The sequence below is a fragment of the Gavia stellata genome, chromosome 9, assembly GCF_030936135.1.
Source record: "Gavia stellata isolate bGavSte3 chromosome 9, bGavSte3.hap2, whole genome shotgun sequence".
NCBI lineage: Eukaryota > Metazoa > Chordata > Aves > Gaviiformes > Gaviidae > Gavia > Gavia stellata.
This window is the reverse complement of record NC_082602.1, coordinates 36,005,693-36,149,871: the sequence shown is the minus strand read 5'-3', so window position 1 is coordinate 36,149,871 and position 144,179 is coordinate 36,005,693. Positions and strand designations below refer to the sequence as shown.

Below are 144,179 nucleotides of genomic sequence, written 5' to 3'. Positions count from 1 at the left end.
TAGCTCCAGGATTTAGGTTTAGAACCATCTCTCTAAGCAAAATGATGCCCAAGCAAAAATATTAGGGTTGGTGATAAAATGTGAATCCAGGAAGTCTGTGGGTTAGATTTTACTGAGCTTTGGCTGGAGTTGCTGGATTGAGGAGCTCTGTCTCCTCTGGCTTAGACGTTACATAGCAGAGCTCGTAATTTTTCATCTGTTCTGGAATGCCATTTTGCAATAAATACCGAGTCTAACTACTAGGTGCAAAGGAATTTTTTTAAACCAAACTTTTACATTGTCCTCCTGTGTTCAGAGTAGGTAACAGTTTGGAAGAAAGGTGCCCCCCTGCCCAGGAGAGAGGTACTGATAGGAGCTGTGCTGCACACAGACCTGGTACTGGCACTTCAAATCTTTCCATCTGAAAATAGGAGCCGGTAAGGTTTAAATCACAAACACACAATAAAACGTACTTGAAATGAGTCCATGTAAACGAAGGGATTGAAAAACAGCTATGTATCGCTGTCCTATTTCCCTTTCCAGGAAGGAACATCTCTTGGGTAATCTAAAAACAAAACAATGTAGCAGAAAACTTTACTTAACCTCAAGCTAATTTCCTATCCGGACTAAATTTAGCTGTTTAGATTTTGCTTGGTGTATGTGCCTCCCAACGCACGGACTTTCAGAGGGATGTTTGCCATTTGCCTTAAAGCAACTGTCGTAGCAATCTGGTTTAAACAGGCTGATTTAATTTCGCATCTTAATATTAATTTTTAACATGAAATATCAGTTTCTGTTTGGAGACGGCAGTGCTGGAGTGGCAGCGGGAGGCTGGTAGAGCTGATGGCTGAATTTTGCTCCCTGGAAAAGCCCAACCACCCACATAGCGAACAGCTGCTGGGAACTGCCTTCCAGTGACTTCTGCCTCTCAGAGAGCGGGCGAGGGAGAGAGCAAGAGGATAAAAACATTATCATAAAAGCTTCTCCTTGCTTATTTTGAAACAGACAGTCATTAATTCAAGGAAGATCAAGCCAGGGACCAGCCCCAAACACTTAGATTATTTTTCCATGAGTCAAGAGTTATACTCAAAACAAAAATTAGCCTACAAATACCAAGGCCACGCTGGTGCACTGAGCATTTCCCAGCACAGGTCACTGCTGCCAGCCTCCTGCTACAGAAAAAAAATGATCTGACAAATGGTTTGGAAAGTTTGTAAAACTGTATTCATTCCGCCTGTCTCTTTCTTAAACCTTTAATTTTAAGGCCAGAAATTATTTGTACTGCTGTCAGCTCAAGGTGGATAAATTCTGGAAGGAGCATAAAAGGGTAACAAGTACATTTAGAAACTCTCTAAAATCGAGAGCAACTAGTTCTTCTGGATGTAAGGATTTGGGGAAGCTGAAGACCACGACAAAGTGCTGCTTCTCATACCTAACTGAGAATCGCATCGTCTTCGTGGTGTGAGTCTTTCCAGGGTAAGGAGATACCAGGCTACCGAACGATCACCGAAACTATGACTAAGTAGTATCTGCTGCTCACCTCAGTCCAGTGATATTGGAGGAAGAAGAGGAAGGGAAGAAAAGAAACTATTTCTAAGCAAATGAATTTTTAAAAAATCACAGAAATTTGTACACATGAAAAATAACACCCTTATTAAGGTCTTCTAATGTTAGAACAAGGTGGGGTCTTTGATCCCGTGCAAGTAAAATGACTGAAAGGGAATGACAAATGCATCAACAGACTGGCTAGAAAAGGTAATGGCTATGTTCCTGCACCACGTTGCACCCCGAGACCAAATAATTACAAACCAAAATTTGAATGCTTGTAATGAAATAAAAAGCTTTGTGTGCTTATAAATCCAGCGGCACAGGCTGCAGCCGTCTTTTTCTGTTCCTCTGGAAGGCGCAGCGCCTGGCACAGGCACCGTGATACTGGGCATCCTGCTCTTGCCAGATCAGTGGTTTTTTCCTTGGGTTTTTTCTTGTTTGTGGGCAGAAGAAATTAAAATTTAAAATTAAATTGCATAAACCACCCTTGTTAAGTTGGACCTTTATTTTCTTCACGAACTGAAAGGTACATTTAAGATTTTTTTATTCACACTACTGAATTGTAGCAGCCTGGGATGTAAATGAGAAGAGAGCTGTACTACATGCAATGCCAGCAATTTAGCCTTCTGTAATCATTAACACTCTTTCCTAAGTCCATAGTTGATTCACTTTGATTTTTTTGTTGGTGTGAGAATGTAGGACCCCGTCTGATTTACAAACCCGTATAGCCTCGGTCAGACGAACGGGACTGTGCGAGGTGCAAGCCAGGGCTGAAGATGATTTAAGATTGTTTCCACTCTTCCAGCGGTCGCTTCTCTTTCTGTCTCTGGCATTAACAAATAAACATGACTACAGGCAGAGCAAGAAGAAGCAGCTGCTTACTAGTAGGAAACTAAGTGGTAAATAATTAAAACAATTAGCTCTAGGAAGAAAAAAAGTAAAAAATTGTTTTACTGTAATAGTTATATTTTTCATCTGGTGACACCCAAATCTGGCGGAGATCTGTGAAAGCTGATTCAGGGCTGGTTTTCAGAGTTAAGTGCAGGTGGTGTCAACGACTTCAAAAAAAAGCTATGAATAATACATAACTAAACTTTTGTTGACTAATTATTAATAGGAAACACACGATTTCAAGATAAAGAAGTCTCTCAGCTGGCAGAACGTGGTAGAGATCACAGTAACGGTGAAGTTATCAACCCACCGGGCTGGCACTCAGCAAAAAAAGGAATGTATTTTCCCTGCTATTTCCCCAAATAGTTGTGAGTGGAGCAAATCAACATCTGCAGGAGGCAAGAGAAAAAAGTCTCTGTTTCTGATGCAACTTCCCATATGTTTTCAATCAGAATTTTCCATGTGCTGCCTTTTGCTGCTGCATTTTAAAGTGATGTAAATGCTCTGATTGCAAAGAAAAAATATAAATATAGATATATGGGTCGGCTGAACACTGCTACTGCTGCAGCTTCTGAAGGAAATGAAAGAGAAAGATTAATTATTTGCTTCTCCAAGTAGCTGTGCATTCATGGGTCCTGGAAACATGGGTACTATTTTGCAAAGGGATCATTACAAATTAGAAATGAGCTGTAACTCCATCGTATCTCCTCCCCCACGTTGTGAAAGGTCACAGTTGGCTGAGCCCCATTGTAGCTCAACTCAGAAAGTGGTAAAGGAACTTAGAAGTTGTTTTTCCCACCAAAAAAAAAAAAAAAAAAAGGAAAGAAAAAAGAACAATTGTACACCACTTCCATTTTCTGAAGAGGAAATGGTGATTTGCCTCAGCCGTGCTATTGCCTGGGAATTCAGCAGCCTTTGGTAATGAAGGAGTTAAACAGCAAGTTCTTAACTCTGGAAGAAAACATGTTTGAATTGCTTCTTTCCAGGGTAAATAAGCATTAATGCTTCATAGCACCTTTTCTCTTTGAGGTGCACTGTGTCTCTGGCTTGGCTGGTTTTTATTGAATCCCACCTCAGGTCTAACACAAGTAATGTGCCACACCTGAAAGATGCAGCCACACTGGAAAATCTCAGCCTAAGAAAAACAAGATAGAAATGCGCCGAAAGGCTCTGAAATTCAGTCTCCTGAGCAGACGTGAATTCCAAGGCAAAAATGAATTACATTATGTGGGCTAGATCATCCAGTGAGTCGTGGCGGAAACTCAGATGAGTATCCAGCAAATGGGTTTTTCACTATGACCTTTTAAAATATTGCAACAGCAACAGTGTCGCTGGAAAAGCCCCAGATCCTCTTTCTCTTTTGTTCTGAACCAGCCCCTCCAAACCATACTGCTAAATTTCACTCCAGGTCTCATGTCCAAACACAAATCTGTTCTGTCTCCTCAGCACGAAATCCTATATAATAGCTGTGCTTTTGACGAGTTTTTCCCATATTTATCATTTTCAACCCGGAATGTGCACGCTCGTCCCTCTGACAGTGGGTGAGGGCACACATGCTAAAGACAACCCGATCCCTCTGGATAGCGTCACCTCTCCTCGTGTGGTTATCACAACTACACGTAAGGGAAGTTATACACAAAGGCACATTAAAACGTGAAAAAGAGTTAAGAATACCCCAAAAGGGCACCTGTTCAGCCTTAGATCAGCCTCACTTAAATCAGCCCAATTAACAGCAGTTCCATGATACTACTTTTTCTTTTTCCTATGTGACACACGCCTGTTTCCCTGCAGGGATGGACCTGTTCTGGGCACGAATCAGGCTTGTTCAGGAAAAGAGGCTGGGTTGCCTGCAACACCTTGTGCCTTAATCAGCTCCCCACAGAGTCACCAGTTATTCATGGTTTATTTTCTGGACACCTCTGATTCAGAGCTCCAGAGCTGTCAATAACTCGTTGCAACCGGGGTCAGCTAAAGTTGCACGTCAGATAAAAGAAATGCTTCATACCTCTAAATCCTCTGAAAGAACCCCAAGTCCGAGGCAGCAGCTGAGCGGAGAAGGTGGACACTTCTGGTGTTCATTTACCTCTGTCCTTATTCCCCAAGGAGGGAATTTAGAGGAGCTGAATTGTCACACCTCAAATTGGTATGAAAGTACGTTATTAATAAACATCTGCGATGTTCACTGGGCAAGACTGAGATGAGAACCGTGGTAGACCTGGTGGTGACATTAATTATCACAATTTCAAAAAAGGGTTTAAACAGCATATTGCAAGATGCAGTAGGCAACAAGGAGAAAACAGAACATGCAGACACCTCATTTTTTGAATGTTTCTCCACTCTGAAACAGGGATGCGATGACAAAAATGATTCTTTAATTATTTATTATAAGGCTTTATTATAATGCCTATGCAAAAGGGCCCTGGATTAAGATTGCATAGGAAGTTTTAATCATGTCATTTCATTGTTTTTGTGGACCTGACTTTGCCAGTCCGGTAGCATTCTTCCCTGTAATGTGCATCCTGTGCTTACAGAACATTTGCTTGTAGCCAACTGTTGGCTTTGCAAAGAAAACTCTGTGAAAAGCCTGTATTTTTCACTGCATTAACAATGAACAAAACCCCAGCTCGCATTAGCAATATATATACCGTTCTACACATTGTTCATGTTCTGAAAAGGAAGAGGAACGGGGCCGGGCTCCTTCAGAAATGAGACAGAAATGCCATTGAGATCTCGTTTCCTGTGCAGGAGCTGGCGAGAGCTTCAGTCGCTGCAGTTCTGCATTGGGTTTTGAGTAGTGTCATGGTTTGTAAGATCTGCTACATCTTCCCAAAATCACTCATTCAAGATGAAAAAGACTGAAACTGGGCCTGCTTTTAATTAGCGAAAGAGCCCTAACAGCTCGAGGAGATTGAGCTGAGGACAATCCCTTTGAATGGGGAGCAGACATCCCTTCACCTCTACTTCTGATGAAGAGTGGGAGGGAAGCCTCAGGACATGTCGGCAGCTAGAACAGCCTTAACATGTCTGATAATTAAGAGATCATCCCTGATGTGTCCACTGATATCAACAGGACCATGGTTGCCTCACCACAAGCAGCACAGCATATGCCCAGTTCGCCGTCAAGCCCTTCTGAAGTAATTGTTTAAAGTATCACAGAATCACAAAATCGTTAAGGTTGGAAAAGACCTGTAAGATCATCAAGTCCAACCATCAACCCAACCCCACCATGCCCACTAAACCATGTCCCACAGTGCCACGTCCACACGTTCCTTGAATACCTCCAGGGATGGTGACTCCACCACCTCCCTGGGCAGCCTGTTCCAGTGTCTCACCACTCTCTCAGGAAAGAAATTTTTCCTAATATCCAGCCTGAACCTCCCCTGGCACAACTTGAGGCCATTTCCTCTTGTCCTGTCGCTTGTGACTTGGGAGAAGAGACCAACACCCACCTCACCACAACCCCCTTTCAGGCAGTTGTAGAGAGCGATGAGGTCTCCCCTCAGCCTCCTCTTCTCCAGACTGAACACCCCCAGCTCCCTCAGCCGCTCCTCATCAGACTTGTGCTCCAGACCCCTCACCAGCTCCGTCGCCCTTCTCTGGACACGCTCCAGCACCTCAATGTCCTTCTTGGAGTGAGGGGCCCAAAACCAAACACAGCATTCGAGGTGCGGCCTCACCAGCGCCGAGTACAGGGGCACGATCCCCTCCCTACTCCCGCTGCCCACACCATTTCTGATACAGGCCAGGATGCTGTTGGCCTTCTTGGCCACCTGGGCACACTGCTGGCTCATACTCAGCCGGCTGTCAACCAAGTAGTCGCAGCCAAGCAGAAACAGGAAAATATTAGATGCTGGTTGTGTGCTGGTTGTACGCACAGCTATGGCTAATCAGACTCCAAAAATGGTGGGATGGCTTAAAAAGTTGTTGTTGTCTGTAAATTATAGTTTAGGGGCTGTGCTTGTTTAACCCTGGCTTTCTGTGATTCAAGATATTTTAGGGTGATACATGTCAATTTAACTGCTTCCAGGGTGTGGGACTTTTAAACCCATTCTTCCTCCCAACTAAAAATCATGGGACTTGTGAAAAAATTGCAAGTTGGCAACACTGTGCATATATTGGGTGGCTTTTATGGGAGAAGAGGTCAGCGATAGCTTCTACTTTCCTCTGTCTTCTTGCATGGAGCATAGAAGGGCAATCTCACTGCCACATGATCTTATCACTACATGGTTGCAAGGGTTTTAGTCAAATCAGAACAGCCAGCTGCACTTTAAAAACACATCTTCACATCCAGAAGCTATCCTGGGAGAACCGAACGGATAATGTTCACTTCAATGAAGAGAAATCATTCTGAACAATATTTTAGTTTATATTTTTTTAAAATATATCATGGCCTTTTCTGGGAAATTAATTTCCTCATCTCCTCTTCCTCCTCCTCCCCTCCCACCTGAAGTGATGGCCACCATAAAAGAGACTTCTTGATCCCAGATGTGTTCCATTTCCTGCAGTAAAAATTAAAATCATTGCCTTTTTTATAAATATTTGCCAAGCATGGAGATGCACTACTTAACTTTCTGCAACTGCTTTAGTTTGAAATTAATAAATCAGTAGGATTTGATGAGCTAGCCAGCATTTTCTAATTTGTTTCTACTGGCAAAAACGCCGCAGTGAGTTACATCCAAACAAATTTGGTGGCAGCATCTGCTTTATAATGACCTAAATGTCTAAATCTAATTTTAGAAAGTGACTTGCAATGGGTTCAAGCAAGGCTTTCAGAGCTTGGTCTGGATTTTATTTTCACTCCTTTAAGTGAAGAGCTGATTCATGGCGTTTATGTAGTCGCTGTTGATTTGCGGATCCACCGTGGGTCCTAAGCCGAGCAGAGCTGTGACCCACACATATGGGGCAAGACCCTCACATGTTCAGATAAGCATATCAGTGCTGTTTGTGGTGGAGATGGAGGAGGGTCAACACCTCAAAGCCACAATGGTCTGACATACCAAGAGGCAAGCCTGTAGGGAGAGAGAATATGTTTCAATACCCCACCTGACAACGTTGAAGAAAAATGGGCAAACCTTGGCAAACCTTCAGCAGTTGGATGGTTCAAGCAATCCTGTATCTGCGCAGTCCGTGATTGCCTTTGTTCCCAGGACCGACCTTTCCAGGTACATCGCAAATATCCCCGCTACAGGCAGCAGTGGTTAGGTTTCACCTTCGTGGCTTCCAAGAGGATTTTGGTGGCTTGGGCTGGGCTGCCTTCAGGGTCTGTCCGCTGAGCTGGAGCTCAGGCAAATAGCACTGCTGGAATTGTCTGGCAACTGGGAACGGGTGTAACCCACCTGGAGTTAATACTAAAATACCTTTAAAAATCCTGCTAACAAGAAGGCCTCTGCGTGTTCCTCAAATTCTGAACCTTTTTGCTGGGGCCCTTCCAGCTGCCCCCGATGGAAGTGGCATTGGATTTTGGTTGCCAGGTTTTGGTCTAATTTGCTCTTTTATCATCTGGAATTCTGTTTCGTTCCAAATTTGAGTTTCTGAGCTTAGACGGGCTTTAGTGCCCAGGACTGCTCTCTTTATATATATGTGTATGACTTTTAAATCCAGGCTGTATAGGTGTTTAAAAAGTGCCTTGGTATGTCCTATCATACACACATAAAAGAATATAAATGCATAAGCAATACCATGTTTCTGAGCCATATGTGAAAATATACTCTTGAAGGTTATTTTAAATATTTTCAATAACTAAGATACCACTCTGGAATAAAATTAACCACATTAATAATCCTGATAAAATGTAAAAAAGATGTAAGGGATTATTTCTGTATATGATGTAAAGAAACCATTAAAGAGCATGTTTAGTGTCTTGAGTTGCATGTAGCTTTGGCCTTTGGTTTTCGGGATTTTATTGTATGGTTTTCTTTTCTTTTGAAGCTAGTTGTAAAAACACATCTCAGGTCAAAATAGTAAATAATGAATCACCCACAAATTCAGCTCATTTCCTATCTCTCACTGAAAAAATGTTGATTCCAGGCATGGGAGCAGAACTTTGAGCCAAACAGTAATTTCTTTATGGTGTGCATGACTCATAGGAAAGAATGCCTCATGGGGATAGCAGGAGAAAAAACTAAATAAAAAAACCCCCATAAGTAAATTAGCTTTAAAGAAACAGGCAATCAAGTAAAGGGCAAAAGGTCAGAAAAGGCCCTCAGCCGTTTTTGCGTTGCTCCTGTGGTCTTCACAGTGTCCTCCAGCTCCTCTGCCCTGGAACGCCGTAGCTCTTCCCTGGGAGCCTCCCAGGCAGCTGCCAAGGCCGGGCGCTATCAGAGGGGGCAGCACCCCAGAGAAGAAAGGTGTGTGGCACCGTGGGACAGCTCAAGCACCAGCATAAGCCCATCAACTGGTTAAAGAAGCCAAAAACAGAATTATGAATTAATTTCACACCGTCTTGCAAGGCACTGGGAACAGATGTTTTCCTTTCGATGCGTGCCCATAGGCTGCCCCGTGTGAAGTCCTGCGAGTTGACCCTGCGGCAGCGGTCCGTGGTGGGAGGTACGGTGCAGAGTCAGCAGATACGCTCTGTTCTTGTGGGTTTTTAATGTCCAATACCTTTTTAGTAACTTTACCTAAGTGTCTCTTTTGCATTACTCTTTCCTGATTCACAAATGCGAATAAAAGCAGTTCACCCTCCTCCATAAGTTGCTTTGAGATCTCTTGATGAGCCTTTAATTATTACAAATATTACTTGCCCTCTCTGGAAAGAGTCTCCTCCCTCAGGCGGATTTATCCAGCGGGGTGAATCAATATTCATCACGCATATTTCATGAATGCTGATTGTGAAATGAAACAGAATTTCAACTCAGCTTTCAGCAGCGATATCTCATCTGATTTCCATTTCTTTTTTCTTTCCAGAGTGCTAATGGATGATTAATTTCAACAAGCATTGCTATGTACATTTACATAATTATTTATGAGTAATTAAAACATCTTGCCTCCTGTTCCGGAGTCAATATCACATGGCCAGGAATACAAAACTAGACAATGATGCAACATTAAAATGTAGGATAGCTTATTCCTGTGGCGTAACTATGTGCTTCTTTAAAGCCACCCATTTAAAGCTGTGCTCAGGACCAATTAATTTCAGTCTGTGAAGACTAAGAAAATTATTTGTATTATCTCAGTACAGATCATTACTGTCTCCCACGCGTTTTAGGAGCTTTCAAAAAAATGAGATTCAGGTTCCAGCAAGATGTAATTTGGAGCCTCGGGGTAATTTCCTGTTCAGCACCTTTCCTTCATAGGGATGCTACAGCCAATGAACTATACATTTATATCCTATGATTGCTATAATAAATAAAACAGATTTCTCTGGTTCTCCGTGAACACTTGAAAGATGAAATAAAAATGTGTACTTTGGAACAGTTTCTTATTTAAGAGTTAATTCCTGATGATGTAGGAAAATGCGTTACAAAATTAAAATTCGTGTTTCAAAAAAAGGTTGAACTGGAATTGATTTCATTTCTTTCCACTGAAATTCACTTCCTTACCTGCTAAAATACAGTAGAACTGTTTCATGAGCTGGATTTACCTGGACAGTGGGATTTATCCCCAGGAAGATCTACCAGAGAGTCGTTTTCAGAAGGTGAAATTCACGGAGTGTAAATAACCTGCAGGAAGAAAAGATTTGTTAATAACAGATTGGCATAAATTATTTATTCCATATTACCATGTCAGGGGGAGATCAGCCCTAAGCCGCTGTTTCCAACCATGATACATTTGGAAGCACTCGGAGGGGAGCCATAGACTGGACTTCTACAAATATTTTGGAAATTGTCAAGACTGTATATCCAGAGTGACTTTTGCTCTGGAAGAAGTAATACAGATCAAAGGATCTCTTGCCACATGCCCGACGGTAGTTTGCCCTAGAGGCTCCAGGGTGAGTTCTAAACCATCTAAAATTCACTTGCTGTTGGACACAAAGCTCTCCAGCCCCAAGTAGCTTCTCGCAGACCACAGGCGAGAGCCAAGCGCTTTCCTGGTTTGGGGTTGTCTTGTTTTCACTCGGCTTCAGGGGGGAAAATTGCCTTCCAGGAGACACTGAAAGAGCAAGGAGAATGAACCTTTCACTTCAGAAAGCACTGCAGCAGTGTCACTCGTACCAGCCCCTTGGTGCCCGTGGCAGCACTACCAACTCACTGACTGCTCTCCTGCATTAGAACTTAGAGAGGGGTGAAATAGTTGAGTCTTGAGTCCAGAAGCCTACTTTATCAAATGTCCTTATCAAAATGATAAATACAATGGATTTCTACTGTAGCTTTGTAACTACCAGAGATGTACTGGCCTTCCTAGCTGATTAAATTGTGTTTTCCTTCAACATAAGAAATAATTTCGATTTATATGGTGGCCACCTGATTAGTAGGGAGAAGAGTGGCAGGTAATTTACGTCTTAGAAGAGAAAGGAAAACACTTGCAGTGAGAACTACACCGTGACTTGCCGTAGGGCATGAGGATTTCAGATCGGCTGGGGAGCATGGGCAGCCCAGAGGAAGAGTGAAGGCTATGGGTGATGCATTTTGGCATCAGAGGGATACAGGGAGCTGCAGAAGAGAGGTTCTGAAACCAGCTTGGGCTGCAGGAGATGAAATGCTAGGAGCCCTGTAGTCCATACCCACCATTAACTTGAGCGGCAGAAACCAGGGAACTCATCCGAGCCTGAGCGAGCAGGTTTTCGGAGCGAGCAGTTTCAAGCCAGAAGAAGGCAGAAGTATCCCTGGCTGACCATGAGGAAACCAAGCCTTGCCAGAGAAAACGTACGTGTCAAGGAGACCGCTCGAAAGGTGAGTGCCTGTGTGGAGGAATCCAGTGGCCACGGGTGTTTGTGATGACAGCTGGTGTAAAGGAAAAAGTACTGATTTTCCAGTGGAAAAGGTGACGTCAGGATGAGGTACATCAGAAGTCGGAAAAGCACGCTTTGTAGTGGAGGAGCCTAACAGGAACAGCAATGTATTTCTGGTTTTGCTTAACACTTGACATTAAAATCGGAAAATTTGGTTTGGGAAGGAAAAGACAATTAGTATAACTGGTAACTAACACCTTAAAAGTCTGAAAGAAATGGTAACCTCTGCAAAGGAAGGATCAGGTGGTGCACAGCAAGTTATAGATAGCAATACAGGCGTTGGGTCCTTCTGAATTAAACGTCTGTACTGTATTTGCCTGCGATTACAGTAACCCACGCTCGGTGCCTCCGGTGGAGCGCAGGACTGCGGGAGACCCACACCCCTAATGACAGGGAAAAGACGCAGCGGCGGGGAAATGACAAATGTGAATGAGTAAAGGAGCTAACTTGGCTTTAGCGTCAGTCTTCACTCGGGTATCACCAAGAGATCAATGAGGACGCTGTATTACATTTTTGATAAAGTTTTACAGCCTACTCTTTCATTTCAATTTAATTAACATTAACGAGAATTTTACCTGGATTAGGGGGTGGCTCTTGTTTACCAGAGCGTCGGCTATGTTTATCTATCAAGACTATTCTCATTTTACTGACTTTCAGATCCTCATTAGATATTAAAACCAGGAACCTGGAGGGAAAAAGCCCTTCATCACATTTATCCTAAATCAGTGTTTGTGATGAGTAGGTTATGGCACTCTCTAATCATTGCTAACTTTCATTAAATTTGAGTTTCTTTCTTATTAGAACAGAATTAACCAGACGGGATTTTGTTAGAGAGAGACTACACTTAATATAAAAAAATTGCACTGCAGCTGAAGGTGGAAGAGCTTAGAAACAAAAGCCGGGGAGGTAAGACTGTCAATATTTTGAACCTTCTTACGAATCTACAGACTGTTTCATTTCAAAAGGGTGGCAACAGCACATCTTCCAGAAAATGTGCTTTCATGTTTTCATGCCCATCGTCATTTCTTTGCTGTTTGTTTGTTTTAAAATGCTCCACTCCACTGGTGGCCATGGTATGCTATGTTCCAACACAGTGTTTCCAGACATGGAAGAATGTTTATAAATCTGTGGGGAAGGATTTAGTTATCTTTTAAAAATAGGCTATTTATGTATCTGGGTGTAAAAGACATGTTCAGTTCAGAGCCTTGTCCCATCAGCCTTCCCTCTGCTCTGGGTCACTGTGGTCATGTTTTCAGGGTAGACCTGGAACTATTTTTTTAATGGTTGCCCCTGTAGCTGGAAGACATGACCATGAACTTCAGAGCCTTCATAACAAGTAAACTCTTTTAACGATGCCAATATCACATGGAATAGTTGCAGGAGTTTGAAATAGATCTGGATAAAATAGCTAAACAGAAAGAGGTTTTTAATTTTTTTTTAGGTAAGATACTACAATCAGTGCAGTGTAAGAGTTCTTACTTTGAGCCTAATCCACTACACCTGTCTTACAGATTGATCTTTTTTTTGGCCATTCAACAGTGTATTTGCCTGATTCTACTTTACTGCACTGGCATAAAGACAAAGTCATTCTGAGTAAGCGAAAAACTAGAGCCTAACTGGTCCAGACACCAGCCTGGGGTCCCTGCAGAAAGCAGAAATTCTGAAAAGGAGCAGGACAAAGCTCACAAGCCAGTACTCATCCCATGGGGAAAGGCTGGTGTACATTCCCAGCACTGCTCCAGCACTCCCTGACTGCATTCCCAGAGGAATGCTATCCTTTCTGTCCTACGGGCAGGGAGCTGCAGTGGGAATGAATGTCTAGCAGATCTAGTATTTGCACACAGGGAGATCTGGCAAGGGACATGTAATAAAAACAAACCTGCAGGCACCTGATTTAAGAAACAGGTCTTCTTCTGATTTAACTTTTGTGAGAGTGCTTGCAAGGTCACCCAAGGACAGAAAGAAGTCGGTTGATTTGTGATGTCGCACATTATTATCATGCTCCTAAAAAAACATGGACACCTACAAATGTATTTTAGGATTTTTGTGTAGAAATGCAACTCGTGGGGAAATAGCTCCCAAGTTCAGCCCAGGTTCATAGCAGAGACTCAGCCCCGTTCTTTACATTTGTACAGCGCCAAGCACACGGAGGCTTGGCCATGCCTGGCTCGTCTCAGGCTCGCGATGGCTACGGTCATCGCAAGGGTGAGATGCGTGTTCAGCAGATGATTGCTTTGCAGGATGCAGTAGAATGGGCCAGCGCACGATGTGTTTAGCAGGAAGCATTTCTTCTGATGACACTAAAATAACGTCACACCTAAAGAACGGAGACCTACAAGCCAGTCTGACCTGGGGGATGGAGCACTCAAGGCACGAAATATTGGGGCAGTTTCCTTAGTCGGGTCTGGCAGGGGAGCGGAGGAACAAGGTTCACTTCAAGTTCACTTCAAGCCGTCTTTTGAGGTCTGCTGCATTTGCTGGTTAAATAACTAGTGGAGCTCCCAAGCCCCTGGGAAGACATTGATTTGTGAATCCCGGGTACCATCTGCTGGTGGGCACGGGGAGATGTCGCTAAGCAGACGTTTGTAGAAGTTTAATGAACATAATGTTATTGTCAAGTTGTTTTCATCACATTGTTCATGCTCATAAAATTCAAACTCCACAGAAAAGAAAGTCATTGACTGAAAAGATCTCACCCGAGATAGACATAAATTGATGGGTGAGTTATTCAGCATCTTAAATTTGGGTAGATGCCATCATTAACAGATTTCAAGCCTGATTTTTGTTGAGTAACATTACACAAAGGTGTGTACAGTGATGTTATATGCAAGTCAATGCATGTGAAAGGATTTCCCCAAGAACTTTGAGGCATCTAACAGCAGTTCGAAGGTTCCCAAGCCGGTCCCCAGTTTTGTCACCTTGAGACCTCCCACCCCAAGGAGCATTCCCAGACCTCAGCGGTGTCTGTAACTCACCTGGCAAATAGCTACCGATATAGCTGAGCAAATGCCAGACTTTGTGATGGACTGACACCTGCGATACAGAAGAAAAAAATATTTTCAAAGCATTATATAAACAGGAATGTTTTTATTTTGTAAACAGAGGCCAAGAGATGTGAGTTAAAAAGGTAATTTTAATAGTTAAATTGGAATGGAGTTGAGGACCCTGGTTACTAACAGCTGTTTGCCAATAAAACCTTCTGTGGCGTTTTCTTTGAGGAAACCTCAAAAGATCTTTTCACATTAGCGCTCTCCAGAATGGGTGTTAAGTTTCCTATTATTGTAAGCAAAGCCTGGGAAGCCTGATACCCTGCGTGGGAGCCAGCTGCCAGGCCAAGGAGGAACAGTTGAGAAGTGACAAGCACTGCTGCCGATTGGAAGAAAGAAGGAATTCCTGAGAAAAAGGAGTTTTCAGAAGGAATTTGAAGATGAATTGGGGTGACAGGAGCATGACAAAGTGATGGCTCCATTGTTTTAGTATATGGAGGAAAAAGAAAAGGAAAAAATGTTTCAGGGATTCTGAAGAGACCAGAGTGACCGGGGTAAGAAAGGAGGAGCTGAGCCACAGCACTCCAGAACAAGACGGCTGGACCAGTTAGGGGCTGAGCTGCTGGAGAGCAGCTCTGTGGAAAGGGACCTGGGAGTCCTGGGGGACAACAGGATGGCCACGAGCCAGCAATGTGCCCTTGGGGCCAAGAAGGCCAATGGCATCCTGGGGTGCGTCAAGAAGAGTGTGGCAAGCAGGGTGAGGGAGGTTCTCCTCCCCCTCTACTCTGCCCTGGTGAGGCACATCGGGAGTGCTGGGTCCAGTTCTGGGCTCCCCGGTTCAAGAAGGACAAGCAACTGCTGGAGAGGGTACAGCAAAGGGCTACGAAGAAGGTTAGGGGACTGGAACATCTTTGTTATGAGGAAAGGCTGAGGGACTTGGGTCTTTTTAGTCTGGAGAAGAGAAGACTGCGGGGGGATCTTATCAATGCTTCCAAATACTGAAGGGGTGGGTGCCAGGAGGATGGGGCCAGTCTTTTTTCAGTGGTGCCCAGTGACAGGACGAGAGGTAACGGGCACAAACTTGGTCATAGGAAGTCCCATCTAAACACGAGGAGGAACTTCTTCCCTTTGAGGGTGGCGGAGCCCTGGAAGAGGCTGCCCAGAGAGGCTGTGGAGTCTCCTTCTCTGGAGGTATTCCAAACTCACCTGGACACATTCCTGTTCAACCTGCTCCAGGTGACCCTGCTCTGGCGGGGGGGTTGGACTAGGTGATCTCCAGAGGTCCCTTCCAACCCCTGTCCTTCTGTGATTCCGTGATTCTGTAATGCCCTCCATAATTCTAGGGAAAACAGAGAAAGAGGGAAGAGAGGGCGTTTGAGAAGGTGTGAGCTGGAGGTGAGATGTCTGTCTGAAGGGTTTCCAAATCCTCAGATGAAAGGTGCTTTAACTGTTGTATAGTCTTGTTTATAAAAAATAATATTACATTCCCAGGACCAAATATATCACCTCTTGTAAAAAATCTGTCTGATTTTGCCATCATCAGAATTTATTTCCTCACTTTAATTTTTGTCAGTAAGAAAAGGTAACACATATACTCCAGTTCTTCAGCCTGTTGGGTGGTAGCAGTGGGTATCTGTATTTGTACATTTATTCCTTGCATTTATAGATGTTCCTCCAGAAGGACTGATTTCTTTTACTTGACTTGAGCATGAAAGCTCCTCTAATACTCCTCCTGTTTGGAGAACAGCAGGCAGCTGTGAAGTAATTTAATGAACCAAAAAGAAGTGATTGCTGATGATCCTAATCAGTCAGGTCTCAATTGCTGTTTGATATCTTGCTCCATCAAAGGAACGAAACATGAATGCGCAAATTAAGTGCGATTTAAGGACACTTAAATATTAACAGAATGGGACTGTGGATGAAATTGTAGTGGCTTTGATTCTTAATTTTCAAAATTCCTGTCAATCATTGTCACTGCTGTCATTATTTTGGATCTGCAAAAATGAGGTTTCCAAACCAGGCAGCTGAATAAATCAAATAAGGCAAATAAATACAGATATATGAAAGACAGACACTAATAATCTCTGTCTGTAAAATAAGTTTATCTGGTTGCTGCTTGCCAAGAGATTTTTGTACTCTGGTAAGTCAAGAAAAATACTAAAATTTCAAATATTTATGCCTTATTTTCTAGTTTAAATACCAAACCAAGAGGACTTGTTTCATGTCGGTGATCAATATTTGTTTTCATGTGCTGCAGCAAGGTGATAGAGACAATAATTTTTTGCCATTCTCTCACTTTGGAGATGCTGTGGATGGGGCTCTCCTGCCAAGAGACACAGAAAATAAGTCTCTGAAAAGGGAAGTGAAGTAAAGTAAAATGTGGGCTACGGGTCAGAATGCCATTCGGTCATCCAGGCCACTACTGTGAGTAAACAGCAGTACGGAGGGGTTAGCAGCAGCCTAATGTGCATCTTAGGGATAGCAATGTCTAAAAAGTATCATCGTGTGTGTGATGGAGACCAAATTTGCAGCTTCAGTTGGAAGAACCGTGTTAACTGATATGTTATATAAATACCATTCATACTTGGATTTAGCATGGTTATGTTGAAGAGTGCTCCCAGGAAGAAGGGTGCCCACACACGTGTGATAGACACCTCCTGCCTCCACAGTAGTGCTGTAAAATGGCCTAACTCTTCTCCAGCCCAGCAAGAAATTTTGCAGATAGTCTAATGATAAGCTATGCAAAACTAGGTTCATTCTCAAACTAATTCAGGCAATTCGATAAGTAGAAAGTCTGAAGCTTTATCTGAATCTGATCACTGGATTCCGAGCACACAGGACCGTTTCCACTGATACCTTCACACTATAGATCAGCTCACCCCCTTCCTTATAGTGAGATAATTACTGTAGATCGAACGTGTTTGACAATGTGCAGATTTTCCTTCTGCTGCTGCTTATTATTTCTTTCTTTCTTTATTTTTAATTCAGAAGATCCCCAGCTTTCAGAACCAAGACAGCTGCATCCCTACTCTTCAGGGTGTGAGATGCTGAAAGGAACACACGCTATGGCAGGGGTTACTTTTCCTGGGATATAGATTTGTAGGCTGCTTTCATTCCTGGGCTGGCTTTACCAACATAACAGAGCTATAGTATATCATCACATATATAAAATTATATGGCTCAGCTATCTTGAGAGAACAGCTTGGCTGCAGAATTGGAGTTATTGCTAGGGAACGGGTCCAGCAAAAAGCTTTTCACGGATGCTGAGCAGCAAATGAATGGCTAGCACAGCTCCTGCTGCCTGCCAGCCCCGGCACAGTGATGGGTAAGTGAAAACTGGTTATTGCTGCCATAAATGTCCCTCTGTGGCATTTTTTTGGTGTGTGCTGTTCCCTTGCCATCAATGAGATCGTTTGACTTTTCATGGGTTAACACATTGCTTTGTGTATACCGCTGTTTTTAAGAGCAATGAAAAAGCTGAGCGCTACCACGCAGCACGCTCCCGGGAGTCTCCGCTCATCAAGGTGGTTACCTTCGGCTAACTGTAGCATTTTTGATTCCACTGAGATACGCAATTCTAGTTCAATGCAGCGTATTTGAACTATATCTGATGGTTAAAAAATACTACAAAGCAAATAGCTCTTCCTGAGAACCGCCTCGATTCACCAGAGCCGGCGTGGCTGAAAGCTGCTTTCATTTCGTCCGGTCTTGAAGCCCTGATCGTGATCTGTGAGGGCTGCAGCTTCTGTGCCACCCCGCTCCTTCCCAGCCCTATTTCTCCTGGTTTTTATCACAGCCCAGTGTTGAGGATTAGCAAATCAACCATGCAGCAAACACCTCTGGAGGTTTCCTCCTGTCCCCTGTCCTTCTGTAGGTGTGCGAAGCGGGGCTGCTCCCATTTCACTTGAAGATGATGCGGTACAGTGGGCGACAGCGGGGCTTTGGCATCACTTGCAGCCAATATGTCAGGATAAGACGCACCGTGACCCGCCGCGGCCAAACCTCCACCAAAACCACGCTCGAATGGGCCTTCCCAGACCACAATGAGCTTTGTTAGACAAAACACATGGCGATTCCTTCGTATGGACATCCGTGTTCAGAGTGCAAATAAACTAGTGTAGGAAAGCCTATGGCGGGGTGGCTTTTATGGGTGGTCCTTCTCTCTCTCTTGTCGCAGCCCTGCTCTTGTCTCTCTTGAACTCTTCAAGAAATTAAGCTGCTAGATTTTTTTCCACTTTTGAGGAGTTAGTTGGTTTTCTGATGTGCTATTGCCCTGCTACAGAAGAGCAGAAAGGCAGCGGCGGCAGCAGCAGGGGTAAGGCTGATGGCAGAGAGAGGTTGGCAGCACCCAGCCGTCCGGTCTGCAGCATCCCGTGTTCCCCGTCCTCTCCCGTCACTGCCCTAAGAAGCTGAGACTGAGATCAAGCTTTCAGGAGCAGGTCTACAAGCAATGCAAAGAGCTCCAACAGTTTCTGGATTTAAATAAATAGATCCCATGAGGATCCCCCAGGAAGCCCATCACTTCAAGAACACTTATAAGGAAAAAGGAGGAACTTGCATTGCAGTCTTGCTACTCGGAGCAGGGAAAATAAAGTGCAATTGCCAAGGAACACCTTCTCGCAGAGTCACTGTTTCTGACTTGGACCAGCATCTTCTCTGGTCTTCTGCGTGTGGGCAAAAACAGTTCCTTTGGATGGGGTTTCTGCGCATATAACCTTAGAGAAGAAAAAAAGAGGAGGGAAACTTAAATGTTAAGAGTTTTCAGATCTGCAGAAGGACTTATGTGCCTGTTTCTTTTTCCAGTTTTCTTAGCTGGCCTCAGTAAAGACTCCCACCTCCCCCAAACCTTCCCTCACCTCTGCCTTTCTTCTGTCACCATTGCAAGAGCATTATCCACAGCTAAACATATTTTGAATACCATTTTTTTTCTATTGTAAATTTCTATTCTTTCTATGTAATTTTTCTATTTTTACACAAATAGCGGAACCATAAGATGGGTTTGTGTTACCTGTCCAGTGTCCCACCCTTTGTTTGGAGGCCACGGCGGTATGGACATCTGCGGAGCTCATCCTGTCTGTCCCAGCCCAGACGCCAGACCTGCTGTACTGCCTCAGCTTTGGGGCTGAAGACAAGTTTTCTGTTGACTGAGTGGAAGTACATTGATTTGGGGACACCCTACGGAGTTCATCTTGTAAATTCTGCAGCAAAGTGACGAAGGGGATTTTACTGCAGAAAGAATAGTTAAGAACGAGCACGCCAATGCTCAACAAAAACTCCATAAATAAGCCCCTGATTTGGCACTGCAGCCTCTTTAGACTTTCCATGCAGAACTAGCGGAGTCTAATCCGATTTAAAATGCATCCAAATTCCCAGCAGCAACCAGCAGGAAAGCGGGACAAAGCTGACGTCCAGACGGCCAGCTCTGAGAGGGGACCTGGAGCTGAGACAGGGCTGAGACACCTGAGGGTCGGTGTCTGTCTGCAGGCACCTCGCTTCAACCAGGGCAAACTTCCAATGGCAGCAACATTGCTAAACCTCGTCCTAATTTCAGCCATCGGCTCCGATCCCTTTTCTTCTGCCTGACTGGGGCTTGTGGCCACCTTGACCTCAGTTTCCCAGTTATGAAAATAACATGAATGAAAATGCTTCTGTAGTTGCTGGGCAAATCTAGAGCAAAATTGTGTAAGGGAAAAAAAAAGAAAAAAAAAAAGAGAGAGAACTATTTTAAGAACTATTTTAAGCGCTGCGGCTGACTCTGTATTTCTCGAGACCAAAGCAGCCCACAGGCCATCTGTCTCCTGGAGAACTGGGCTCTGAGACTGGGCACAGACAGATCCTCAAGCACACCATGACTTCGAAATCAGCTCCAAGACGGGGAGGACTGTTTTATTTGCTGGCTCGGGACACCCCGTCCATGGGCTGGTAATCTTCTCTTCATCCTCCCGATGACAGCAAGCTGAAAGACGGGTCACCAGGATTTGCCCCAAATAGCTCGGGTTCGCAGTGTGGTCTGGAGCCAAAGTTTGGATAAGCATAAAAAGCTTTGGATAAGCCATGTTAAAGTAAAGGTCGGATGAGATCACTAGACTGCTGATCGTTTATGAGCAAAGTATTATTTTTGGTTTCCACAAGGGACGCTGATTTTTGAGCAGGCAGAAGATGGCTTTTTCAGGGACTGCTGCTCTCTAACCGTAACAGGAGGTGTCAAGTCAAAGTTTTCTTTTTTCCCCCTACCTGTCATCATCCTCAGAAGAGTCTCATCAGGACCAGCTCTGAAAGCCTTACAGGTTTGCACAGTTCCTAAAATACTGCAGCTAAAATTGCCAGCAATTGGTGAAACCCGCTTGACTGCAAAACCGCTCTCGTTTCAGGAGCACTGTACCCTGAGCACACATGGATTTTTTTCACGCACATATCCATCTCGGGGACGGGGTTTTGACCCCATGGCTGTGCTGGGATTCGCAAGGAAGATCTACTAAATCTAGAAAGAACGGACAGAGCAGAGCTGCGTTGGGAAGATGCTTTAGCAGAAGCTCCTCCCGGTCCTGAACCTTGGGGAGAGCGAACCAACCCAACCCGGGGACAATCCATTCGTTTTCATCTGCTGCACAAACATCACCAAATGCAAGGCAGCCTGGTAGATCTCTCCTCTCCACGAGCAAATCCTACGCTTGATGACAGGAATGCTAATAAACCCGCTGCCAGTGCCCCACGGGCCCAGCCCTGCTCGGATGACATCCCCATGAACATTTTTCCTGGCTCAGTTAACTGCCCCGCTCATGGATTTGCTTCATCCTGGTAACTGATTTGCTCTTTCCAGAGTCGTATTCATTGAAACTGAGTATCTAACAAAACCAGACATGTTTATCCAATACGAGGAGTCATGGCTGGCTGGGAGAATGTGGAAACTGAAGTGATGGAGACTGCCAAATCCTCATAAGCGCTGTTAATGGTACAGTGCAAGAGGGAAGTCCAAAAAGACGGCTCTCAACAGTATAGCTTAACCCTTAGAATGACTAAACGAGGGGAGAGATGGAGACGCGGCTTGTCACTCACTGCTCTTCCCTGCCCACGTACAGCTGGTGGGAGCAGCTCTCACAGGTGCAGTGAAACACAGAGGTGAGACCAAAAAAAGCACCGAGGCCGCTTGATACTGCAAAGGTGCTTATTTCTCTTCTGTGACAGCGGATTGCTTTAAAAGTGTGTCTTAACCCCCGGCTCTGCAGCCCCAGCAAGGCTCAGTGCTCACAACCGAGTGGTTTAAATGGATCCTGCTTTAAGCGCAGCTTCTGGGTCTCTGGCACGCCTGCCAGCGGGGCAGGAGTTTTTCTCCAGAGCTGGCTGGTACGGGCCTTAGCCATGACGTCTTCATCCACTCAGCATAAAATAAAATAGAGCAAAACTTATCACGCTGATAAAGACTGAAATTAGTAATCATCATAGAGCTGGGAGAGGCAATTCAGAGATTATTATGCTATTAGAAATGTCATTCCAATGACACATATATATGAGAACTTGAAATTAATAAAGACACATTTTTGGATGTTTTCTTGTCATTTGGTGAAAGTCCTCCAAAAGCTGCAAAGGGGGTTAAGAACAAGTTGCTGAAGGGAGACAAAGAACATCCTCAAGATCGCAAAAGCTCCGTGAAGGTTGGGAGAGCGCAGGAGCAAAACCATGCCTCAAAAATGTGTCTTTGAGCAAAATCAGGCTCTGACCTGGCCGAAGAGATGCCAGGCAGTCCGTCTGAGGTCCGGGCCAGTTCTGCAGACACTGACCCTTTTGCACTGAAAATCAGAAACTGAGGGTGAGCGGCATTGCTTAAAATAAGATGACAGATATCTCAAATGAAGGCGGTAGGAATCCGTGACTGCATTTGAACACCAGCCTTAGTTTCTTGGCCAAGTCTCCGCCGGTGTTCAAACACCTCCCCCCTTGACTGTTCAAAGCAAAATTGAAAAACATTTTGGTGAGGAGGAAGGGCGGGAAGCCTTCGGAAAAGGGAAATGACTTCAAGCGAGAAATTCCCCTTCACCTTTCAAACATTATCTTATGCTTACAGGTCTTTTGAGCGAGCAGCTAAAAGGGTGGGTTTTGAAAGAAATATTGCCTGCGGGGCTAAATCGGGTTGCTAGAAAAGGTGTAAGCAATTGTAGTAATAGCGCACTCCTTCACAGATTACTGGTGCTAAGTGCAGAGCAGAGGAGGGTTGGTTGGCTACAAAATGCCCAGCATCTCCTCCCACCCTCATTCCTCTGCTTTAGTTTTGTTCCAGAAAAATGCATCACCTGTCTCCCTTGGAAACATGTCCCTTGGCAACATACAGGACTGTCTTGACGCAGACATGCTAGTACTTTGACAGCCCCATCTTTTTGTGACAGTTCTTATGGTAACACCCTGCGATTGTCAGGAGGATGATGTGACATCGCCTGTGTCCACGAGGCCATTTGGATGATTTCCTCCTCAGAACTTGTTTTTGCAGTCTTTCACTCTTCTAGCTCTTGAACTCTCGGTCTGTATATCACGACTCCAGTTTTATCTGAAATGTGTTGCAAGGTCTATGTATTTACCTTTATCAGCAAAAATCTGCAACCTCAAACGAGATGCTTTTGACAAGACCTACTTTCCTTAAAGCCACGCTGCCAAGCATCACGTGCTGCTTCTGTGGTTCTTTCGGAACTGAATCCCACACTGGCTCTGCCCTTGTTTTTTTCAGATGCTAACAAAGTTTACTTGTACCTACGCCACCAACACGATGCCTTTCTAGCTACACTCTTTATACGCAATGTTACTCGGATTAACACTGTTATCATTTTTTCCCACTCGGTTGGGAGTAAATATGCTACGTCTAAGCACGTCATAAATTTAGCAATTAAAAATGCCCCATGCACTGCTGGCTTTGGATGATAAGAGGGAGTGTATGTGCACACAGGGTGATAACGTTGAGCTCCATGGATCGCAGTCAGGACTTCTGATTCCAAAAGCATAAAACTCCTCCCCAAGGGCAGTCACCAGCCACTGGTGACAGCTCCGGGTTATGTCTAAAACATCTATAGGGTCCAGAAAGGTTGAGACCCTTTGGAGCGATGCTCACAATGAAACCTGTCCCAGTGAGGCTTTCGTTGCACGCAAAGACAGGAGAGCACAAGGTACGAGGGTGTTCTTTGTTTTAATCCCTACTGAACAGAGCCAGATGACTAACATTTCACACGAAACAAAGGTTAAAAAAGAAACTGTGGTCTGTGACACCCAGATGTACTTCAAAATTCTTTCATTAAATAGCAGAGCCGGTATTGAGGTGATCTTCTCTGATCTACACCTTAAAGGTCACGAGCCTCCAGAGTTGCTTATTCCTCACCAGGAAGAACGACAGCTTGGAATCTTGCTCTCACTGGGGGAAAATTCAGGTGTGGCTGAATGTTGACAGAAATTCAATCATACATTTGCATGTATGCTGTTTGAATCAGTGCAGGGGTGCTTTGCTCAGATGTGCCCTCCTGGTAGGTCCCGAGGCTCTCGTGGTCTTTGAGAAGACAGGGAAAATAAGGAAACGCTGTCTGTACTGTCAAAAACAAGAGGATATAAAGAATTCATGGAAATTATGATTTGGGGCTATCTGTAAGTCCTACAAGCTATAGTTATAATTGAGAGTTTCTCTCACTTATGAATCAGAAATTATGACTCTCTTGCTTTGGAGATCCTTTCTTGAAGGTGAGAGGCTAGCGTTAAACTCCAAGCCAGTACTCACCCAGCTGATCCACTACATAGATCCAACTAATACAACAGACGGAAAAGAACTCCTGTCATTTTTAGTTGCAGCAGAAGGCATTCCCTTACCCGTTTCTGCTCCTTTTGCCCCAACTGCCTGTCAACATTAAGGAAGACAGAAAGAGTACGCCACCGCGCCAGGAGTGATTAGACTTCAGAACAACCAAACTACAGACAATTACTTTCTATTTTACATATGACTGGGAATAGCTCTGCACAGTCATGGCAATGGAAAGTTTAAAACATTTTCTGTATTTTTAATCGATTTTAAAGAATATTCCTTCCGTTTTGTTCCATTTTTTCTGTGCTTGTCTTCCTGTTAATGTTTATGCCAAGAACCACTGTGAAACCCCTCTGAGATCATCAATCCATAAATACGGTTTATCGTTTCTAGATATATACACGCACGCCCACTTCAGGTTCATAATTAGGCAGGAAAAATGTCAGACCCGTAAAAAGCAAAACACAGCCCCTTACGTGCTGGGTGGCAGAATCCAACGGAGGCGGTGGGAGGCTGTGAGCTGCCTGAAGGTCTGAGTCCTGGCTGTAGGCAGGAATGACAGATGGTGTTTGTCAAGAGGATAGAGCCTTACCTTCTTATTTTATCACGGAAATAGCACAGTAAGTAAACTATCAACATTCACTATTTTACCTAACAGATTTAAGAAATACATCCCACAGAAAAAAAGCCAGAATTCCTGCTGGAAAACAGACCACCAGATGCAATTAAAAGATGCAGTTGTGTATCAAGAGACATTGTCAGCCACTGCATTTTATTTTTTCATTAAGGAAATGCACTGAGCATATACAGAGATTGCATTCAATACAGATTTATCATTCCAGAACAATCAGAAAACAAAGACACAATCAATACATATTTCCTGTAGCAGAACAGATTGAAGGAACTGATTCAAGCTGAGAATGAAACGACAAATACTTAAACCAACTTAAGTGATTTTTACACAGATGAGCTATTTAAGCCTAAATTAACATTCTCAGCCGAGATCTGTTGCGTTGTTGCAATCTTTATGTTTAACAGCTTCATCAGATGCGCCTAGCAACTAAGCATAGACCAGAACCGCCTCATCCGAGAGCCTGTTCGAACGAAACCCCAGAAGAATTGTCCCAGCCTGAAGCCACAACCTACAAGGAGATGACGCAGGATCCAGACAGAGGCAAGAGTACAATAAAACAAGGAGACAGTTTGGTCCATGTGACAGGCAACAGCTAAAAGGCAGGCTAGGGTTATACTCTACGTGGAGGTTTCACTGATTTCACTTGAAGAAGCTCTCTAGAGTTTGCAACCTTAATAAAATTTTAGTGAATGTGCAGAATTCTATGACATACTGCCTGGAATTGATTTTTCAAAGAATTACACTGAAAAAAAGGTCACAACACAAAGCTAGTGGAAAAAGTATTTTGCCACGTATTTTGTTGAGTTCCATAAACTTGAGGACCAAATCTTTTTCCAAATGGGCAACTAAAACTAGAACTCGAAAGAACACCTCTACCTCAGTTACACCAGCTGGACTTTAAGCCAGTCCTGTGCATGTTGTGTGCCAGAGATTAGACCAGATCATCACAGTTGGACATGAAAATCTACAAATATCACTCATCTGCTCGTCTGTCCCTCTGAGTTTTGAATCAAAGGAGGTACCACCCTGCTCTCCAATACCATAGACCCAAGACCCTGCTTAGTGCTGTCACATTGTGCGTTACGTCACTTCTCGTCTTGCCTACTTTCAACACAACCACTACAAAGGACCGTCTGCCTAGTAGCTAGTGATGCACGATGCCTTCTACGATGTGTCCCATTCTGGTTCATTTACTTGGTAAGACTGCAATGAATGGGATTATTAAAAATGTTGATTTAGTTCCTTCCATCTCAAAAGATCTCCAAGTAATTTCATTCACTTTGCAAAATGAGAAGCATATATAAACCACCACAGATCAACTCAATTACGTCACTGAAGGGGGAGAGAGGTACTCTTACTCCCAAAGAATGAAGTTTAGGACAATGAAGAATTAACTACATCGTTGAAACCACAAGAATTTGGATAAACAAAACAGTTATTACTCAAGTTATAATTTGCCTACAAGACAGGGATTAACCTCTTGTTCTCAAAACCAGCAGGAGAGAGAGAACGAGCTGATCTTTGGAGGGAGCTTACCAGTTCAAAACAATTTCCAAGCTCTTTTTTTTCCTTCTTCTTCCAATGTTGTGGTAAGATTCTCAAAGGATCAGAAAAGAGAAGTCTGGAAGGGTTTTTTTTCCACGAAATATACAGACTATAACATACCTCCACGCATTGTTCTCTTACTGACCTTCTCTTACCAGTTTGTATTAATACTAAATCATCTTTATTTCAAGTTTTCTGGCTTTGTCCAGTTCGCAAATGTTCTCTGAAAGACTAATTTGCTTGCTAGAATTTTCAGTCACTTTGTGCTTGAAAATTTTAGCTTGCTTTTGGATGTCTGCCAACAGTAACCACCATTTGGAAGATATTGGTCCTTTACTCGTCTACAAGGCTATGTGCAGTTAAGATTTCTCCTTCTCTTTATACGTACTATCTAAATCGTAGGAAAATGTTACGTATTCTCACAATCAACCCCTTACAATAAACAAGAAGAGGGCAGCGTTTCTTACATATAGGTCAAGACATATTTAGCAGATGGAACAATTGTTATCTGAACATCTGTCAGGTCTGCCTGCTGCTTTTTGCCTACCGAGAAATATGGTGCATGGAGTAACGTGATTAGGAAATATAATCATCCCTTTCTATAAAGGTAGACTTGTTACTTCAGGATACTCGATTCTTCCCCTGCCTCATGTCAGCTTCAACAACGGGTGCCACAGCAATGTGAAGACGAGGAGAGAGAAGTAGCTCGCGGAGGCGGTGACTCTTGGAGCCAGGCTTTTTGCATTGCAGTTGTTTGAGTAGCAGCAGTGAACGCTCACTCCCGGCGCTCTGGATCCGTCCCTCCTCGCCCGCTCGCAGAAGGACCGGAACGAACAGGACTTCATAACGCCACCTAGAACAGAGCCACACTGAACCCAAGCGCACCTGCGTGCTCACGGGCACCCGCTCCTGTCTGCATCCCCTCAGCATGAGCCTGACCATCCAATATCGAGCAACAACATTAGGGTTGGCTGTTCCTTACAAGTAAACGAATGCAATTGCATCAGATTACTGCACACTAACAAGCTCCCACTTCAGTTAAATAATTATAATTTATCTTAGATGCAACTGAGGCAGCTTAAATATCTCTGAACGTGCTCAAGTGCAGCATCTCATTAGCTTCTTTTACTTCCTAATTTCCAGGTAAGTCATTTAACTTAAAAATGACAGGTTTCAGTAAGAAGTGAGCGATACTTAAAATGCTTTTTTACAGCTTTCCCACCGTGTGGATACGGCTCATCATGGCATACTGGCAAATCATAGTCAGTGGGGTTTTGTATCAGATTGCTGCTAAACCAGTAAAATAAGGGATTGAGATTTATTAATAGGGTTTATTTTGAGAGGAAACATTTACCTTTGTTTTTCTCCTTAGCTTACTATATATACTCTTTCCAACACTGATTATTTATTTCTATTATTAAAAGTTTAATGAGTCTGAAGTGTTTGCAACTACTTACTTGCTTGTCCTCTAATGACGGCGCACGCATCTGAATGCCCTGGACATTGCTGAGTTCCTTGTCTGTTACAGTCTTCATCACTAGAACCTACACAGGTGTAACACTGCAGTGCTTCGCCTGGCATTAAGGAAAAAAAGACCACTTACTTACAACAGTAGTGTTTTGTAGTTACAAAAAATAATTTAAAATATCAGCTACACAGTCTTTCTAATTTTGTTTGAAGCACACACAAAAAATTGCAAAGAGTTTTTTAAAAAATCTAAAGATTCTGCAAATCCTATAAATTTTTCTTTTTTAGAAGTGGTCCAGATACTGATTTTAAAGATAAAAAAAATCAGCCATATACTATTTAGTTGTTACAATTTGCACTTAAAATAATCCAAGAACATCTGATGTTCTGTAATTGCATCCACATCTTCTTGTAACATTTTCAGAGCAGAGTCCACTGTAACAAGTCGGAGTGTCATGTTTTTCTCTCCCCCTCCGTAATGATCGTTGGTCCACAGTACCATGAAAAAAGTACACTGCAAGCACATAAAATCTTACTATGACCCATATTTCATTTTCTCCTAAAGTATCAATTCAGCTGGAAGGCACAACAGCGTATCTTAAAGAGTTTTGCTTTTGTTTAAACATTACAACCGGAATGCGATCCTCTCTTTTCATTGGTTCAAACTACATGGTATTTCCAAAGGCAAGCAGGAATTTGAAATATATTTAAAATACCATTCTTCAAACTTGCAGAGCAGAAGGCACACTTGCTGTCCAAAGGGACACGTGCATTTAAATTCGTTAGCATACATACTGATGTTTACATTACATAGCAGAGGTGAAACTCTGTGCTGCTAACCACACACACAAAATAATCCGAAACCAAACCAACGCAGGAGAGAAGCCCAGAACCACAAAAAGGCTCAGCCATGCCTGAAGTAGGAAATGAGAAAGAAAGAAGAAAGGGAAGAAAAGGGACTTGACTTACTTTTGAGTACGAAAAGGGAGCTGACAAGGACCAGGCTGAAGACTGTCCACATCATGGAGATACAAGAGATGTACCATTAGCCAAAGAAAGCAGTTTGTTTGCTACTAAAGGCTTAACGTTTATCTTACATCCCTAATCCTCTGCAGAGGCTAACTTAAAGGATAAAGAGGTGTGCGAGAATGCTACTTACCTAGCTTATTCTGGTTGTCCTTCTAATCACACCTACTTCATCTCCACAAACCCCGCAGGCAAATTCTTCCAGTAGCAGGAAGAAGAAAATGTATTCACCTTTCAGTGATAGATATGCTTGAAAACCACCACCCCATCATCGCAGGTCACAGCCTCCAACTCATGCAAACAGTCTCATTACATTTGTCTATGGGATTTGCTGGATCAGGGTCAGAGTATTAAACATTTTTGAGGATTAAGCCTATGCTTGGGACATGAATGGTCCAAATCTAGCATCTATATAGATATATTTATAGAGAGCGCAAGATATAGACCCAGATATGTGCACATAAGTAATAGATTCTTGTGACCCACGGAGCGCTCCGAGCTGTGACCCATGAAGTGCTTTCTGTGGAGGAGTTCCTTAGTAAAAGCTGCTGTATCTGGCGCTGCACATGAAGTAAGCCAGCGAAGCAGATAAAACAGAGCCATACTTATCTTCAACTTTCAACGAAAAAATTTATTTACAATAGAGAATTTCATTTAAGTGACATGCATTTTCTTTTTTTTCATTTTTAATTTTATTTTACAAATCAGCAAATGCAGATAAAGTTTACACTCCTTAAGGCAAGAGTCCCCATGCAAGTAATACATGTTTATATTAAATCCAAAAGACATCCAACATGGGAACTCATGTACAAAGGGAAGGCTAGGATCAGCAATTTGTAATTTCTTAGAGAACTTGACAATCTCCCTGATACAGGAACTTTGAGATCAACTTGCTATGAATTATACTATGAAAATGCAAACAATAGCAAGAAATTCTGATAGTCATCTTAGTACTGCATACAATTAAATCAACTTTATTTAGAAAGAAAATACAGTAGTGCATACGAAAAAGTGAAAATATAACCTGTCCACATAAATGTATGGACATCAGTGTGCCAATGGTCATATTGCACTCAATATCGAAGTCCAGAAATTTGGTTAAAAGTTAGCTTTTCCCCATTTTGGCAATCAGTTCATCACAAATCTTTGTTAATTCTTCTATCTCTTTATTCTGGAAAATAAAAGTCAATATTAAGTAATATGAAAAATATTGTTGCATTAAGTTGAGGGTTTTTTTTTTAATTAACCAACCTTTGGGAGGGGTTTTTTTTTAATTATCCAACCTTTGGGAGAAGTGTGGGACAATTAAGTTTTCTCCAATACTGAGAACAGAATATCTCTCTATAGAGAGAGATATATACATGCATACATAGCACATCTACGTATAGTGCATTCACACAATATGCTTACTTATTTCCATGTACAGCTCCTCCGACTTCAATAAATACAATTCAGCTCTAAAGCACACAGCTTTATAGCACTCACTCCTAGCACACCATAATAATACTAGTGTAAACTTGTTTCTAGGCTGCACTGTTATAGCATTATTTTAACCCTGTTTTCCAGGGGCTCTAAGCAAGGACGAGCTGTACTATACCGAACACAAGCTCCTTTGCTGAGCTAGAGAACACGAGATAGAAATAGGGAGTTCCTACAGTCACTTCTGCCCTAAGCCGTACAGATCTGTATCTGATCGTTCTGTCTGTTAACTGTGGAGGCACCTAAGCTGAAACTAAAAATGGAAACAAAAACCGAAAGAAAAAACTAAACCAAGAAGATCTTAAACCTGAGAACCAAAGCAACCCAAGGGCCCTGCTTGGTACACAGGTGCCCACTGCGCTTTGACCGAGCCTGAAGCAGCCCCGAGCGCTGGCCAGTGGCCGAGATCAAAGCCTGGCAGATGGGTCCACTTGCCCCAACTGCCTGGTGCACGCAGCTGATTTTGTTGTAAGGTCGGGCAACTCTGCTCTCCCTGGGGCCGGGGAGCTGCCGGGCCAGCTGGACCTGAGGTGCTGGAGAGGTCCTCGGGCAGACCTCGGCTGCGGTCTGAGCTCCGGAGGAGAGCTGCATGCAGCCACTCTGGGGAAGTTTCACTTAACTTTGGTCATCCCGTTGACTTCTGCGTTAAAAGAGCTGAATTGCCATTTACCTTTTGTTCCAGTGTTCTTTCCAATGCGTCCACTTTCAGCTGCTCTTTACGAAGGCTGGCCTGATACGCTGCTTGCTCTTGCTGAGCCTTGCCTCTCACTTGTGCAATTTCAGCATTGGCTCTAGAAAAACAGAGATTTTTTGTCACGTCAGGTTCTCTACAGGACAGGACAGCGGGTACCGAAGGATGGACTGCATCTTAACAGATGGGTGGTGAGGGCAGGGCTGCTTTCTGCATGTCTTTGAAAGTAGGCTGAGACTTGTTCCTACAGACGCTTCATGACTCCCTCTCTTGCTCAGCACAGGCTGCAAAGTCTTTTCTCAATGTCCGTGTTGTTCTCTCCCTGCTTCTCTCAGATGTTTGTGCTGGGGTCATAAATATCGCTTAGGTAGAGGTGTTTTATGGAAGTTTCCAAATCTGATCTCCAGTTCTTACAGACTAGTCTCACAGCTGGGACAACAGCTGAAAAGCAAATTCAAGTCTCACTTGGTTTTAGGTACGAATCAATCCTAGTGACATTTTAGAGATATCTCTTGGGTCTCGGGGACTGTAATAAGAGTCCTGAATGTAATCCCTAGAAATGCTTTCTCGGTTGTTACATGGAAGCATAGAAAAAAAAAAGATTTTTAAAAAATCAGCTGAAGCTGCCTGTCTTAAGCCACAATCAGATGTTCGCTCCTTACCAGTGGCTTAAGGAGCTACTATCCACGCAGATCCGGCACGATCTTTTGCGCAACTATTCCTCGTCGCCCTCAGCACAAGTTGGGCTGATCCAGCTTAGATAACCGGTGTTAACTAGGGAGAGACCGCCTGTCTGATTCTGCACTGAAACAGCTGAGCAGCACTTACATGTTCTGTTCTGCCGATTGATGCAGGGGCAATAATACAGCACAGGGGCAATAGCAAATCTCTGGGGGCAGGAATACTGGCTGTAGGTGCAAATATCTGAGCACAGCCCTCCATAGCTGCATAAACCTAGCTAATGCCTTCTTTCTGGATCTTCCCTGGAAAATACATTAAAGAAACATGAAGACATCTGATAAAGATAGAAATTTAAGGTGTTCTATACGGTCAGGAGCTGAAAGAAACATGAGCACATTACAGAAATTCTCATTACGGCCTTTTGTTCCCCCTCCATCACAGAGCAGGCTGTGCTCTGCGTATTGAAGGAGCAGGTTTGGGATGCAAGGTCCAGGCACAGGAATCCTCCTGCAGCGTGAACTCCTAAACGAGATGTGTACAATCAATTACCTGTCCAGTTTTTCCTCAGCGTGGATTTTGAGTGCTTGATACCTCTGCTCTTCCTTCTTTACTCGTGATAAATATTCCTGCGCACATTTCTTTAACACTTCTTCATTCTTAAATGAGAAGATGACATTAAATTTAATCCAAGAGGTTGAAGTGTAGGACAGGCACCTCTTTGCGGGAGTCATGTTCAGATATTTTAAGGGCTGCAGTCTAACCCTGACACCCCCCCTCCAGAGGCCATCTGAAGCAATATTACACAATGCAAAAAGCTTTACAATTCTTCTGTTTGCATTTGGTACACGGCTGCAATCCTTCATCTGAGGATTACGCTATGTCACGCACTTTGGACAGAACCTCCGACCCGAGGAATTCACGTCCTAGGTTTTAACAGAATGCTCAGTCCAGAAGCCAGCCCTGATACGTGCTCAAGTCCCGCAGTTACATGACATCTATTGAAATCGCACTGTCACAGATGGGAGCAACTTACTCTTGTGCAAGACCTTCATCTTTTTTAAGCCAAAAAGAAAGCACAAATGAGCATTCATGTTCTCCCTCCCACCAGCACGCTGCAGGCTAATGTAGTACATCGGATTTGACTGGAAACAAAGGCGTGCCTTCTGTTAAGTGGCACTGGTACACACGAGAGCCTGCTAGCTTTGCTCTTAAAGGAGGGGACTTTAACGTGACTCACCTTCCGAAACCCCTCCAATACTTCTTTCATTTTTTCGTATCTCCTGAAAAGATCTGCCAGTGACTTCTCCACTGAGTTCAGATCTGCCAAAGCTTGTTCCTTCTCCACTATCAGCTGCTGAACAGTGTGATGGGAGACAGATTTCTCTCTCTGTTCATCCTCTGTTAGAAAGAAGAGAGGGGGAGGAAAAAAAGTGATTTTCAAAAGGGTAATAGTAGTAAGAACACTGACTTCACTATCATCTATAGTTTCTACTATACTGTGCTCTACATTCTGTATTAGTAAGTTTGCGGGATCCAGAAAACTCATTTTTATATAAAGACACAGTCCTGTTTCAGAAAAAGGTTGCTAAATAGAGTGATATTTAAGTATTTTGATGTTGGGTAAAATGTGAATATATCTCTGTACTAATTTATTTCACTTTGAACTCAGCTGTTCCCATGAAAAAGGCAGGAGTTGGATTTCCCTTGTTTGCCTGAAGATGCACTAGCTGAAGGCAAGGACATTTATGCATATTACTAGCACTGTCAAGAAATTATTTGCCATAGCTGATATATGCTTGCCATCTCCTGGCATCTCTTCTAATCCTGTACAAACAAGGCACTTCGTTTAATGGAATTCAACTCTACCTCTTCCCTTGGAAAAAGAGCGTTGTGCAAACTCTCAGTCTTATAATTACTGTAGGCAAGTGCCAGAAAGGAAATCTAACATTAGACAGACTTTCTAAGTTCTGGTCTGTAGAAAACATCTTCCAAGCTCCTCCTGTGTATAGTTAAATTTGAGGCAGGGATGGTGGGAAGAACACAACAGGAATCCAAATCCATATGGAAGAGAACTTTTCAAAGGAATTGACCTAGTAATAAATTAGAATCCCCATATAACACTGGAAGAAAAGGTCTGGCATTGTCTTCCAAAGTGCTTCATTGTTTGCTTCATATCCTAAAATATGATTCTTGTGTCCATATTTTAAGGGCTACTTTGAATGATATTGGAATGAAAAGCAACCCGCAAAACCCAGCAGCTTTATATTACCGTTTTCCTTTGTCTATGATTGATAGAAACTAAAATAAGGTAAGAAGTTCTCCCATGTAAAAAGCACAGGGCATTTCAGAATCTACAACTTTTCATTCAGGCCTTTATATTTTGAAACATAAAGAACTAAACAAGAGTTTATTTTTTATTTGATTAGAAGTCTTCATCTGAAATAAGCACTTCAGAGTGTTGGTCAGCTCTGAAATGTCAAGAGTTGATACTGTCAATTCTCAAACTGAGATTAATCTCTTCCTTTTGCATATTCAATCCTTTTACACATGTCTTTCCTAGCCTAACTAAGCCCAGAGCAGGGACGATGCCATGTTGGCTATGTTCCGTGCTCCTCTGTGCGCCCCCGGAGAGCACCTTGCTGGGGCAGAGCAGGACCTGAGGTTATACTGCTCTATGTGATGCAGAAGACCGAAAGAACCAGAGAAGCTCTCAGGACCTGCACTGAGTTTGCAGCACTGGAAGTTGTAACAGCTTTATTTTACTGCAGAACAAACACCTTTGATATGGCAGAACTGAGAAACCTAGAGGCCTATAATGCCTTCTTAAAGACACTCTGCGACCATCTGTAATGTCAAAATGAATGTATTCTCAAGTAAAATAAGAAAACCATTTGTCATCCTTTGTTTATTTTTCTAAATCTGCGAAGTTGTCACCTTGTGTTCCAGCGCAAGATTTGTTTAATCACGCTGGAGATTACACACTGTCTAGCTTAATTCCAAAACACTTACTGGCAGGATCCAGTTCTTTGGCAAAACCTCTGTCGTCGCAACTCCAGGCAGGAGGGATCCATTTGCATGATCACGTAATGTACTTAAATGTATTTAATGTCACAACTTTTTACTTTTTCTGAGACTGCTGTCTGCGGTATTTTAGCAACTTCCTTCTTACTTGTTTCTAGGGCAATCTAGAAAGTTAGTAATTCATGACTCACAACTAGCGAGCAATTCCTGTTGCTCCCGGTGCATGGTGGTGCCCTCCTCTCTCCTCAGCTGGACCAGCTCCCCGCACACTCATCCCCAGCCCCACTTCTTCAACTAGCACATGGGAATTAGGGGCAAGTGATACCCCATGCTCCCTTTCTCCTCTCCCTTCCACGACAGACTAGAGGTGTCCACGGACGGGGAAGTGTGCTGAGGCATCATTAAACTCCAAGGGGAAAACAGGAATTTATACTGGGGACAGGAGTGAGATATAAATGGGAAAGAGGGAAAGTTTCCAGCGAGCTTTAGGAAAGGGTCGTCTGATTGATAGATAACAGTTAAGATCCACTTAAAACCAAAGTGGTTAAATACTACAGAAAACAGAAACTGGCATCTGGCTGGAGGGGGACTGGAAGATCTATGGGATATTTTCTAAAACTACGATTCAGCTGCTTAGCGGAACTGTGTTGATAATAGTCTGCCAGTCAAATCTTAGTTAAGCAGTTACAGATACTTGTTTCTGAAGATATTTATGAGGTTATGCGATTAAAATATTTTAATTAAATGGCTTCCATGTCTGTAACACACACTGTCCACGGCTCACCAACAATAACAACAGTATGCTCAGGACTAACACTATCCAAATTGACAGAATCAGAGCACCGCCACAGCAGATCCGCTTTCAGGCTGAGCTCAGTATTACTTACATTACTTAATGGGAATGCAGCAAACGGAGAACAAAAGCAAAAGAAACTAAAAATGCAAAATGCTGGTGTGAAAGTTGGTGAAAAGCTTTACTTACCAGGCTTGCCTGTTTTGTTTTTGCAAGCAAATAGCAAGAAGCAACAAAAACGGAAGCAAAATAGAAAATCAGGAATTGTTAGGAAAGCAGAAAATAAGTAATGCAACAACCTGTAATGCACAAAGCATAACATCTGATTGTTTTTCACAATGAGAATTTAATTATGTATTTAAACGTACAAGTATAAGGATACATTTTTAACAGGAAAACCCCCAACATTACAAATCCATCGATAAAAAGGAAATCCACGACAGGGATTTTGGAAGGGAACTGTGGCTGGCTGTGATTGAGGTGTGTGTAGGGTGGGGTGCAGTGAACACCGGGGTGACACAGGCTCTGTTCCGTACGGCTGTCAGTGCCCCGCAGTCGTAAGCTGCAAAACTTGGGCAACAGTCAGCAAAGCAGTAGCACAAGCAGCAGGCTAGCCTGGAAAGCCTGTTCTTTTTTCTCCCCCCTCCTCAGTATAAACAAGAATGTGTTAGGGGCTGAGGCAAGTGTAAGAAAAAAGGAAAAAAAGTTACAGCACCAGTAAAAAATACGCAAAGAGACACTAACAGGGATCTATACACTGACAGCTTGCAAGCTATGGCTGTACAGAGTATGGCATGAACTAACTGCATAAGCTAAGCTAAGTAATCTTGAGTTCTATAGGTATATGACAGCAAATACTAGACCTTCCACAGCCCTTGAAATCAAACGCAATTACTGTTTGCAATGCGTGTTTTCAGTGCCTTTATAGGCAAACATACACAACCATATATTGTTAATATGGAATATTTTCAATATTCATTATACATACACATGACAACCTATAAAAAGCTGAGCAGGACCTATCAACCGCACTGAATATTCATTAAAGGGATTTGTGAAATTGATTCATTTGTAATGCCCTCCTAACAGGGCTGTATAAATAGCTCAGAAGGGTTAAATCATAAACAGAAACAGCACAGGCATTTCTTTTGTTAAAATGCATATTTTGCTTTAGCAGTAAGGCTTTGCTGTGATAATAGTTCAGTGAAGTATATGCAAATAGCACACAGACAATCATTTTCCTCAACAGCGTGGCATTTGAGCGAACGAATTCCTTTATCAAAACGGACACTAATTTACGACAAATGACAGGAGAAAGTGGGACAATTAGATCAAACATCTACAGTAAACGCAGGGAGACGAAGCCTCACATTTAACGTGTTACCATGCTGCAGAATTTGCATACTGCTCTAATTAACATACGCTTCTGTGACACTGTTGTTGTTTCAGTTCCTTTGCAAATGGACAGCAAATTACATTATTTATAGCCATAGCTCTTAAAAACTTGCCAGAGATTATTTGAAAGACTCTGACTGATACTCTGAATTTGAAGTTTAAAGATCTTTCTATTTCCTCAGTGGTCAATGGCCTGATGCTTTAATTATCCTTGATTTCTTTGCAACAAGAGGAAATGGCAATTGTAGAATTTACTGTGTATGCCATGGCTGTGCCTTTGCCTTAGGACCCCTATTCTACATCTTCTTGTTGCACTGCGCTCTCACAATTTGAATTTTATTTTTTTTTAGATCTGTTTCTCAAACATAGAATTTGACTTTGTTATTAAAAAGAAACTTCTGTTGCTAACTATATGCATATGCTTGGGAAAAAAGGACAGGTCCTGTGTTTGTACATATGAATGGCCAGGTTCAGGGACCTGAACCATACCATATGAAGCCATACCAGAGTATGTTTAGTGTAAACCAAAATTAATTAAGTTCTCCTATTTTAACACTTGCATGATAAGAATGACAGACGTTATGTCAGAAGGCAGGCAAATTTGCTCAGTTGTACACACAAAAGGCAATGGAGGCGTAACACCATAGAGAATGAAGCCAGGCATATTATTATTCTGTATTATTCATATTATTCATATTATTCACATTATTCATATTATTATTATTATTATTACTACTACTACTACTATACTACAACATTTATTTATTTACTTATTTATTTATAGGCCCATTTTTGCCTTCACTTGAAAGGAGGCTGAGGTGTCTCCCAACAGCTGGGAAATGCAGGAAGGCGGCAAAAGCACCAGACATGGAACTACTTCACCCCACTCTCTTTGGGCAAAAATAGGCAAAGTCACTACAAACGTACGTAAACACAACTCAAGCATTAATTAAAAAAAAAAAATACAACTGAAAAGAAACCAAAAGTTTGGGGGTCACATAATACTGACTGTATATGAGGGGACTGCCAATTTTAAAAGGGGCAAAACAATATCGTATGTTGATAGCTGTAATAAGAATCCTTCCCTGTTAAAAACCTGTTAGAAAGATGCAGGTATGCCTGTTGTGTTCCTGGCACACTGTGCTCTCTCTGACACTTCGCTCAGGAGGAGTAAGAGGAATAATTTCTTTCTTTTTGTTTTTCAATGAACACAGTGCAAACAGGCTGGATTCAAAACACTCCCTGCTCGCAGATATGGTTAGCCAGGCTAGCCTTTCTCCTGCATCTCACAGCCCAGATTTAACTCCAAGGCCACTCCTAATCGCTTTTAGCACTATTTCACAGTTCTCTGCTGCTTTACTCGAGCTTGTCCAGATGAGCTTGGTCCTGCTTTCTCATCAGCCACTGCTTCTTCTCCTGCTCTTCCCAGCAATTTTGGCCATAGAGAAGCCACGACCCCGCTCAGCCGTTCGCCTTTCTGGGAGACAGCTCGAGCTGAAGCAGTCCAGGGCAGCACAAGCCACTGGTGCTTTCTATAGCCAGACTAAGAAAAAAGAGCTTTGGAAACCTTATGAGGAGGCTTTAAAATCACGTCCCGTGGGCAAGACCTGGAAGCACACGAGTCCTGCATTTTTTATTTGTGGGGCATGCTGTTAACAAAGGCGTTTTCTAATTATTGCGAGACAAAACATGTCGTAATTTAGACCTTAAAGGAGACCCCTATGTCAGTAAATAACTGGGGAGGTAAATTGGCCACTCATAATCTCTCAGCTGGGACGGGAATTAATCTAGGTTTTGGTCTGACCAATGCACTTAGCACAGATAATCCTTGTTGTTGTAAAGAGCTAAGTTTGGTATCTCCTATTAAACAGTTGGGAGCGGATGACTAAAGGGTTTTTAGGTCATTGAAAGTCTCTCCCGGAGATACCCGTGAATTCTGGGCAAAGCATTTGAACATGTTTCCTATGAGACAGTTTGCTTTGATGCAGAAGAAAAAGCGCTGACCTTTCTGTATTACCTGCACTGCCTCAGGGGCTACTTTCTGTAAAATGAAGCGCTAGCTTTTCATCACAACCCGGCAGCACACATCGGTGTCCTCAGATGCATTCACAACTCCCAGCAGCATCAGCAGATGTAGCTAGCATCAAAATGAAGCCCACAGACTTCAACCATGTTTCTAGGCTCTCTTCAGAAAATCAGAGAGGAGTATAGCATCTTTCAGAGTAGAAACACCTACCTATCATCTGAGCAATCGTCTTCTCATATTCTGAAACTATTTTCCTATAAGAGGGAAAAAAAAAAGAAAAGCTTTTGGCAAACATCATAATTGCTAATGCTTACTTAGAAAATAATGCTACTCAATAACTGAACTACGGTATTTTAAAAGAGATACAGAGCCCCTTCACACTTTTGTATGCTCCTTATTACCTGAGTAACAAATAAATCCAACAACTTAAACATTGCACCTGATTTTTAATTCTCCATGTAAAGCAATATAGGTAGGGGGAGGGATTGCTTTGAAACAAATTCTGTTACTTGAAACATGCCCAAAGTACATTACCAATCATGATTTAAATATAAACATAATCACATTGGTCTAATTCAAGAGTTACAAAAGTCTGATTTTTCCATTACTTTCTCCCCTCTTCTCCATGTTTGTGTATCCTTATTTTTAATGTAAACATTAAGTAAAGTTATAATTGGTAGAAAGTAAACCTAACAGGAGTATAGTTGGCCCTCATCCAAAATACATGTAATCTTCCACTCTCCAAATGTGACAAAATGATCCATTAGCACTTAAGAGAACAAGACCAAAATATTCAATTATGTGGCACAAAGTCCATCGTGTCCTATTTCCCAAATCTGTTTTTGAAACAGAGGTGGCAAAACATTACTTTTAAGACTATTTTATTTCATATACTCACGGTAGGCTTTGAATTTCCTTCTTGAAAAGAGGTTAGCCAAAATAAGCAGATTAAATGTGATTTAGAAAGATGATCCATCCCTTCCCAGAGCCAAATAAAGCTAATGAAATGAGACTAGCTTGATCTGTGCTTTGATTCATGAGCCACGTAGGACTGTCTACGAAAAACAAAACTACCCCACACTTCATCTGAAGTGGATATTCAAAATAGTTCACTGGTATTTGAATATGTCTCTTTTGAAGTCTTAGCTTGCTTTCACTTGCTCCATTTTAGAGAAGTTTGCTGCAGTCGGTGAGGTTACAGAAAGGATGTGGGAAAATCCTGAGACAAAAGTCAGCAAGGAAAGGAGTAACTTGTGGCGCTCCCAGACAACTAATGCAGTAACTCCAGTACCGCCTGTCTCAAATCTGAATCACAAACAGAGCCCAGAAACCCCCGAGAAGGCCACTTGCCCCAACGGTCAGTAGCGTCTCACTTGCCCTGGTCCTGCACTCAGCAGAGCAGGGGCTTTACAGCTGCGCACCCCGCTGACCCCGTCAGCCTTCAGCTAGAAACCGTTCTGGGTACTGGGGCCAGAGCCCGTCTCTGCACAGCTCACCACGCCTCCAGCCACCGCTTCCCCTGGGATCTGCCCGGGTGCTGCTTTCCCTGCAGTCAGTCCTGTTGTTTTAATTGCCTTTTTTCTTTTTTTTAATTTTAACCATAAACGACACTTTTGAGAGCAAAGATAGCTGCAAGGATTTTCCCCTAAAAGGAAGGGATTGGTTTCATGTCCAAAGAAGATTACTTCAAAAGCCTGCTGTAAGCAATAAGGAATTTAAAGCCATGTCATATCCTTGTAACACCAGGCACCTTTAGGAAGTTTTATCATCCTAGAAAATGAAGCCAAGGGCTTAGGGCAACGAAGACAACGTTAAACACTGTTAAAACACTACAGCACTTCCCAGCCTAGGCTGCACCACCGAAGTTGGCAGCAAAATGAAATAACATTATTCATTTCTTATTTTTACCAGCTCGGACTAGTTCAAGTAGGTACCACATTCTCTGCATTATCCAGCCTCATGAATCATGTGGCAGCTGTTCAATAGAAGTGGATACTGCAATGGCACATTGATTTTAATAATATTCGATTTGGAAAGCAAGGTAGTCCAGTGAAGTCTTGTTCCCAATTCATGTCAAAGGCTTCTTTCAGTCAAGCAGCCTAAATAACAGTCATTATGGCTGGGGAACCAAAGGATGCTGGCCACATCATTCCTCTCTGTGATGGCACTTCTTAACCCTAGCTTGACATGCTGCATAGGCTTAACTTAGAGTATTTTAGACATTCAGTCTATTTATCGACTTCCTGCAATTTCATAAGTCATAAACCCACCAAAATCCAGGGCTACAAAGGATCTCAGAGGTGATCTGCTTGACTTCCCTTACTGAGGCATCATCAATTAGACCTCCAAATAACCATATTTCAGTATTTCTTGCCTGCCTCTGGTTATATCCTTGGATTATGGTATAGCCCACCCGTTTAGCTCTTCAATAGTTATTACATTATTACAACTTTTCATCTTGGCTTCTCTTCTCTGGAGTGGAATTTCCTCCTGTCTGACGTTTTTCTAACTTAGCTAACTCAGGATATTCCGGGTGGAGTATGCAGGACGTGGGTAAAGGAGGATTGCTTCTCCTTCTGTGGAAAGTGATGCTTTTGTGCTTGCAACTCTAGATAATCCCTTCACTCCTTGCTTATCGTTATGTCATATCTAATTGCTGCATCTCTAATTTACCACACAGGGACTGTTTCAACATTTACTCTTCCAAGAGAAATCTTTCTTTGTGCACACATGCATATTTTATCATTTTGTGACAAAATTAGTCAGACTTTTTTTTCACCCATGTGTTCTAGGGATGTGCCTGTGGGAAATTTGGCTTAGAGAATGTGTTTTTTTCAAATCAAATTTTATTGAGGGTGTAGACACACAAGCAAATTACTGTGAGGAAGATGAAGGTACAGATCTACAGTGTGCCAGCTGCTCTGTGTCACCCCCTGCTCGCCTTTCATTAAGGAATGAGCAACCTCTGTCAGTGCCTGTTTGCAGCCGGCAGGCACGTGCACCCAGGCAGTTTCTAGAGAATACACCAAGTACCACACTTGACCGTGTGCTGAACGCTGAGACATTCCTTACACAATTCCTAATTTCGTTCATTCCTTGTTTGGCTTCCTTGGTTTGACTGCTTGCAGCAGCTCCTTTACATTTTGCCTCATTATGCATTTGAGGGCTATGCCAGGGTTTTGTCTCCTTTCCCAAGCAGAGCGCAAGAGAGGTGACAGAACTCAGCTGGGTGCTGGGAGATGGTTTTCCGAAAGAAAGCGGCTGCCCTTGCCTTTTGCAGATGCCTCTCTTAAGATGCTTTGGCTCAAAGCCCTGCGCTGCCGCTATTCAAATCTGCCATGTGGGACTCCTGGCATCCACGCTAGCGTTTGCCGAGTTCTGCAGCGCAGTTCCCTTTTACCCGTACTCCCTAAGTACAGTTTTCCTGGATATAAGCAGAAATTGCCTAAGCAGGTCATCACTTGATAATAGCTCATGGGCTTTAGCTTTAAACCACCGAGACATTTAATTTTGGGAAGAAGCTGGTGCTAGAATAGAAGTAATTTTGAAGAAAATTCAGTCTCAGAAGCAACAGCAGAGATTGTTACTTAAAAGAAGGATGCTAAAATAATCTGACAGTTCCTATTTATGAGTTAAGGGGGGGATGGTTTTTCTGTTTGTTTGAAAGTAGAAAATAATGGGATTTAAAGACTCCATGAAATATTTTTATTCTCTTTTGCCATTGATGACTTTCTCAGATTCAGATCGATGAGCAGGTCAAGCTCATTGGTATGTCACTGCAAAAAAAGAAAGGCTGAAACTTTCAACTGACTAAATGGGAAGCAATAGCGATTCTTTGAGCAACACCGCTCACCTCATCCACTACAGTGATTTTCTTGTCACCCTTGCCAGGTAGGACCTGGGCAGGGAAGGAAGGTCAAACCAGTTATGTTCCAGTATACAGATACTTAATGTAATAGAGGCAGGTTTGCAAGGAGAAATAGAACAGAACAGATACAACTAGAATAAACTGAAAAGCTCAGGGTCCTTTTGTCAGCTCTCAAACAGAGCAGCAAAATCCAAGGTAACTATTGCTTAACTAAAATTAAGCTTAGTGTGTGCAGCAATTAAAAAATCAGCTCGTTTCAAAGAAAAGGGTGTAGCATCTCCTTGAAAGTCAACACTCAGAGGTCAGAGTGGTTTCTTTGCAAGAAATGTTTTTCTACTGGCAACTGGGTTTTTGTTTTCTATTGTTAAAGAAACATTTTACAATAATGTCCTGGAGGGAGCCTGTACTACCCATACCTATCTGCGAACCTTCACATTCCTTCTTCTGTTGGCAAAACCATTTGCGGAGAGTAAATTTTAAATTAGCACATGCATTCCTCTGCCAGCTCTGCAGGCAGACTCATTCAGTCGGGCAACAGAAACATCACTATGCAATCCACGTGAGAATTCACAGCACAAACTGGAGGAAATTCTTCCCTTCCATTAACCTAGATTAAGACCTCTCTTATATCAGTATTTTGAGGATGTAAATGAGATTAGCAACATAGAAGTTTTCAACAGTACCCTGAACAGGGGTGCCCACCATGCAGAGCAAAGACAAAGTCTCAGTTTAGGATCAATTCAAAGCCTGTAGTTAGAAATAACAAACCAAATTCAGCTAACCAAAACAATTTTACAATCATGGTACTCTGCGTACTATCCACAGGCTGAAATGAAACTCTCTGTCTGTGTGATTATTGACAAGTTAATAACCCACCTCATTTCCATCACTTCCCGTCTGCTTTCTTCGTATTTCTCTTTCCACTCAGATACTTCTCTTTCCTTGGCCACAATCTGAAACAAAGAAAGCAAAGGAAACAAAAAAAACCCAGTAAACCCAAGTGATCCATTAAAGAGGAAATTAAATAACTGTGCAATATTTGATTTAATATCAAATCCTAATTAAGAGAGGTATAGTTTTAAAATGCATAATGGGTTCAAATATAAGCATCCCCAGTGAATTTTTTCTTTTTCAGACTGCAAGGTGCAATTAAAAAAGTTTGGATGTGAAATCATGCTCAAGTTTTGAAAATCTAACTTAGGAAAGTAGCTGCAATGTTCTTTTTTTCACCTTTCATTTCTGATTATAACAAGGACACTTTTCAAGAAATACTGTACTATGCTACACCGTGTCTGACTTGACCTGGTGCCAAACCTGAAATGCTTCTGTACGTGGGTTTGGAACACGGTCCCCTGGTTTGTCCTCTAAGGGGGTTCTACTGCTTCTGCATGCAGATTTAGGGCTGACTGTCCATGAAATTTTATACCCAAAGGACTGTGTTCCTTTGTGCTCCTTTCGTTCACAAAATCTATCATAAAGTTTGGAATACTCTAACACTAGATTGTACCCATTTTTTAATTGTTATTATTAGCCAGACTAATCTTATACGTAGCTTTGTAAAATACATGATTTTATTCCTATTTCTAGCATTTTACAATTTTTATGTAATTATTCAGCAATGTCAAGATGCACAGAGTACACTTGAGGTTAAAAACAATAAAGATTTATTTTCACATAATGTCTGCTTTTCACTTATGTCAAAGAAAGTAAAACTTACATTGTAGCACCTTTGGCTTTGGTAGCCTCTAGCGTGGCTTTAGCATGGCTGAGGATGGTTTCAAGAATAGAACAAGCGTTCGTAATATGAATAATTTGGGAGAAAACAGGAAAGAAGGAAACCACAAGGGGCACATACTTCCTTTTCCAAATTCTGAAGAAAATTACCTCTGCTCTGGCGAGTCGTAGTGCAGAGTCTAAGTCTTGCTGGGGGTAGAGAAGACCGGTGGTGCTTTCTGCATCCGAGGTGCCGATCCGGGAGTACAGTGCACTTTTAGAGATGGAAACATCTGCTGGGATAGCAGGTTCTCTCTGTGTGTTTGTTTTTTTGAATACAAAGAAATGAACCATTAAATATGTGTTTAGCTCATATGTTTTCTGGGTGTAGTGCTTGGCACCAGGTTCCTGAGCTAGGACTAGAATCCTGTGCACTACTAAATTATAACAGCGGTAACACTGACAAGGAACTTTGAATTTAGCCATCATAAAATATATATTTAAGATCCACAGTAAGCACCAAGAGAGCCATATTACCCTTATAGAGAGAAAACAAAGACAGCACTTTGCCACCACTATTTTAGGGTCCTATATTACAAAATTTACTACTTTCTGATGCAGAAATTTCATCAAAACATCCACAAGAAATGCATGTCAGCAGAGGAAATTAGAACTGGAGACAGAGAGGTTGTTAAGGGGAATTCTGCTTCCGTAAAAATAGGTCAAGAAAACAGAAGCAAAAGGACAGCTCACTTTCTTAGGTCTGACCTGCCAATATACTGCATCTATCATAAATGGTATTACATAAAAAGTGTGAATATACACTGGTATTTAGCATGCGATTAGTAAGTTAAATGAGGTTTTATTTGCAGCTGCCAATTTTGCTCATGTCAGCGTCCCAGATGATTAATGCAGGAGGAAAGCAGCATGTGAAATGAGGAAGAGAGCAAAAATAAGATATGTGACACTGAGATGCATGAGATGGCTTGCAAACAACTCTAGATACGAACAATCCAAGTTACAGCACATTAAAACCAAGGAGACTATAAAAGACAGTTAGGAAAATACTAAACAAAAAAACCCCCGCATTTTTAGACACCATCTGTAGCAAGCCCTTGAGAGCAGACCCCTCTGCAGCAGATGCACCACCACAGCTATATGTCCCTGCGTCCCCTCCCTACGCTTTGCATCTCGCCATCAACCAGCTAACATGCGTATGCTGACCATATCCCTATAGCTGGGGTTTAATGTTCCACTCCTCTGCTAAATGTGCATGAAACTGGCCAAAGGAACGGGGAGGAGAGGGGCAGACAGCACAGACACCAGGGCCATCGCCAAAACACTGCTTCCTTACAACACTGGACTAAAACAGGCTGGAGAGTTAAAACGTCACAAAAAATTAAAACAAACTTTTTTTTTAACAGGGGAAACCCTCGTAGAAACCAAACGGAGCAGCAAGTCAAGGTAAGAGGCATCTCTATGAGCTGTGCTATATTTCCAGGCTCCAGAGCAGAGAAGGGGGATCCCCTCCACCCATACAGTGCTGGGACACCCACGACTACCCTGCGCAGGTGCAGGTTACACCATCCTCAGCATAATTCTGCGAGAGAGAGCCAGAGCACCTCCACTTCAGGGGCTGAGGACCCACCGTGGTCCCCACATTGCCCAGAGCAGTCCCAGGGGAACCCCGCCTTGGGGAGCACCGTGGGGGAAGGTGGGCTTAGCCCTGGCCAGGGACGTGCTCTTGCACTTATTACGTGTTTTCCTTTCTCTTTCTCTTTCTGTGAAATCCTTCCACCAAAAGTTTCATAGGAAAGATCTTGTATGTGAGTATGGCTGAAATTCCTTGATTTTCTGTGACCTGAGAAGATACTTCACTTGGTACAGAACATTCAAACACACTGACTTCAGGGGGGAGGACACAAATGCCCAGAAATCCCTCTCTCACTGTGTCTGTATACACACGTCACTTGCTAAGCCAGTGTCAAAACTGCATTTTAAAATACGGTATGATTTATTTTTTTTTAATTTAACCTGCAGATTCAGTAGCAGAGTATTTCAGTGGGCTCCCATGACAATTACAATTGTCTCCATGACGATGCTATGCGTTGCCACAGAGAGGGCTGGACCGTGGCCCACGGTTTGTGCGGGTGGGGAGGGAAGTCAGGTTGATCAATGCCTTTTTCCATCCACTGATGGAAATGGATATTCACATCAAGCTTTTCTGGTACAGCACTTGCTTGCTGCTGAAAAGGGATAACATATTTTTCCAGTTTGTTACCTTTGTGCATAAAGCAATATATTCTCTTCCTTCAAGTTCACTAATGCAGTACCTTAGTCTTTAGGCTTTATCTGCAATAATTAAGAGTAGTAATCAAGATTTTTTAATGAGTTTTTTACATAAAAGAGAGAAAAAGGTTTTATTTTATTGTAAAAAACGGTTGGGTTTTTTTAGATGTTTTTGTTGTTTTTTTAAAATAAAATAGCGGAGTCACATTCTACTGCTTGAAGCACAGGAATGTGAAAGTGAGTAGATAATGTCTGAATCAAGGTTCAGTCCTCCTCTCCACAATGTGCACACAAACAGACCTCATTAATTTCAACACCACATGCTCCTGTTTAAACGCAGTCAAAGGAAATTTTGTCAGATGCTATTCCATAAATCATTCACTTGCTCACAGTTCTTCTCACATAGCCTAGAATAATAGAAAGGCTCCAAAGCCACTGTTAGTTTTGTTGCAATCCCTTCTGAGTTCTCACATCACACCTTATTGAAGAAGCTGTATTAAAAATTACATACAATGCTCACTCAAGAGAAACACAGGACTAGATGCTCTGGATATCACATCTGTAGATAATGTAAAGAAACCACACCAGCAACATCAAAAGACTAGGCAAAAAAAATGTAATTAGAGCAAGAATAAGCTAAACAGTACTTACAAAACATCATACTGCATCTTTATTTATATGAGACTCACACTAATTTGCTCTGTATTTTTTGTCCAATTTTAAACACGGGAGTCAACTGACTACTACTTCTAGCATTTATGGAGCATACATTTGCTACATTTAACCATGAAGACACAAAATAATGATCAATTCTAACATAATTAGGAGGTGCAACCTCAAATCCAGTGGATTCTCCTACCTGAGCAAAAAGCATCACAAGATCTATCAAAATTACACAGCCTGTATTCTTGAAAATATCTCCCAATGTACAACTATGCGGGAAAAAATACATCTGGGACACAAGCTCAGACAACTATGTAAATGCATAAATACAAAAACACATGGTGCTGTCCACAGACCTGAGCAAAGGTAAAACAGCCAATAAATAAGACTACTGCTGGCTCAACTCAGTATCCTAACTTCAAAAAAATGTACTTTAGTTCCTCCTCAAACACAAGGCAAGAAAAACCAAGAGAGAAAAACCAGCCATTAGATCATCAAAGCTGCCCTCAAAAGAAAGGCCATCCTCAAGATCAATCTGCTGCACTGTATGTATCGTATTTCAAAAGCCTCCTGCAGCTTAATTTGCTGGATCTCATAAAGAGATTGCTGGAAAATATTAATTGTGGCGAAAGAAACATGAATTTCCTCAAGCTCATATAAAAACATGCCAAGTAACTGCTAGGATGATGAAAATTTTTAAAGAGAAAAGAACTTTTAAAGCATATAATACATACTTACGCATATTTTAAATATTTTTTTTTTACATAGTACTCAACACCTCACTAATATAGTTATGTTTTCTCTAGTTCTCTCTTGCATTTGAGTAAATTGTACAAAAGAATAGTAATAATGACATGCAAAACAACTGAAATTTTCCAAAAACTATTGTAAAAACGCTTGGAATTTAACCATTGAGCAAAAATGCTTGCAGTAGTGGTCCGATCAGTGTTGTCCTAACCCTGGAAACACTTCACACAAGTCACAGCTGGGCTGTGGAGTTCTCTCTTTGGCAGGAGCAACCAGTCCCAGCAACCGGTAAAAGTCCGCGTGGTTTTTTTTTATTTCAAAAGCCAATTTCACACAGCTCCAAACTGATGTACAATTCAGCAACTGTTATTTGCTGCCTCCAAATATTTCTGTCCTGAGAAAATAATATATCCTGACCAACAGGATGATGGTATTACCCAAAATAACTGTCAATGCTTTAAGTTCAACACCTAACTGCTGAGAAGGTAAGCAGTTAACTGGGGTAATAATAAGCATAGGGATTTATAAGTCACTGAACCTCGCACAGAAAGATTAAAGTCTGCAGGGGAATTACTACTAAATGTAGGTCACTGCAATCTTAGTGTGAATATTTGAGAGCCCAATGCACTTCCTCTTCCCAGCATCTTTTACAGAAACCAGATATCTGACCAGAAGGGGAATAAATGCACATTGATTAACCAGCTGCAGTTATCTCGCTTCAAGAAGGTCAAAGTGAAAGGAAATAGAGAAAGGCACTGGAATGAAAATGAAAACTAGTTTTTATCATACCGTTTATAGAGGAATATGTATTTAGCCCTGCTGAAAATTAGCATGCCCTTTACAAGCATTCAAATACTGCTTGTGTGCGTATCAAATGATCTACTCTTTTAAGTAACTGATGCGTGTGCAGACAGGTCAATGGAGGCAAAACAAGACCTGTTTGTGCTTGCAAATGTATTGAAAAGCAAGCAAAATCCAAGCATGAGTTCCCTGCTTGTGAAGATTTACTAGAAAAAATGGTATCCCTGTTTGAAGGAAATACTCCTCCTTCACTACCATGAGAGCCCCCCAAAGCTGTGATGCACTCATCACATTTGTGCCCTTTCTGTTTCTCTCCTTTCCTTGAATCTTATTTCAACACCCAACTCTACATCACCTCAGCATCTGTAGGGTGGTGGACACAAACCCTATCGGCTTTCTGTTCAAGTTGCACCTATAAAAGAATGGCCACAGGTCAACCTAATGGAGACTGTTTAATAGAGAAGTGTTAATTCATCTCAACACTGGAAGATAGGAACCTTTGGCAATGTAAAAATAGACGACTAGTCCTGCTGTTGTTGAAGTCTGTGACAAGAAGTTTGGGAGTGGCCAAATAACTTCCCTCTGTCTGAGAACAAGCTGCACATTCATATTCTCAGTCCTAGTACTAGCAGAAAATGCTTGTATTTAATAGCTATTTTAGGTGACCTAATTTGCCATAACAAGTGCTTGTGTCTGTATTTAGCATCCTATTCTTGTTACCCCACCCTGTAATGGTTTAGCAAATGTTAAATGTAATCACACAACATGAAGAAAAGAACGGAGGCCAGCCAACCAGAAGGGAATTCTGCCAGTTAGCGTCTGAATTTAAGTCACCGCAGTCGTCTGGTGGATCCTATTATACTTAATCTAGGCCATCAGTCACGGTAGGTCACAAGGGTTGTCATCATAGGCTAATTTAACATTAGCAACCTCCCACTGAAATAGTAAAGTTACGCAAGGACAAAAGTCCTTCCCAGCCTAACATGACACCCACAGTATTCAGCTAAAAGCATTACTACGACTGGACCAACACGGGGCTTTGTGAACCTCAAAATGCTACCGGCTCTCTGTCAGAGGGTGGAGTTTTGCTTATTTTTCTCTCCTCATCTCTCCTTATTGTTTTTGCTATCTTTGTTAAACAGATTAATGGCATTTTCTAAAAATTCACAAGAAATCCATTTCTCGTTTCTAAGTTCTAAGGCATTCATAAACTTGTTCTATACAAAAGAAATGTATGTTAAAAAGCATCTTTAAAATATAACTCCAGATAATCAAATATATAGTATATATAGATTCTGAGCTGCTCAGAATCTTTTCTGGGTAACACACAAGAATTCACAGACTTATGAACTTATTCTCTTCAGTCTAAAATAGCACAATTTGTGAGTTTCTGAATTGCTGGCCAGTAGCAAAAATGCAGATGTCTCACAGAAATTTTCTGTATAACCTGTGAAGAGCATCTAGGTATTGTCACGTGTTTCATCTCCAGCGTTTCCTGGTGCTGGAGAGCCTGACTGCTGCATGTTACAGCAAAGTGCTGGGAGGACAAGGAGGTAGAGAGAGGATAAGGAGGTAGAGAGGATGTATAGAGGATCCCACTTCACCCTCTTCTGACACCCGCCACTCAGGGCAACGGAGCAAGGGGACACAGTCACACACAGGCTAGTACTCAAACAGAAAAATGGCATTTATTTTCTCACTCCTTTAATTTGAAGGTTAATCTTGGTTTCTAATGAAGACAACGGCACATTTTTCTTGATTAAATAAAAGATTATAGCCACATACTTTAAAACACCCACAAATCTGCACGGAATGAGTTTACTTTGGTAAGTGTATGTGCACCATGGAAACAGCTGGCTCATGGGCTATTTAAGGTAAGCAAAATAAATAAAATATAATCATTATTTTTTCATAAAAGTACAGTTAATCTAAAAAAAATCTTTACTTTTATGAACGAACTACTTTATGGCTGATCTGTAGAGCACCAAGAAATTCTACCCTATAACCAGCTCAAATGTTGTTATGATGCAATGAACTCAAGATGATATAGAACCAGGCAAAAGACTTCCCACTGACTTATTAATGGACGGTATAAGAAGAGAAAGACCCCTGGAGAAGAACATGTCAGAAGCATATTCTCCTCTTTTGGAATAAAATGTCTCACTGCAGCAAGACACTGCTGTCCCAGCAGCATCCCACTCAGCTGATACCACCTCCCAAGAGAGCTGCTAACATTTTTTGGCTTGACTTTTTTGTTAAAAGCACCATGAAGGGCATCATAAACTGACTGCACAACCGGCTAACCACCAAACCCAGCGCATCAGAGTGAGCTTTTCTGTCCCATTCCAAACACAGCGAGGACCACGTGCATCCCTAGAACAGTGCAAAGCATCACTCCAAGGAGGCACTAGCCAACCCCACATAGAAGTAGCAATAAAAAAAAAGCTTTAGATCTTCATGAATAAAGACACATTGTGTTAGGAGGCCTTTTTTCCTTCCAAGCCTGCTGTAGCCGCTTTCTTCAGCAGCCTGAAGGCAGGGTTGATTGAACTCCTCACTTCTGAACTCTGAGGGTCAAGATGTCTGATTTCAAGCTGAAAATACCAACAAAAGGCAAAATGTCCCTACAGTCAAAATCTATAGCATCTTTATAAGAAGTAGGTTTGGTATTGTTTTGCCATCAAACACATTAGGACAAATCTTGCTGTAGACGTAAGACAAATGGCCACCTAATTGCAGAATCTGTCTCCTGTGAAAGGTATGTACCTGCTTCTTGCCTTTAAATTTGCCTTGTGTTAATTTGGATGTACTCTGTACTCGGTACTCTGTAAGTGGAGCAGGTGACAGCATTTCCGTGTGCAGTACTGCTTTCAGCATGCTCTTCGGTGTCACGCTGAGGTGCTCACAGCTTAGCACTGCACTCTGAAAGCCTTAGTTACCTTGTTAAAGAAAAAGCAGCACTCGGTTTCTTAGTCTGTGCACACTCACACACACATGGCAGGCAGAAAACAGATACCTCGGAGCAGAAAGAAGACAGGGTAATCTGCCTGGCTAACTTCAGTGCTTCTATCCTCATTGCAGCAAACTCTAACTCCTCCTGTCAAGTGTTTGGTTGTGAGCAATCCACAGAAAAAAATGTATTAAGAACATAGCAAAAATGTTGAACACATTCAAAAATGGAATGTTATATTTTAATGTATAATTCTGACAATTCCTGGGTGACAAACATATCCCACATTCCTTTCATGACTAGAACATTGGTACAAAACTCCAGTTTTTGGTTAGTTTTGAGGTAGCTGTATAGACAAACAATTTTTATTAGGGGATAAGTATGAACAGCACTCTGGGTAAAATAAATGTTTTCCGAAGCTAAAGCTGTTTCCCACAGACTCCTCTCCTTTCATTTTCATTTTATGTGAATTTATGCCAGCTGCTGCTCTCAATTCAACCTTTGCTGTTTTAAAGTTTCACTACAAATATTCTAGAAAATACATCCTGACATACAGAACTGCTCTGCAGATAAATTTGCTTTTCCTAGAAGAAACCATGCCAAATTCTGCATTAGATAGATTACCAGAAAAACAAAGCCTAATTTTCATTTCAGCAGAATAAGGGCTAAATCTCTGAAAATGAATCTATGCATACAGACCTGCTAAGGCCAGGTGTCAAGACAACTCTCTACACATCCAGTCCTGTGTTTAAGCTTAAAAGATTTGCTTTATAAAGACTTCTGCAAAATATATACATCTGTGGCATCGGATAGCTGAAAGTGTTGATGAAATTTATGTATTATATGAATTAAATTAAAATATCTCTGCTCCTTAAGTTCCCGAAAGGTCAAAGCTACTTTGGAAAGAATCAAATCATTGTTTTGCTTCTTTCCCACCTCCCCTCCAAGCCTCCCCCCACCCCTTTCAGATGAGGCAAAGCATTCCTCTACCTGTGTACAGACAAACTTAAAGAAAAGTGACATTTATATCTCTGCTACAAACCTGAAGTTTCTGAGCAAATACTGGGGGGTTCTTTTCTGCTAAGTCAGGATCTAGATATTCAGGCTGATCACATATTGAGGTTTTCTTAGATATCCTATTGAGAAGAGCATCAGCAGAGACAAAGGAGTCTTCAGGAGATGTCTGAAGGGTAAGGAGGGTATAGAATAAGCAACAGAGATTTTGCCAAAGTAGTTCAGGCCAGAAGCAACATACGTGTCTGCAACTCTTTGATTCCTAGTAATTTCATGCCCCAATGAAGATTACTTTTGAATACCTGATTCATAGGTGTAACAGACAAACATCAAGAACAATTCTTCCTAATTGAAAAGCTGAGTATATTTTCCAAGACTAACGTGAGGTAAGCAGTATTAGGACCTCTAAAGCAATGGCTCTCAAACCATGGACCACAGCCCACTCTCAATACTTCTACAATCATTTTCAGTTACCGTAAGTTTTGTTCATACAATAGCTTATGTTCAGTTCAGGCATCTCTAAGGCAGTCCAAAAGCTTTGAAGACCACCAAAACTGAGGGGAACCTCAGCAAGACTCTGCAGTCTTTACAAAGTCTTTTGCTGCTTACTGGGGATAAACTAAGTTAAGTTCACAATTATAACATGATCAGGATAAATACACAATATGAGGGTGGACAGAATGAGAATGACAAAAACAAGACTTCCAGGATTTGAGTACCCAAGACTCCCTGCAGTGAGAAAAGTGTTCAAGCTCATAAAAAATGTTTTGTGAGATGGTATCAATAGCACTGTTAATATAAATTAAGCATAGTATTAAAGTGAGCTGTTTCTTATTTTGACACCTCAGTAAATATATTGTCATATAGCTTAGCATGCCTAGTGCTGTAGGCATTTGTGAAACAAGTTTGCCTGGAAAAGTGGAGGCCTTGAGGGAACCTTCATGAATTTGAGAACCAATGCTCTAAAGTCCATATGCAGCGCAGGCTGGAAGCAAGGAAGGGCTCACCACTAATTCAAATCCAACCCAGAGAAGCCACTGAAAAAAGTGATTTAACTGGAAGCCGCAATGAGTTCTAACGATCAAAAAAGTGAATTTTACATTGTCAGTATCAGATGACAACAACACAGTTAACAGTTTATACAAAAATGTGAAAGGGCACCTGTTCTCTACAAACAAAATTTTAAAATTTCACAGTACAAGCAAGAGAGCAAATCATGTCTCTATGTTTATATAACCCCCCTTATTTTATAGATGAAATATTTCTTCAAATATTGGGTTAAAGCACAGTGTAAAAAAGCCTGTGTGAGAAAGAAAGCACTTCAAAGTATCTACTTGGAATAAGTTATCATAAGAACATGTTAAGCTACGGTAAGAACTCAGAAAATTCTTCTGAATTCCATCAGTTCCATCAACCTACCTCCTTCATTTGGGTCCTACCACATACTGCTACCAGATCTTTAAGTATCAGGTTGAGTTTCACTCTTCTTTCGAGATCCACCTTTGCTACCTATGACGTGAGAACTTTCTGCAGGAAAATGATTCCCAAACTCTTATCGTAAATTACTTACTATTTCAATAGCCTCTGGAGTTGTTCCTAGGGTCATGGGCTCTAGGTCTTTCTGCTTTGATTTGTCAGGTGACTGTAAGTGTGCCTCTTGGCTGGCAGCTAGGACTCGGGAAGCTGGATGTTGTATTTTCATTCCAGAGGATTGCTGGGCTTCAGGGTCTTCAAAACTTGATCTGGAAAAAGATCGTGTACATGCTTTCAGAGTGGAGCACAAGGCCCTTACAATTCTGCTTCTGGTAACAGCTAAGGAAGCCCTCTTCATTACTTCCATGTGTATATATACACACAAACACATTGTTTCAACTCAACTTTATATCATTATACCTCATAACACTTTGCAATATCCTTTCAAAGCAATGCACCAGAGTAATCTAAATAAAGCCCGTTCTATCATCAGAAATGTTATGCACATTCCTTAAATATTTCTCACTTGCCTTTTTACCCTTCCTCATTGTGACCTACATCTCTCCCAACAAACAACTTTTACTAACAAGAACAGATGTGCTTAACAAGCAAAATTTCTGGAAGTAAATACAACCCCCATATCCTGTTCTTATGAACTAGACTCCTTGTTCAGAAAATATATCTAGGAAAGGACAAGCGAAAAGTTGCAGTTAGGAGATTTCTAGATTGACATGAAAATGATCTCAGTATCTGAGAAAAAACCTGTAGAAAGCGACAGCCTAGTGAAACAGTTGCCACTGTGACTCTATTTAGTAAGAATATGAAGGAGAAATATATGTCCTTATTCCTTCTCATTATAAAACTTCTGCATCTTTGCCCTCTATTCTCCATCATATGCGTACACAGATGGAAATCTATTTTTAAACAAACTGCTCAGCAACACGGAGGCAGAGAGAGGAAGAACTGCCGGTGTATGTGCGATGATGGTAACCCATTTCCCTGACATCCTTTTCCATTGCTGAATTTGCTTGTAGTGACATACCCTGAGCACGGTGTTGTGGAATCAGACAGTCTGATGGGAGGCGATTTGACTGGGCTCTCATGCTGTGCATCAAACATTAGGTATAAAGATTGTTTCTTCGGGGTGCTATCATCCTGCTGGCAGTAGGAAAAGAAAGACTCGTTAAGCGACTCAACCGCTCTCCATTAAAGCTAATTCAGGTCACTGAAGCTTTAAGTGACCAAATGACTTGACAGACCACTAATAATATAGGACTGTAATATAGTCTATGCTGATACTGAGATGATCCCTTTAAGGAAGGAACCGTTACAGAACAAAACCTGAACAGTTCACTCTTTGTAATGGCTCTTCTTCTCCCACTTTGGGGTTAATCAGATTTCTGGTCATGTCAGTCTCCTTGACTGAAAGTGTTACTAAAATATTCATTGAAATCAATGTTATTCTCATCAGTTTAAGCACCTGACATACACGCTTGATTGTTCTAACTTCCCCTGTGGATATACCCCCATTGGCTCTAGTCAAGCTATCAAATCAATGAATTAAATAGAAGTAAGGCAAAACAACTGATAATGTTTAGTACTGCATTCCATATTTCACATTCATTCTGTATTCTCTCCTGATTCACTCCATCTTCTTAAAAGTTTTACTCTCAGTTTCTTAAAATAGTTCAATAGTTGATGTAGGCAGCTTTGTACTCTACACTGCTGGAAATACCAATTTGCTTTTAATCTCCAGAAAGAACTTTTATGATGCTAGCTTAAATATAAAATAATAAAATGGAATGAGTTCTACAGGATATAGGAAAACAAAGCACATGCAATTTACCCCAGTTACGCCAATTTAAAGGAACTGGTTTTGCAGATCTGCTGCAGGTACATTATAATTAATTTATGGGGTAGTGAGGCTGATGGCATTATCAGGACAGTATATTACGACAAGGGAATGCAAATGAATGGAAATGGAAGTGAGAACTTACAGGCACAGAGGAGCCTATTTTCTCCATATATTCTATTTCATAGGAGTTGCCATATTCCAATTCTGCAACAGAAACAAAAAAGAGCCATTAAATACATGCCATGAAATGATTTTTGCAAGGGCCACTCCCATTCTGCTTTTCTATGAAGTATTAATAGAATATACAGAGAGAAAGCAGAAGGTACACTGATTTTCAACAATGAACCTATGACACATTTCAGGCAAATTCATTTGCCTGAAAAATTTCAGCTTTATCAATTTGCTGAAGATTCTGCCCCAGGGGCCAGAATATTAATAAAGTTTCAGAGTGCTTTCGGAGCACAGATAACTTTCCTCTATCATGTTATCTTATCACAGAAAACACATTTTTCAATAATTGGTAATGCTGATACCAGTTTTCTTTTATGTACGCAAAAAGATTTTAAAAGCTGTTGAGAAATGAAGTAATTTCTATTTCTTAATGTTTATCACACAGTTCTTAACTAAGAAGGACTACTGTGGTATCACTTAAGATTAAAAGATATATAAAATACCTGTATGCTCACTGAACAAGGGGTGATACAACAGCCCAGCATACTGGGCTGTTTTCACATTTTAGTTACAGAAGAAAAGCCTAAGGCGGGAAGATTTACGAAGAATCCTAAATCTAAACCCTAATAAAAATGCAAATCTTTACTGCTTCTCTACTTCTAATCTCCTAATTACACTGGAGGGAATAAGCAGTATTTCTTTCCAATCCATCGTCACCCAGTAGTGAGCTGATATAGAGGCAAAGAAATAAAACACAGCAAAATGGAAAAGAGAGCACACCTTCCTGCACCCAAATAGAAGCAAAACTTTTTCAATGACACCTTAAATTAAAAATTAAAAACATAATTTATTTGTCCTAATGCTGTATTGTACTCTGTTTCCATAAGTTAATTCAACAAACCACTTGTATAATTTCATTTCCATTATAGGTAAGTTCCAATGAATGGCACACTAGCGTTTACATTATGCTAAAGGTATGTGCCAGAATTCTTCTAGATTTGTGCAGCTTTTGAAAAGTAGGGTTTGCACCAGGAAGGCGGTAACCATCATTAAAACATTTGTTCTTTAAATACAACCCTAAAGATAATCTCTTACCTGTTTTGTTACAAAAAAAGTTTCAAAGGGTGCAATGTGAGTTTACAGTGCTCAAAATTTTTTTATAATAAAAAGCACCATAGAGTACAAGCACTGGAATTCCACACGTCTATGGATTTTGTCAAACAACCACTGAAGAGGAACAGCCACGAACTGTCAGTACCTGACATGTGGGAGATATTAATAGTAAAACATCCAAATGAAGAGAATGCTAGAATAGCAGGCTCCTCACATTTAAATTCCTAGCACCATACATTTTAATGGTAAGAGGGAGCCAGGCAAGATGGACAACCTCCTGGTATCAGATACAAGCTTCTTCCTAGTGAAAGCAGAAACGAAACTGAGACGATGAGATTCAAACCACATCCTGGATGCAGCATTGCAGGAAAAAGCATGAACTACCAGGTAACAGCACCCAGCATTTAGTAACTGCCTTTCTGTATGCCATTTATCCACACATAGCCCAGTAACGTGCATTGTGAATGTTTATGGGGCAGCTTTACGACCCCAGTGAGCAACCAGTGAGTGAGCATACAAGCACGCTGACGGGCAGGAGACGTACCGGCACTGTCCTCTGCCGGCACAGCCAGCAGTGATCTTCCATCTGCCTCGCAGGGCTGGTAGCGGCTTTGCAATTGCAATCCAAACTGGCTTTTGGGACAACATGTATTTAACTTTACTGATTTAAAAAAGGCAGAACACAGATGGAAATACTTCACGTAGAAACAAAAGGAATAATATGGCTCGCGAAATGCAGTTTGTTTCGTCTCATCGCTCTCAGAAGTTTCCAGCACAATTAGACACTATCTCCTCTCCTAGGTATCTCCTCTAAGACATCATCTCCCCTCCAAAATCTTAAGCTCTGGTTATCTCTATACATTCAAAATCACAAATGCCCAGGATATCCCATGAAGTAAGATAATTATCTTTTATAAATACATACAACAGACTTACTAAGTGATGTCCTCCAACTCCTCCTACAAATAGCTGCAAGATTACATCAGAATTTTCTGCAAATAATTACTGCTTATTTCTGGTCTGTGCAACACGAAAATGGCAGCAGTTATAGGCAGCGCATGCAACAGCTGAGAGCTGGACTGACTCAGTAGTTGTATCTGTACAAAAGCAGTGTTAGGTTACAAGATAGCACTCATACTAGTATCTGGGAGGGGTAAAAATATTCGCACTGAAAAACAGCCCTGGAATTACTCAAGAATTTCTCAACGCCACAGGAACACGACTGTCAAGGGAAAAAAATTATTATTTTTAAGAGATCTGAAAAGCGGAAGCATTGTTGATTATAATTAGCATGTAATCTGAAACGCCGACTATACCATGCAGCACACATGAGACAAGACAATTAGCATTTAATCAGAAGCTTTGCTCACTTTCTTCTACCGACTTTGATAGCTAAAATGATTGCCTTAGAGTATCTCTCACTATTCTTTTGTTCCATTTCCTTCCATCTAATTTCCATTTTCCCAGATTTGGGGGAACTTTAAACTATTTCTTTAATGTAAATGAAGTGAAACCGATGTCTAAAATTTATAATTTGACAATAAAGCCAAATGGATTTATCCAGACTGAAATACTCATCTGTACAGAAGACTCAGCAGATTTCCAAAAAGTGCAGGCCACGCAAACATATAAGCACATGCATATGAACACGTGCAGTCCCATTAAAACCACTGTGATTATTCGTGCCTTTTAATGTCCAACACATTTGACCTAAAAGCTTAGTAGTTCTTAATCAGGCAAAAACTCCTCAGACCCAGTCTAAAATGGCATAAAGTAGCTTTATGGTAGATTGGGACATGGGTTGAAAGGTTAGGGGAAAAAAAAAAAATTCTGATCAAAAAGTTTCAGCCAAGTTAAACTCATACATTTTTCCCACCCACATAGCTGAAAATCTGTCCTTGGAGCAGATGTTGCAAAGCGGTATTCCTTCTGGTAACCTCAAGGAAGGCCACACAGAAATTTTTGAAATTCTGTCTCTTCCACATTTCACAGACCTGGAATGACAGTTCTCTTAACAGAAACTTCCAGCTTTAGCTTACAACTGCTTATAGGAAGGTAAGACAGGAGAAACCTTAATAAGCTCATCTGGCAGGAAATTTTATCTGGCACGTGAATGGTAACTATCTTACGCAGGGAATATCCTGGACATTTTTATGCATAAAGATACCTGGAACCTAGGAACCTGGAGGAGAGATGGCATGTTAAGGGTCTTAATGCAATCCACAAACTTTGAGCAGAATTTTAACCTGGGACCTTCTCTCATTCAGGTTAGAGGAACAGGCCCAGGCGAAATGAGCAGTTCAGTGACTCTGGATCCAAGAGCGCTAGGCGAGAGTGGTATGAGAGCCCAGTGTCCCGTGAAGACACAGAGAGAACAGGTAGCATGCACAGAAGAACAGAGCATGTCTACAATTAACCACGCAGAAGAAGCAAAAGCCCCTTTCATTTTCCTTTAAGCTTCCTCTCTACTCTTTCTTGAAAACTCAAGGTGGAACTATGGGGATCATACATTCAGCTCCCCATAACTGCCAAGTTCCCCAGACTGATCCAAAGAGCATAATTTTTTAGGGTTCTCAAATAATACAGTTCGCATTCAGCAAAGCATATGCCAATATCCTCGAACGAACCAAAGCCCCTCTCTCAATAAATACAACATTAGCTGGATGCAGACAGTCCTTTGTAAAGCATACCCTCTGTAGGAGAGCTGAATTTAGTCTCATTAACAAATGTCGATAGATCAGATGGTTGCGGGTAATCCTGTTTATCTGTGTTCAGGTCCACAGTCATGCAGGTCCATTTCTGACTGGTCACCGAAGACGCCAGTTTCTCCTCATCTGTCGCATGAACCACCGTGGATATGACGGGAGGTGTTTCCGGAGTAGGCAGTGGAGTGGGATCCTGCAGAAAACACGCGTCAATTAATTCCATTATCTTTCATTAACACGTTGAATAGTCAGCTCCCTAAATTCCTCTGCAGGACCCCAGTCATCTTTAATTCCCTACTCTTTACTGCAGCTCTGTATAAAATACTTGATGAAAATTATTAAAAAGTACTTCATTTGGAACTCTGCTAGCAGCAAGTTTTCCAGTATAACTAAACTCTTTGATGATAAACACTCGCATTGCAAAGCTGCCTTGATAACAAGGAGGAAAGAAAATCCAGAGCCATTTAAATCTGTTAGGCACTTGACATAAGTGGCACACATCACCCACGACTGAAGTCTCTGACTACCAAAACTGACTTTTTAGGCTTCCCTCATGGCAGCAAGCCTTCGTAGGTCTGCAAGTTCATGAACCCTTTCTTCACTTCTAGGCTGCCAAGCAGCATAAATAAAAGGGTAGGATGGGTAACAGGAAGATGAACAGCAGCATGGAAGGAGCTGTGCCACATCAAAGCACTTTGGCCTTTGTAGGCAGAACAGCTTTTGTCAACTTCTCTTCCAAGAAAACCACCTGCCGGCAGTTAACAACAAGGAATAAAACCATCCAAGCACATGTTCCTGGTAGATCAGCCCACTTGTTTTATTTCTATTTCCCTTCCGGCCCACCAGTTTGATGCATTTAGTTTCTTACTATCTAATCTAAAAATTCCAGGGTGGATAGTTACATCAAGTTTTTCAGACAACTGATTGAAGATGTTTATTTATATTGTCGCTCCATTGTAACATAGGACTTTCCAAAGTACATGCACTAAGAGTGCATTTCCCAGAGCAAGTACTAGATCTAATATAGGTTGTATACACACTTCTAGAGACCAAAAGTTTAATACCTTATGATTATAGCCCAGTGTGCTATACTTGAACACCGATATGCTTATATTCTTTACAAAAACCTCTTCTATTATTAAATGTACAATTCTACAATTAAATAAATCAAATTTTCCTTTTTTGCCCCTACAAGAACATAAATTACATGCATCAAAATAAGGCAGTACTTTACCTGAGAAGGAGGATCAGATAGTGGGGATCTTTTTGGTGATTTTTTCACCCTAAATGTATCACTGAAAATAAATTTAAAACAGTTAATATGGTAATACCAGCAAGAATGGGGTCATTTCACACTTAGCAAGGGACAGCCACAGACAATGCAAACTCTGTAAGCCCTTCTGCTTGAAAATCCCATCCATTAGGCAGCAGCACCACAGAGAAACATGCCATAAGTACATATTCTTGTCATGCACTTGGAACAGGCCTCAATTCCCCGGCAGCTGAGAAAAGCAGGATTGCCATATTTTTCATGCCAACCACTGACACATTTACAGAATGGAGTTGCTGCTTGACTGCAATTCAAATCCCTGCTCCACCACAGACATCCTCAGTGGCCTTCAGCAAATTATTTAGCTTCTGTCTGCTTCAGTTTCCCATCTGAAAATTAGGTCTAAAACACATCTTTAAATGAGAATTAAAACTCTGATAAACTTGGGCAGTAAGCTCCAGTGACCCCATAAATCATTAAGATACAAACTGGTATGCTTTGGATGAACTACATAAAAACAGACAAGGCAGATGCTGTTCCCAAGATGCCAGAACAAAGCTCTATTGTTACAAACGTGCACAACAGACCCCCTCCCTCTTTAAAACAAATACAGCGGCAAATATGGCAATTCTGCTTCCAGTTCCCCTAGCAGCTCACAGTGCAGACTGGGAGCACGAACACTATAGCCCTTCAAAATCCCACAGGTTTCAATCAGGCAAAAGGAATGAAGAATAAACATTATGTCTTGGTGTATAGTTATGAATGTTGCCTTTATGTTTATTCACAATTGGTTAAAAATATTTTCAACGAGTAAATAAACCAATTATCCACCTGTTCTCTTGATGCATATTGCCGGTGTTATTCAAACACATTTTTCTTACTAACTAGAAGAGGGAGAAAAAACCTCACTGATAAAGACTTAATGTTTGAACTGAGATGCAGTGGCAAAAACTACTGCCCACCAGCTCATCCCTGATCAATGAATGGCAAGATCAACACTAGAAATTCTAATGGTGGGTTTCAACCGGTACAGGGTAAATCAATACCACATCAAGAGGGGGAAGTAAACTGGACAGCTGAATATTGGCGTCTTCAGTGCTCCTAATTAGCCAGTTATGATGCTAGAAGTAATTAGGATAACTTATTCCTTTAAGAAGGAGAAACACTTTATGCAGTATTTACGAAAGACTGATTGTACAATGTTGTTGTACAATAGTAGAAATACAACTTTCATATTTTAGCTCAAGGATACAAAATCTATATAGCTTTTAAAAGAGGATCTTCTTTGATAGACAGATAACGAGGCAACAGATTCCTCAAACTCATTCACAGCCAGGCATCTTACTTAAAATAGCTTTCACATGTGCCAGTGAAGTGAAATAGTTAACATAAAGGCTTCATGCGGAATAATAACTGATCATGCTGCAAAATAAATAAGTAAAATTAAAAAGCCCATAAATCAAAGAGGAAACTTGAATTGTTAGCTTAGAATTACTTACAACAGAGAACATACAGACATCACATCTTCTACCATCCTAAGACAAATAAGACAAAGAAAAGAGAGACAGACAGAAGGAACTGACAAAAAAGATAATCCTACAAATACTCTGTTAATGTTAATGTGTTAAGGCGATCTGATCATGCATATTTTCTACCTGTATAATCTTAACACCTACTTTTTATTGTGAAATACATGGGGAGAAAAAAAAATATTCATCAAGTCCTTCAATGTTTTCATATTCAACATTATACTTCTGACACGCTTTCATCTTACAAAACACATTTTTCAAGGCTGATGCCTCCGAGTTAAGTTCCTATCAACACACTAACCGTCCTTGCCTTCACTGATGGTAGCCACCTGCTTTCTTTTCAAAACACAGTATTTGTTATTATATGGGATGGAAAACTGTTCCTGAATGGCAGCTAAGCTTAAGGAAAGAGCACAGTTATGCAAGGTTTTTTCATGTCTGCTGATTTGTTACGACAGTACAGAAAAAGCTACTTGACCATTTCAAATCATTTACCTCAGTCAAGAAAGAAAATGACATTTCTTTAAATCTCATCTATTTTGGCTCTCACTGAAACCTAACTTTGATTTCTGACAGAACAAATTGATTGCCTCAAAACAGAGGCAAACCTTGCCAAACAAGTAAGGCTAAGAAAAGTTTTCATCTACTTATAAGCTTGGCAGCTTCTGCTCGGCTCTTCTCACGTGCAATGCTCTTGAAAGCTGGCTCCTTGCGTTTCCAAACACAGCCTCCAATCGGCCACCAGTTTTGAGAGCAATGTCTATACAAGCCACCCATTTTTACTCATCACTATAAGCAGGCACTCAGGAGGCATCAGCTGCTCTTTGTTCAGCATCATATGAGCAAGATGATCTATCTCAAAACAGCTCAGCACTTGGGTATACAACCAGAGAGTAATTTGCGTCGAGCTGACATCTCTTCTAAAAATGTCAGCTTTTCACATGGAGGTCAATGCTTAGACTGCTGCAGGTTTCATTACAGAATAAAAACTGATTATTAATTTAACACAGGTAAAACCTAGCATATGGCACAGATTCAAAGCAGTACAGGCTTAGCAATGGCTTAAACTCATGCCTGGCTTCTTCACCTCCCATAGGTCTAATCTAGAAATCACTGTCTTTCCGTATGAGGAACACATTTTCAAACTGGTCGATAGAGTTTTATTTCTGTACCCCTCAATAGTGCTAATAAAAACTCCTGGCTTTGCAAAATCGTCCATTAATTAGGTTTTAGAAGTCCTGATATATTACAGTATCATTTCCTAATTCAAACACCCTCCTTTCTGCCCCTTGGAGCTGAAGCATAGAATCATAGAATCGTTTAGGTTGGAAAAGACCCTTAAGATCATCAAGTCCAACCGTTAAAATAACACTGCCAAGTCCACCACTAAACCATGTTCCTAAGCGCCATGTCTGCACTTCTTTTAAATACCTCCAGGGATGGTGACTCAACCACTTCCCTGGGCAGCCTGTTCCAGTGCTTGACAACCCTTTTGGTGAAGGAGTTTTTCCTAATATCCAATCTAAACCTTCCCTGGCGCAGCTCAAGGCCGTTTCCTCATGTTGCACTGGCTTCTTTCTCCTGTCCCACCATGGGAGCGTTGCCCAGCAGGGTCCTACACCCCATCTCACTACCCAGGGGTTCTCCTGCACTGGACCCCACGGAGGAGTCATGCCGAGGGCCCTTTTCATGGGGAGGAGAGACCAGAGACAGGCAGAGACAAATAAAGCCACCGGTTCCCCTGGCATCCCCCAACAAGCCTTAGGCTAATTTTCTTCTAGAAAGTATTATGGCTGCAGGCTGCGCTGTGTATTAATGTGCAGATTCTCTTCTTTGTTAGAAACTACTAGCAAAAGTAGGTTACGGGGCTGCAGTGAGCAGACACATAACACAACGCAGTGAAAGCAGTCCCAGGGAAGGGCTGGGAATTCCTGCAAACCTCCTGACCGAAGAACCTGTAAGCCCTGCTCTAGGGTAGCTTCACTTCTTCCACCATGACAAAGAGCAGCAGTGAACTCTGTGACTGTAGGACAGGGCCTTCCCGCGATGGAGCTTCCCAAGGTTGGATGTGGTTTAGCAAGCTCTTTTGTAAACTCATGTTGCCCCTAAATTACCAACTTTGGAATTGATTCTAATAGTCACAGCAGATGGGTGGACCCAAGAGGTTGATACTGGGGAGTCTGTCAACTCCTCTGCAGCTACTGGAAGACACAGGAGACTCTGGCTGGCTGCAAATATCAGACTTAAGGATCTGGTGATATTAAAATTCCCCTCTCTCCCTCTGCAATTCCCCAGTAAGATTCACGTTATTCCCCTCTTGCAGTCAGACTTTTAAGTCTTCTTGTTTTGGCCAAAACCAGTTTGGACTGGAGGCTCAGAAAATGTGTCAGCTTAGCATGCATCTTAACTCCCACCTTAATTTCCCTGAAATTTCAGGCATATCTCAAAAAGAAGCAACATCAGAACAACTCAAACTCAACTCTACAGCAGTCTGTAATTTTCCTAAGTCAGAAATGCTCCTAAAAAGAAAAAATGGCAAAAGCTTCCTCAAATCTGGCAAGGGACGTGAATTAAGACATGTAGAGGCTAGCAGGCTGCTCAGAAAAAACTGAACAATCTCCACCTCGCCCCACAAAGGAAGTCATTTTTTGTACTGCTTTACATTAACCATGCCATCTTCAAATTGTCAGGCTTTTGTGATTTTAAGTCACTTTTTTGTTAGTTAGCTGAAACTTTTAAATCATAAAGAGACACGCAGTGTGATACTTTCTTATAGATACACACAGGATATCAATTTCAGATAAACAGGATATAAACTTACTGATTACCAACTCAAAATAACCATGTCTGAACGGGTAAGATAACATGCACACCAGCAAGTTAACCATGGAATCAATGCAACTAGCCATTGAAATCGTTAACCAAATATCTAAATACAAGTTAGAGAATTTATCCCACAATTTATCAACTGTGTCTAAAAGCTGGATATTTCCCTAACACGTAGCAGTCTAGGAGATTTTAACCCTTCTGCAGAACTGTAAGCTCTTTCACAGAAAGGAAATTTTTCACAGTTTTCAGTCTTGTATTTAAAAATATGTATTTCAATACTGCACTCTTCTGTTTCATGTTATTTTCTTTTAAACACTGTAAGCCACTAGATAAAACCATCTTCCTGCTGTGTGCAATAGATTTGCCACTGCCTTACTATTTCATGTCCCACTCTCAAAACCGATGATCCACAAAATAGTCTTTACTGGTGTGAATGCTTTGATCAGCTTGAACAGTATCAAATGCCCAAGATGAGGTCACAGAAATTCATAAAATTTGGAACTAACCAGATTCAGAGCTACACTGAGACCCAAAACTTCAAAAATCTGATTGCCACTCCAGTGGCTTAATCTGGCTTGATTTAGCCCTGGTTCTCCCCTTCAGTCCGGAGACATCAAGCTATCGAGGAAACAGGTTGAGGGAGAGCACGTACAGACCCCCGGCATGAGACCAGTTCTGTGGCTACCAACACTCAATGGCACCTTCCTTTCTCTATTCAAATATAAACCAGGTGTAACTGTGCTAAAGGGTAGGAATGTGCCTCTTCTAATCCAGAAACATCTGTGCCCTTTAACTTACGTTTTTAGTGGCGTCTTCTTCTTCTTTGCAGGTTTATTCAAGTTGTCTCCTTCAGTTCCGTTTGTTTCATTGGCACTGGCTGGTATCTCAAAGGAAGCTGGAGATTTAGAGGGCGAGCTGGCTATCTTAGAAGACGACTTGAAAGGGTCAATAGAGTCCTCACACATGTCTGGCTCAAAACTGTATGTTTGTTGAGGCAGTTTGGGCGATTCTTGCATTTTTGTACTAGATGAGAATGGGTTAAAATTGGGATCATCCCACTTGTCAATATCAAAAGTGTAAGAGCCTTTTGTGATAGGGATTTCATTTGGATCAGTGGGTGACTTGGTCGGTGTGGTTGGGGCATTGTCAAGCTTTTCCACTGACTTTTTAGTCTTTGGCCTCCGTAGTGGCATTTTAGCACCAGGCTTTTTACCTGCTTTTTTGGGAGGAGGAGTACTCTCCTGCTGGTCTTCACTCACCCCTTTTTCTTCAGAATAATCGAACTCCAGCCTCACCGCAATGCCTTTGACCGGAGGGTCTTCTTGTCCTCCAGTGTCAGGCGGAGTCACCTCCCCAGCCTCTGGTGCCGTTGTAAGAGGTAGTGTTTTCTTATTGGCAGGGGGAGAGTTTTGTACTTTGCTGCCTCCAGTGCTAAATGCACTAATCCCTTCAAAACTGTCTGGATCCAAAGGGTAGGATCCTTCAGGCACAGGCGGGGCCTCCTGTTTCTCAGCAGAGATTTTAGAAGGTTCAGTACATTCGGGCTTTACTGAGTCAGCCTTTGCTTCAGATACTGGTTTATCCTCACCTGGGGCACAGGCTGCTTGGCCAAGGTCAGATGGTTCTTGTGTTGTTTCCTTCACCAGTGGAGCATCCAGAGGTTTTTTTGCTGACTGCTTCTTTTTTAAGGACGCTGGTCTGGATTTCTTTGTTCTCTTAAGGGTACTAGAAGCACTACTTGAACCAGTACCGTACACATCCGCTGCCGGTGCTAATGTCTCGCTATTGCCAAGATAAGATGCTCCATCAAAATCACTTGCTTGCAAGCTAAGAGATCGAGACAATGTAGATTTGGAAACTGGGACTGAATCGGTAGATTTTCTTCGAACATTCGCTTTGGGATCACGATTCTTCGATTCTGGAGAGCTCGGTCCTAAGGCATGGAGAGAATCAACCAACTCAATGTTATCGAAGTCCAAGTTGTAAGTTCCACTGCTGGCTATTGGCTTGTCCTCATCGAAGACGGTGGAAAAAGAATGGGAAGGGGGACGGAAAGGGCTTTCTTCAACTGATTCACTGTGTGACACATCAGTTACGGGTACAGTTTCTGAACATAATCCTGTGGGAACAAACAGAAAACTCTGTGAATTTTAGACATGTTTTTAAAACTGGAGCTTAATAAATTTTACTATAATCTAATATTACTACAAGTAAAAAAAATAAAGGGTTAAAATCATACAAATGGACTAAGCAATGATTAAAGGACATACAAACCAAAGTGACATTTCCAATATATGAACTAAATTAGGGGAAAAAAATAGTTCTGTTCTCCCCAGAAAAGGATTCAAGGCAAGTTTCATGAAAATACAAAATATGTATTTGCAATAGCCTCTAGAGCATCTCTTTTAAACTAATTATCACTTACTTAAAGAGACGGATATTACCACAACATGCTAACTATGCCAAATACCAGAAAAACTGAACGTCGAGCACTTTATTACTCCCGTTTTCTACTGTTATAAAGAGCTCACAGAATTCTGTCAGAGCTCTTATGCAGTAAATTCCCTGTAAACTGACTGGGTGCTTCAGCAATTACATGTTGATCTTAAGTTGTGTTTCCCATGTGCTATTTTTACCAATTTCCCAGAGGAACATGGCTTCCTCTCCACAACCCATCAATGCTGCTCCTCTCTCTGCCCCAAGCAGTCAATACACTCCACTTTGACCTCATAATTCCGAGTTTATAATGAAACATGAATCACTGAGAATTTCATACGAAAGAAATTATGGCAAAGGTAAGAAAATTAGTCAATTAGAGTACTGTTCAAATATTCTCAGTTGAAAATCTTCCTTAAAAAAGACTGCTAGAAGCTCCCTACAAATTATTTAAAAGAGATTTCTCAAAGTGCACTTCTAACTCATCGATGAAAAGAAAATTTATAGAGAGAATTATATGCTAAAACTGTTAAACCGAGCAGCTTTTCATTGTAATTAAAGATTTGTTTATTGAATGGAATCCTAAAAAGATTTCTAGGAGTCTCTTGACTCAGGATATAACAACTATATTGGACAAAGTAGAAAAATATACAGTGCATATGAAAAAAAAAGAAAATATATAGATAGGAAAGGATTAAGATGATGGTCCTTTCTGCCTTCCAGTTCATAAAAGTTCATTACTACAATGTTTTACAAATTCTGAATATGGTTTGTTCCCGCTGTCATTGTACTGCTCCCTATCTGAACGTAACATAGTCACCTCTGCCCATGTGTGCGTGTCCCAGCCAGGGTACCGGAGACCTGGGAAATCTCTCTCCAGCTCACAGCTCACGCTGGGGTAAGCCAGCTGCTCTGAGCTCTCACTGCTACCTACTGGAGCAAAACACCCCCGTGCTTCCTACTGAAGCAACACATGTTGTCAGTTTTTTAAATTATGCAATTGTAAAGAAAAACAGTCAAGCAAAAATGAATGCTTTTCTCGTCCTTAAATGATTTCAGAGAAATTTCTACACATTTTTTTCATTCCAATCTTGACATGTTTTGCAAAGTAATTCCCATTTTGCCCAGCTACATTCATTAACGTTGTTCATAAAAGCAATACAGACAATCAATAATTACTTTTAGTCAGAAGCTATGAAGGGATGAAGAACAGAAAAAAACATTTTTCCTTTGTTTCAGAGGAAATTATATGTCTGCATAGAGATTACAAGAATTATTATTTACGGATGTAGAGGACAGAAAGGATTTAAGGAAATGGGACACATTTCCCAACGCAGTACCTTAGAGTGGCACCACGTATTTCCAGGGATTGTCAAAGGAATGACAGCTACACAGTTTCTCTTTTAAGACTGGAAGTTCACTGAGTTACATAATTAAAATACTATTTTAATGCGTTTTTCTGCTAAATGAATGCTACTAACGTGGCAGTACTTCAGGACAGTTTATTTTTCTCCTTCACCTCCACAGGGTTGGGCTTGGTTTCAGCCTGGCTGAGTGGTCATTAATTAGACTTGATTTGCCAGTGGAGCTGGTGCTCACTTCACTGGGACTTCTGTTATGGGGACTCAAAGAATGCCATAAAACTCCAGCATTAGACTGATCTGTGCATTTTGCACTGAAATGGGAATGGAAGACACTTAACGGGAATACATTACAATAAACATTGGCATAGCTCTAGTATGTCAGCAGAATACAAATGTAGGTCAGCATGAAATAAAAGGGCGATGTGAACAAGAAATCATCTGCAATTATACATTGTTTTCATTCCAGTGTGCGCCAAAGGCCTCAACAGGATTGAGGCCCCTTGTTCAAAGTCAGTACAAACATGCATTTAAATAAAATAAAATAAAATAAACCAATGCCCTGGAAGACTTGGACTGTAAATAACAGGCGTGGTAGAGCTGAGGTTAGGGACGCATCACAGCAGCAAAGAACATACAAGGCTTTCCAGCTGCTCAAAGCAAAACAGCATTGAAATTTGGTGTGCTGCACATAGTGCAGAGCTTTAATCTTCTTTAATTGCTTAGTTCACAACTTCCTCTTAATCAAATCCTTTACTTAGAGCATAGATTTCTGCAGAATGTCGCCTGACTTGCTACTGTGATATTTTTATTGTTTCTTTATGAAACATGTGAAACTGTCTCAGAAAACATGGCTTTTTTGTAGAAGCGAAATGCTGCTGTTGGTTAGACTCTTCTGGCATTACAACAGGACGGGCTCAGCACTAGTAACTGCAGAAACGCTGGAGAGGAAGATATGAACGGTACTCACCATCGCAAAACAGCACGGCTTTATTACTACAAAGAGATATGAAGACCATTCTTTCCTGACACTAACAGCCTATTCAGAGAGCAGTGCCATTTGTCCTTTTACACCACACCATTAAGCAAATCAGTTTTACTAATTACAGTATTTTATTAAAGTGCAGTTTGATCAGTAAGGAACATACTACAACACAAGCTACGAAAATCAAGGCAGGACCTGCCCTAGAGAGAGGCCAGCACAAGGTTTTAAGTAATGTTTATGCCTTTTATTGGCACTGGCAGTCACCCACAATTTATACCACAGGTAGATATTAAGTTTTCTAAAGCATTCCAAGAATATAGGCGATAGCACGGACACTTACGTTAACATAAAAAACAGGCAATCACCCTAAAAAACCTCGCATTTCCTTCATTAAAAAAGAATATGCAAGATCTGCTCCTTCCACAAGAAAATTTCCCTGATTTCAGAGAATTTTTGCCTGATCAGGTATGAAAACCAAAAACAATTCCAAAACCGAAAACAACAACAAAAGATCCCAGACTTCCTGTATCCAGGCGATGAGACCTCTCAAGGAAAGCTATTAAAGCTATTTTAAAGGAGAAAATGAAATATCTGCACTAGCTATGAGCTCATTGAATCTAAATCTGAACTATTTCTTTATAAATAATGAAAATGTATTAAGGCGTTAGAACATGTAAAGTACTTCTAGCTATTTTTAAATATTTTTCCCTTTAAATTCCAACAAATTCTTCTAGAGGGGGAGCTGCACTGTGCACTAGGACAGATGAGCTTTTCTTCTTTGTTCACATATCTCCAAAATAGGGGGAAACTCAATAGGCTGAAAATAGATGGCCTTAACTCTGCTGAGCTGGAAACAAAATGAAACGCTATTTTGAAAGCCTTGGAAACAAAACTTAACCAGTTCTAATAAAGCAAATATGGAAGAAATTAAATTCTAGTTGTGTTTTCTAGAGAAAAACAAAGAGAAACTCCTGGAAAATACATACAGCATGCACCCACATACTCCATTATAATGAAGTAACGCAGGAGACAAGTACACGTCGCCTATAGCATATAGGAATTGGAATCACCTAATACTAGAAATTCCGAAACACAGTTTATTTCAAGTTCCTGCTTGTTATGAGAAGCCTTTGAAGTTATGAAATCAATTAGTAAGGCTATTTTAAAAATGACTGTAAAAATACTTTTGCCATTTATTCCGAGAGGAAATTTTGGATATAAAGTTTATTTTCAATTTTTTTGTGTTAGGCTTCAAGAGGAAAACCACTGAAGAAGGTGTGCCACCCCAAAAATGCGGTTTGCTTTTGTCTGGGTCATCATCTCTCTACTGGAAAGCCTGACCTCAATTTCCCTGGCACAAGAAGGACCTGAATATAGGTGTCCCATAACCTGATCGGCGGGCTGTAATGCGTAGAGGGGGCTCCAGCTCTCACACCTCCCCGTGTATATAATCTGAATTCGTTAATTAATTGGGGAAGGCAGCGTGGGGACAGAAGAAATGCCCTTGCCTAGGCAGGAATTCCTGGCCAGAAACGGGGTATTTGGGAAAAAGGGCTTGGGGCACTTTCTGGTGCTCAGATGGCTGGAACAAGGGACAAGAGGTTACTGCTATGAGAAGCTGATGAGACAGGCATGAATAATTTAAAATACTACCAAAATAAATAAAAAATAAAAAGCACCCTCAAAGTCATTTGCCTTGAGAGTATAACCCACCTTCCCCACAACAAGCAAAGTATTTACGGGGGAATGGAAGGGCTCATTAGTGACACTTTCTGGGGTTCAGAGGTAGTTTCCGTAGTTTCCATACATGCTCTGTTACTCCTCTTCCCCTCCAGACTCACCCGCAGACTGACTCCCCTCTTCTGCTCTGCTGCTGATGGACTGGAGCCATGCAGCAGGTTTTACCCCACCAGGAGCTGGAACAAACCCAGGATGAGTCTAGCTATATTTCACTTTCATCATATTTATTAAGCTAGCGTTGAAGTCAGCCTAATTAAAAACTCTCCTCTTGGCTTTCCAGCAGTGGGGTCCAGCTGTTGCACTAGTGATATCACGCAGCACAACTGCAGCCATCTGCATAAGTAATTATTGTCAGATATAGATGAAATAATCCTTTAAACACTTACTATGCTTCCTCCTTCTACCCAAGCACACGCTCCGTCACCAACCTCATGTAGAAGACAAAGCCATGCAGCTGGTGAACCAGAAACCCAGCTGGATGTCGTTGCCTCTCCCTGTGTGTGTGCCAGGCTCTCCCGTTGCCCGTATTCCTTACTCTTGTATTGAAACCTATTTATTTAGCTTTATGGTACCACTGAGGAACTCTGCTTCAGGGACTCTTCACCGAGGAAGGGACTCATTCTCTTTGCATACAGCCACACGCGTAACTTACCAGGTAAGTAAACTACAAGGTAACTGTTACTCAAGTGGTTTATAAAGTACAAAATGTTTAACTGTTTGCATTTCTGAAGAAGTATGCAAACACCTAAGCTATGGTCTTAGTATTATTAATTTCTTCTAAAGATTTCCAAACCAAATGAATGCTTTGTGTTACCCTCCTACATTTGAATTTTTTCTGCATTAGGCATCTTCCTTCCCTCACAGAAATTACCCTGTTGTATAACTTCATTTTGCATAATTTGGGAATGCTGAGCATAGCTCTGTTAGTTTGTGGCAACTTGCCTCCCGTGGACAAATCTTATTTGCAAATGAAGTGTTTTCATCTCTGCCATCCAATGGCCTTCAATATAGTTCACACTGGCTGTGAATAGATATATTCAGTTTCCTACCTTTCTTCAGAAATATCTGAAAGAAAGGAGGGGGAGACCTGGGATGTAGGGAGAAAAGAATCACATGTGCCAGGGAAGCACATGTGTAATCAAGGGTTTGAAGATAATCTACTGCAGTAATTAAAAACACACTCCAATCCTGTTTAGCATATGCGTTCTTTTGTTCTCTCAGCACTTATTTTGTCATCATTAGATTGCAAAAGATTAGAAAAAGGAAAGAAAATGGACAATGTTTGCTACAATGAAGAGGGAACTGTAACAGCTGAAAGGAAAAAGTGTCAGGATGTCACAGTATTTAATTTTTTATTTTGTGGAACCAGTTTATTGAACATCTTTCTAGCTTCTTATAAACTCGTATCATAAATCATGATCTTAAAGAGCATTCCTTAATGCATGACTCCCAGAAATGCTTTAGGTGGCTCAAGGCATTTGCCAGACTTATTTGTAACTTTCCTGAAGGTTTAAATCAAAGCTGGACAGCCTTTGTGATACACCAGCCATGGACATTGCTTTGCCCCCTGCTAAATGCAGCCACTTCTAGAGTGGAAATGGAAGCTTTAAAAGACTGCCTGGCAATGCTGTACATCTTTCCAAATGATATACAAGTGAGCTTTAGTCTGCTGAGAGTCAAATTACCTTTATGTAATTTAGCCAGGTGATCAAGATGACTTATCTTTCAGATGGGAAAGAAGACAGCATAATGGGGAATTCCATCTTGAACTGTTGAGCTGTCATCTGACAGCCCAAACAAAGCTATTTTGGGCTAACAGAGTGCTTTCTACTCCCTCATGTTCCATTACTCAGTTTGGAGAACACTTTTTCAGGGGAAAGGAGTTCTTTGGTTTTTTAAACATGATATTCCCTTTTTAAAGATTATTTTCCCAGTATGTACCAATTTTTATGTATGTGTATTATACGTACATTCACACACACTCCCATGTTCCTCCTATAAGGCACATATAAATATTTCTATTGTTCTAATGGGCTTTTTGTTCACCTTCTGTTTCAGGTGACAACACATTTGAAAATAACATTTTGTTAATTGTCACAGTTAACGGTGCTCACCCAGGCACCTACATCTGTATCTCATACCTCCTTTTTTCTATTCATCTGACTCTGTAAAGATCGTACAATTCTGAGAAGAGGGAATGAAGTTTGATTCAAAAGGAAGAAAGTTTTTTCTAGAAAGCTCCTCTTTTATTATTTGTCAAATGTTATGGACAGATTCTCCAACACTTTATTCCAGCAGGCAACAGGGTTTTTCCTCCCAGCATGGATAATGCCCAGCATACATTAATTGATCTTCCAGAAGACATTTTATTAGCACCAATTCCTTGCTTGTGCTTATACAAACACCTCCCTGCAGCTTCACCCTCCTCAGTAACCTGTCCCACTCATTACATGCTCATTACCTGTGTCTTCCAAGGGCAGCTGGGGTTTTATTTCTTGTTCTGCTATGTCTGCTACAACTGCTGCTGCTGCTGCCGCTTCGGGGGGTGGCTGCGGAGGTGAAGGTGGTGCCTTTACCGGTGTGGTGGACTCCGGGGTCTCAAATGCTTCTTCAGAGTCAGAGCTCCTGGTGTAAATCAAATGAGAGACTAGTGAGCAGAGTGAAGATTCATGTTCCCAGGTCATACTTGGAAATGCTGGGCTCTCTGAGCTGATGGCATAGACCTCAGCTATCAGGCTACCTCTGCATTTCCCAAAGGAGATTTTACATTGCAGTATGGTTTCCAGAGCAGACTATCATGGCTTTGGTCTTCCCTATATAGCAGTCTTTCTGTCACTTAAGACTCCTTTGTGTTACAAGAGCAAAAACAGACTTGGAAATAAATCTGTCCTGCAAAGCCTGCTTTCCAGTGTGAAGGAGACTCAACCACACAGACAACACCACTGACACCCCTGCGTTAGTCTATAAAACTCTCCTTGGCACAAGTGTACCTAAATCAACTTAAAAAAAAAGGGATCTTCTCAAGAGAATTTCATAGCTTCATCAAAAACCCCATCTAGAATAGCATTGAATTTCTGTGTGTGCTCCTACAGGTGAAAAAGCAGACACGGAGGTACCTGAGGAGCCGCAAATCCTTGCGCATCCTGCTCCCATAGAAATACTACATTCTATTTTTAGCAGAATTTTACCATAGCCCTTTTCAAACAATAAGCGTATGGCTTTGTTACACAAGGTAAGACAACCTGTAAAATGCATGGAGCCCTGGTATTATCAATAATTCTTTTCTAGCACTGTGTGCTCCCACAGACACAAAAACCCAGCAAGAAAACAGCAGCACCCAAAATGGAGCCAATCAAATGAAACACAAGCTTGAAAGGCAGCAACTGTACAAAATGATGGGTAACTTAAACATGAAGGGATGATCTAAACCACACAAGGACACACAATTTGCTCTTATAGCAGTATAGCCTTAGGAAACTGTCCTTCTAGATCTGAAAACTAGAGATCTTACTTGTTCTTAAACCAAACTGAGACCGAATTTTAGCTTTTAAACATTTCTTCTTGAAGCCTTTTTTTTGGGGGAGCAAGGAATGCAGTAACAATGGTGCCATATTCAATACGCACTGAACATATGTTCAATATATGTTCAATAAGCATTTCTGTTGGTCAGATGCAGATTCGTATTTTTATTGCTGATTTGTAATAAAGTGAATTGAATATGACAGTCTCCTAAAGAACACGACTGATTGGCCTATTTCCAGCGATTCTTTGCATGGCGGTAATCTCCACTGCTCCTCATGGCTGTCCCCAACACCAATGCAAAGGGGACAAAATTTGCCATGAAATGAAATGCCCTTTCATCCCCCAGAAGCACTCTACAAGTCGTCCTGAATCGAGGACTCTTCTCATTTTGTTCAAGTTAAAAGATAACTCTGAGCTGCCAGATTCTGTTTGGTTTCTCAAAGCTCATGATTATTTCAAGCAGCTCGATGTCAAGAGAAGTACAAGTACAGGATTTGCATTCGATTACATTTGCCTAAATCTATTGCAGCATGAAGCCTTCGGAGAGCTGGGGAAGAAAAGACCCCGATGTCACCCCTGACAGCTTGAGGAGCACAGCGGACCCGATTCTCCCCGGCTGCCTCCGCAGAATCCCAATGAGAGCTCCCACCTCCTCGCACGCGTCAGGGTGCATGCCACCGCCCGGCACCGACCCCTGTCTCATCACCTCTACTCCTGTGCAAAGCAAAAGGATTTCTACTAGCTAATAGCTTTGGATGTTTGCATTACTCAGGGATCTCCGGAGATTTTTTTTTTCTCCCCAAACTTACGTCACTGCCTGGGGAACTGCTCAAAAATACCGTGCCTAGCTTTCGATTATATCTATTGCTGCAGGTCCTCAGAATACCTTCTCTGTGTCACTGCTTAAACCATATTCATTCATCAGGCCACAGAACAGACAAACTGGAAGAGGTAGGCTGAAGCATTTTAAATTATATCCCTTCAAAGATGCACCATGTTTTAAGCTCAAAATATTGTAAGCTTAAGAACTGCTGCAAACAAAGAGCTTCTGTAAATAAAGCTGCACAATAGGTATTCAACAAAATAACGCTTTCTCTTCCTTCCACAGAGCTGGTTCAGGAAACTTTTAAGTTGAGAAACAAGAGTTGTGTGATATTTTCCCAGTAGAGAAATATTTCTTGTGTCATAAAAATAAACCTAGAAAGTTATCATCTAAACCAATGAAATGAAAGGTAATTCATATCTCTCAGGCTTTCACATAATTCTGCATTGCGCTGTACTTAATTAATGCTTCACTCTCTTCATTTTGAACCCAAAGTGTTGCTCCATAATACTGAAACAATAACGGCTGCACACGTTTAGACCCCTTTTTTTCCAAACTGTCTGTATATCACATGTAACATATGCAGTAAATATACAGACATATGTAATATAACTGAAATTGTAAAAAGTCATTATTTTCACATCCTACTTATATTTGTAACTGCTTTGTAAAAACTGGCTTGATGGAGCAGTTCTGTGTCCTCCTTCTTTAAAAATGATGGAAAGACTCTGTGCATGTTTATCTCCCTTTTAAAGGAGCTACCTTTATTCACTTGGTCTCTTGCTTGGATGAAGTGGGCATAAGCATTTGAAGTAGAGAGAAATGTCCGTCCTTTTTTGCTCACTGTGTGAGCTTCCACACTGGAGAACCTCCCGAGTCTGTGGATGGACAGTTGTGGTGCCTGAGTTCCAGCACACAGCCTTGTTTTGCTAATATTTCATAATCCCCAAAAGATTCTGATGCAATATTTCTAATTTTCAGCTGCCCCCCTCCATAAGCAGCAGTGTAATCAAGTAAAAACTGTCTTAACCATTTTGGTTTGGTTTTTTTGTTTGTTATGAGAGGCAATTGTGTCAGCAAAATATGGTATTTAACAAAGAAATAAGAAGGGAAGCTCAACACCAGAAAAATGGTCTTTGTCATAGCCTGGGATCTGGGAAAGAGCATAAAGCCTGGAAGCACGCACCAGGACTATGCTCCAAGGTCTACATCACATATATCCTGGAAAAATGAGATCCTGTGTTCAGTTTTCCTTAGTGAAAATACGGATGGTCTCTCTTACGTAGCATATTTTTAAGACTACAGTCCTACTGTCAAACTGTAAGAAAAGATTTTCCCAGAACAACAGGATTTCCTGTGAAAAGGACATTACGTATTTCAGCCAGTTCTATTCATAATGTCTTTTCTCTGAGAAATACAGGGACTACACAGAACAAAAAACATAATGCTGCTGTGAAGTTCGTGGTGTAAAACAGATTGCCAAATTGTGATATGCCGTGAGAATCGGCACCAATTCAAAATTGCGCAAGGAGCAGTCACCACGCATCCAGCTGCAAGCAGGCTCTCATGAAAGGAAGAGCCCTTGTATCATCTAGAATATTATTCTGAAGCTCCAGCCAAGGATGAAGCAGGGTGAGATGAGACACGTGGGTTTTAGAGATGGAGAACTCATTTGCTGGCCCCAGCTTATAACGTTGTGGAGATGGGGCAAGCAAGTGCAGAGTCTGAGTCTGCAGGACTAGTTTGTGGGGCAGCGAGGAAGTAAAGGCTACAGGAAGGCGCATACACTCACACGTCCTTTTAGCCAGCTTGGGAAATTAGCAGGAGCATGCCTTGATAGCGTACTTCATCTCTTTCCATCTGTATCCTTTGGTTTTGTTACATAATGGGCAAAAAAGGTATAGACTGTAGAAGCTACAAAATGATTAGATGGTAGTAACTGAATACAGAATGACTAGAAATCTTCTTCTAGCCCACCTCTTTCATCTCCCTTCTTGAAAGATACCAGTAAACAGTAAATGTAACACACAGAGATGGGGCAGAAAAGCAGGGGAGAACCGAGAAATGCAAGAATGATACTAGACCAGCACAACTCTAGCAACACTGCCTGAGCTTGTGGAGCAGAAGCACTCCCACTCTCATCTGGAAACTTTGAGGTCTTGCCCAGCCTGTACGTAAATCTCCGGAGGAAATGCTGAAGGAGTGACTAGGGTTGACTTCTCCTCTTCACCTTTGGCCTTGCAGAAATCTAGCCTCATGAGTTACATTACCTTTTTTTGTAAACCACAAATGCTTATAATTTTAAGTCCTCCCTGATTTCAGAATGAAAAATTGTCTTTTTGTTACCATAGCTGGAAAGCACTCACTAAGCAAGAATGAGATATCTTCATTCCACTGCCTCTCCTCACTGTTTGACCTCTTCAGGCATGACAGCCACCAAAGTGAGGTCATCCCAATTGTCACCTGGAAACTCAATTCATTAAAAAGTAGTTTGCAACAGAGCTGTAGCCTTCAGCCGCATCGGGAACCCTGCCATCTGTCTCACGTTCTTCTAATACTTACACTACAGCAGTATAACCAATGCAAGTGGGCACTCTGGTTTTATTTCACAGGAATGACAGGGATGTCTGATATATAAAAGAAACTTAAAAGCAGGGTTTTGACACCAGGACTGAGGTCAGCAGCGTCACTGCCTATGGAGGGGCACAAGGGAGCAAACCCGGAACCCGTATGTGCCGAGGGAGCTCCACGGGCTTTTGTAGAGTTACTTCACTTGAAGTCAAATCTATATAGAATTTTTATTTAGCGCATCGCCTCCTTCAGGAAAAAACAAACAAACCCGTATCTAACTACTTCATGGAGCACTGATCTATTGGTGTGCAATATGGACAATCTGGAGAGGAAGGGGGGGTGTGATATTTTGAAGTTTTGAAGGCAGGAGCTGGAATTGCATTACGGAGAAGCGCTGCCTGTGCTGGGAGTGGGGAGATGGAGCCGAAGGAGCTGCTCTCCGCCAGCCCACGTTGTGGAATCACAGGTAACAGCATCAAGGGGGAGTCTGCTCCATCAGAGCTATGGTGAACAGCTTCTGTCCTCCTGTATTTCAATTTGCATATTTTCTTCCAAACTTTGCACTTAGGAAAAAGTATGTTAAATTTGCTCATTAGTGGAACATGTCCCACATTAACTGAGGTCTCTCATAGCTGTCAGCGATATCACTGATGCCCAGCTAGCACTCCATAAACTCATCCTTCTTGTTGGTACTCAAAAAACCTCTGTCCGCTAATTGTTTTGTCTCTGTGCACCTTTGTTGTAGTGACATCAGACCAGAGGCGACAATTTCATTCTCATGGTGTATTTGGAAATATGACATATTGGGGGGAAAAAAGTCAGGTAATCTTACAACATGCACACAACAACAACAAAACCAAACTGTGCTCCGTTGCCATCCAAGAGTGCTTGGAGGGTAATGAAACAAAAGCAAGGACTCCAAAGGTTTACTGAGGAGTTGTGGTTTAAACATTGCCCTCTAATTGTAGTGTGCGGGACATTTGGAAACGTACAGCGAAATTGAGGACAGTCTCAGATGATAAGCAATTCCTAGCTGATCAATTTTAACCAGCAATAACTTCTAAAGTCTTTTCCTGAGACAGAGCTGTACTCCCTGAAGGGGAGGAAACAGAAATAGCTGTTTTGTCTTTTTTTCCATCTCATCTTCAGACCCACATGTTCTTTACAACTGGCTAGAGCTGCAGCTCAAGGGGAAAATGGCTGTCCGAGTACATCCATCACCTCTAGGCCACATAAAACCACACTAGAGTTATCTGCAGATCTGTTTCCCTGGGCCTTAAGAATCAAACGACGAGTAAGAGCGCGCAACGCACATGCATCGGTTACCAGAAGGACATCACGCAATGCTCGGTTCCCGTACTGAGATTTCTGCGCACCAGAGGTACTAGCAGGGCTCTGAGGCTAACAGGGAGTCCAAAGCCGTGCGATGGAAGGACCCCAATGAGCAAACACTGCAGTGCTGATACATAAGCGCTACCTAAAGGTAGGCAACACCTAAAGGCAACGCAGACAGTCCATCAGACCTGGCCCTCCAAAGCATCTGTAGCTGTGTAAGGTATAAATTTCACATGAGTATTTACTGAACAATTTATCATACACCGTGAGAGGAATCTGAATTTAGTACTGCAGATGAATTTTGGTTTTCGTTCTTGCAAATCCCATTGGGAGATGAGCTGGAAATAAAAAGGAGGAATAAGTTCTGTAGTCTCACCTCCATCGATCGTTTTCAGAGATGATCCTCATAAAACCTGCGTGAATAATTCAGGCCTGGTTTACTAATGAGATCAGAACCAAAGCTGCAAGACCAGCTGCATACTTCTGAGGTCAATCTGTTTTGCACGTTACTTAAGCAGGCACATACACTGCACTGGCAAGAGCCACGCAGGCTGACACCTTTGAGAAGACACTCGGTAAGTTTAAGCTTCAGAGTTTCTAAAGCCAGAGAGGCAAGGCACTCAGAGATGCACATTAATTTCAGTCAAAGCTCTTTCACTGTAAACAGTCTGATAAAACCTTTTCAGTTTTCCTGGTGCCATTTTCAATGGTTAAACTGACTTTTCCATATAGTTCTTTAAAAAAAACCAAACCAACCAACCAACCAAAAAAAACCGAAAAGAGGAACACTGAGGCAGGATGTTTCAGCAATACACCTCTCCAGACAAAGACCAATTCCACTCTCAACTCTGCCACTGAACTGCTACGTATGTGGTCTTGGTCAGTTCACTTCTGTATCCACCTCAAGTCTGCCTTCTCCACTCAGGCTGGCATCTCTTAACGGCAGAACAGCTTCTTGCTGTGGATGTATGCAGAGTCCAGAGGGGGAAAAAAGACTGCTCGGTATATGTTACATTTGAGGGTTTTTTCCTTCTGTTTATATAAAATTCAATAACTGACAACCTCTCATAATTCATCTTGTGATATCACTCATGTTGCAGTTACGTGACTCCGCCATACAGAGATACATACAATCTTTCATCTTTTTTTTTCTTTTTCTTCAGACTCTTACAAATACAGCTCTGGATCATAATTCAAAATCACCAAGAGAGCCCAAATGGTAATTCCTTTCCTGGAGATCAAGTCACCAATTTAGGCCAGCAGCCATTACCTGACCTGAGGGCCTACTCACAAGGACCAAGAATATTCTATAGCTACAACAAAAGGTCATTTTTTTCATCCCAGCACTAGGTTAGGATAATATGAAAGATGTGTCAACTTTGTATGCTATCATTTTTGTACAGTATTTGCCTACTCAGTGACGTCCAGCTAACACGACATTCCACAATAATTAGCTTTTTTTACCATGATGATTGTTAGCTATGTCATTGTTCACCTACGTGTTCTGAATATGAAACACCCCTACAGTTTTTAGATTTTAATATTAAATTTGTACAGCAACATAGAGAAAACATGGCTACAATGGTAGATTCATCTGGTTATTTTAGGTGTTAATATTTGGTGTCTGAATTAGTCTACCTATCAAACATAGCATCCAAGGGTCTGCTAAACGCATGGTATTAAAAAACAACACAAATACAAACGGTGATAGGCATAAACCTCACAAACAGTATTTCCCTTCTCTCTACTAAAATACACGATTGAAGTGACAGAACTTCTCAAAAGAATTCAGCAGTACAGATAGCTCTGAAAACATTTTGCCCAGAGAAGGGCAAAACCAGTAACCTTAGCCTAGCCTACCAAAGCTCAAAGGTGGGTGACTCTTCAGGGACCACTGAAAGCCATCTGCCTTGCTGCCTCTCCCCCCGTGGGGAATGTTCTCAGCGCTGGATCTGACACTTATATTGAGTCAGGAGCCAGGGGAAGTACAAACATGTCACTTACATGTCACTTACATGTCACCAGACTCCATTTACAAGACAGTTCCTTTAGGAACACATTTCTGACCATTAACTATTAATGGACTTCTCTCACACTGTTGTAAAGGTATTCAGTGACAAGATCATCTATCCTATGATTAAATTCACAACAAACCTACACTGTGAGGAGACAAACTGCAAAACGGGTCACAAGCAGAGGATGCTTAGAGGGAAACAGTCAGATCACCAACCTTGTCTTCAGCTCACATCCTGCTCCTACTGCCATGATCCCGTTGTCCCACCTGGAACGTTACTACTGATTTGCGCACACAAGATGAGAATCAAGCCTTGCAAATAAAACAAAATAATGTTTGATACCCCCAAGGTAGCCACAGGAAAACCAGAGTGTATTGGCCTCTGAGGGTCTGCTCCAGTGAAATGCAAAATGCCCCAGACTACACCAGAAGTCAGTGGGAATTCATGGCTTTCTAGTGCTGAGTTTGTACTAAGCAAGTACATTGCCTTACGGGGGAATACTTTTGTCTGCTATCTGGTATGTATGGAACATGTACAGAATACGTATCATATGCGTACCAGAAAAGGCAATTACGCCTTGTGATACTCACCTGCACTGCAACATTGGTGCCATATTTTATAGGTTTCTGACTTGCAAAGTCTGATCATCAAAACAAAACCATAACGGGAGGTGGTGGAGTCACCATCGCTGGAGGTGTTCAAAAAACGTGTAGACGTGGCACTTCAGGACATGGTTTAGTGGCCATGGTGGTGTTGGGTTGATGGTTGGACTTGACGATCTTATAGGTCTTTTCCAACCTTAGTGATTCTGTGATAAATTCATCACAGGATGATTTCAGCTTCAACAATAGCGCTGCAGAATAATTCTAGTCTTACTTTATAACACTCATCATTGCTGGCCTATAGATCTTCTCTCTTTATTTTTACTTTAAAACTGTATATGGCTCAATGAAAAATAGATACAACTCCAGCTTCTTTAATCACAGCAATTTAAAATAATTTTATAGAAGAAATCCCTGAACTGGGATGAAGTTTATTTCCTAGGTATCTTCATTCTTTATCCTGCTGTCTTTCTGATGGATTAATACCCTAACAAAAACAATAGTGTAGGACAGAAAAACAGACAGCAATTTTTTTAAGAAGGTTTTTGTGAAAGAACATATCCAATCAAAGCTGGGAGGTTTAAATAGGAGTTATGTTTTGCATTCATCGGTTTCTGCAGCAAAGGTAATATTCCACAAAATCATCTGCAGTTTTTTCCTCAGCAGAGGTATTCTGCCCAACATAAAAGCAGGATAAATGTCACATGTTCATCTATGGCCTGGGCTACGATGTGGCAGAGAAGCATCCTTTGCAGTTCTCACTGAAGAATAAAGCTTTTATCAAATAAATCCCATTCCACTGAAACAACAAAGACCTACTTTAGCTCAACGCAATTACACAGGAACTCATATGGACACTGATGTGTGCAGAAAGCAGGGCAGGCACTCCTCTCCAGAGAAGGATTTTAATACTATTTCATCAGAAATATTCCTACAAGACCCACAGAAAACACAGCTCCCCAGAAAAATAGTCACTATTACATCGAAGCTGATACTTCTTGGCCCACAAGTGATGTGTCATGACAGGCACAAGGTTTGATTCAGGGACACAAGGGAGGAAGATCATTCTGCATCATGCTCAGAAGCAGCCAGAGTCATTCCCCTGCTTTGTGCAGCTTCTGCTCCACGCCGTAAGCCCGAGGGTTTAACGTCCTCTGCTGCCCCAGCGCATCTCAGACAGTTCAGCTGAAGTGTTAATGATTTACACCAGTGTAAATTTGGTGTGAAAGGGTAAATATGGCTCAGTTACATACTGCGGCTGATGTCACTCTACTGAGCGACTTCTCTGCTTTTCCGATAACATTCGACCTCCACCGTCAAGTCCTTGGACAACTTAGTGTCTGAGCTGAGACACAAGAACCTGAATTAAAATATTTAAAATAAAATGCTATGGCTTCCATTTTCAAATCACTATGTGGGACTTCAGCAATGGAAAGTAATACCTTGCACGTTATCCAAACCACACAGGTCAGCTTGGAAATGTGGCTTCTAGAATAGATTGCAAAAAGAAACTTAAGACTCTCTTAAACATTAATCACTTACCATAAAAAGGCCAATTTTTCCTCACAGGATGATTACATTTAGAGAACAGAATTAGAAGTGCAATGGAGGAGAATTAAAAGGGCATAATCACCCTAAAAATAATGTTGATTTTTGTTTTTTAACCTGTCGTATTATAAGTAATCTTCCTACCATAACTGATACGTGAAGAAGGAATCATTTTTTCCTGCTTTTTCTGCTTGTTTATTCAGTGATTTTGAAAGCATTTTGTGCAGAAGCCAAATTCACACTCCCCCAGCAAAAGCCATTTCCTGCTTTCACACAGCAACCAGAAAGAAATGTCTCAAGCTGTGGGAAGCCACATCTGAAGGAAAAAAGACTGCGCGATATAACATGGCATACTTAGAGCAGCACTTCAAGCTACTTAAATCATTTTTATAACTGATTAGCAAGACGATCCCCATATTGCTTTAAATCATGTTAAATTTTTCCTTTTTATTGCTTTCCCTGAGATCTAACAGGGTATGTTTTTCAACACTACTGATATAAATGAAAAATGAAATGAACCCCCACTCTTTCTGGCCAGCCGGCTTTCCCTTTTACTGGCTTCAGTCTGAATAATGAAAACATTTACGTTACAGAAACAGGACTCAGAATTGAAGATTTTTTTAATCCCTATGATCTTTTCAGGCAGATGCTTCATTCTCAGAGGAACAACAGGAAAATACCATTTAATTAAAGGCACTCATCTTCAGACATCACAACAGCAAATATACTAATGTGTCGCAAAATCACCAGAGGCTGCTATATTCAAACACATCAATCTCTGAAGAGATGAGAAGAAACAGTAAAGATGCAGGATACCCCAATATCCAAGGTAAAAAATACTTAGCACATGTACAGTTATAATCAGTCAATACATAATAATCCCAGTCAGTGCTGCACTTTGCTCATCCTACTAGGTTAGGGATTGGTATTTGAATCAGTAGGTGATGTTTAAGTATTTAATACCCATGGCAAATACCTTTCCTCTGCCTTTGGTAACAAGCTCTAAAGTTTTAATCCGGGAAAGAACATCCTGTTAACTATCTCCACGGAAAGCATCCATGTGCCTGTGCTCACTGCTATACAGCATCATGCAATGGCTTCAAGGGAAAATAATCAATAATTCATTGGGAGCCAGAGCTATAGGTTTGAAATTGCTTTGTTTGTTGAAAATACCTTCTAAATGCAACAAGGCTTTCCAGAGCCACATCTCTGCTCAGCCACACTGCTCAAAAGCAGGACCCGGGGACAAAACGGCAACTGTGAAGTGCAAAGATGAATATATGACACCCGTAAAGGCTGGGGGCATCAGCTTATCTTGAGAGGCATGGAGATCCATGAAAATAGTGAGATGTGGAAATAAGACTGTGTTCCTGTAATGCTTATGGTCCTTCCTTTCAGAAAGGAGGTAAGGACTACATGGAGGGTGGAGGAGAAGGGAGGCGGGGAGTCCCTTTGCTAAAAAGGAAGAGAGGAGAAAAGAGTCCCTCTGCCCCCAGCCTGCTCCATATTCTGCCTATTTTTACCCCTGCACGGCCTCCGTAAGGCTGCGCAGAGCTTCGCACAGATCCTCACTAACCCTTATTCCTCTACTTCAACATGTGAAGCAGCTGCACGGGTAGAAACACGGCCAGGAAGCAATAGGAGCAAAGGACAAAAAACGTCTCAACCTCTTAACAACAACAACAGAGTCTCTGAACGGGCTATAATCATTTCATCTCCTGACTCCGGGGCGGGTGTGATCCTTCTGCTGCCGCTCCAGCCCCGTGCAGCTCTGGGATATTTCTCGTTGACTTCAGCAGAGCTGCAGCTTTACCTCTCCCGCGGGCACGCTGTGCCGCTCCAGCTCTCAGCACAACGAAACCATTCCTTCTGGTAGGTGCTGCGTGAACGCCCGGCTCAGGGAAGTGCCGACTCAGCACAACTGCGTGCTGGGAAAAGCGATCCCTGATTTGCAGTGGCACCTCACCAGCTGGCACCCCAGCTGTACTGCCCACAGCTCTGCTAGGTGAGGAACAACAGCGCTAAACCTTCTCTCCCCAGGCTCTCGCTTTGGAAGGGGACAGTCCTGCACTTGGGAAGTGAAACAAAGGGATTCAAATTCCTTGCTCATCCTCCCGCTCCTTTAGCAACCAAACCCTTTTCCCAGCACAACCCTGTACTCATTTCTAATGAGAGCAATGAACTGTTATTAACAAGACCAATAAATGCAGGTTTCTATGCTGAAGGAAATCAAAACTCAAAAGCAGGCGCTTATGTGATTCTAACTACTACTAGGTTTCAGATACAATCTGGTCTATATTTAGCCCTAGAAACAAGCTTCTTTTGTTTAGGAAACCCCTATCTTGTAAATTTGAACATAATTCCAAGGATCGCGTTTAATCAAAAATCAAACAAACTGGCAATGGAAAGCCCCAGATTTTCCCAAAGTTTACTTTTCATCCCAACAGAACCAACGGCCCCAGTTCTTCCTCTGGAAAGCAAGAGGCTTCTCATCTCCTTAACCAGTCCTCCTAGCAGAGGGAGAGGAGCTGTAGCAAACAGTACTGTGGGGAAGCAACAAACAAAATTAATAGGGCTCTACAATTACCCTGAGGTCTGTCTCAGAAATATCTACAGTTAGTTAAACCAAAATTCAGCCCACATGCTATATGTTTAGACAGTATCTGTTGCAAACTCCACTTTGGTTTCTAAAGCTAAGGAGGGATGTTACTATCTTGTCTAGTATCACCATCAGTGAAGGTTCTCAGGCCAAAACATGCCTTAAAAGAAAACTTTGAAACCCCAGACTGCGGTGGAAAAAGGAAACTAATTCGATTTTTTTCCCCATTAAGCTGGCTCTCTGGTGCTAATGGGAGTACGAAACATGATAACCACAGTCTGCTACTAAATTCAGATGATTGCTTCAGAGCATTTAAGGATCTGAAGGGAAATGACACCTTTTTTTCTTATAAGTTTTTCCATAGTAAAAAAGATATTTATTTGTTTGTTTCTTACAGCAAACACACCCACTTTCTCAAAGAAAATGCAAACTGCCTTTTGCCATTGAAAAGCCTGCTTGCCTGGACTAAATAAGAAGTTTGTTACATAGCTAAATCCTTACAAAGCATCAGAGATGGATAAGGAAATGGTATCTAAGACATTAGCAAATACAAAAACTCTAGAGGTGTAAGGTCTAAAAACAAAGGAAATGTGTTTACAATAGACAGAACCACTTTTCTATGTACTATCATCATGTCAGAGAAACATTAAAAGCACCCAGACTATTACCTCTTGAAACACACAAGACTGAAAAGCATCTTTGATTTAAATTTAACAAGCAGTTACTTTGCTGGGTCAAGCAAAGCAAAAAGCAAAAGCAGACAGGGAAATAGTTCTGACTATAAGCGACAGCCACAATGCATGTGCAGGAACGCCTTTTCATTCATGTTTTTACTACCTCACATCAGTTTGTATTTTCCAATTTGCCCGTATGTCATAATACATAATAGATGACAGCAGCTCCATTATGCACGGCATAGGGCACACCATTCACTATAGAGAGCTTTATAATACACAAGTATTTGCCAGATGTGTGGCATACCTTGCTAATAGAAGGGTGAGTGATTCTGGGGTCTTCTTATTTTGTTTTCAAGTCTAAACGTGACCTGCCTGCTTCTAGTGACAGATGTAGCAGTTGATGTAATAACCTCTCATATCAAAGGAAGCGCTGTCATTGACTTCAGAGATGAGATCCTTTGGCCTCAAATAAGGGAGGCTGGAATAACAGACAGGGGAGCTTGAGAGAAGAATTTGCTTGTTACTTCTGGTCCATTTTCTCTTAAGTAAAACACCCCCACGTCTTCCAGCAATTCACCCTATTTAATGGACTAATCTAGTAGACAGAATATGCTCTACTTACTGATGGGGATGCTTACTGATGACTGTCAATAAGACGAAGAAGACGACAAATTTACATAGAACACTGACAATAGGCAGAACTATCTGTCAAGGGACTAACTCAGACTAAATATCCATTCAGTAACAGAAGCCTCCCCTCCTCCAACAGACCCCAATTCTTTTCAATGCTTTCAATACATATATATGTATCTATCCTACTCTTCCACGTATTTATTCATTAAGGTGATTTTCCTATGTATGAGCATATAAAACTGCGCAAATATTTTAGCAGACTAATTTCTTTCAAACTTTTAAGAACCATACAGTGGATTCTTTTACGTTTTGGGGACAGAAAAATACAAAACACTGTAGCAAGCAAGGGCTGTATTTTCATACATATGCACAGATAACTTTTATATATACGTGCATATATACACACAGAACAGCTGCTCCCATCTCTTATGCACAAGGCTGAGTCAATACAGTTTAAATTTTTCTGAGTCTTTCCAGCAAACAAATGAAAAGACCACACAGCAGAAGAAATACTGAAAAACAACCCGCAAGGGCACCAACATCTTGGCCTGCTACCAATGATCAGTAACATTCAATTTCTTTCTTGGAGCCTGATTCAGCTCCCACTGAAGTCAGTGGGCATTTCACCATCAACTTTAGTGGGACCTGGCTCAGTCTCCAGTCATTTTCCTCTTGGATTGGCAAGGGATGAAAATGTTAGAGATGCAGCATGTAGAGCTCCTGATGGGAGGAAATAACACATCATCAGCCTTTTGGCTGATCAAGAAATGGGCACTAAATGTAAATCCTGCCCAGTTGCTGCAAGGACAGCAACCATAATGCTCCACAAAAGGAAGGTGTGGTTCATGCTCAGAAGAAAGGAACCCTTTCCATCGGAGAAAAAGAATGATTCAGAGCTCACAACTGGCTAAGAGCTACCAATATTTCAAAACCTACCAACATTTCCAGTTTTCTAATACTCAAAAAGTATTACCAAGAGATAGAAATATATCACTATTAAAAAGAAAACCACTGATATATAGGTCATAGCACTTGGCAAGCTCAATACTGTTCACATCCTCAGCAGGACAAAACTGGCGTCTCAGCGTAGCATGAACAGCGCACGCAAGGATGCTCTCACAAGTGCACTAGATCTAAGTGTGTGTGCACGTGAGCAAATTCACACACACTAAATGTCATCATACTGTCATTTGCTTTTATTTCAACCGAGTCCATTCCTATTATCTGATTGAAACATGCCCTTGATTTAGCTAAATCTGTGAGCACCGGGGTGCCTGCTGCAATTTGCAAAGCACATGACAGTGTCATGTCAATAGCGGGGTCTGAACTACACCACTTTTATCTGCAGTTAAATTTTATTGTCCCAGGCTTCCCTTGGGCTTTCCCTTTTTTATCATTCATCATTGACTTTTTTTTCCTTTAAATAAAAGGACAATTGTCTACTGCCAGCGACTGACTCACTAACAGTCCACGATGAACAACAGAATACCTCAGGCTGTCAGTATCAATACTGGTTTTATTACAAATACTTTTATCCTGGCTGAAACAAATTTACATTAAAATTGGGAATCTGGCATACACATGCAAAAAGAGCTTATTTGATCATGGATACACTCTAAAATCTTAACCTAGACCCCCTTTCAGCATTGATTCTATCAATCATCAATTTCTTTCTACGACTTTTGCTAGTGTTTCACGAAGAAGTCCATCATAGGACACTTTGGAAGAACTCCTAAACCGGCAGCTATTTAAGGAATTTGTTTGCCTCTGTACTTTTTTGATGCTAACATAAATCCATTTCAATAATGATTTCTGATTTACACCCCTCTAATCTAATGAACTCAGGGCAGCCAAAGCCAAGTCTGCTTTCCCTTTGTTAAGAAGCTATCTCCATTAAGCAGTCAGCTTCTACTGATGGCTAAAATAATGGCTTCAAGGATGCTGTAACTGCATGGGCAGTTACCCAACTTGCCTGGGACACGGCCAGATGTTTTTGCCTCTGAACTATCACTGCCATTAAGGAATTTGCTTGTGTCTGCGAAGTAAGTTAAATGACACCTCATTAAAAAAGCGTTGGTAAAAGTTAGAGTTATTAGGGTACAAAGTCAAAACCTCAGACCAGAACTGATTACCATGACATCCTGTAAGGAGGTTCTTGTTTTGGGAAAACAGGCTCATACTTTCTCAAGGATGAAGAAACATCTCCATACTCATCTTATTTTAAAGAATATGTAGTTGGAGTGAGGAAAACGGCACACTGTCTTGGTGATTTATTTAATGCAAGATGAGTAATATCTTCCACAAACTCTTCCCAAGGACATCAACAGTTACTGAATGACACCTGTGCTAAAAGTGTATCTGTTGATTACGTCGGGCCTTAAAAGATCATACTGAAACCCCACGGGAATGACTTACTGCAAAAGATGAGTATATTTATATATAAAATAAGTAATTGCAAGACATGACAATATAATTTACTCATGCGCGCCCCCCCCCCCAAAAAAAAAAAAAACATACACACCCCTTGATCAATACGTTCTTCAACAGAATGAATTCTTAAAAGGCTGTGAAAATTGTACATAAAAACCATGGAACCCTGCTTTAGCTACATCTCTTTTATTGCCCAGTCCTTGGATCACTGTTAAAAATCAGCACCAGTTTGTGCAGATGAAAATGTAATTTACAGTACTTTAAAGATAATGAGGCATCAGTTTATTCCACCATATCATTAAAATAGATGCTGTATATAGGAATGCCAGTACTATGTAAGATGGAAGTATATAGAAAAAAAATCGTAATTGGTGAAGCTATACATCAAAGGAACAAAGGATCCGGAAATGCTGTTAGGCCTGTATCCTACAAATATAACAGGACAGTACCAAGCAAAGCTACCTGCTGATATACTGGATATGACAATAGGGAGCATATACCTACTTGTAAGGCCTATTGTAGGGGCAAAACTATCGGTTACTGATCTACCATTCCCCATTGACTCTGAAGCACTTATCTCAAACATACAAATGATATCTCAACTATAATTAGATCCACTTTAATAAGCAGACATAATATTAAAAAAAATTTAAGAGACCTACATGAGGTTACATAGTTTATAGACTAGCCCTAGTGGACACATACCTAAAACTTAGCAAAATAATATGATCAGAAATGAACTCAGTGTTCAGACATGTTAGATAAATGTGATTTATTGAACTGAAACAACAATAGGAGACAAGAGGATTCTTCTAAAATACATTCAGAGGTAAGGTCCATGCTCTAGCATGCCAGCTTAGTAGTTTGGGGTGGAGGGTTAGGGAGAGAAGACTGTTGGCTAAGTAAAGCGATAAATCTTCAACCAATAAATGACAAAATCCTATTAACAAATGGGAAATGACTCTGCTGTTTCTGCAGGCACATACATATTTGGGCACTTTCATACATGATTTAGCCATCTGAAAAAGTGATAACTTGTTCCGAACAACCGCTAATTGTTTGCTTTTTCCTCCCACCCCGCAATGAATCTTTCAGAGTTGGCCTTCAGTGAGAAGAGATCTAAGGACCCCTTGCTTATGATTCATCAGAGGATATAATACCATGACAGGGACGGATGCTGACAAGGGTGATGTGACCTGAAAAGCAGTATCTGTATAGAAAAAAGCAAAAAGAAGCCCTGAAAAACCAGTGAAATGCAGCTCCATGCTGTGCATTTTAAATGGAAAACACAGAGGTGGTGGGGTTGGGAGGGGGGAAGGGGTGTTTTTTTGTTCACTGGGAATGGTCATTGTGTTTGATTGATTATGCATCCAAAACATAAAAAGACAAAACATATGGTACACAGCTATTGCTCAACACAAACGAATCGAAGTGGTCAGTCCAAGCGAGGTGCCTTCATACTAGGGAAGCATTATAAAACAGAACTCGCAATATTCAGCAAAACCTTAACTATGTCTCCAGCTGAATGCAATTAGCATTAAACAAAGGCCTCAGACACAGAAGTCAGCTCCTTAACGCACGGCACAGGTTAAGTGCAGAAAGGCTGCAGGCCCAACCGCACAGAGAAAAAAGAGGAGAGCAAAGGGAATCCACACTTACATGGCCTCTGACGGTTCCCGGTTCAGGCTACCTGTCTGTGCCTGCTGCAGGGACTGCGACCCTCCCATCCTCAGCGTGCCCTTGGGTTGAAGCTAGATGCGAGCCAGGCCAGCTTCCTCCGTAATTCCACCAGCAAGGAGCCCGGAGAGCTCTGACTGTGTAGAGGCTGCAATACTGCAGTGCAGATGGAAACAGCTGCTTGCATCAGTGGCAGCACAAGCAGAAACACTTCAGCAGCAGCTTCTCTTCTCTGAACTGTTGCCAGTATTATTTTTTTTTTTTTTTGGTCCAGATGAACACTATTTATAAAATAAAATAAAATCCCAGCCACTGTGACAGGCTAATCATCTGCTAAACATCAGTGGTCCAAGCAACTACAGTGCAAGCGCCTCTAACACAGGGCTATTGGCTATTGAAACTGGCTTCAAAAAAAAAAAAAAAAAAAAAAAGAAGAAGAAAAGCAGACCCTCCCTTTAAGCACACATTGTCAGCTACTGTGGCTCCCTAAGGACCTACAGGCAGGACCATTATATTGTGTTGACTCAGCTGATTTGAAATGCAAATGTACGTGTGCACTGGATGCCGTGCATACATTTCCCTTTAATAACAGGCAAGTTGTGCATATCGGGATGATTGCAGAGAGAATTAATAAGCAGAACGGCTGCTTTTTTTTTCATTTAAACAAATGAGCTCATCCCTCTTGCAAAAAATGGAATCTTCCATGAGGAACGTAGGGAGAATATCATGAGCAGCCAAGGTAAACAAGCCAAAGTGGGAGCGGACCCTACCCGGCGCAGCTCCATCCAACAGATCGGTGCACTTAACCATTTTGCTTCTGCCTGCACAGACCCCCTTGCTGGACCATGAGGTGGAGAGCCGCGGGGATGCTCGTCATCTAATTCGGGTGTGATTAGCGCTGAGGATCTTTCAGCCCGGAAAGTACAAACCCAAGCAAACAGCTCTCCAAACCCTATGAATAAGCTTATCCTTTTGCCACCGTGGAGGTACCGGGGTAGTGGGAATTCACGTGCCTAACAAACTGAAAGGGCTGGGCACCATCACTCTCCACATCACTGTCTTCAGCAAATAACAGATGCTCCACATACAAGTTATGTTTTGCATCACTAAAGGGGAAGAGAAAAAATCAGTTGCACTACTGTCTATACTAGGAATTAAACTCTAGGGACACATATGGCTTGAAGCTATGTAACAATTCCGGATACGTGACAAGGCAGAGAGGTCAAAAGGATCAGATAAATTTAACAGAAATATTAAAACATACTAACCTCCAAGCACCTACCACAGCATGGCTTTCACGTTTCAGTGGAGGCCTCACTAGGCTCACACCTTAAACAGCTTCTGCTTTTTTTCTCTGCTTGCAAAAAGGGAAATCCAGGAGGGTTTCCTTACTTTACAAAAATAAGGGTTGCTGTATACATGTGCAAGGTTCTGTCTCTCTGGGTGCACCCACAATGAATTGTTCTTGGGATAAGAAGATGCTTAGTGAGCACAAAGCCCATTTAATTTCCAGAGACTGACTAAAATTAAATTCTGTTTTATGAACAGCATCAAAATAAATGTGCCTCTTCTTCTCTTTTTTTTTTAAACTAAGGGGAAAAGCTAGCGAGCCAGCACTTTGTTTAGCCACAAACTTCCAAGCAAGTTACAATTTTGGGGTTGCTTCGTTTCTGGTGAAAGCCAAACCCTCATTTCTAGTGTCTCATTGCTCAACACTCGTCTCAAGTCCCCCAGAGAAGCAGCGGCACCCGCCTCACTCAGGGACCCAGCTTCAGAATTTCTGGCGCCCAGCTGGGTGCCTGAGCCACGGTTAACCCCCAAGCTCTGCAGCAGAGCCCAGCTCTGATGCTCCCTTGTCAAGGTGATGGCAGCTCACTACGCCTTCTGTATTTTCCACCTCCCAGGGGAAGGCTCTCACTGCTTGGGCAGCCTGACCTGCCCAAACAGCCATTTCCAGTCATCACTGGACCAGATATGAGGAACCAGACTCATCCCAGGCACCGTCACAACTCTACAACTCTCCGAGTTGAAAATACAGGACAGTGTCACTTGACAGGTTTGCACCTCTTCTGTGCTAAAGAATACAGGCTGCTTTTTAGCCCTTTCACAGCAGTACTTACTTCACCGGACATTTACCAAGATAAGCATAAAATGCCATGAACTGGACAATTTTGTTAATGACAGCAAATCAGCAGAGCCAAATAAAAACATAACTCGGTGTGCAGAACTTTAACGTAATGTCAGGTAAACACTTGTCAGGAGCATTCCCAAGTAAGTAGACCACAGAAATTGAAGAAAGTGTATGAAAAGCCCCATGTACACTCTGGCAGTAGATTTGAAATGGTTAATAACTCCAGTATTTCCATCCAGTACGGGAAATGAACGGTACCAGCCAACAGACTAAAATTACATGGCTGTATTCAGAGACCCTATTAGGTTGAGGTTATAGCTCAGCTTCAGTTTTGCATGCGGTAGCTCTACTGAACTACAGAGGACATGTCTTTTGAATATTGTAAGAGCTCCCTAATGGATTTCTTTTGTTACAGAGGAAAGAGAAAAAAAATTCCTTAGAAAGGCAAACACCATATTGAGAAAGTAAAGCCCTAGCAGGTACCTGGAAGCCAAGAGGAAGAACACAGGCACTGTTTGTCCTGCCAGTGGGGAAGACAGGAATATTGTGTCATCTTCCTAACAAGTGTGAAGAATACACGTAAAATGCCTGTGTCAACTCCCTCAAGTTTCAGGCATACATCTATTACATAAACAAAGGCCCAATAAAAAAAGGCTTGGATTGAATCCTATTCTGAGGCAGCATGGTCCTTTCAGGAGCTGTATAGTGTAGAAAGATTTTATCCCATTCCCCAACACTTCCATGCAACAGGCATCCCAGTTCCACTAGAAATCGCAGGTCTTGGCTAACATGTTCACTGACAGTCTGCAGGATCAAGGGCTGCAGCCTTTCGAGCCCAACTGGTTTCTTTGCACGTACTGTCCGGCTTAGCAGGGTGCTCTGGTCTGTTGTGCGGGGTGTCACAGACAAGGTACTGCCTCCTTCTCCCCTCCCTCTCACCCCACTTCGTGTCCACAGCTCTGGCACAGCTCAGAGGTTCACCATGAGGACAGCTCACTGCCTCTATACCGCTCCTGCTTATAAAGGGACAGGATTTAACTCTTTTCTTTGAAAAATAACCATCCCAGCAGCTCAATTACAGCAACGTGAACTGGAGCACTGGAAAAACAAGAGCATGGGCTGCAACACTAGTGAGACCTTGATGGATGTGCTTCTGCCAGTTTAGTGTCAATACTTCATTGACTGGCCAGAAGAGAGCTGCTCGGAGCCGTAGGAAAATGTTTCAGACCAAAAATGAAGGAGCTCAGTCCATGACAAGCAAAGGCACCTGCACAAAGAGAAGTTACATGCTTGAAAGCAGTGGTGACTCTGAACATGTACTACATCCACAAGATCCAATGAGAGAAACTAAAATTAGGAAAACAAAATCAAATCAACCTTTACATGCAAATTCCCAATAGTGAGTACAGTTACCTCATGGGGAGGAAACACATTTAATAATTTTAAAACTCCAGACTGCGATGGTCTTTCGAAAAAAGACGTGCTGTAACTGAGCCTTGGACTTGAAAGCATTTGTTGACTAAGGGGTGCAAGTGTAACAAATAAAAGACTGCAGTCTCTGACCGACACTGTGCAAGAATCCAGATTGTACATTTACTTCTGATTTGGTCATGAAATCTGTTACACTACAAAGCTGTCTGTGGACCAACCCTAGGCTGAGGTTTGGAGAGGATCTGTCATTTTGCTTGTTGCTACATTCACCTAAGCCCAGGTACTCTTTAAACTACTCTAGATGCTCAGAGGATCATGTCACTCATTTCACTTCTTGCACTTCAGAGAGAGGGGACATGTAATTAAGCATCATGCAACGGCAGCAGTAAGCTTGCAAAGCTGGCTCTGGCCTTTGATTTCTCCGTGGGGCAGAAGCACAGAGTTTGATAGACCTCGCGTCTGAACACAAACGTGGTGTGTGATCAGCAGCACTGGAAGGTTTTCCCTGCAGCCTGCCCTGATCAGTAAGAAAGACCTCGGATGAGAGGGGAGCTCTCCCTCTCCTGCCTGGCCCCAATCCACCCTCTGGGCCTGCCAAGAAGCATCAATTTAGTACTAAATTTAGTGCTGGCTTTTAAAAATATAAGAACTGTGTTGACACTATAAGTACATTTTGTAAGAACTTCTCTGGAACCTGAAAAACACACAGATGTAGCTAAAAAAGAAAAAAAAAAAAGAAAAAAATCCCACTGTGGCTTCAAAGGACTTAAAGATGCCCCAGGCATTTCAGCCTAGGGATGAACAGCCACATAACAACTTACTGTGATCCCACTGCTGAAAAAGACTATTTAAGTATTCAGTACCATCCTTTAGAATTTATCATTTTCTCTTCCTCCGTGTTTCATCCATTTAAGCAAGAGCCATATTTTGGCCTATACTAAATTAATGTTTTACTGAAACTTGATGTCTATTGGTTAGTTGTTTAAAACGCTGTACAGGCCCCTAAATATTTGGTCTTACTACATTTCATGTTTATATATAAATTCAGACTTTGGTCACTTGCACCCAATTTGAAATTTTTGGCTTCCATCAAAAAACAGTGCTGGCCAGGACTGTGATAAGGTTTATGATATACTGAAATTTATGTTCTGTTTCTTTGCTCTTGGCTTCACTGTCCATCGTGGTAGGCATTTACGCTAGTTGTAAACATGACCACACATACACACACAGAAACATCAAAGAGCCTACTGAAAGAAAACCTTCCCTCACACATCTACCCCCCTTGGGAAGAAGTGGGTGAATATTAAGCTATACCTCCTAGCTGCACTGCATTATTGAGGTATTGTGCAGAAATGAGCACCACATAAAGCAAACTGCATGGAACAGAGCAAAAACAAACATCCCAGTAACAAAGAGGGGTTTCTCTAGTATCCTGAAGGCTGCTGCCAAAGCTCTGAGGAACAGTACTGTCTACAAAAAGCAAACAAAAAACAAACATAAAAGGGAAAATGTTAACAAAGGATAGGTCATTGTTTAAACAGAATCCCCCTCCCCCCAAAATATTTTTTTGATATTTAGATGATATTGGTTTTGGATCCCAAAGCCTTGAGTGTAGCCTGGGAAGAAGTTTTCACCCCTAGGACTCCCTTATTATTAGGCTGCCAGGTAACAAAGGGCTCATGGCTAGGACATCCACAACATCAGACTGCTAAGAAACAGCAACATCTTTCCTAAAGGACTAAAAGGACCAAACTGCTCAAAAAAAATCAACACTGTTCTGTACAGACACAGTTGCAAGGCAAACCAGTGCCTCCGGGAGGCTTGGTGTACTTTTGAGAACACATTAGCGCATAAAAGCATTGACATCTTTTGAAGTGCAGTGGTGACAGCCTTTTTCAGGACACCCAAGGCTGGAGAGTCCTGTACTCTAAAACCCTTCCAGGAGCACCAGCCCTTCCCGGCCTTTGCTGATATGCCGTCTAAGCACAGGCTCTGTCTGCTAAGTCCTTCCCAGAAATATGGGTCTCCCAGGACCAGTGTTGATCCTTGCATTACAGAGAAGGTCAAGCAGACTGTTTTCAACCACGTGGGCCCTCAAGGTTTGGAGTTCATCTTTCAGAAGGTTATACAGTAAGCAGTTTTACAGGCTTTTAAAGAATTCAAGCATTCTTCATTATAGGCTGCACAAAAATACATGGCTCTAGGCATGTTACTCATAATCCTGTGCTAATTTACTCACCATGCATTTTTTCAGTCCTGGGACACTCAGAATTTTTTGTTTGTTTGTTTGTTTATTCTCCAAATCAGTCTTTCTCACTCCTGCAGACAGATTTTTGCTCCTTAGTCTTACCTCCCCTCTCTAAAGAGAGGATCTATCTTTTAATTTCCACGTGCCTTGAGGAGAGTCACTTAGAAGACCTCTTCAAGCAATTTGCTGCTGAGACTGCCGGTTGAACACTACAAGGCATTTGCTACCCTTCACTTTGGCTCTTCACTTTATCCAGTTAACTCAACTCTTACTTTACGCCCAGAGATGTGCCAGCAGGAATCTTTGCAAGACCACATTGATCTCGCATTTGTTTTTCCAGCCAGGTCATTCCACAATCCAGCTCACTGCCTGCGCTCCTGCACCACTGTGGGACCGGGACAGTGGCAATACTTGATGCTGGCACCGTCAGCAAATCCTTCAGAAAGTGACACCTAAGCACAGAAAGCAACCCTAACCCCTTCAATCTCTCTCTCCCCAGAAGTGCAATTCTAATTTTTTTTGCTTTAGGGAATAGCCACAGTATTGCATGTGAATAGACCACCATTTAAAATTAAAAATCTTTGTTATTTTGAAAGATGATATCCCAAAGAGAGAACTGAAGTAAATGCCACCTCCTGTAGAGCCATGCAAATCATCAGAGAGAGGACTGACCTCTTGCTGTCAGGTAGCAAGAGCACTGGAAGAAAGGCAGATCTCTTTCTTTCTCTCCCTTATGTTTATGGGGGAACTTTGTGCTGCAAATGAAAAGAGTAAGTATGAGAAGTTACCTGAAATATGCAACAAATTTATCCCATTTTGGTTTACTGGCAAAAACAGTAGTGTTAACATAAACTGTAACACCTATACTTTAGTACTGCCTAATAAATAGGCATTTAGTGCAGTTCATGTCCACAGTATAATTAAGATATGATTGTAGTCTATAATTAGCAATTTAAAGGCACATTCATTACCATCCTTCAAAGATGCAGTTATCCCTAATTTAATCCCCCTCAAGTACAGATAAATCAGAAATTCAGCCCTAAAGTAAGAATGAACGACATTCAGATTGAAGCTACAGTCTTGGTGGGGTTTGGTTTTTTTGTAGCTGGTTTTTTTTTTTTTAATGGGCTCAGAGTGGGGTACTGATTCATGACTAGAGAGTGTAAATGAAATCTGAGCAGTAAAATAATTACAGAGTGTTACATCAGTGGGATATTTTCAATATTCTCTTCAAGAAAAAGAAAAGCAGTTCATTCAATTGCCTCTGCACAATACCTGGCATAACACAGCCCTATCTGTGTTACCATGATACACCACAAAATAACATGAGAAGATACTAGGTGTAAAGCTTCAGAGATTTAACTTACTCTTACAGATTAAGTACTTTGATAAACACGTTGTCTGCTCCACCACTTATCTAGATTAACACGGTGTGAGTGCTTTATTTGCATTGATACATTGTTAGTTCATGAAAAAAACCCACTGTCTCAAAATTTTAAGCCTGAGCACACTGACGGAGTATTTCCAGTCAAAGAAAAATGGAGTGACCAGTGATGATGCACCCAGGACGGACACTGCAACTCACAGGAAACAAACACTAGAATGGGTTTCTAAAAAAAGTAAAAATAAAAATAAAAATAAAATAAAAATAAAAATAAATTAAAAAAAAAACTGTGCCCCCCACCCCCATTGATCACTGTGCGGTTGCTAAGATCTCTGCTTAATCTAAATTGCAAGTGAGATTAATGGCATTAAGAGTTATGAATAACCAAGATGCCTGCTTAGTTATTGAAATTTCCTGCATGGGAAACCCACTGCAAAGATAACAAAAGGGGCCCCTGCACGGTGCTATTCAGGATGCCAGGGGGGCGACAGTCTTTCAGAGGTCAGCAATGAATTTACGATCAGTAACGTGAGAACTAAACACACCAGAAGATTCCGTGTACAAAAGCGTTTTATGAAATTGAGAGCCATACAAACAGGGAGATTAGGTTTCCGAGAGCTGAGCACACCCTCAAGTGTGGAAGCCTCCACGGTGGCCATGCAGAGATTTCACCGAAGGAACAAGGGGGTCCGTCTACCACGCAGATCTACAGAGGAGACCTACATTAAGGCTCCAGGGCAGCCAAACCCCTGTGGAAAACTCTTCGTCCCGCATCATTTTGTGCAGCCTCTGGCCGGCCATTTGCTCCTGTGCTTTCCCCTCCTGCTGAAGCACAGACACTTCAGTTTTGGATTCCATTTGTATCATGCTACTACTGTATGAACCAAGCCTGAATTCACTGGATCAGAAACAAAACTTTAAACCCCTGTTTTCCAAATTTCTGGCCCAGCCTTCAGACTGGAACCACAAGCATAACCACACCAAAGGAGGGAGTTTGTTTTACTGCTGAATATGCCTCTGCAGACCACGTCCGTGAGCTAAATGCCCAAAGTTCTGTTGACATTTCCGAGCACTGGAGTTGCAAAACTGCCATCACAGACCATGGGACCTTTTCTTGCTTCCATGATTCTTTCTAAGCCTTTAAACATCCCAAGGTGTAAGATCCCTGAGACAGCTGGAACCAGCCTTGTTAGGAAAGGAGCTGCGTAACGCCAGGAGGGGACTGACATTTTTAAGGGCTTTCATGCACCTGCCCTCCGCTGCCAAGATCAGTGCGAGGAACACTCTCCGGGGGCACCCTGTCGCAGGAGATTTCAGGAGGCAGAATCCAAAGGTCTCTTGCCCTCAGGGCCTATGTGAAGAATTCGATGACGAAAATGCAGGATGAAGAAATCAGACAAGAACAGTATTCCTGCCTGGTGCAAGTCTTTGCTGTGACTGCGAAGGATGGGTGGTCAGATGATGACTGGGTAACTTCTGAAAGAAGTTGGCTTACAGCTTCAATTTGATTTCAAAAGAGCTAACAGAAAACTGGATTGAAGGTTTTTTTGTGTTTTTCAGGGGGTTCTTTTTGCTTTTGTTTTTAAAAGATTTAGCATTAGGGGTAGAGTGCCCCAAAAGCACAGGCCATATTTAAACATAACATTGATTATTGAGAAATACAAAATACACCTGACTTAACAGTTTTAACCCATGCATTACCTGCGCTAGGACAAGAGGTGATCCCCTGCAAGTCCTCCACCCTCCTGGCAGTGCCAGGCTCCTCTGGTGCCCTCGGAGCTGTCACCGTGCGTGCCACAGTGCCAGTGAACAGCAGCCCAAGCCAGGTGTACAACCTCTGCCTTGAATCTGTACTGCCAGTTTTGTAGGGTTGATGCAAGATGATTAATGCCATTCTAAAATTCCTTGTGGATGGATTAATTAGTGTAATGACATATTCATTTTCATGCTGCTGAACCTGTTCTAGCAGCAGGGAAATTACCATATATCGCCTGAGGGAACCTGTAAAATACACAGTTAATAACAAGCAAACAGAGGGCTACCATCGCCCTTTTGTCCACTGCCACGTACAGAGAGAAGCTCTACAACACACACAAATAATTGCTCTCTTTGAGCATAAACATGCAGGCAGAACGCACCCCAGAGCGCTCAAATCCTGACCAAAGATATGGTTAGAAAACTGGTGAAATTTCCCTCTTCTGTCAAGTATCCGCTAATACTCTGCCTTTTAAAAATGCAGTTACTGGAAGCTATTTGTTGAATTGCTGCTGGTTTATGGAAGCTGTCCTCTGCCAGCAGACAACATGGGGGTCCCCAGGCACTCTGCCCAGCACACACAGAACCATGTCCCCCCCAGTCATGGGTTCACCCAGAGAAGCCTGCAGGATCCAGTCCCTCGTCTGGGGACCCCACCATACCAGTCCCACAATCAGCTACAAGAAAATGCACTTAGTCCACAACATTTTTGGCTTGAAACACAGCAGACATCCTGGGATTTGATGCTATTACTCAGTAATAGGCTTTGTTCTATTGCTATTATAAAAACACATCACTTCACTTGTGCACCAGAGAGTCCAGACACACATTAGAGGTATATACCACCATCCAGTTCATAAAATACATGGAAAAAAAATCAACAAATCACCCCCCCCCCAAAAAAAAAAAAAATCTAAACCCCTCAAAACTCCACACTTTGGAAACAAGAAGGCCTTATGATTCCTTTTGTAGCCCCCACTTGTATTTCCCATCTCCTCCTTGCTCAGTGCAGCTGTAAACTTAGTGCAATGACTCATCCCTTTCAAAAGGGTTAAATTCACTTAAGGAAGAAAGCCTTGTGTTTTTGAATCCCATTTAATCCCTTCCTGGTTTTCATTACATCATTAAAAGCAACTCAGTCTAGGATTATCAGTATTGGTCATAAATGAAGGCAATACATTAATTTTTATTCACTTGGTTTTACACCAAGCCTCTCCAGAGGTGGACAAAAGGAGAAAACTTGTTTTCAACAAGTGATCAAGCAAATAAAACCCAGAAGTCATAAAGCTTATCCTGTTCTTCTGTGTGACACCAATAATTCAGCTTTGCTTCCTCCCAGGGAATTATTATGAAACTACCTTTTGGAAATCAACAACACAGAAAGTGGAGCTTTCTGTAAAGACTGTTGTGACTTTTTGCTTTCTGATAGAAAGATTTGTTGCTGTGCTTCCAACTGGTTCCAGGCTCATTTCAGAAAAACTGGGTAAGAGATGTGTTTTTAATTTCAGAGATCAGCAGAAGTTCGCTATCCATCCAGAGTCTCTCAAAATGATCCAACTCCAGTCTGTTTTATGAAAGAAAACTGACCCTGCATCTGACATCAGGGAGGACCCACCTCTCCAATCACACCAGCCACGTTTAACATCACAGGTGTATCTTTCAAAGCAGGTAGCGAGGCTACACGTGAGGGCATGCACAAAGACAGCGCTTGCTTTTTGCTCTACAGAATGGATTATATCCGTCTCTCTTCCTCATAGGACAACCAGAGGGATGGATCAGCTCTTCAGAGCCTTTCCAGCTCTATCCATAGGGCTTCCATAAAGGACAAGTTACACTCACTGGCAGTATTTCTGCACTTCTCCCAAATTATGAAGTGTCTGTGACACAGTTCATAATGTGACCATCATAATCACAGAGGAGACTGAAATGCCTCAAGGATCCATTTTGCAGAAAATTGTGCAGTGGCACGGCATTTGCAGAAGTTTAGCACCTTGCCATCCAGGCAGTTGTCATAAATGTGACAAAAAGTGAAACATAACCCAATTTTCTGTGGCTGATTTGACTTGATACACACGAATCGCATAAAAATGCAAGATAGTCCAAGAAGTATTTACATAAGGGGCTGATTATAACAACAAAGAGCTATTTGGACAGTAATGTCTTTGCTTTTCAGGAGGATGCAAGAATTACCTTTCGTCCCACAGATATCTCTAATTCTCACCTCTGTACGCATCTTAATTTCAATTAAGATCTGTGAAAGTCTGTGTTCATGTTACAAAAAGAACAAACACGTAAGTTCAGCTTTAGAGAAAGAAGGCTGTGGGTGATAACGCTGCTATTCTCAAGGCCTAACGAGGATGCCTGCCAGTGTCCATTTTGGTTACTGGCATCCTAGGCTGGATTTTGATTCTGCATTAAGCAGTTCTACTAATATTACTTAATTACACCATTGTTTACCCCATCCAGGAGATTCTTACGCAGACACAGATATTTACATTATTAAACACGCTACATCATTATCAAAACCAAACAAACTCCAGAGGCACAAGCCAATCTAAATATGTGAGCACAGCAGCTCTGCTTGTCTGCGGAGTTCTAAAATTATTTCTCCTCTCTTTGATGCTGAATTCTGATGAAAAGAAAAAAAAAATCACCATGTGTTTTGGTGGTTTCAATTTGGATTTATAAACAATAGGCATCTGTGAGCACACCAAAGCACTCACAGAATGTGAAATTCAGTCCAGGGTATCCACAAAGTTCAAACAATTTTGGATGACTCTGGAAAGAACCAACATCTTGGGGTGAATATTTTCTAACTTACAACCTCACCTGACCATTTCTCTCCATTTTTAGAGAATGACCATGGTATCTACCCTTCATTCAGAAAATTCTCTCCAGATTACAGAACTTGCACACTGGTGCAAACAGACCTTTGAGCACTTTTGTTCCCCACCAACTATCCACAGGTTAAAAAGTGCAGGTCCAGTACAGTATCATGGAGGAACATTACATGGAAGACTTGGCCTAACTGTGTTACAGCAAGCACATACACTAGAGGTGAGGACACCATTTTCTGATCAAAATAATCAGAGCTTTAGAACAAATAGTTAACCAACACGTTTCCCAGATATTATACTGTGGATGGTTTTTCGAATAGCATTTGCTGATAGGTATTCATTCACTGTTCTACAGCAGAACATGTCTATTGTGTACATTTTCATTCATGACTCAGAGCATCCTCCTGCTGACAGCAGCATCTTTTGACATTTCTGAACAGAGCTTTAGTGGAATAGCTGTATCTCCCATGGTGCCTCCTGTCTTGTATCGTATTTGTCACAAGCTGCTGGCCTGTATTTGTGGGGTGGAGAACGCTGTTCTCCAGGGAGTGCCCATTTAATATTCTCAGCTGTGCTGTGACCTTTTCCATTAATAGACGTCACAATAAGGGCATGCCTTTATTGCTGAGCCACAACAGCATACTGGTTAATCACCCACAAGTCAGGCGTCATCTGAAGCTCTGACATGAATATCCAAGCACATGTCTCGTCTTGACTGTATCTGAGATGGGAGGACCCAGTTTGGGGGTTTTCCAAGCAAAAATCCCCTAGGCCATCCATCAAACACTATGGCACCAATCAATGCAAATTTGAAGGGGAGAAACATTTAACTTTGAAATCAAGATGATTCAACATTTCTTCAGCAAGAGCAAAACCAAGCTGAACTTCTTCCTTCAGTACTGACAACTACAATACAAATCAGCAGTGTGGGGCGGGGAAGACGCTGGCAGCATCTGAAGGGGAATGAGCAGGACGGTCCTCTTGAATATGACCTGGTCTTGCACAGTTTCACAAAACCAAAACAAAACAAACTTCAACTTCAAGAAGGGAAAGTATTTGGAAAAAACCCTAACAATGTATTAATTTAAAAATAGTAGGAAGGATCAGCATAGTAATAACCAGTGTACTCCAAGCTCCCTCTTCTGGTCTTTTGCAGTAAATATTCTGGAGTAAGCAGGTCTTGATAGTCTACCATTTGGTTTCAAAATCTAGCAACAAAATGTTCATATAACTTAGACAAAACACACGCTAAAGTTATTCAGCCTCTTTCACACTACTTACGTTTTCTTAAGCAAGGATGTACAGACATGGAAATTTATTGTAATGTATGAAATAACATTGCACAATACCTCTTTTTTTCCCTTGTGAAACCTTCAGTTTCTTGAGCAGGCAGTTCTACACCATCACCAGGGGCTGCAGCCAAAGGTACATCGCCAGAAATGAGGTTATCAACGTCTTTGCAGCTATCAGACTTGGAAGTGCTGCAAAACAATTATTAAAAATAAGCTGACAAATTTCACAAGTGCCCATGAAGCTGCAGTGAAGTCACCTTAAAAGATGAATTTTGGCTGGATCTAAACTAAGGAGCTCTAAGGAGCACATTGTCCCCTCCCCAATGCTGTCTCTCTCACACCTCCCGCAAATTATTTCTTCTTACAAACCCTATTTCGCTTAATTTCTCAGATGACCACATAACCAGTAACACTGCAAAGTTTTGACAGCTCTTACAGACCATAACATTAACTGCCAGAGAAATTCAACTGTATATGAAATTAGTAAAATAAATAAATCACTAATGACTACTTTGCAGTTCTCACACAGCCCTTTCTCCTCAGCATACAATACAAACATTCAATTAATTGACTTGAGTGATTTGTCTTTTAGAAAAAACTAAAACCCAGGACTAAAATATTCTCTTCTTTAAAAGCTCTCCCTATACTGTAAAGCTAAAAGCACAATAATCCCTGAACTCATGACATGAATGCTAAGATTACAGGACTGTAATACTGCTGTATTTGTTAATTCCTACGAGTCCCTCTGCTCAGCAAAGCCCCACAAGACCCAAGCTCAGAAGCATGACAGCCATGTAATGACTTCCAGAGCACGTAAATACAGATTGGAAAGACCGAGTTTCTTTGCAGCAAGGGAAGGCACTGCGGGGTGCTTTGGGGAGGCGTGCCCTCTCCTGGTCCCTGCAAAAAAGGAGCTCTTGCACACAGACACCAACAAGAGTATAGGAGAAAACAGCTATCTGCCCAAATCCCCGGCACACAGGGGAGGGTAGTCTTGCCATTCCCTCTCCTCAAGGCAGACCAGAGCGGAATGCACGGGTACAGCTCCATGAACTTTCTGTTTTCCTAAGCAAAACCCAAATGAGAAAAAATCCTCGACAGCAACACAAATAAAACACTTCTCTCATGAGCCTTCTAATGCTCTTTAAGAAGGTAAATCACCTGTGTATCTGAAAGGTCACCCCACAAGAAGCTCACTTGCATTCTCCCTCTATTTAAGTAGACTGGTAACCATACTACTCCCCCTGCTCTTGGCCACACTCGTTAAACTAATGACAAAAAAGGAACTAAACAACCAATGACTTCATGTTTCAAAAGCAGGAGCAGTGTAGCGTCTTGTCACACCACATTGTCCTTTCCAGGGCACCTCCGACATACCAGAGGGACACAGATGTTCTGGGGTAGCAGCCACACGCAACAGCCTCCCCTTGTGCCAGCTCCTGCTTCCAGAGATCTGGACACAAACATTTAAGGAAAAGTTGGTGGAACCAGGCCTTGGCTGAGAAGTTTCTTTTAGGTTTCCTGAACTAAATATGAACAGTTATCTTAGCCATTCCTTTTAAAATTTCCTCTCCCCTCCACCCCAGTAATTATACTGTAATTGTAGAAGGTAGAAAGTTGTGTTACTGAGTAAGAGTTGAGTAAAAGGCAGATTAAGTTGTGTTACTGAGTAAGAGTTGATAAAGTTCAGGGACAGATTGTTCCTTTTTTTAGAAACATGTATACAAACGGAGGACAAACATAAATCACATCCCTAACTTTAGTTACAATACATACAAGCACGAGAACAGTTATTCCCCACAGTGTTTATCCACTAACTTACTAAGATCACAAAAGCTCCTTCTGAGAGTGGTTTACCTTGATTAGCTCATATCCATGAAGTAGCTTTGTGCCATATGGGATAGCTACTCAGTTATTTCTTTCAAGAAATTATCTCTGCTTTATGCACTCCTTCCTTCCTTCCTTCTCTTCTTTCCCCAGCTTGTCCAAACCGGTCTGACACTGACACAGACTTCCTAAATTTGCAACCACATCAAGTTTAAATAAATAAATAAATAAATACATAAATACATAAATAAATAAATAACAGTTTCCTTTTCCATGCAAAGGACTTTTCCCTTTGCTAAAAATGTCTTTCTCCTAATATAGCAGTAACATCAAATATATACAAAGGCGATGTGACTATATAGGGTCACACGGAGATTAGAGAAAGTAAAATTTTAAAGCAAAAAGTAAACTGCTAAAAAAAAGCGAATGCTGAACATCTGTTTGGAGAGTAAACAAAGAATTGCAAAACCCAAACAATTCACAAGAGGGCCCAGCCAAGCAAGAATACCAAACGCACATAAAATTATGGACCTTATGTTATGCACACATAAAACTGTCTCAGTTAATTGCTTACAGTAGCACTTGTTCCTCTCTCACCCACACCCTTCGCACAGGCCCCAATGCCCATCTACGGCCCTTCAGTTTCCCCCTTTAAGTCTTTCTGCATAAAATGAAACAATTTGCAGAGATATGCTTTGGCTAATGTCATTTCCAATGCTCTCCGCAAAGCAAAACTAGCTATCAAAATACAGGCATTTTTAGAAGAGCTCTGCTACCTGGGCACAGGGCTTACTTTCATGAGCTATAGTATCTGCATGCGTTAAAATCCACAAATAATTTCTCTTCATCTTTCCAAGCTTCATCTAAACCGTCAAAACCTGGATTCATATAAAGGCCCCGCCTGCCAAGTGTCAGCTGCCTTCCTGGCACAAGTGGGTTGTAAAGCAACACGGCGGAGATGCAGTTGGTACTTGTATTTTCTCTGACACCTTGCACCAACATGAGTACCACCTGCGTGCCGTGGGAGGGAGGGCTGTAGGACAGGGTACCATGGGCTGCCTCTACTCCTTTTCCCCACTGCTGTTGCTCTGACAAGGGCTAATATTGCCACATAACAATTTTGGGACTGTTCGGTGTTGTCTGTAGTAGAATCACAACAGCGTAGTGCTACTGGTTATTGCCCATCGCTAGATGGGTGGAACCTGCAGATGGGTGCTGCCCACTGGCGCCCTAATAAGCTCCCAAGGGACAAGGCGGAAGCAGAGCAGCTCAGAAACGGTACGGACTGCACAAACTGAGGCAGGATAGCAGAGCAACCCTGTCCAAAACACAGACTTTGTGTCCACTTTTAAACAATCCAACCTAAGTCTCCATCAACTCTGGTACACGTATCAACTCATGGTACTTGTATCAGCTCAGACATGCAGTGGCTACATTAAAACCTCTTCTCCACAGCTCTTACTAAAACAGAATTTGCCATTAAACTTATTTGCCAATTAGTAATATTCAAATGGTTGTAGCAAGGATACTAGCAAAAGGGCCAAGTCTTCCCAGTGCACAATGAATTATACATTGGCCAGTCTTTATCCTGTAGAGTCCGGCTGATTAGAAAACAAACACTTTTCAAGCTCTGTCTCTGTTTTTTTTTAAGCAATTCTCAAAAGTCACTTTCTGACCTTCTGTGCATACAGATGCCCCTGGGTACTCCTGCCTGTGTCCTGCTAACACTGAGGAGCACACCCCGAGCATCACAGTTGCCCAGGCTGTGAACTATGTGACAGGGAAAGGTCCATCTGCAGATAAAGGAACACAGCTTTTAGTGCATCCCACATCACCTATCACAAATTCCCTCAGGACAGCTTAATGTGCCCTCTGCATAACAGGAGCTGGAAGAGAGGCTGATGCAGGGGAACACAACGTTTTCCAGCGCCAACTCAGGTTTAGAACAGCTTTCATTCCCCAGTATTCATGACAGAGCTGCGCTGGCTCTGTCTGGTCTGGACTAAACGCCATGCTACAGCTCAGCAACCTCAGCTGGAGATTAAATGCAAGATCAGAAGCTTTCCTTAGCACGTGGAAGGGACCAGACTGGGTTGCCCTGCCTGTTACCTATGGCCTGACCCTGAAGACAACTCATGCAGCAAGTGCTTTCCAAGCTGCCATTTTTTCCTGGGCACTTGCAGGTTTTTTTGCCCCCAAGACAGGCAGCAAGTTGCAGGGAACAGGCAGACACCGCTCAGAAGTGTTTAACACCTCTAACCGTGGAGCCCAGCTAAGCTGTGGTCTCGTACAGCCAGGGCACTTATCTGCCTCCTCTGCCTTTCCCATCCAAACATTTCTGATATAAAACAGAAGTCCTGTTGCAGAGCTCTGCACCTGCAGCACAAAGAGAAAGATGTGTCTAGCCAAAATTTCTTCTAGTGCAATGTGTACTGGCAAATCAGAGTGAACTTGGCCTTTCAGTTTCATTGCTATACAAAAATGCTTGGCAGTACAGCCAGTGAACTTTTTACCTAATTCTTTTCAGGGCACTCCTCTGCAGATACAGTAAATAAAATCTACCTACCGAGCAGATGATACCATGTTGTCCCTGATCAATACGTAATCAGCAGGGGAGGAGAGAGGCAGACAGTCCTCCTCAAGAATCAAAACAAAGATACAGTTTCTTGACTGGACAGATGGAGGGACAACCTGATCTCTTATTACGCACTGCCATCTGGAAGACATTTAGCACAAACTGACCCCTGCCTTATATGCACCATTATTTTTTCCAGTCAAAGTACACACCATCTGCATTATATGACACTCCTGATAGGGAAATACACAGAAACAAAAGGAACTTATCAGTAAATAACTAAATACAGCGGGGAAAAAGCACTTTATAATTGCACTTCACTGCAGACAGACCGGAATAGCATCATGCCATCCAATAGCCCTGGTAACATTTCTAGAAGTATAGTGCAGAGGTATAACCAGAAAGTATTGACAGAGGGACGTGACATGTATGTGCACCGGAGAATTTTTTTGTGTTCGTATTGAAAAGCAGTGGTGCAGTATTTCTACATAAAATGCCAAAAAAGCAGTGGCTTTAGTATGATCACCTTACTTATATAGGCAAGAATCTGCTCCATGTCACAGGTGAAGAGAAGATGAGGGATAAGGCAATGACATGAAACAACAAACATCACTGAAACTCCCCTTGGATAAGCAAAGCCCAGTCCTGCTATTACTGATCCTCACTGTGAGCATAATCCCACGCATTTTACGAGTACTACTTTCATTTGCTACTAACGTTATGTTGTTATCAGTTTAAGTCTGACCAAACCACAGAGAAGTCAGCAGTGTTTGCTGCTGCTGGAAGAGAGTTGCGCCATGCTTGTTTCAGACAGGACCTATAGCAGGGGTCCGGCTGCGCTGATACTAACCCCTCTTCTGCCGATCACCTGCATCTGCGGGTGGGCACACATGGGAGCTACTGCGTTTCTGCTGGCGGGACACCAGGGAACACCTCTGCAAGGCTCACAGAGAAGCTGGCAAGCAACAACAGCCTGGACAGGAAAGACAGGTACAAGGAGAACAGGTAGGCTTTTGTGTCTAAAGCTGAACAAGGATGCAAAATGAAGGAGTAGAAACACAAACAATACTGACAAGAGTTAACTTGTGCAGCTTTTTAAAAAAAATAGACAAAAAATTAAAACCAACAAACATCAGGGAACTACCTGCAGCCAGATTCGCTCCAGCTGACCACAGTGTATTTCTCTCCCGCCTTCCTCCGTTTCAGGAGCTGAAAAACTACCTACTTCCACACTGAATACCCCTGGGTTTGCAACTTTTTAGCACTGAACCCTTGCAAAAATCCTAGCACCTTCCTCAAGGTCAGGATATGGAACCAAGAGCCAGACCCTGTGGCTGCTACACGGCCTGTGCGCCCTCAGCCCTACTGGGCTCACCACCCTGTATGGGCTAACTACAGCTCAGCACTCGCAGCCTACGCAACTGGGATGATGCAAGGAACCCCGAGACTAACTTTTGGACATTAACGGTCAGAACATTTTAAAGACGGAAGTTGTGAAGTAGATCAAAAGGAAAGGTATAATATAATTAACTTGAAATTCCAGATCCAGATGAGAATGTGAACAGTGTGACTTGATGAGGTTTACAAGAAGCAGTAAATTAAAACACTTGAAGACTGCTCTTCCTAAAAGTTTCCTAAGGTGACATTTAATCACAGACAGCTTGCGTACCTTTTTCCCTACAAACAGCAAACTATCACCCCAAGGGCAACAGAGTCTTCTATTTCAGACCGTAGTCTAGAGACCATATATAAACCTTCCTGGTCCTTTTGGTGTTAGTCGTTTTTCATTCCTCCACATTCAGAAAGCAGCTCATAGCCCCACCTCAATTACTGCTCACTCTTTTCTAACTGCCTTGCTACTACGGCCAACAATCCATTAGCAAGAAAAAACAGAATCCACAAAAACCCATCAGTAACCCAATTACATTTGTTAAAAACAAAGAAACACAACTCTTTCAGTAAAAACTTACAAGAACTGGAAGAAATCCACATCATTAGCTTCCTACTGTAAGCTTCTCTAGATCATCTTACCCCAATTGTAGGAAAAAGTTTGTTTCTCACAGATTCACTCAGCCAGCATTAGTGACTAGCCAGCTTGGACTGACGGAAGACCAGTACGGGCTAAACAGCAAAGTCACCCAGCTTTTAAGGTGGATCGAGCAAACCACACATACTCATTTCTGCCTTGATAGCATATTATTGCTACCTCAGCTAGCCAATTTAATGCTAGCTTAAATATATTGTGTATGTTTACACTCCACTGAATTCACAATGATTGAAGAAGGGTAAACACACCCTACAAGGCTTCCTCTACTGTTGGCAGTTAGGACAAACTCATACACACAAAGATCTCGACAACCCAACTGCCACCAGCACAAATAAAGCAACAGTTTCCCTTCTCAGTGCAAGTAAAAGCAGACAAAAAGCCCAGTGTCCAACAGAGATGAGATACCTGAATGCTTTATAATCAGCATTATACTGCTAAGGAACTTCTTAAAATTAAGGAAAATGCCCAAAGGATCAGTTACCTTGTACTATTAAAAAAAAAAAAAAGTATAAGCACCTACAAAAATATAAGGCATATATTGCACCTTCTCGCGGCACAACCCTCCTACGTGCCAAAGTGATTCAATCGCAGGGAAAGGTAAACGGCATCTTCCTTTGAAGGTTTTGATAGAGGGAGATTTACATTCTGGTAAAGATTTCCACTGACAGATTCTCCACTGACTACGGACAGACTCAGCAGACCCATCAGCAGCTGGCCATACCAAACATATATGCATCCAAGAAGAGTGATAGCAATTTCTTAGCTAGTGCTGACCTCCGTGGTCCTCCACCCGCCCACATCAGTAAGCAGTTTGCAGCTGCTTCCCACCGCTCCAGCTGCAATGGCTCTGTACAATACCTTGCTGCAGTCAGCTCAGCAGCATCCACAGGGTCAACATTTCCATACGTCGCAGAAACAGCTAAGGGTTGCTGAGAAGGATCAAGGGGAGAAGCCAACTGTATATCATCACCTGGCCCAGGAGGGCTGCGGAGAGAAAAGACATGGAAAAAAGCAACCTTAGAGGTCTGATTTATTGCAGAGCTATTGTCACTTGGCTGTCTGAAGCCCCCGCTGTTTAGCATGTGTATGCTAACTTGTGTGTTAGGGAATGCGGGGAAAGTTGGTGTTTTTAATGTAAGTTGCTTTTGTGCACACCTCTACTGTTCCCACCGGCCTGAAGTCACTGGATTTTTGTCTGTGTTACAACTGCAGAAGCAATGAGATAGGACAATCCAACAGCAAATTAACCCCATTTTGATTCTGATTTTAAAAAGCAAATGAGAAAATGAGCTACTGCTTGAACAAGAGAAACGGCAAGACTTCCTTGCTCAGAAACCACGTAACACACAGGGAGCTTGAGTCCTACTTTCACCTGCCACAGAGCTGCGTGGGGGCTCATCAGTGGGAGCACAGAGTCAGACAAAGGTGCCCCGGGTGTTGCAGGGAGCACATGCAGGGAGACACCCAGCCTTGTCCCATACCCGGGGAAAGCAGGATGCAGCCGAGTACCAGCGCTACATGGCTAAAAGAAAACAATTTGGAAGCACACCCTTGAAACAATAAGGAAAGGAGCCTTGCTGAAGAAGGGGTTTTTGCTTGTTTTTAGGAGACACCAAACCATGGGAACCCCCTGAAAACAACGTTTTGGTTGCCTACTTCAACCTGACTTTCCCATGTGGCCACCCAGAGACCAGGGCCCTGGAAGTGTCAGTTTTCCCTAAAACACGCCAAAATCCTCAGGTTTTTGTAAAACATAGAATGTGACCTTTAATTGGGGTTCCAATTTCACATTGCAGGGTCACCCAAGTGGCTCCGTTTTGAGGTGCCGCTTTCCCGAACCCCCTTCAGTCCACGTTGTTTCCAGTACTACCAAGTGAATACAACCCTGTAGGCAGAGGGATGGTACTGCACACAGATGGATTTGAGCAGAAGTCTATAAACTTAAAACTGCCACTCAGCATTTGGCATTTCAGCTTAAAAATAAAAATCCCTAAATCATGGACCTCAGCTTTAACACTAGACAATTACTTCCTTACCTAACTGCAAATCCAGCGGATCAGTATGATTCTCTACTATAGTCTAATTTTGGGTCAAAGAACATAACAAGGAGTTAAACTACACTATAATACTGTCAATATTATTCCTCTAACTTCACACTTTACATATTTTATCTAAAGGATTCTGTAAAGTAACACGTTCATATGAGAATGATGATTTGTCAAGCTTGTTTTCTGATTTTTTATTTTTCATTAATTACACCTGTGATCCTTCGTAAGCCAGTGTTTGTGCTCTTCATTTCCAGAGTTATCACAGCACCATTCTGCACTCAGTCCAGTTAATTTGTCCACAGCATCCCTGACAAGTCAAGTGGCATTCTCCCCTCCGTTACACCAAGAAGAGTAGAGCTAAGCCACTGCACTGAGTGCAGTTCTCAGATGATGGCCCTGAACGTTTGATTATTTTTTAAACTTACAATATTACTTTTATCATCTAATTGCAATGCTAAGCAATTAACTGTCCACATGTTCTCTGGTTTAACCACACCTGAGGGCTCAGCCTGTTGTAGGAAGCTTTGAGCTAAGATGTTTACAAGTCCTAAGGTCCTCTAGCTTATTATATAAAAGGACCGGTTTTCACTCATCACTAAGAGTTGCATATACTTACAGCACAAACTGGGGTGCTGCCTCTGCTTTGCCTTAAAATGAGCGTTTAGAAAGTAGACCTTAACAACAGGACATTGCAACTTCTTTTTTATATACGTAAGGAGTGAAACGCAGATGGGCAGATCTTGCTCTGGCTACTGACAGAGCACTAAGGGTCTTCCCTGTGAACATACAGAAAGTACAGCACAAGCCAAAACTGCAATTGAAGCTGTTGTACTGGTGTGCCCCAAGCGCGCGAGAAGCCAAGTGTTTGCCTGCCGCCCCTCGCATCTGCTGCAGGACGAACTCCCAGACAGCGATTTTCATCGTAACTTGAAACTCGGGCTTGGGGAGGTGATGGCGAAGCTGCTCATTGCCAAGCCACCCTGCTCTGTGCGGCACAAACAATGAAGCTACCCAAAAGCTGCTCAAACTAGTTCCACAACTGACATTCCTGGGCATCACAACCGCCTTCGCCTCGCAGGCGCCCGCCACCAGGTCCCTGCTCTCCAGAAAATGGCCTTTTAGGCCAATTTGTTTCAAAAATCGAGCTCTGTAAAAAGGCCACGAACTTTTTCCATTCCATTGCCCGAGTTCTGGGTCAAGTCTGGAAGAGGACCTACTTAAAATGAGTTCCAAATTCTACTTACGACAAGCATGACTGAAATACTTTTCAAAGGAAAATACCTCACAGTTTAACAAGCAGTTGCTTATTAACAGCTGCAGCGAGCACGCTAAATTCAGCCCAAAGACCAAGGGGTTCAGTCTGTTATTAGTGTGTCACAAGTGAAAGATGTTGCCCACCCAGTGTCCTTAGGCTCTTGAGTTTCATAATTTCATTTTTAAGGCCTCTGCTCATCCTTGAAAAGAGATTTTCCAAGTCACTGGTAGAAGGCAAGTATGCAAACAGCAAGTTTCAGACAAAGCTTGACCCATGCTTGCCATTAAATATCAATGAATGAGTGAGAAATAACTGCATAAGCCTCTGTAATTTCTTCTGTTTAAACACAGGCGTTCTGACCTCTGTCTATGTAAGAAGCTTTCAAACCAAAGCGGGAAATTTATTTAAAATACGTAAAAGAGCACAGCTTTACACACGTGGGCACAGAGGGAAGCAGGGTCAGCTCCCCGGCGCGCAGCCCACGAACACAGCGAGGGCAGGGTGCTCTGGTGGGGCCGTTTGCTGCTCTCCTCCTGACATCACTGAGACACAAACCTTAAAACCCCAATTTCATACTAAAGTTTTAAAATGTTTTGACAGTGGTGCTGGAGACAGAAGGCAGCTACGGGTCTTGGCATTTTCTCCCTGTCCATGTTTTTCCAATCAGGAGAGCTGGATGTGGCTCCCTTTGAACAGTCAACAACAGCTCCAAGTTTACTCCAAGGCAAACCAATAAGCATTTCAAGCCCTGCTATCTCCTAGTCCCAAACATTTGGTTGCTTTTAATGAGATAAGGGTATGATTTATAGATCCTGCTCTCACTCCAGAAATCTCTGGAAAATGGCACCAACCACCGCAAGGCAGGGCTGAGCTCTCAGCACTCTCATCAACCGCGATTTCGTTTTCTTCAAGAAATGAGATGTTGCTCGTTGGGTAGAGCAAGGCTGATAGACAAAATCCTCCAGATTTCATACTTGGCTTTGTAATAAATCGGGCCAAAGAGTCAATTTTTTGAGCCTCAGTTTACACATGCATAAGAAAAAACATTAATTCATTGCAGAAAGATATTGAGAGGATTTAGTGTTTCCAGGAAGTTCCTACACTGCAATTCTTTGCAAGGGATAGAGATCTAGTGGTATCTACTTCAGTTCAAATTCATTCATTCAAACACATTGTACCTCATAAAATTTCTTCCATTTTATTAAGTAATCCCTTCATAATGTTGATTTTTACCTTCTCTTACTTTATTTTGTAGTTTATCTCGTACGTTATCCCCATTCATTGAAATAAACTTCACGTGTAGAAAATCCAACAATAAACTGCTATGCACCTTTGGTATTTCTGTTCTCTAAAAATGTTTTCATGATTATTGGGACTCCTGTCAATATAATTTAGCAGAGTAGAGGTAAGAAGCTATTTCTCAGATTAGAAATCAACATTACTGGTATCAGAAACGAAAACCAATCCTGTGCAGGAAACGGCTCAGGACTGCTGAATAAGCTACCAGCACAGGATTAAAAACAAACCAACCCCTCTTTTTTTTCCCGCATTACTTCTTGTCAGGCAATTTAAGATCGATTTAAATATTAATAGAATTTTAGGAAAAATATGAGATGCTAAGATTGAAATGGGAAGTCTGGCTTTATTTCCCTATGAACTAAGGGGACATCCATGCAACCAAATGAGGTCTCCACAAGGCAAGTCCATACAGCAGCAGTAGCTTTAAAAGCTCAGACACAGCAATGGCTGGGGATCCCCGGTTACTTTTTCTGGTCGCTATGCACAGATATAACCAAGGCTTTACTTTTACCAGCTAAACACACACTCGCAGTCAAAAGTTCAAGTTGTGGGAAATATGCTGCCTTTTGTAAACCCAACAAAGACTTACTTACGCATTTAAATATGTGATTTTGGAAAAATCGCTCAAATTCCTTCTGTACTCTGAAGGAGAAACTATGCCTCAAGTGCCTCGCATCAGCACTTTGTATTTACACTGCAGGACCTTCTGCACGCCTCAGCCAGGCTGAGTCCTGCTGAGCTGGGCGCTGTACAAACACAGTAGTAAAGGTATCCAAGAGATGAACCGGCATGTGTTAATTAAGCATATAAAATCACTGTCACACGGAGGACACATGAGTTTGATGTACAGTACTGTGTGCCGCGGCATTTCTACACTTACGGAAAAAAAACATTGCCACCAAGATACCAGAACTGGCTCCTGGGGGAATTATTCCAGTGTCTCAGATACACGCTCGTCCTCTGAGCCAGACTCAAGCAAACAGCAGAACAGGTCTGGATGCTGGCTGACCATGCTCAGAGCACCCAGGGAGAGCCAGCCCAGCCCACCGCGGCTTGGGCAGCACCCGAGTCACACCTGTCCCCAAGGAAGGGCACTGCCATCATCCTGGCTGAGTATCAGGAACCAGCTCCATCTCCCAAAGGCTGCGGGCTGCCTGCAGTCCTCGGGGCAACGCGTGACTGCCCGGCTCCAGACACAAGGCTGTGCTTCCAGCGACAAGGGAGTCCCTTCTCCTACTGCGAATTTCCATATGGATGAAGTAAGAAAGGAAAACAGATGCTGAAACTGCATTCTGGAGAAATTAAAACACCTTTTAAGAGACTTCCCGAAGGCAATACCCCATGTATGAAAAGCAACGCCAGAAACCCAGCTGCAGAGCAGCTGGCAATCCCTGCAGGTAACTCCAAATTACCCAGCCGAGCGGGATGGTAGCACTATCGCTGTCAGGCAATCCGCGCACGTGGCGATGGAGAGTAATTCTCAGAAGCGATACTTTTCTGGCAGTGCTTGTGGAAATCCTGACAAGATAGAGAAGTTATCTTGGCAGGGGATGGTGTGTAGTCACACATTACCTGAGGGCCTGGACTTCCTCTCTCGCCCAACCCTTTTTGCTTAGAAGTCCCTTAGTTTTTGTAACACGTGTATCCAGACTGATCATCGATGCAATTAGTCACGACCGTAAAATAGAAAAAACATATATTTTTTTTCCCTGAGTATTCTACGTTACTGTGGTCATATTGAAACCTAACAGTTATGGTGAGTTATTACATTAGACAAATACAATTGTTTTAGATTAAAAGGCTTAAGGGGACTGAAAGACGCGTTGCAGTATTACTTCCTTCGCGAGCTAGAAGAGGGACAACAGAAAGCCACGTAAAAGTGTTAGAAGTATAAATCACGCCTGCACAGGATGAATAAGCTGTAATAACTGTCAACCATTATAAAAAGCCCGTAACGTCACCACCGTGCAGCTTTTAGAGCCTCTGAAGGGCTCTCAGTCACGTCCTGATGTCATTGCTGCAGAATTTAAAAGTCTCCAAATTCCAGCTAGTAAACCTGAAGCAGAAGTTTCTCAGGGCGATCAAACCTCCCCTGCCTCAAAGGCTCCTTCCTCACCACCCGCTGACGCTCGGGCCGAGCAGAAACCCCAACCGCAAACCGTGGCAGGAGCCACAAAACCACCCGGTCTCGTCCTTGGAGGTGAGGAGAGCCAACCTCATCCTCTGGCAGAGCTGGAGGCAACGCTGGGTGAGCAGGAGGGCGTTTTACTGGGTGGAAGTGGTACTTCTCAAAAAGTTGCTCAAAGGACAAAAAGCAGGGCGGGGGGGGGAAGGAAGTGCAACGATCTTTTGAGAGAAAAAGCGGTGGCAAACATCAGCTAACTTTAAATTTCTGATGCAGGCTGTAACCGCACATTGCTTTTGTTACTGCCTTGGCTAACTTTCCCCTCACAAGTGTCTACTTACCAAGGCCGGGAAATAATCACCAGCTTCTCTATTCTCAGTCATCCTCGCTTCCAACACAACATCCCGCAACAGGCCCTCAGCTGAACACGAATTCCCTCCACTTCCACCATCCCGCCTGGGGAACAAAACGCTTCTCCCGCACTCCAAACCCCGATCCCGGCCCCGGCACAGCCTGGGCGAGCGCCGGAGCGTACAAAAAGGCCGATACGAGTAAGAGCCTGGAGCTGCTTCTCCCAGGCTCCTCCCATGAGGCTCCCCGAGGAAAGGCCGCAGCGACCAAGCCTACCGCGCCCCGCGTCCTCCCCCGCCGGGGTCGGATGCCTCCGGGGCGGCGGCAGCCGCCCCGGAGGCATCCGACCCCGGCGGGGGAGGACGCGGGGCGCAGGCGGCTGCCGGAGCGCTTGCAGCAAAGCGGAGCGAGGCGGGGGGGGGGGGGGTTGAGACACAGAGGACCGCCGCACGCTGCCCCAAAGCTGCAGAGCGATGAATCCGCCGTTTTGGTCTTCTTTCCCCCCCCCCCCTCCTGGTGGAATTTCTTTCCAGGACTTTCTGAGTCACGGCAAACCGACGGCTGCTCGGAGTTTCCATCTGCCGCACATGGTGGGGGATGTGGATAGATTAAATTACGATGTATGTAACACTTAGAGCGTACACAAATACCTCCTAAGGTTTTAAAACCCACTTCGGCAGAGCCTCGCTCAATTGATGGTGCTCGGCAACTTTTTAAAGTTTCGGGATGAAGGAATGGTGTTTGGCCCAGCTTCAAAGATTAACTTTTTAAAAGTTGCAGGATGCAATTATTAACAGCTTCCACTGAAAATTTATTTATTTATAGCCGTAAATCTAAACCAAACCTTTTTATTCCTCCTCTCGTTCTTTTGTTAAGTTCCAACTCCTAAAATCCCACAGGTTTTCTTACAGGTTTCTTTACCTATAAGAAAATGGAGCAGTTTTAATTAGTTGTATGCCCTTCTTAATCTTTTAGGTTTCCTATGTCTTTATTACAACACAAAAGAATGGCTTCACAGCTCTTTGCATTGAGATACACCAAATTGCATATAGAAGCTGCCAGCACCCAAGGAATTAATTGAGGCTCTACCCAGGGAGATCATTATCATGTTTATAACATGTCATACAGTAACTATAGACTAAATGACTATGATACCTATCCCACAGCAAGACAGTTGGTAGAGTCATTGCTTACCAAATGCCCCATCGAGATACTTCAGATAAAATGCTGGGGCTACAGAGACTTACTTTAGCTGAATTAGAGTTTCCCAGCGGAAAACTCTATGTGCACTCTGCCCAAGCTCCGGACGTTCAACTGTGGTGCCAGCTACGCCTGCTTGGGTGACAGAACTAACATTTCCTCTTCTTCAGAACTCGGTCCAGCTCTTAGCAGGACTGTGCATCTCCTTTTAATGTTCAGGTACAGTAATGATACCAGCTGGACCTCTCAAAGCATCAATTCAGCGCTGAGCCTCAGGTGTAAAAAGGTATTCATCAATTCTTAAATTTTTTTTGTTTGTTTTTGACTCTTGAACTGTTTCTCCTTCTAGCCCTTGTTTGATTTTCTACGAGCAAAAGAAAGGAATGGATTTTTGCCTGGGTAAATTTTGTGTTACAGGGGAACTTTCACATTCATGAGTCTAAAAGCAGATGACCGGGATTTGCCCTAGATGTGCTCATCGCTGCTTTTAACAATTCAGATACCTGTACAGGAAATAGAAGAAGAGAGACCAAATCAGATACTGCAATGGGTGAAAATGCTGAGAAAAATGTAGACTGCCAACATCACCTGGGCTGCAAGGTTTGGCTCATCGAGGGGTAAACATCTCTTACGGAATGATACGCTGTGGAGAGTTCACTTAGTTGCAGCACCGGGAGCCAGTAGCATCCACTGTGACAGCAAGGATTAAGATCAAGCAGAGAGTTAAAGTTTCTGGGGAGAGCAGCTCTCTCATATCCTGCCTCCCAAGCAGCAGGAAACCAGGCATGGAAAAAGTTACTGTGATTTCTGATACAGGTACAGACGTTCAGCCACCCTCTCATTTGGGGGGGAACTAAACTCTTTTGTCATCTGGAAACCATTTCACAAATAGCTTCTGCAGGTATAACAGGGAGGAGGGAGAGGGAGACCCTGGAGAGGGTAAGATTCATTAAAATAAATTTTGATTTTCTTTGCAAGCAGCCCTTCAGCCTGGCGCAAAGCTGTGGACACGGACTAGCTACCGTCCTGCTAACAAAACCAAATTTAGCATTTTTGGAATAAAACGGTCATTTTGCTCAAATAACATGCCTCTCCCTGTTTATTCATTAGCCTCGTGCTGTACCAAAACCCTTTCACCTACTGCTAAGCAATCTCAACGCACCTTTGTCACAAAAACATTTCCACTTTCCCCCCAGTGCCCTCTGCTACTTAAACATAGGAAAACTGATACGCAGGAACTCCAGGAACACAGTGCTAAGGTGTGCTTGATTATCTGATTTTCCTGTGAGAATTAATTGATCTGCGTTAATAGAAGGCTCGGGGGAGGAGAGAGGAAACAAGCTGAAAAGCAACAGGAAAACAAGAGGTAAGCAACCTCCCAGCAAGGCTGGGGAGACAATGACAGGACAGAAGCTGGCGTTCAGGCTGCAGCCTGCAGTGACACGCTGTCTGGCGGAGGCTGGCAGCCCCCAGATCAAAGAGCCGCAAAAGAAAGTGTTGCAAAAGATTTCTCCCGAGGGCCGGAGCTGGATGGGAGCGGTGAGCGTGCTGATGAGAGGGACTCAGCGGCAGGAGACATCCCGCAGGATGGCCCTTATGGAGTCCGGGCCCTTCCCTCGCTCCCAGGGAACAGTTAGCCTTAAGGAAAGGCCAGAAAGCATCAGGATGGCTTATACTGGGGGGGAACTGCTGGGTTTTTTTAATGTAGATCCCAAACATTTTTAAAGAACACCAGTATTTTGCATTTGGGTGAAGGATTTTATCTTTGCTAGATCCCCACTTTTTCCTTTTCTACATATGTATGTGTCCATAAAAATAACATTTACCAAGCTCTATGTGACAAGTTAGGTTGCAATTTTAGGGGTGGAGGAAACCCTAAAAGAAATAATGGTCTTTTTAGTTTGGCAATGCTAAGTAGTTAATGACACAGGTACAACAAAGTTCCTGTGGTGACACCACAGTTACCTGACATTACATAGGCACATGGTGCTGGAAAGCAGAGTGGCTTTTATTTCTCCACCTCTTTAAATTGATGTTATCACTGGTCTATAAGCAAATACAAATGCTACCATATTTGTGATAAACTTGCAAAAAAGCTGGCAAAACATCAATGCCTATGTTTGTTCTGAAAAATAAGGCTGCATCATGGGACTGATCTTTAAGAAAATGTGCGTGTATGATTTAAATTGTTCTTTGTGAAAACTCAGTACCCATTTTTAAGGCCATTTGCAACAAAGAAAACCATATAAACATACTTCAGTTTGTTTAAAATTAAAGAGAAGTTTCTCTTTTGCATTTCCTAATCAGAGGTTCATAGTCATACACTCTACAAAACCACAGACCCAATTAGCTGCAGAGCAGCCTGGCTGCAATATCCGTACCGCTTCTGTAACAAACACCTGAACTTTGTATTTCCACTACTTTCCATGTACAAATTGCCCACAACCATCATTTGTGGTGGTTGAAAATTAGGTTGTGCAATTCCCAGCGATTTTTATGGGCGAGGCTTTGGGATGGTCGTCTCTTTAAATTCCCAGACTTTTACTTTAACCTTATGCTTTGAAGAAAAGGGAAGTTTAATGTTAACCCATTACATTTCGGTGGATCAAGTGATGGGAAACTGCCATTTTGAAAATTTCCAAATAAGTAAGGTCAGATTTTAGAAAACCCTAGGCTAGACTCAAAGCTTCACAAATTTCAGTGATAACTTCTCTAGCAAACCAAGTTTATTTGGAGTCTCTACCAGAAGAACAGGATTTGAAGAACGCTGCATACAACAGGAGTTTCATGTACCACCACAGCATTCAAAAAAAGAAAAGAAGAGAAGGTGTGGAAAATCTTGGAGACTTTCAAATATTCAGCACGAACTAACTATATTTTCACTCATTTAATGACATTGTTAAGAGAGACGGGAGTTTTAAGTGTCCATTTGTTTTCATGACAGCCAAATTTTTTTCTTCCATTGTTAGAAACTGAGCAAGGCATACATGCTTTTTGCTTTCATTCCAGGAAACAAATCCAATCTTCTCTGTCTGCTGTAGAGTTATTCTTAGCTGGCTTTGATATTTCTATCAGCTAGGAGAGCATAACAATGTTATCATGCTAACAAATTCCAAAGATTTTACATAAGCTCTTGAGTGCCTTAAAAAAAAAAAAAAAAAAGGTTGTATTGATTACACTGTTTGTGTTTCATTAGCCAAAGGAGCTAGGAAAAACAAGCTGAAGAAGAATAAAAAAGCAGTTTGATGAGTTTCAGTTTCATGAAGCCAGCGCTCCGTGTTTTTTGGAGCATCATTTACAAAGAGAAGCCAAGCTTTACAGGTTTGAGGTTGGAAAAAACCAGGTAGTTCAGGCCAATGAATCATTTAAATCTTACTTGTCTACATACAGCCTATTTTCCTAATTCCATTTTTTATCAATTGAAACAACTAGACGCCCCCCTTCTCTAAGCAAAGCAGGATAACTGCGAGTATAGTGCTTGTGGGATGGTCAGGGTGAAAAAGGATCACAGGACTGCGCAACATTCTCCCTGGCTGATCTGTTAGAGGCTCAGGGCCAAATTCTTTGCTGATATCACTCCACTGGCGCAGAGATTTTGGCCCAGCATTTACTGACTTTAAGGGTAGGCTGCAGCCGTAGCCTTCTCTCACACAGCTGTCTTGAAAGGAATGTACCGAGAGGTAAAGAAAGTAAATTAGTGAAATTAAATTGCAAACAACCTTGCAGAGCCTTAGGGCACTTTCAGACAGCTGGTTGTTTTACTGAGGACCATGGATGAATGGGGTAGGTACCGAGCAGGGAGAGCAGGGAAGAGGAAGGATTAAGCCTGGGTGAACAAAGAAGAGTTCATCAGGAAATGCTTAGTCTGGGAGGAGATCCCAAGCACATTTCAGCAGGGAGAACAAGATTAACATAACATACTAGGGCTAGTTCTTGACAACAGCACAGAATGGTGGCACTCAGCGTTTCACAGGGACCTTAGGATCCACAACAATTAAGCCTTTCATTGGAGCAATTAACATTTCTAGACTTAATGCAATTTGAGATGCAGAGCTTCTTATAGGCCAAATTGACTCTACTATAAGAATTAACCTGTCAAGGTGATTGTAAATCAACAGGTCCAAATAGATCCATATAATAATTTTTGACTTTTCCAGAGTACCCAAATGTTAAGGAATAGCAATATCTAAGTAAGCCCCACCTGCTAGTAGCAATGCATATGTGGGTCTCCAAATACCTGGACCAATATTGATAAGACAGGCTCCAAGGGCATCAACAGAAAAGATAGCAGGAGGAAAAACAGAAAGCAAAGGACAAGGCAAGTACTACGGAATTCTGGCTCTTCAGACATGTCTCCAGAGGAGCCTCTGTTGAGAAGCACTAGTGCAATGCAAACATGCCAAGATGCAGAAAAACTGGAAGGAAGCCACATCCAAGTGATGGAGATTATACCTGTGTCTGGAATTGCTGTTCTCAGAGCTGCCCTCGCCAGGGTTCAAAGCTGGGGCTAATCCTACTTTGCATATTCTGTTAGAAATAGGGACAGTGGAACTAGCTCCATGGTATCCAATTTTGCAAGAAGCCAGAAGATACAGAGTTGGAATAGAGAAAATAGGGGGATCTGTAGGATATGCAAAAACAATTTTGAGAAAATAGGCAGCTTACTTGGAAGAAGCAAGTTTGAAAAATGCATCTGGGGAAAGCTAATCAGAAAAAAAAAGTAATCTGAAAGTAATTTTTAACTTAATGAGAAAAGAAGACAAAAATTGATGCTAAACTGCCTGTCCAGATACTGGACAAAGTATTACAGTGTCCGTGCTGGATTTCTTTAGCAAATGCCTGTATTTGATTGAATAAATGTCATTTCTTGAGAAATATAAAAGTATGTGTGAAAACAGCACCTCATGTATCATCCATCCATGTCAATACCTACCTTACAATTGCATGGCTAAGGTTCTCAAGAGTGTTACGGAATATTTTCAATATGGCAAGTAGTACCAGCAATTTGGCAGAACCAGAGATGATTTGCTTCTATACTTTTGTGTAGCAGAGGCATACGTAAATAAAATAAAAAATTACCAGCATGGTATTACACACCTAGTTTTCCATTGGTATGTGCTTTGAGTACAAGAGGGCGTACTATCAAATCAGCATTTCATAAATACTTTACACTGACTTAGACTCTGCCTAAAACAGCGGTCAGTTCAGTCAATGGCATCCACTAGAGCAGATGGCAAAACTCCATTTCACTTCTTAGAAAACAATATGAGATGTCTGTTGGGTAAGAGTGAACTTATCTTAATTTTACTCTTCCATGAATAGCAAAATACCGAAATTAAATAGCACAGACTTCACACAGACAAAATTCCCACAGAACTCCCCATCCAGTTAGTTTAGTTAAGGACTGCAGGCTGAGTTGCTTGCATCTCCAAAAGCACAACTGTACTAACAGTTGTACCTGCTGAGGATAACAATGACAGTAAGGTGGGAGGGAAATAAAGAGAAAGAATTCAGATGCAAAGGGAGAAGAGCAGGACAGATAAATAGCCTGATTAATTTTGTGCATTTTATTCATGTGTAAATCACCTTCAGCTGTTTTTCCCTTTGTTTTGTGATCCTGAGATGCTGCACACCTGAGTGAATTTTGAAGTTAAAAAAATAGGGAAATAAAGAAAGCTGCATAATCACTGTTTTGATTAAGTTTCCTTTTAACTTCAAACTCTTGTTTTCAGATGCTAACGACACAAAGCCTTAGTGCTCAAAACCCACTTGACTGATCTGAAAAGCAGTTCTACATTCCATACTTCATCTAGCAGGACTGTTAAAATATTTAATACTGTATTTCTTATGCAGACAAAAAAGACCAAGTCAGTATTTACTAAGGAGTGAACGTTCTTTTCGGACTTATTGAACTTGTCAATTTTTGATGGCAAGAACAAAGCATGAAGCAAATCCAAAAGTATGTCTGCACCAACTTTAGAGATCTTGTCTGACCTATGCATAGGACATAAAGAATGTTTTTCAAGTAGCTTTGCTGATGCCAACTGCTGCAACGTACTTCCCATATAAGAATATTGTTTAGATTTATAAGTGATGTGAGTCAATGCAACAGAACTCTCCATTCTCTAAAAAACAATGGCAGCAATAGGAAAGCACCTACAATACGGTGCTATAGCTGGGAAAGGGCCATCCCAGTGGAGTCTCTGGCAGTGTCAAAACTGTTAGGAAACACGTGTCCCCAAAGCAGCGCAGTGCCACAGCCTCCTTGCCCTTTACAACTAGTTTTATGTGCCACTCATGTAGGCAGCAGGCCGAGGTACGGCCAGCAAGGAAGGTTCAGGCACCACAGAGAAAGAATGAGCACCTGCATGAGTACAGCTATGAAAGCACTGCCTCTTGTCTATTGATTTGCATAGACAGGCTGGAATAAGGATTGCTTCTGCAGCATAAGCTCCAGAAGAAGTCAATGCAATTTGCAGTAGCACCAGCAGCTCTGGGAACGCCAAGCCTGCACAGTGCCCTCCTGCATTTGAGGCAGGTGAAGGCACTGGGCGTATTGCTCGGCACCGCAGCGAGCACAGCCCATGCTGCTCCGTGCGGCAAACCGGTTCTGCTGAGGGGTGCAGAGGAGAACCGTACCTTACCGCAAAATGAGTGTCATTGCTTGCAGCATGCTTACGGCTCCTTGTGCTCTTCCCTCACTAGCACACCCAGCCCCAAGCCGAGTCTGTGAGCGTCTCCACAACCCTGGAACACCCAAAGGCCTGTTAACAAGCTGAGTGTTTTGCCAAACCAGCAAAATCAGCACATGATGCAATCTGTTCTCTGTACCTTCCAGATGCACATTTGGGAATGACTTCACAGTCTTCACTTCAAAAAGCTCCCTCTGCACTTTTTTCCAAGAGACAATGGCAGTTTGCACGTACCAGGCAGTTGAATTACAGGAAGTTATCAAAAAACTCCATGCCACCTCTAAACATCCCTAGAATTTTGCCATCATTTCTGACTTTGTTCTGTGCTCTGCTCAACATCTGCCATAGCCCATGATGCAAACAGGAGCATTTCAGTGGCATAAGGTATAAGGACTCCTTGTACATACATGAACCTCCTTTCTTCCTCCATCAAGGAATGAAGATGTATGGGTGCAGACATTACAAAAGGAGAAAAAAAAAAAAGCCCTCGAGTCCTGATCTTCCTTTCCAAGTAAAACTCAGACAGCAAAATGGAGCATCTGGATGCCCAATAGTAAGTGGGAAGGACGACATTTTGATGCCCACATGTGGCCATCACGACACAGGTTTTCAGTCAGATTCGGTAGACAGATGGAAGTGTCAAAACCATCACAGAAAGGGTTATTTTTTACTCCTTTTCAGTGCTGACAGACAGGTTTGCCAAAATCCAACCCTTCCCTACTTCTGCAAATAGCACAGCTGTGCTTCCCCAAGAAAGTGGGGCTAATGCTTCAGCCACAACCTCCTTTCCAAAAATAATTGTCCTTTTTACTGAAGATTTGAAGGGAAGTTAGTGGTGCTGTACTACTGCCTTCAGACACAAAGGCTCTTCTTATTAGTGGACCACTGTCCCACTCCTAAAGGAGGTGGGGGCAGGAGTCACTGCAGACAGTTCTTGGATCTATGGTTCATCACAAGACCACCCTCCTCCCAGTGCCATAGCTATGAAGGAAAGAAATTCCTCTATTTCCTCTACAGGAAGAAATCCTAACAAGGATTTAAGAGTCAGATCACACAACTTTGCCCCCTCACCCACAGTTCAGTGGGGTTTCAACGTAAGAGATCTTGTGAGAGATGGCGCTATATGGAAGCAGTGGAGGGGGCAGAAAACAATGCTGAAATAATTTAGAACGTGCCATGTCCTTCTCCTAAATATAATATACTTCTTTCTACTATTTATTGTGAGAGCTGGGGAGGATTCTTTCTCCCTGGAGTTCTGTCCGTCAGACCCAAATCCCCAGTCAGCTCTTAGAAACGTGCACCTTTTTTTGCATGGCTATAGTAGTTTATCCTCTGTAAGGATTACAGGGCAATGAACAACTGGAAACCACTCTGCAGCAACAAGTGGTGTGACTGGAGTATGCAGGGTATGGAATACAGCTTGAAATTCAACTATACAAAACCAGTTTTAAGCTCAGAGGAAAACTGGACTGGTCAGCGTCCAGACAGACCAGCCAGCTCAACTACTGCTTTCTACTTCTCTTTTGTATTATAAATGCATATTCTTCTAAGGAACAAGCCTGATCAAAAGCAGAGACCCCTCTCTACCTCTGAGAGTCCCCGGTGTTGAAGTCTACCGCATTGCAACCACGTACGGCTCTGCACGCAGTACCTCCTGCCTGTGTATGCACACTTGGTATGTGTGCGACACCACTTACAGCTGCAGTCCAAAAGTAGCAGCTGCCTGTTGACACAAACCCTCACACTGGAAAAACAGGTGATAAGGAATTCTTAAAGCATATGCAAGTATTAAGCAACTACTCCATGAATTGCCAGCAGCTGTTTCACGAACCCTGCCCTGCTTGCCACAGGTATTTATTTAAAGTATGGTACCCGCCCTGATATAAAACACATGGGTAGACATATGCATGGACTGCCCCATAGGCCCTTAAGGCTTCCGAACCAGGCCATGCCAGCAATTTGTTTGGTAATTTCAAAGCTACCCACTGTGAAGCTTCCCATCATATAAAGGGAAACAGAAAGAAAGGAAAGGAGCTAGAGAGAAATAACAGGGTCTAATTTCCTTGTCATTTTATAGACAGATCCTTAAAGAGAAAGTCATACAGCTGTTCAGACTTCCAGCACTTCTAATATTCTTCTAATGTACATTTTGCTCACACAAGTGGATCATATTCAGTCTCTGTCCCAGACTCACATACAACAGGAAGAACTCCCCCACATTTTCACAACAACAGAAACACTTCAGGTATTTTCACTTACAATACCGTTTCACATTTTAACCTTTAAAGAATGTGGCATTGAAACATTTTCCCTCCGTATGCAGTTAATATCATCTAATTTTTTGGTAATACTTAGAAAGATTCCATCTACGCAGACCATTCATTGATGTTGTCTGAATTAGTTCAGCTTTCCACTGTACCCTTCTGCTCTGCTGTTGTCTCTTAGCAGTTAAAGCTATAGCTGCCTCCTCTGGTACGGGAAGGAGAGGGACAGTGTGCAAGAAAGGTGCTGAGGTTACAGAGGAAGCAGTGACATGGCTAGATAAAGGGAAAGCATCTGTTCTAAGTTCATAATTCTTTTGAATTGACTGCACATCAAACTGAGAATTCAGTCAGCAAAGTAGAAACTCACCAAAAAAAAATCTTAACTGTATTAAAGCAGTTACTGCTAGGTTTGGAAAATAAAAACAACAACAACTCTTAGGCTCCACAAATCCCAGCTAAGAAGAACTCACATCTGAAACAACTCCATGTCGTTAGAAACACTGACTAACACAGTGATCAAAGGCACTGTCAATACAATTACATTATACGGGAGGATAAGAGGGAGGCCCAGACAACTAACAGTGTGAGTAATTGGGTTATACTGTAGGCTTGTTTTTAAATACTGCAATCCACCATGTGAATGCTGCAGGTCTCATTTAACTGGGTCACTAAAACTTAGGCAAAAGCCTACTAACTTAAGGCTAGGAAGTGCTATTTATTTGCCTAACTTTAGGCTATGAGATGTGAACACTGGGAAGCGTAAGCAAATCCACATAGGTGAGGGCAGGAATCTGGACCAGCAGATGGAACAGGTAAGAATTGTGCTTCTCAGCTTTTAGGACGCCTCTGCCCTTACAAATTATTTCAAATTTCTTCCCCGTAGTCCACATTTAGAAGCAACAGAAATTTAATAGAAATTTAAGAACAGAGTAAGTGCCATACCCTCCCAAACCACTCAGACAATGGGTATCTGCCTTGAAAAATGTATCCCTATCAAGCCTCAGGGTCCTGACAACCATTTCACATAGTAATTTAAAGTAAATACCTTTCAGAAGGTAATCCTGCCACAGCCATGTCTTGAAGTTCATTGAGGTCAAGGTTCTTAGGCTCAGTTAATGCAAGCGGTGAGAGCTTTCTTTTGGCATCCTGAAGTGAGCTTTCATGTTCTGAATTCATCTTGCTCGGCTGATTTTCAGCAACAGCGAGATCTGTACATGCAGAATGCTCACCCTGCTCCATCACAGGAACGGTTGGAGAGTGATTTTTGTACAGGTCTGTCTCCTGCTCTTCAGTGCTCGTGCTTATAGCTAACCCACCTTCACCAGTGACTAACATCCTTGCAGTACCTGTTTCAGGGATGTCTCCAGTTTTTTCGTTACCTGTCTTTGCTATGCTTAACACTGTGTCACTGTTTTCTTTTACATCTCCCTCAGTCATATTGCTAGATTCTAGTTTAGAGTCAGTTTGCAAGCAATCATCCTGGCTGACTTCATGCTTTAAGTAATCTATTAACCCATGCACAGTCACTTCCTTTTCTTGCTGTGAATCTTGTAAATTCTCCAATGTTTCCAAGCATTTCCTATTTACTGGATCACCCTGTATCATCTGCGTATCATTCTGAGACTTAATATCATGCATGAAATTGCTGCGAACGTGGGTCTCCTGATTTTCCCCAGGTGACACATTAAAATTGTCTGGCAGTTTTTCATGACTGTAAGATCCTCCCGGGACAAGTGTTGACGCTGCCATGTCAGAGATGCTCTTGGCAGTGTCTGGATCACTGTACTCACTTTTCTCCTGTTCATTTGGCTTAGGATCCTGGCACTGTTCAGTAGGAAGACTTACATCCTCTTCAGATGAAACTGGTTCTGCATTACACTCTGTAATTAAGTTATTTCCCTCTGCGGTAGCATCTTCTAAGTCCCTCTTCTGTACATCGCCTGTAGAGGCAACAGCTACAGTAGCTTTTTGCTTACTGTCAAAATATGCAGGGAAGTTCTCAGCTGCTGCCCCATCAAATGAAGCTGGTCCTTGCTTCTTTATCTCTAAGCTTATTAGCGATTCAGGATCAACGCCACTAGCACACACGCCTTCCTTTCTTTCCATCTCACTGCTCTCTGGGTGCTCAGTGGTTTTGTCTGGTTTTTGCAGATTTTCCAGAGCGCATTCAGCAGGTGTAGCGCCATCCAACCCAGGGACCACTTCTAAACAGCTACCGGGCTGCCTGTTTTTCTCAGTGTCCTGGAGACTTGCTGGTGGCAGCTCTGCCACCGTGTTTTCTTGTTGCAGAGATTTGCCTTTGGCAGCTTTGCAGGAAGCCTCAGTAGCTAAAGACAACTCGTGCCCTTCTGCTTCTGAGGGGCTCTCAGGAGCTTCTTTGCTCGCCTTGTTTGATTTTGGAAAGTTCTCAGCACCACGCAGTTCTGCTGTATCCTTGGCCACCGGACTCTGCTTGAAGCCTGCATGGTTTTCAGACAAAAGTTGGGGTAATTCAGCACTCAGTGTGCTGTGGACAGTTTTTTTAAATATCTGGCTGATATGCTCCCTGAAGTCTGGGAGGCTGGAGCCAATGCCCAGAGAGCTGCAAGTCAGACCCTCATGCTCCCTTCCAGAGTTCTCTGCAGACTGCTCGGAAATACTGGTCTCTGCCCCGGTTACGTTATTATTCTCTTCTGAAAGCTCTTTCATTTTTTCAGAATTCCCAGGTTTCTCTAAGATCTTACTGTACTTGTCATCTACGCAGATATTAGTTGCAATTTCCTCATTACAGCCTTCTTGTTTACCAACAGATGAAAGGCTCAGCAGCTTCCCTTCTAGAGTATGGAGAGCAAACAGAGACTCTGCTGAACTGTCACTTTGCTGTTCTTTGAAGTTTACCTCACTTTTTGTTTCTTTGGATTTAATTGCAGATATCTCTTTCTTCAGCTTCTCAGAATTGAACTGTGCTAAGTTTCCCGTACTCTGCCCCACATTTAAATTCTCTGGCAGGGCTAAACTTCTGTCTCCATCACCCTGAAAACTGTGGTCTGGAACATCTTTTTCATTCACACGTGTACTCTCTGCAGAGCTGTTTTCTGAATTTGCTGTTTTACCTGTGTTTACCCCGGATAAAGGACCTAAGTGCACAGACACCTGAGAACCTGCAGCAATCTGCAAATTAGAGTTACCTTCTAAGGCGTTTCGGCATGCTTCAACTTCCAGCTCATTATTTAGTAGTTCCCCCCCAGTACCATTGTTTGCATTGTTTCCAGGTTGCTGGCTAGGATGGCTGAGTGCAGAGGTCCCTGTAGAGAGGGCTGTAAAATTTGCTTGACAATAACCAGGCTCCTCTGGTGTCTTTTGAATGCAGCTGGATTTATATGACTTATCAGTGGGAACCGCTTCCCCGTGTGCCTGTAATGGTAAAGGAGATCCTTGCGTCCCTGGACTTTTATCACTTTTCATACTGCTGGTTTCTGCGACAGAAGCCCTGTCCTCACAACTTTTCTCAATGTTTCCATCTTTCCGGATGATTCCCGCATCAGCAGTCAGACCTTCAATCTCTTCTGAGTTTTTTGCCATTAATGGCATTTTCCCTTGAGTCTCTGGACAAGGTATTTGAGGATCATTTTTCTCAGAATTATCAGAAGTACATGCTATTTCTGTATCACTTGGCAAAGTCTGTAATATGTTAGTGGCACTTGGTGAATTCTCTGTCCCTGGAAGAGCGTTTATAGCAGCAGCAGCAGCAGGGCTTTCACCAGTGTTATCCTTTATCCTGTATACGCTGCCTGGCTGTTCATTCTTTTCAGATTCTTTAGAAAATGTATCACTATGACATGCTGCTTCATGCTGACTAGCTGAGATCAGAGAATTATTATCCTGCTCGGGCTTGTTTGAGTTTTGCTTACTGGAGCAGTTTTCTTCTGCCTTGAGATCAGTTTTGTTTTGCTCATTGCAATCTTGCAAATTAAGCATGGTCACACCAGAAATATTTTGCCCGTGTTCGCTGCTGCACATATCCTCTGACACCACAGCGCTGCTTTTATCCTTGTCCTTTTCTTTTGCTGTGTTAGAGTCGCATTGGATCGATGCTGGACCTAGAACAGAAGATTCTTTATTAAGGGTGTTTGAAATGTTTAGAGGTATGTCTGGCATGTTGCTATGATTATTTAGGGCCAATGGCTGTTCAGGTTTTAGAGCCCTTTCTTTGTGTTCCTGATCGTCTGCTCTTGTGACAGTTGTCAGACTGCTTTGCTGCTTCTGTTGGTCGAGTCCTTCATTTGATAGCCAGCCACTGTCACCAGCAACAGACACCGACTTCTCCACTTGCTTTGCTTGGGGAAGAGCAGTTGGAACATCTGCATTTTCCTGCAATTCTCTGATACTGCACGCCAAGGCCTCCGCAGAGCTGCACGTGTCACTCTCAGAGGGGCAGCTGTTTTCACTGACGTGGCCGTCACCCCCTTCCTCCACGTGAACTTGCTGAGGAGTGAGTCCTGAAGTACTGACTACGGCTGGGGAGGTTTCTGAACAAGTCATCTGCGTATTTCTGTGACTTTCTGCAGCCGCTTGCTCCTGCTGAGCTTGCAACAGCACATCCGATTTGCATTCACTTTTCAGTGCCAAATCTTTGTCCTCCATAAAACTTTTCACCACAGTTTGGTGCTTCTCTTGTTGAATACCCTCAATTTCTTTACTGTCCATGGCACTGCTTTGTGCAGCTGCAGCTGCAGGTCCTTGCTCTGGATCGCTGCGAGGCACTTCAGTGATGTGACCGATCTGGTCTTTGGTTTCCAAAACCCGTGAGGCCTCCTCAGTTTGTGCCACCATGAGATCCATAGTCCCTGCCAACTCATTTAAGCCCTGGAGCTCGAGTTTTGTTTTGGACATTCTGGCACTTTCTTCTGACTTGCTATAGCTCTCAGGCTTTTCTTGACTCTCAGTTTTGCGTTCAGATTCTAACACAGTTTCTCTAGCAAAAGCTTTTTCCCAGGATTCATCCTGCTTACTCTGCTTAATATTATTGTTCTCAGAGTGGAGGAGCGGTGAACTGTGTGCACCGGCTAAACAAACCTTTTCAGTCCCGTTACAGCCTGGCTGGCCCAAAGTTTTGTCTTCTGCTTCAGCGTTAAAGCAATCAAAACTCAGTGGGCATTCCTCCCTCGGAAACTGCGGTGAAGCCACGAGCTTATTCTCCAGCTCATCTGTGGCAGCTGTTTTCTCTTTACTCATTTGTTGTTCAGGTTTACAACCAAGAGAGTTTACAACCAAATCGCGTTCGGGCGATTTAAAGTTACTGTCTAAATTCAGAGGCTTTTCCCCAGCTTCTTCCCTTAGGTCACCTGTTGAAGTCTTTTCACAAAGACCGATTTCTTCAGGATTGTGTCCCAAATGGGTATTTTCCACGTCCTGATGGTGGCTGTTAACAGAGTTCAATAGGTGTCTTTCTGCCCCACTTGACCCCTCAGGTAATTCACTGGTTTCTGCCACTCGTGCCTCCTCTGTTCTGATTTTGTTTTTTTCTCCTGTTACATTCGCCTTGGTTTCTTTTTGATTCAGCTCTGTGGATCTGCTCAGGGAAGTACTTAATGCATATTCTTCCAGTAATAATCTTTTATCTACCAGGGAATTTTCCTTGGTGGGATTGATAATGCTTTCTGTTTCAGAAAGTGTGGTGCCTTCTCTAGACACATCATCAGCTTTTATAATTTCATTGCTACTGGCTTCATCTTTTAGGCTTTCAGTTGTGACAGCTGATTTTTGTTCTTCCTCTTGCTTAAATGATAAAGGCACACTGAAATGCTCGGCACTAACAAGCTCATCCTCCTTTTGAAGCTCTCTTTGAAAAATAGGTTCGTTTTTTTCAGAGGCTGTTTTCACTGATTCACTCCTCATTGGATCTTGAGAGTCATTTCCAGGCATGTATTCCCTTGAAGGCTCTTCAGGCTTTGGTATCAGGAAGAGATCTGGGGGCTTAGAAGGCAACTCTGCCATTGAAGTACAGGCTTCTGATTGCTCCCCTTTGCTTCCAGGTAGAGCTGGGTTTGCCTCATCCCCTTTAGCTGTTGTCACAGCCCCCATCTGTAGATTACAGACTTCACTGATCTCAGTGAAGCCCTGAGCATTCAGAATTGCTCCAAATTTTTCACTGTCTGAGCCTCCTGTTGTGGGATAATTTAGGATTAAGGTTTCCTTTTTCATTAGCAGACCCTCTCCACCATCTGTGTTCTGTCTACCTTGCTGCATTACAGTCTGCGGCTGACCTACTTCCAAAACTCCTCGCTCCTGCCTGGCCTCCTGAGCAGTAAAATAATCTCCTGCTTCTTTACCCTGGGGAAACGTGCTGACATGTGGTTCCCTCATGCCACCCAGCTGTTCACTCTGCCAGAGCGATCCTAATTTACTCAAACTCATTTGTGTGACTCCTTGCATTTCTGTAAGTGCTGCAGGAGGGCTGGGCTCCAGGCTTGGGTTTCTGGGATCATTCTCATTGTTCTTCATAGAAGTGGCAGCAATATTGTCACATTTCGGGCCTCCATCCACAGATACGGCATGTGCTATTCCCTCTTCTTTGTCATTCACTGGACCTGGGGATGGCACTGCTTCATCGCAATTTGAGGTTGGTAACTTGTCATTGTTGCTCGTAAGATCTGCTGTGACGTGTTCTTTGGCACAGTATGCAAAAGGCATTGCGGTAGGCAGACTTCTCTCTCTTGCTTCTGCAGCCTGCTTTAAGAAATCAGAGCCTGTTTGTCCTCCATGTTCTTGCAAGATGCTGTTCTGTCCTGTCACCTCTGAAGACACCATGCTTGAATTTGGATTGGATAAATCTTCAGCACTGTAGCTACTGATGCCTTCATTACTGACGCTGCCAACAATGGAAATGTTTATTCGTTTCACGTCAATAAAGAAAATGAAGCAAAGAATAAACACAATTCGTGCCACTGATGTTTCAAAGCCATGCAGTACATGCACTGAGAAGCTGATAATCTGCTTTCAGGAGCTAAACCACCAGACACACGTTACAGTGATTTAAATGCTCATTACTCTGGAAAACCTGTCCCCAGTCTTACCTGACAGCCACCATGCTCATGGCATGCATTTTAACCATTCCAAAATCTTAGTTAACTGTGGGGAGAGGGGGCACACGTCTAACAGACTAAGGGAGCAGCATGGGAAAAAGTGACAAAAATACTGGAAAAACCACCAGTACCTCAAAGAAAGGTTTTTCATTTCTGCTTCTATGAGACTACTTTGCTCAAAGCTAAAGGCCGTGCAATCCACAGTAACTGCGTTTATCTGGCAGTACTTTTATTGTGTAGCAGAAGATTAAGAAGGGCCCATCTGTCGAATTTCTCCAACTAATCAGCACAGTTGATTCTCATCAAAGGGTCAAAGGCCTCACCCTGCTGAACGATATTGCCATACAATGATACACGCCCTATGAGGTCATTTTATTGCAGTGTTTGATTTCAGTGCATATAAGCTGTAACTGTTTGTATGATCTCTCTCCCCACCCGTTAAAGATAAGATAGAATAAAAGGAAGCAGAGATGATGTGGGTGCACTAACTGCAGAGAAGGAGAAGTTATTTCTAATATTTTTCACGTGCACTGCCTGGACCTCCATTTCCATACCTAGGTTTGTAGGTGATGGAATAGGTTAACCTTGTCTCTCTCACCTCCCCTGGGAAGCCTGGGCATGTTTTCATTGCCTTAGGGAACATGGAGTGAAAGATCAATTCAAAACTGAACATGGAACTGTACCTACAAGCGAGGGGCACCATTTACTTAACATGAAATAATAAATCTCCTGCCACCCTGCTCCCATCCAAAGCAAGACACACAGACAACACGTTGTCAAATGCTGGGAGGTCAGTGTGACGGCAGCGTGCTCTAGTTCCATAGCTGTATGGAGAGAGTTCGTTCATGGTGAGCCCATCACTGAAGCTTTGCCACAGCTTAGCACTAACAGGTTACGTTTCAGAAATTCAAAGTGCCCTACAGACTGGAGTTATAAAAGATGCTTAAAACACCTTCTGTAAGGCTGAGCATAGATTGGATTTTAAGTAATCTCCAGAAATCTGAGAAGCCTCTCCCCTTCTCTGCCCAAGTTTTACGCACAAAATACTTGACTGACAAGTGAGTCAGTGACCAGCTCTCAGGTCCCTGCGGTTTAGGTCTGTGTTTATACAAACGCTGCCTCTTCAGTAACTCTTGAAGCAGCACTGAAGCCCCATGCTCTTGGGCTGTGCTACAGTACACAAAATGCACTTCCAGGTAGGGTTAAAACCCCTCCTTATACTGAGGACTGCTCAAGGCAACAATTTCTTTATGAGAGGGCTGCACGTAAAACCAAACATGAGCCTGTCTTAGACCGTAAAAACCTTCTTCAGAGTCATTACAATGGAAAATTAACTAGTCTTTAAAGAGCTGTTGAGATTTGCCTATATTTAGGGTAAGCCTCAAATCTAAGGTAAAATATCTATACCATAGAATTAATTTATAGTTTAACCAGGTTTCAGCAATGCTTGGCATCAGTTTGTGCATTTAATTTATAACACGAAACCATTTTATTTAGACTTTTAAAAATTCTTTTGCCCAAAAGTTTTTCTTCTCCTAGCACACTGAAAACACCTATCCATATAAAACTCACTGACACTTGGAACAACACAGGTGGCAATGCAATATCTGGTATTTGTTGGATCACTGACAACATGGGGCATGATGGGACGTGAACAAACAACAAGGAGATGCCAGGAGGCTTTCCCTAAGGAAGGAATAGACTTTATGATTTGACATTAATTTTGCACTCAGGGACTCTAAATTAGAAGAGGAGAGGCAGAAACCACAACACTGAATTGGGGAGGGGATGGAAAAGTGAGAGACAATTGCCATTCCAGCTTTTTGTTTGTGTTGCAGGTTTATCTTCTTACTGATTAGATCGTTCACGAGCAGTTGTGCGCCCAGGGTTCTTCAACCTGGAAGTATGCTCCTGTCAGAGATATAGCGTTCAGGGGAAGAACAATCATGGGTGCAGGTTGCTGGGGGGACCCCTCTAATCTCTGTGAAACCGAGTGTTGGAAAAAGTACAATTACAGTTTCTCCTTCTCACTTATCTTTAACCTTGGATTCTTTACTTGTTGTTAATCCCATTTGTCAACTGAGTTAGGGAAAGCACGGTAATAAATCTGGGATTGAAACATTGCTAATGTTCATCATATAGACCATACATCATTATATATTTGCACTTTACAGATTTTGGCTGACTGAAATTTCTCTAAGATCTTTACAGCTATGACTTCTTTGTTACATTCGACTTCTATTTGCAGCTATTAAACATGAAACAGTTCCAAACATGTCTGAAGTGGTTAAGTTTTCTTGAATACAATTGCTAAACTCATGAATGATCTACTGCCATGCTAGTAGCAACTCTGTAAAGAGTCATAGTAGTAAACCTGTGACTTAGCAGGTTCAAGGGCAGATGACAATACTATGAACCAAGCTATTCAGCATTATGAGTCAACTAAAACATTTTTTCTGGTGTTCGATAATGCTGAAAACTTGTTCATTTTACTCAGGAGTAGATGAAGGAATTGGGACAAATTTGTAATTAATGTATACTGAACAGAATTAAGATGACAGGGCTGGCACATGCTGTGACAGCAACTTAAACTATCACTTTTAGAATGAAGTAGTACACATTCGTCATCTGTGCTACTTCAGCTTGCCTCTATGTTTTATTCAGGACAAAATAAAACAGAGAATTGAAAGGTTCAAGGTTCCCATCATAATAAGATATGTCCAGACTGACCTGTTTGGATATCTTAATTTACGTTTCTCCTTCTGATGTAGGTAACAAGGAAAACCATATAGGGAACATATCCTACATCTTCCTTTTCATTTTTTGTAATCTTGCTTTTCTGTCTGCAAGACACTGCTGGGGTTAGACGAACATCTGTTGGGAATGACTTAAGCACAGTTGATCCTGCTTTAGGGCAGAAGGATGGACTAGATGACCTCTTAAGGTCACACCTAGTCCCATCATCTTCCACTCCTTTTAAAGGGAGTAACACTACAGGGAAATCGACACCACGTGCTGAAGATAATTCCCCTGAGTAAAACCAATCTACATGAAAATGTATTAGCAATCAATAATTACCTGCAGGGAGCATATATTTTCAGACAACCCATTCAATACAACCAACATAAAGCTATGACCCTAAAAGTTGTTTTTTTTTTTTTAAATACAGGAAAGTAAAATGTGTTCTCTTTTGTGGTTACTTGGGTTACTTGATCCCTTTTGCTTGTAATCTGAACTAGCTTAATATTATTAAGGGAAAAATTCATACTGTAGGGTAATATTTAAAACAAAACATGCCGATGACAAAGCATGAAAGAACATTAGAGTTCCTCATAGTTTGTGAAGAGCTTAGGGCAGAAAGAGTCATTTTGCTAGGAATAATTGCTGCACGTAATTGATGCTATGTTAAAAAAAAAGAAAATGTAGTCATGCAAAGACCTAGGTGCATATGTAACTTGAAATATGCAAGTGTCCCACTGCACTCAAGAGAAGGGAACTTTTCCCTTCTCTTAGAGGTTAAGCACACAATTAAGGATTTGCAAGTTCAAGGCCTTAACATACTGACCATATGAATGCTACCCTTCCAGTTACAACATCAAATAACAATGAGTTAAATCTTTATATGTCGGAAGTGTTTGTTTTGCATAAATAATTACTAAAAAATTGCTTGTTTGGAAGCACATTGAAAATTTACTGATTAATTTTTAATACCTGTAGTTAACCTCTTCCACCTTCAGAATATATTGTAGCAAGTTCAAATTATCCTGGAACAATTTCATAGTACTGCCCAGTTAGTAAGATGTTTATTAGGACAGCACTGCCTGGTTTGTGATTAGGGTGTGAAGCTCTAAAGGATGTGAAGAAATCGATGATTTATGGTGCATCTACCATAAATACTTCTGAATTAAGAGCCATACCCAATCTACCAGCCATAAACACTTGAAGTCGCAACTTCCATTACTCTGTTTTGCCATCCACAGCAAAGGCAAGGGGACAGAAGATAAAACCAGCAGCAGCTAGACAAAAGCTCTCTGGTGTTTACTGTCTGAGGGGGAAGGTGGAGGGGTGGGGGTAGAGATGCCCCAAGATTTTAAGCCTACTTGATAAACAACAAGAAACGATGATCCAACAACAGAAAATTGCAGATAATTTAAAATTTCCTTTTCTTATTCCTTTGCTTTCCTTCTAAAACATGCAGTAGTTGTTGAAAGGACAGGCAGCCTTTCCAACCCAGTCACATTTGTGAGGGAAAAACACCAAGTGCTGAAGCCTATGAAACCCAGAGGTCACATACGGTTGCTATCCATACTGATGTAACTCAGAGCCTGAGTGATTATATTCCCAGGAGCATAAGAGCCTGAAATCTGAGGATGAATTTAGAAAGCACTGAAGGGGACAAATGCACAGCCAGCTCTGCAACCATGGCACAGGCATAGCGGCTTCTCAAATGTTTCTGTTCTGTTTGCCCTGACACAGGAGAGGTCAGCGTCCACATTTTGAGTTTACACATTTGGACACGCTGTACTGGAGGACTTAAGTTAACTCAAAGAAGAATCCTGCGCTTTAATCTGTCCCTAAGAGGTATTGAAAGTTATTTAGGAACATGGAATTAATTTCCACATTCGCTTTTAAAAAAAAAAAAAAAAAGTCAGAGTTTTATAGGCAGAGCAAGTCACTATTTTAACTTTTCAGTGTAAACAAACACATGAGAAATCCATCATCGCTAAAGGACTGCTAACAGCAGCCAGCTTCCCCCACCCTCCCTGTATAGCTAAGCTTTCAGGAAAAAGTGAAGCAGGAATAATGATCTGTATGATCCTCCTGGGAACTGTCCTCCCCTCCTCCCCCCACCACAATCACTTTCCACCTCCTTGTTCCGTACACAAAATAAAATGCAGGGCCTGCACTATTTTAAGTATGACCGAACTAAATTACTCTCACATTAAAAAAGTAAGCTGTACTACTGCTGCAGCAAGCAAACAGGGCCAGATCTTCAGCTCCAGCTCCACAACCGGCTCCTGGTCTCCATCCCAGACATCCGGAGAGTCAGCAGGAAGCATGGCACTGAACAGACGGTCCCATGGGATGTGTGGCAGCTTCAGCCTGTCGTTCTGCAGTGGCTCTGCGGGTCCCACAGGATCTCCGCGCAGCACTCCAGGTGGGAGAGCGGCCAAGTTCATCCACAGAGAGAGTGCTTATTCCCCTGAACTACTTCTGGGTGTGTACCTTTTAAATTGCTCTATCTGCTTCTTCCTAAACCTGCTTCTTCCTAAACCTGCAGGAAAAAATGCTTCTCTGGGGTAGAGTTGTCCAGCTAAGGATTCCCCAGGCATTTTCCTCTGTGTGTGCTCCAGGAGAAAGGCATGGTTACATCTCGCCTCAGGCTTGCGAACTATTCTACTTCTTCAGCATTTTTATTTCACGGGGAAAGTTTACAGATTAATTGCTGGCGGTGTTAGTTTTCAGCATATAGGACTAGTGAGAAACAGGTAAAAAAAAACTGGACTGAAACAGAGTATTTTAAAATAAGAGTCACAGACGTTTTTAATTCCAAAACATAAGAATTTAGAAGTGACTGAAACAATTTCTGAGAATTTGTGGAGGATGGAAGAAAGCCACCCAGAAGACTGGAAAAAAGAAAACGTGGTAGTTTTCCACACAGAGATACTCCAACCAAAGGTGGCAGGTCATACTGTGAGAGTTCACTTCAGGGTGGAAAAGATGCGTTCAAAGCAGCATACGGGAGCGAGTTAAAAATAAACGGCCTGGAATCTGAAACTTCAAAGATTTTCCGTTTATTGTCTTTGTTTCTATTTTGGCAGGATATAACTTAGAAGCCACCCAAAACAGGCATGTGCCAGCAGTTTCAGGAGTAAGGCTAAATAAAAAGTAATTGCCTGAGCTCTTGCCCATCTAATATGTTTCCTGAAACAAGAATCTTATGAATCCCTTCAAGCTGACTCATCCATGTAACATTCATCTCACAAGAGTCATAATTTTGCATGCTGAAGTGTAAAGCTGTTTTAAGCCATCTAGAACATAACTCTAAGTGTTCTTGGTACTCACATTTTGAAAAGGAACCCCTAAAGAACTGCAGCTATGCCATTTTTGAGCGATGCATTTTAAAAAAATGCAAATTTGTCACAGAACAGTATAAAATGCCTGTGCTAAAATTAAAAAAAAAAAAAGCAAGACTGCACTTGCTGCAGCCAAACCACAAATATTCAAAACCCAAGATAAGAGACCCCACCCCACGGCCTGCGTTACTACTGCTGGCCCATTCTAACACCAGTTTGGATAGCTTAATGTGCTGGGTGGCTGACAGCATAGCCTTGTGTTGATTAGACTTGTGCTCAGTCTATTGTTCCAAACCACATCAGTGTGTAACTACTTGCTTCTTCAGTTAACAGTCTTCCAAAAGGCCACATGCAAGAATTTTTGACACTAATGTAAACCATCACACACCGCACCTCAGCTCCAGTGTTTGTTATTTTTACATTCTTGCTTAATACTCCTCTACCTGCGTATAGCTGGAGCCCGAACTTGTGCTTCCACTAAAATCCAGACCCACAGAGAGAAAATTATTTGGCCCACTTCCTTATCGGATGACTTCTGGCTTCAAATCAGACTCTATTAACCAGCTATCTCTACCACCACTACAGTAGGAAGAAGAGAGATACTTGCTGCTTTGAGGTTAAAAAAGAAAAATTTTGAAAAACTGCTGTTGTGAGTCCTATAGTATGCTAAAGCATCAGTACGAACAATGGCAGGTTTTGAAAAAGAATAGCATGGATACAATAATTTGAGGGTTAAATTCTGCTCTGTCCCAGTACACCAAAGTCAACAAAACAAACGAAAGAACCGAATTTGCTTGTAAGGTTTTCAACACGTTTAGTAGATTTCTGCCTTCTCAAAGGAGGCTCCACCAGTAAGACAGGCCATTCCTTGTTGTGCTAAAAGTCACGGTGAGGTCTTCAGCCAAGACCTTGTAGCTTTGTTTCCCACAGAGGCCACCTTCAATGGCAGGAGTGCCCAGCCTTGCCCACAGGATGAGGATACAAAGGTCCGCCTGTATGAAGACGCGAGACCAATGAGAAATTCTACAAGTCTCAGGTCAAATATTCAGGTGATGAGGCTCTGAGAAGTTTACCATGTCCTTCCACTACTGACAATGATACAGGTCTGTCTGCAGGCTGTATTAAATGGTTTCCCATATCTGAGTGACTAGAGAAACTTGAAGCTGACATTTTCTTCTTCATACCACCAACCCCCCCCCAAAAATTTTCATCCCTCTTCTTTCCTAGCTGTGCCCACACACATATTTCATCACAAATGGTTTCCACAGTATGATTAGGTGAGAGTGACAAAAGCCTGCTGCATGGATGAATACAGCTTCATTCCCGGCTGCTTGGTATGAACCTGGGGGTGTTGGTCAACAGCCGGCTGAGTATGAGCCGGCAGTGTGCCCAGGTGGCCAAGAAGGCCAACGGCATCCTGGCCTGTATCAGAAATGGTGTGGCCATCAGGAGTAGGGAGATGATCGTGTCCCTGTACTCAGCGCTGGTGAGGCCGCACCTCGAATCCTGTG

General features: G+C 42.1%; 2 protein-coding genes across 6 annotated transcripts; both read right to left on the bottom strand.

Annotated features, from left to right (window-relative positions):
- Window positions 1-26,781: 26,781 nt before the first annotated feature.
- Window positions 26,782-28,743, bottom strand: LOC104255889 (CD59 glycoprotein-like). Its single transcript, XM_009810128.2, has 3 exons — window positions 28,680-28,743; window positions 27,701-27,817; window positions 26,782-27,096 (listed from the first exon to the last, which is right to left on the bottom strand). Exons 1-3 carry the CDS (start codon window positions 28,732-28,734, stop codon window positions 26,891-26,893), a joined length of 378 nt encoding a protein of 125 aa, XP_009808430.2. The 5' UTR covers window positions 28,735-28,743; the 3' UTR covers window positions 26,782-26,890.
- A 646-nt stretch (window positions 28,744-29,389) lies between these two features.
- On the bottom strand, window positions 29,390-130,871 carry TACC2 (transforming acidic coiled-coil containing protein 2). Of its 5 annotated transcripts, none has more exons than XM_059821005.1 (19): window positions 130,573-130,871; window positions 113,152-113,277; window positions 105,902-106,033; window positions 74,796-74,959; window positions 66,611-67,931; window positions 62,954-62,989; window positions 61,419-61,479; window positions 60,170-60,377; window positions 56,338-56,399; window positions 55,383-55,498; window positions 54,438-54,609; window positions 52,896-53,036; window positions 44,575-44,718; window positions 43,567-43,643; window positions 39,033-39,076; window positions 32,825-32,985; window positions 32,137-32,243; window positions 30,886-31,006; window positions 29,390-29,907 (listed from the first exon to the last, which is right to left on the bottom strand). In XM_059821005.1, exons 1-19 carry the CDS (start codon window positions 130,860-130,862, stop codon window positions 29,842-29,844), a joined length of 3,549 nt encoding a protein of 1,182 aa, XP_059676988.1. In that variant the 5' UTR covers window positions 130,863-130,871; the 3' UTR covers window positions 29,390-29,841. The 5 variants fall into 5 exon arrangements, with proteins under 5 accessions (XP_059676988.1, XP_059676985.1, XP_059676986.1 ...); XM_059821002.1 differs by lacking the exon at window positions 62,954-62,989 and adding an exon at window positions 51,920-52,000; XM_059821003.1 differs by lacking the exon at window positions 62,954-62,989 and adding an exon at window positions 51,920-52,000 and having other exon boundaries at window positions 55,383-55,495.
- Window positions 130,872-144,179: the final 13,308 nt, after the last annotated feature.

Bases quoted from the DNA above. Each gene is read 5' to 3' on its own strand.
- LOC104255889 (XM_009810128.2), bottom strand. From the start codon at position 28,734: ATGATGTGGACAGTCTTCAGCCTGGTCCTTGTCAGCTCCCTTTTCGTA. The intron at 27,818-28,679 runs GTAAGTCAAGTC...CCTTAATGCCAG, and splicing joins CTCCCTTTTCGTACTCAAAA to GCGAAGCACTGCAGTGTTAC. The intron at 27,097-27,700 runs GTAAGTAGTTGC...GCTCTGTTCTAG, and splicing joins CGTCATTAGAGGACAAGCAA to GTGGCGTTATGAAGTCCTGT.
- TACC2 (XM_059821002.1), bottom strand. From the start codon at position 130,862: ATGTTAGTCACTGGTGAAGGTGGGTTAGCTATAAGCACGAGCACTGAA. The intron at 113,278-130,572 runs GTATTTACTTTA...TTCTCTCCGCAG, and splicing joins GCAGGATTACCTTCTGAAAG to CCCTCCTGGGCCAGGTGATG. The intron at 60,378-61,418 runs GTAAAGTACTGC...TGTTTTCTGCAG, and splicing joins TATCTGATCCTCCTTCTCAG to GATCCCACTCCACTGCCTAC.